We start from the raw sequence: 130,602 nt of genomic DNA, 5'->3' as shown, positions 1-130,602 counted from the left end.
TGGCAAACGTCCTCTTCTTCACAGCCTTCTTCTCCTTTTCGTCCTCCTCCCACGTCTCGTCCACATACTCCTTGACGCTCTTGTCGCGCAGCTGCATGCCCACGACCTTGAGGGCGGCAATGTTGTAGCCCATCTCGTCCTTTTGCCGGCGCAGCGCCGCCCGCAGGTTGGCGCGGATGCCCTCGAGCATGGCGCGCATGGTGCGGCTCGACACGATCTGCTTGTGGTGCGTCTTGAGCATGAAGAAGAGGATCCGGCACGTGAGCGGCACGTTCATCTCGCGCCGCGCAAACAGGTTGAGGAAGGTGAAGAGCAGGGGCACGGCCGAGAAGGGGAGCACCAAGAGCGCGTCGTGCAGCGCCGATGCCTTGATCCGCTGCAGCGTGTTGAGCACGTACGCCTCGGCCGACACGTTGCCGAGCGCGACAAAGACCGGGTTACGCTGCGGCGGGGCCACGTTGGGGTTCACCAGCCTCGCTTCCTCCCACTCGCGAATCACCGCCAGGTCGGCCATGCCTAGTTCCAGAGCTTCGGCAATGCGCTCGCCTGCCATGAGGGTCTCGACCGTCTGTTTGGTGGCTGCTGCGACTTCCTGGTTTTGGTCCTGCTCCTCAGGGTCCTGCTCGAGCGACGTGGTTAGGGTCGATTCGTAGAGCTCCTCAAGCTCCTTTTCACGCTCTTCCTCTAGGAAAATCTGCTCATCGGTTTCTTCCCATACGCGTATGCTTTTATCGTGGCTTGCGCTGACGAGGAAGGTGCCGCTGTGGCTCACGGCGAGGGCCCAGATCTCGCCATGGTGACCGTCGATGCGCTGAATTTGCTCAAACTTGTCGGCATCCCAGTACTTAATGGTGCGGTCCTTGCTGGCGCTGAAGAAGTGGTGCCCGTTGCCGTTCGAGTTGTGGGGTATGAAGGCCACTTGCAGGATACTGTCTTGATGGCCGAACAGCGCTTTGTGACAGTCGCCAAAATCCAAGCCCCATATCCGGATGTTTTTGTCGGCCGAGCTGGTGACGATAAGTTTGTTGTCATATGAGATGTCCATGCTGAGCACGGGTAGCTTGTGACCGTAGAGATTGAGGTAGAGCTTCAAGGTATCCGTGAAGAAGACCTTGACAGTGCTATCGAGAAGGGCGACGGCCAAAAGCTTCGCGTCAGGAGAAAACCTCAAGCTGAGGATGTCGTCAGACACTTTGAGTATTCTTGATTGCACAAGCTTGAGCTTCGGCGTTGTCCTGGTTGTGCCCAAAACCTGCTCTTGGACAATCTTGAAGTCCCAAAACCTGGCTGTCTTGTCGGCACCGCCCGATACCACGGATTTGCCATCCGGGTGGACCTGCAGCGCCCATATCGCATGGCCCTCGTGCGCGGCAACAGTCTCAAGCAAAGCTGCCGACGCAACATCGTAGAGCTGGAGCTCCCCCTCCTTGGTCCCAACCACTACCACCTTGTCACCTGGGAGGAAAGCACAGCAGAGGGCATAGCCACACTCAAACGTCCGAATGCATGTCTGCGTCCGAATATTCCATATCTTCAATGACCCGTTCGCGGCAGATGCCAGCATCGTGTCGTCGGAGCTGATGGCTACGGACCGAATATCGGTTCGGTGCCCCGGAAGCTCGACGGCCAGGGCCCTGTTGTAGTCGGGGACATCGCCCTTTGACTTGAGCTTGTCTTTCCCAACGATCGAATACAGCTCAATGAGGTTGTTCGTTGTTCCCACAAGCAGCTGGAGGTCCTTATTCCCTTGGTTGTTGGCCCAATCAACCGACCGGACTTTGCCCGTCGTCCTGAGGATGACGTGTTGCACAAATACGTCTGAAATGTCGGCCGTGGTAATGTCGTCAACTTCATCATTGGCATGATCCATGTCGACATCCCCGTCCGCCTTCTTGTCCTTGGCTAGCTTTTCCCGCCTCCTCCTCTTTTTCCTGGCTACGCTCTTCTTGATTTCCGCTTCTGTTCGTATCCGCCACACTTCGACTGACTTTTCTACGCCGTGCACGGCGAAGTAGTCGTGCTTTGGGTGAAAGCAGACTTCAGTCGCCCTCTCCTTGCTCTGCCGGTGCAGTGTCCCTCTGTTCTGGAGGAAACTGACCGGCTGTGTGAGGTCAACCTTTTGCGCCGACGAAGCCAGAGCAGCAACGTCTAGCGCCCATACTGTCATCTCGCCGTCGTTGCCTGCCGTGACACAGCCGGAAAGGTCAGGCGAGACGCCCAGGGCCCAGCACTCGCCGTTGGTTTGCGCTACATGTGTCTCAATGCAGTGACGCGAAGATAGATCCCAAAGTTTAATCAGAGCGTCTTTGCCCGTTGTCAGTAAAAACCCCTCGGCTCCCTCAGCGTCGACGGCCATCAATGCCTGCTCCTCATCCTCGCCTTCAACTGTCGGGTCCGGCTCGACAAAGTGTAAGCCCGTAATCTGGTCCTTGTGTCCACGCAATTTGTACTGCCCCACTTCGGCGACGAGGTCCCAGATGATCACATCGGTGTCCTTGGCGCCGCTGGCCAGGCGCACGCCCGTCTTGTCGAAGGCGAGGATGGTAATGGCCGACTTGTGTCCGTTGAAGCTCACCACGGCTGTAGCTATCTTGCTGTCCCAGAGACGGATGCTGCCATCCTCGTAACCCACCGCAAACACGTCTGGATCTGTCCGGCTCTGCGCAATAGCCGTCACCTTTGCCCTGCAGTTCTCATCTTTCCACCGGCCTAGGAGCTCGCCCTTCTTGATGTCCCAGACCAGCACTTCCTCATTTGCACCAACAATGGCCTGCCCCGCGCCAGTGCCGGCAGCTGTCTTTGCTATGGGCCGAGACCAGACGAGGTTTGAGTTGCTGGATGCGACGACGCCGAAGGACTTGGAGGGCTCGAATTTCCTGATGTGGTCAGGCGGGTGGACTCAACGAGAACTCTGATGTATTCTGGGCTTACAGGTAGGATTTGACCATGTTGTCGACCAACGGCGGTTACTTGACACTGTGATTACAGGCCCAAAATTCGCAGTCTCAATGGGTCCTGGCGCGTGGTGAAGGCAAGCACGTAGCAGCATGTGCTTCCCTTCCCAGAACTTTTCTCTGGCTACGATAAGATAAGGGGGTGGACGTGCAAATTGTATCCGCCACAACGAGGGGATGCTGCTGTGGCTGTTGCGGGGCACTCAGCTCAGGGGTCAGGGCCCTTGCCTTCTCTTTGGCCCACCCAACCACCAACGTCAGCTCTTCGCTTGCTCAGTTCATCCATACAGGCACCACCCTCTGCCCCACTACAACCGCCGACAGACATCCATCACTTGGCGCTTGACTACCAGACCATCTTTCTCTCGGATCAACGGGCGGACGATTGAATTGAAATACAGTTCAAAATGTTGTTGCTAGACTATCAAAATGTACTGATACAATCGGTGCTCACAGAGCGTTTCTCTGGGTGAGTCCTCAAAGACATCCGCTACCGTCCGTTGACAGTTGCTGACCCCTTCGATGCAGAGCGCCGCCCGTGTCCATCGACCAGACTGTATCCGACTTTGACGGCGTCATCTTCCACATTTCTACCCCCGAGACAAAGACCAAGATCATGGTGTCGATCCAGATCCGCTGCTTCAAGGACCTGGTGCGCTACGGCGCCGAGGAGGTGCTCAATCGTGAATACGGGCCCTACGTCGTTCCCCCGGAGCCAGGATATGATTTCTCAATTGTGGTGGACCTAGAGAGTTTGCCTACGGACAAGGGTTAGTATCCTCCCTTCCTTTTCGCGGCCCCGTGCTCCCGCTGAATCGCGCCGTGATCATCAGAGGCACGGGACGAGCTGGTCAAGAAGATCTCGCTGCTGAAGCGCAACGCCATGGCCGCACCCTTTGAGCAGGCCTACGAGGAGCACTACCGTCTCAAGCAGGAGGCTTCCAAGTTCACATCCGAGGAGGCTCCACAGGGCGTGCGCGAGGGCGGCGAGGTCAAGGCGATCCACTACCGCGAGGAGGAGGCTATCTACGTTAAGGCGAGCCACGACCGTGTCACCGTTATCTTCAGTACCGTCTTCAGGGAAGAAACGGACCGCGTGTTTGGCAAGGTCTTTATCCAGGAGTTTGTCGACGCGCGCCGGCGAGCTATCCAGAATGCGCCCCAAGTACTGTTTCGTAACGACCCGCCCCTGGAGCTACAGGGCGTCCCGGGGGTCAAGAATACTGGCACTGGCGAGATCGGTTATGTTACCTTTGGTAGGTGGACCTATTTAAGATGTGGCAGAGCCTGCGTACTAAGAGGGACAGTACTTTTCACGCGGCATCTCACCCCCCAGCGGATGCCCGACGTCATCTCGCATATCCAGACCTTCCGCGACTACTTTCACTACCATATCAAGGCTTCCAAGGTATTTCGCTTATCTGCTTTCTATACTCCGGTTACCGTGTCTAATCCGTATTCAGGCGTATATTCACTCCCGTATGCGACGGCGGACGGCGGACTTCCTCCAGGGTAAGCGACCACGTGCTGCGTGCCACCTCTCGCTTCTAACGGTATCGCAGTCCTCCGCAGAGCCAGACCAGACCACGAGGAGAAGGAGCGCAAGACAGCAAGCGGGAGGACTTTCAAGGTTGGGAGCTGAGGCGTTCTTGCAGCGTTTTGCAGGAGTGGCCATGGCCTCATGTCGGCGCGTTGTGCATAGGCGCCAGCCGAAGGCGAAGACGGTAGCTCGCGGTACAAATGCAATGAGGTTATTGCCGTGCATAGGTACCGTTTATCAACGCCGAAAAGGAAGCACATGGGGTAAACAGTCTCATTCACGCTATGCTGGGAAGTTACCCTCCCCCTTCCTTTGCACTCTCATGTCGGCTCAGGGGCAATATCCGATACAAGTAAAACAAACACAGACTCAATCCAAGCATCGCAAATCAACAAAACCTTCTTGCTATCAACCCTTCCTCTTCCTCCGCCCACTAACCCATATAGCTCAATACGACCACGGCCTCGCTTTGTATCTGGGGTTCTCCTCGGGCGTCTTTTCCATCGGCACCTCAACCTCTTCGGGATTGATATACCACGACGGATCGCCTTCGGTCTGGGTAATGCTCCTTCCGTTACCCAGCCAACTCAATCCATTCCCCTCCTTTTCGCCCCCCTCGTACTCCCAATCCTCCCACCTCGGGGATCTCAGCGCTTCGAGGGCATGCAGCGTCGAGCCTGGCCACAGCCCCACGATCTTGCCGTCGCGGCGGTACCAGCTGCGGCAGTTGTCCTGGTAGACCGTGTTTTCAAAGTAGGCGTCGACATAAGCGGTGAAGTCACGCACGCGCGCCGCCTTGGGCTCCATCGAGTCGTAGTCCTCGCGCTGCAGCTTGCGGATGGCGGCGACGATGTAGTCGGCCTCGGCCTCGAGGATTTTGGTCAGGCTGCCGAAGCCAATGGCCGAGTTGGGCCCAAACATCATGAGGAAATTGGGGAACCCGTCGACGGCCAGCGACAGGTACGACTCGGCCCGCGCCGACCACCGCGCCGTTAAGGGTTGGCCGTTCCGGCCGAGCACGGGGAAGGGCGGTGGTGATGAGACGTTGTAGCCCGTTGCGCAGACGAGCACGTCCACGTCGATGGATGGTGATGTGCTTTGCGACTGTGCTGCGGCCACGTCGACGCCGGACCGGGTGATGCGCTCGATCGGGGCGCTGATCACCTCAACGTTGGGCTCCAGGAGGGACTCGAGGAAGCCCTTGCCGGGCGTGAGACGGCGGCAGCCGGGAGCAAAGGAGGGGATGAGAAGGTTGATCAGGTCGGGTCTCGTGCGCAGTTTGTCGTGCATGGCCTTGTGAAAGGCGGCTTGGCCCTCCTTCTGCAAGGCAGTGCCACGGATGGTGCTGTCGTGGACAAGGTTGCCGGTCGATTCGAAGACCTTGCGGAGTTTGAATAACTCGGCTGAGTCCGTGGCGAGTTTGTGGCGCTGTTCCTCGGAGACTGATGATGGCTGTTTAGAGACCGGCGGAGAGTGGGAGGGGCCGTAAAGACAAACTTACAGGCTGTATTGGCAGGGTCTAGCCCCAGCTCGATCATGCCATCGTCTCCAAAGGCTGACGAGATCCAGGTCGGGGAGCGCATGAAGCACTTTAGGGAGGCGCCTTCGACCTTTTGAAGGCTAGGGATGATCTGGATGGCGCTGGAACCGTTTCCTATTATGCCGATCGTCTTATTGCGGAAGTCGTAGCTAGGAAAAAATGTCAGCTATGGTCTGGAAGCCGGTATACGAGATGAAGGGTAAGTCCTCACGTCGTGTCCCAGTCTCCCGAGTGCATCATTTTCCCCTGAAAGTCGTTTAGCCCGGGGATTTTGGGCCACGATATGTCGTTGAGCTGCCCCCTTGCTGTCACTAAGACATGTGCTGCATCCTCAAAGGTTTCCCCGTTCGTACGATTTCGGACTCTTATTTTCCTAGATGCTCGTAAGTCAGACCGGCCATTTTCTAGGAGAAGCTAGATGTTGGCAATTTCAGGAGGATAGCGGGCTGCTGACCATTTCTTCTCAGCATCGTCCCATGTACAGCCCTCGACCATGTGGGATGTCTTGATGAACCTCGTGGCGCCAAATCTCACGGCAACACTTTCGAGATACTGCTGGATTTCGCTCCCGGGGGCATAGAGATTACTCCAGTGGGGGTTAGGGGCAAACGAGTATTGATACGAGTGTGCTTTTTCAGGCTGGTCAGACTGGCTGAGGAAACGATTCAACTGCCCAGGGTCACTTACACGGGATATCACAAGCAACACCTTCAGTTTCAAGTCAGTCTCTCTCCGACGCGTTGAGTAAGTCAAACATCCAACTTACCGGGATACTTATTTAGCCACCACACGCCACCAACCCGCTCGTTCTTCTCATAGATGACCAGCTCCACGTTTCGCAGCCTCTCTGGTATCCTGATAGCGGCCAAGATACCCGAGAACCCAGCTCCAACAACCACCACTTTCAGCGGTCTCTGGTTCTCGACGGGATGGTCTTTGATCGTAAATTCTCCGGCAACATGGCCGTTGGAGTAGCCGTTGGTGTGTCCGTTGGAGTAGCCGTTGGTGTAGCCGTTGGTGTGGCCGTTTACAGCCGCCATGTTTACTAGTACTCCTGGCTGTCAAGCTTTCTCAAGCACGGCTTGTTATCGGACTTGGACAGTGGAATACAACGCAAGAGATGTTGTTTGTGCCAACGAGAGTAAACCAAGGGGCAATACTGAGGCGAACACAGGCTACAACGGGATCGGATGTACCAAGCAGTGCTTCGCCCATTTATATGGCACCATGCTGGTTTGCAAGCCAGTGATTACGTGACTACTTACCAAGTGAACGAGCTATGATGGGCTCACTTGAACCCATATGCATCCACCAGACTGAAACAAATAACCGGGCATAATACCCGTTGGCATGGCTCGATCCAGCTGCCGGGTGTACCAAGCGGCGGGGCCTGGAGTAAGGGGGAGCATCGAGATGTGGAGTAAAGGTAAGCAAGGCAGCTTAAGGTGTGTATGTACAGGACTAAGCACCCGAGGCAGGCTTGCCCTATCTTTACTGACCGAGACGGGTACACTGCCGGTACATGGCTCAACCCGGCGGTACCCGTTCGCAGCTTGCATGGTCTGCCCGGCGACAAAGAGGGAAGTTAGGTATCGTTCTCCTATACGCCGCCATCGTCCTACACTTAGTGAGGCAATATAACCCCTCTGGCACAACGATGGGTTGCCGAGACAAAGCTGGGCCTCGAGGAGCAGTATTCTTCTTCGTAAGTGGCTTGCGGAGAAAGGCATGAATAGGAGGGGTGAGGGGAAGGGTAATGGTCACGAGAGGCAAAGGAATCCATGACGCTGGAAAGGTGGGAATACTTGAGGAAAACAGTTACCGAGTCGTTGGCAACGGTTCCGGATACCGTTGAATGGTTCCCCATCTTGTAAGACCCACGACTGATGCCCGTAGCGCCATGCAACCCCAGATTTTGGCCAAGCTGCCAAGCTTCCCCGCAGAATGCTGATCTCATCGGCGTATCGTTGGTAACTCGAGTGCCGTGGACGGCAAAGCACACCCGCCCGGGTTGGTGGACCCATAGATCCATCATACCGTGACCTATAAGAGTGTAGGGATATGCGTGTAAGTGATAAGCCCTCCAAAGTTCAAAGTTCAATGCTACTACGTAGTACACTGGGGCACAGGATCCCAGGCTTAAACATTACATGATTCTTCATTGATTAACTATGTGTACTTTTGCCTCTATAATCCGACACGATGGCTTGATGCACCATCCAGCTTTACACCAGCCTCGGGCGCGGCCAAGCGTCAAGTTTCATGCCACAGTCCTTTGTGGCTGACTCTGGTATTTCCCTAGACAGTTTGCTCAAACACAGAATGGGTATCGATGCCAACAGACGATGCAGGTAAGAGATGAAGAAGCAAAGTGGCCGACGGGGCGTCCGAGGGATGGAGCATCATAGCTCGATGAAGTCCCTCTGCTCCGTGAAATCGAGACCGCCTGTCTCGTCCTGGCCGATGAACTCGTCCACCTCGTCAGAGTCTACATCGTCGCTGTCGATAGACTCGCCGTCATCCTCGCTGGAGACGTCTTCCATCTCGTCGTCATCATCAGCCTTGGCCGTGTCTCTACCGCCTGCACTTCTGCGGAGGACGCTTGCCCTCTCGCGGTGGGGTAGCTTGCACCCCTTGATTCTACAAACACCCGTGTTGCTGAAGTCGGGGCATTCGAACGCGTGCCGATCCGGGCAGCTGGCGCCCTTGTCGCAGTAGCCGTACAAGCCAAAGGCTCGGCATACTGGAGCTGCTGGAGACACTTTCACGTGAGCATACTTGCAGTCAGGCTTGGTGCAATTGTCCCGGGCAAAATGCAAGCACGTCGGGGTTCGCTCGGGAGTGGGGTCATGCGAAAGATCGCAGTGCTCCCCGTTGAGACAATCACCCTGTTGTAAAAAGTCCTTGCAAATAGCAACCTTGTGCGGGTCGTGCACGTAGCGGCACCGAGGGCCTTGGCTGCAGGAACCTGTCCATCTGTTAGTGAGTCTCCGCTGGCTTACCGAAACCCGGTCATTTCGACGTCGTCGAGGGCGTCGGTCGAGGAAAATGGAGTTACCCGTCATGGAAAACTGTTTGCAAGGCACGTCGACCTTCTTGACGGCGCCCGATTGTCTGCCAGATGCTAGGGTCAGTCGCCCACCCCACTTGTCCCGGGAGACATACCGTTGCGCTTTCACAATCCCGTGGCGATAAAGATTACCGTTCTTGCTTCGATAGAACTTGACGCCCCCGATCACAGCCACCTTGGGAGTGGCCTTTGCCGAGTTGCCATCGCCTATGTCCCTGTGAGCATCCTGAGCCGGACCTGCCAACAACCCTGACGCACCGGGAACTTTGATAAGCTTGCTGCCATTCTTGGCGACCACGAAGCGGACGCCTTGTACGGCGATCTCGTACTTGTCGGCTGCGTTCTGCGGATTAGCTGAGCCAAAACCGGGGCGATCTACCATGCGACTAAGGTGACTGATCAGCTTAGCCCGCTCCTGCTTGTTTTTGAGGGCAAGCTTTTGCCGCCGCGTCTGCTCCAACGCCAGTGTCCGTGCGGGCACCTCTTTGTTATAGACGGCCGAGTTTATGAGCTGCAAATGCCGATCATTTTTCGTGACCCATGACGAATTCGAGGCATCCGAGGTAGCCCCCGAGTCGCCATCGCCGGTTTGATTTTGCTGAGATGCACCCTTCAGTACGAGGGTCTTGTTTCGATATACGGGTATCCGTGCGCTGTGATGGCCGCCACGAGGAAATCCGCCACGGCGCCATGCTCCCGAATAGCCTGCGTCTGGGAAACTGTCAGCTTCGGCACGGTAAGGATGTAAATTCTGCGTTGCCATACTGTGACGCGGTCGAACAGGCGGCGCAGAGTCGATGCCCGCCTGCTGGTTCTTGTGGCGATTTATCTGGCTTGCCAAACGGGTGATCTTTTCCATCATTTCTCGATCTTCGGCCGACATTTTGGCGACTGGAAACAAGCTCTTTTATCGACGACGCGGAATTGTTTAGACCAGGAAAATAAATGTCGAGTCGATAAGGTAGAGTAGTGGGACGACGTCTATGAAATGCCGTGCGACGCGACTGTTGAAAGAGGAAGTGCGATAATTGCCGTGTCGGTGTGCGAAGAATCCGAGGGTCTGGTTTTTAGGGAGAGAGTGAATGCGGTGAAGTCGGGTGGTGGGACAAGAGTGAACAGGCCTGCGTCATTAGAGGCGTTCTAGGGATAGCTAGCGCTAACGTTTAGGTAAAGTTAAGGCATGACTAAGCGGGGCCAATTGTGTCAGCAGCTAACCTACAACTCAGAACGTTAAGTGCTCCCGAGTCCTTTGTCAACGTTTCAAAGGTTCCATTTGCCTCCTACTCCTGCCAACTCAACTGCACAACAGCAGTTTCAATAAACTGCAGGTTACGGCAACGACATCGTTTTCTTCAAGATGGCCGATCAACCCCAGATAAAGCCCGACCCTGATGCGGGCTCTCCTTTCATGGACGAAGCGCTTGACGAAACGCCCGACCTCGATTTCTACGACAAATTGCCCGAAGCGGATAAGTACAGTAAAATGTATTTGGCCCGCCTTCCGACTTATGTGTGGCAAGCCTGGTCCAAGCTGGATGACGATGCCGAGATTGAGATTGGGAAGATCCGTCAGTCGACTGACAAGGATGGGAAACTGGTCAGTCTTGTCGAGCCTTGGGGGTGCTGCATTTCGCTGACATGGGCCCCGACTTTCTCAGAAATTGCAAATGCTCCTTAGATCAGATCTCGCGGCACACCAAGGATTACCAAAGGAGTATAACATGGACATTGTAAACTATGATGTCCATAATACCTTCATCTTTACCGAGCAGGATCTACCCAGTTTCGCGGCAAAGAACAAGGAGAAGGCCAATGCTCTCGCCCAAGGCATACCTGCCCACCTCTTGCGCAAGCAATACAACAAAACTGAGCAGGCCCCCGATACGGCGAGGAAGGGCGCCCCTTACGGGCGCCGGCCAATTCCAAGTCAGTTTGCCCCTAGGCCCTTGCCTCAAACGATGTTGCTGACCTCTCGCGTCAGAGAAAACAAAGATTGCAGGCAGGATCAAGCATGAGGTGATGTGTACCCCCGTGCAGAATGCCGAGTCGGATCTCTTCCTGTGGGCTCGCACAAGGAAATCGCAAGATCCCGAGAGGACGGTCCAGATCTTCGAGCGTTTGCCGGCTCAGGGCGTCAGTGATGCGAAAGAATGGGATAACTTCCTTGTATGTGGTTTGCTTGCGTACACCGCCGCGCTCTGTCTAACGCATGAACAGAAAACCAAGGAAAAGCCCATCAAGTCGAAGAAGCTGGAAAACAAGGCAACCCGTTGGCCAGAGAACAAGCTCCTGGACGAAATCGCGAAGTGCTTCTCGCAGCACAAGTACTGGTCTATCAAGGCGTTCCGCGGCAGCATTCCGCAGCCCGAGGCATATCTCCGGGAAACCCTGGACAAAATCGCCGTGCTTCACCGGACTGGCACCTTTGCCAACCATTGGTCACTCAAGCCTGAATATCAGAGCATGGTGGCCTCACTTCCCAAGCCTGCAGATGACGCGGCGGTTACAAAGGCCGAGCTTCCCTCAGACGACGAGGATGAAGAGGATATCAAAATGGAAGATGTCCTTTAGCGGCCGGGTTTAGCGCTTTCTCCTAGAGGACAGGGTTGGGTTTGATACGACGTTATGGCAGATGACATTACAGGGAGGGTTTCTGGGAAAGTATAGGTCATAGATACCCTTTGCATAAGAAAACCAGACAGCATCTAATGCGAGATCTGTTGCTGAATAAAGTACGATTCAGGGTGAGGCTATTTCTGACAGCCCTGAAGTTGGTGTGATCTGCCTGCTCCTTTCCCGCCCTACGACTGGCAATGGTAAAATAGACTGAGAGTCATCTCGCAATTGCGGTCATTGACGACACTTATGCATGCGGCCAGACTTGTTTTCATGACAAATGTGGGGTCAAGGTCAAATAGTACTTTTACGCTTCAAACATGTTCGGTGCTTCACTTACACTCCATCATCCATCCGCCTTTCGTCGATCTCTGTTGACATCAAACTAGTAATTATACACCTGGGCGTCCCATCCCACGACATGGTTCACTAAAACCCTTTCTGCAGCCAGCAAGCAAGTCTACGCCTTGATAATCAGAAACCTAAGTCAGCAAGTGGAATTTCAGACAACTAGACAACAACACGAAGCCCAGACAATATAAGAGCACAATGGGCCTCATCCTCCTGGATTTCGACGGCACCATAACGCAGCACGACACGCTCGATGCCCTCGTCTCGCTGGCCATCGCGCATTCCCAGGCCCATCATTCCTCCGCCGCTCACCCCAACACAGGTGGCATTAGCACCAGCACCAACAGCAGAAGCAGCAGCGACGAAAAAACCGCCGTCTGGCGGGACATAGTCCGCGAATATGTGGCCGACCACGAGGCACACGTGGCAGCCTACTCGCCGCCGGCGCACCTCCGCGACACGCTTGCGCAGGAGCTGCTCTTCCTCGAAAGCCTAGGCGCCGTGGACGAGCGGTCCGTGGCCAGGGTGGGCAAGGCCGGGTTGTTTGCGCGGCTGGACGGCGAGCAGCTCGAGGCGCTGGGGCGGGGGGCTGTTTGTCCTTCTCCTTCATCATCGTCCTGTTCTTCTTCTGATGGCGATGGTGGTGAGAACCGGGGGACGGTCAAGCTACGGAAGGGGTTCGGGCGGTTTGTGGAACGGATGGGTCACGGTGGGGCGGAAGAAGGAGGGGGAAAGGGGAAGGGGTGGGATGTTGGCATTGTGAGCGTCAATTGGTCCGCAAGGTTTATCAAGGGCGTTGTGGAAGCCGGGTGCTCTGGAACTCAGACGGGAGCACAACACACTGATCAAGGGGGGCGGTTCAAGTTGGTGGAGAAGCGGATTGTCGCAAACGGCATTCGATTCCCTGGCGGCGAGGTCGAGGGGCCTGCGGAGTTGGGCGGGGCGCCGTTGCTTACGGCTGGGGATAAACTACGCGCGATGAAGTCGTTGAGGCAGGGGATGGAGGAGGAGATGGTGGTGTATTTCGGCGATTCGACGACCGATTTGTCGTGTCTGGTCGAGGCAGACTTTGGTGTGGTGATGGCTGACAACGACGGAGACAGTAAGCTCATGCGGACGCTGAGGAGGGTAGGGCTTGAGGTCTCCCATGTGGATGAGTGTGGCGATGGCACCGGGAAGAAGTTAGCCTGGGCAAGGGATTTCGAGGAAGTGTTGAAGAGCGGCGTGATAGAGAGGATTGGGGGCACGGAGGCCCAGGGTCTGGCACCAAGGGGATCAACCTGATGTCCATGTGTACCTTCACGGCAAAAAAACCTCTCTTGCAACACTCAAGTCTTACTATGGTTGAGGACAAGCGACCTCATACCTTCAGCGCCTAGTACGACCAAACAGACGGATACGGAAGTCTCGCCTCTGCTGACCCCGTCTCAACAGCGTCCTCCGCTTATGGGCTGCCTGCGGGTGATTTTTGTTCGCACAAGCGCTGCGGGCAGCACAGCTGTTCCGGAAAACGGCAGATCTTTAAGCTAGGCCGCTGCACTAGAAGATGCCATGCCACGACCTGGACAAAGGGCTACCCGCCATAGTCCCAAGAACAAACTAGCCCTTCACAAAGAACCGGAACATAAACGTTCCCACGCTTAAGGTACCTGGTTGTTTACTTCAACTTCAGTCTCCTTGTCCCTTCCCGAATAGCAGCACAATGCTTTTCAGTCCTCAGCAGTCTTGTATCAACCCACTACGTCCTATAAGAGACATGGCCGCACCCCAGGTAGCTCCCCTGGCAGCAATCAAGCTGTGCCCTAAGGACATCCGGGAACATGTGCTTCCACGGACGACTCGTTTTCGACTGCAACCACTTTGCCTGGCTGGGCATCACCAAGCCTTGCGCGTCTGAAGACTCGTTTGAGCGTGGGGAGACGAATGTCGGATGCAATAAGATGTGCTCGCACGGGCTTGACACCATCCGCATCCAAAGAAAGTGTGCCAACTGCATAGCAGTGCGGGACCTGGACAAGTTCAAGTTTGGCGTCGTTTGGGATAGGATCGCGGCCCTCAAAGACGCCGTGGCATATCTCAGAGGAACGGAGACAGTCGAGGAGCAGGGCCAGGAGGATGAAGCTTGCACCACTACCGACCCGGGCTCCGACTCGGATAGCACTGTGCTGGAAGACACGGCCTCATCCTGCTCCTCCTGGCCCCGAACTACTGCGGGTGCACATGAGTCCGCCAAAAGGGAAATATTGTTCGATGATAAGCACCGGCCACTCATGCTCCCTCAGCTTGTAGCCGAGCGGATGAAGAAGAAGGAAGCCGAAGATTACTGCCAACTTCCTGATGATGCCAACCCAGAAAACGCCGGATCGTCTTGATAAGTAGCACAGAAATTTGAGGAGAAAATTTGCTTGTTGAAGATGAGTTTGCCAGCTGTGTTGATGTGATGCGCAAGTGGTGAACTGGTATTGGGTGCTCGTCGCGACAGTTTGATCATTTTCATGGCTTGCGAAAGGACAGGACCTGAGGACTCCAGATGGCCCTTGACCAAAAATGTGTAAAAGTTTGTGACGTACCAGTGAATGAGGCGATGTTGCTCATTCCATTCTTAACGTATATCTGTTTGGGAGAGCCTATATCCGTTTACACCACCGCAGTGTAGTGTACCTATTCGTGTGTGGACTGTGCTGGAGGACTTGTAAGACCTGCAGTGAGACATGGGAGGTGCGGTGTGGGTCCTCAACAGCCGAGCAGCGTAGCGCTCTGGCTTGGAAGCACCTGGTCAGTGGGTCCACGTTTTGAGCAAAAGGGATCCACCTCCGCGGGCGATTTTTGTAGTTGACTGCCATCAACCACAGAAAACGCTCTTCAATACTGGTTCGCGTAAGGCATGCGCGCAGTAAAGGAATACATATATAGATATATTCGAGCATGGAGAATTCGAATCTGCCATCGATTTGATGGTGCGGGCAATGCGCGAGGAGGCATCGATGACCTGAACATGGGTCTTTTCGAGCTGTTTTTGCCAAATATGCCAAGAATTGTAAAACTTTCTATGAAAGATTACTGAAATATTTTGAAAATCTGTAGAAAAGGGACTTCATCAATACCTTCTCGCGCATTGCCCGCGCCATCAAATCGACGGCAGATTCGGATTCTCCATGCTCGAATACACCTATATATGTATTCCTCTACTGCGCGCATGCCTTACGCGGGCCAGTATTGAAGAGTGCTTTTTGTGGTTGATGGCAGTCAACCTGACTCAACCATCGCCCGCAAAGGGTGGATCCCTCATGGACCCACTGACCAGGTGATTGCAAGCCAGAGCGGGCTAGCGGCAGTAGCCGATGGACCCACTGGCAAACGCAGGAGCTACCTTAGGTAGCTCTGCCCCCCGCCTTTATTTCGGCCGAGTTGCATCTGCGAAGTGCGAACGTCTAGGACCTGGGCCCGTCGGTCACACCACAATGCCATGGGGTGGTACACCTTCTTCGATGCAAACCGACGGCAAAGATCACGATGGAGACCCTAAACTGTGGCCACGCAAGAGCAGCCAGCCGGCGCACACCCCCCCCATCGACCAAGCGAAAGCTCCTCACAGCAGTTCTCTCGTAGACGGCGTCCGCGAATACCTCAGGCAGCCCCATAACTGGATCGCCCCCATCGCAGCTGCAGGCCTCACTCTCGGCCTCTGGACCTTCTATCACACGTATTTGCGCCATATCCCTGGTAGCGGCCATATTGCACCCAGCTTCTTCCGCCGCCGCAGTCTGCTTGGGAAGGTGACGAGTGTTGGAGATGGCGATGGCTTCCACATGTTCCACACCCCTGGCGGACGCCTAGCTGGCTGGGGCTGGCTTCGGAGCGTGCCCAAGGACAGGAAAGAACTGAAGGGGCGGACCGTGAGTCACTCTCCTCGGGAACTCCAGAGCGCCCTGCTAATGTAGAACTGCTCTCCGGCAGATATCGGTGCGCATCGCCGGCGTCGACGCCCCTGAAGGTGCTCACTTTGGGAAGCCCGCCCAGCCCTTTGCCGCTGAGGCCTTGGCCTGGCTGGAAAGTTATATTCTCAACAAGCGCGTGCGAGCTTTTATCTACAGAAGGGATCAATACGAACGGGTGGTAGCGACCGTCTATGTTCGCAGACCGCCCTTCTTCCTGCGTAAGGACGTGGGGCTGGAGTTGATTCGACGTGGGCTGGCGACTGCCTACGAAGGCAAGACGGGCGCCGAGTTTGGTGGATCAAAGATGGAAGAGGTATACAAGGCTGCCGAAGCAGCAGCGAAGAAGAAGGGAAAGGGGATATGGTCAACGCACAAAGCTGGTGTCCTTGGCTTACGCAAAGCCCAACCATTCGAGACGCCGATGGCGTTCAAGAAACGGATGAAGTTGAAAGACGATGAAAAGCAGAGCCTGTAGACGGCATGGATGAACCAACATGATACCCATGAAATCAATGTTAGGGCACCGATCAACAGTTGTGCCCACGGCCCACCAGTTTCTGCCATCTCATAGCTTATTATGAGAGTTGGCGGCACCTTACGGACGCTCTTATTGAGAGATCGCCTGCAATTGTTCAAACCTCTCGTGGGTGCACTTAGTATACCTACAGAGTTACATATCTTACACAGACTTTCGGTGTGTATAGTGCCGAACCATTGGTATTCATCCTCTCGGCCTCTCTCTATTAGCAATCTTTGGTTGCTGGTCACTTGCCTTTATCAACCCCATCTAAAGCACGAAACAGCGTTTCGCATGAGTCGCTGACGCACGTTTACCGGGACAAGCATTTGACATATGATCTCTATGCCTGACGAGCATCATACGGCATTGGTGGAAAGAGAGATCTTATAATAACGGATAAGTTAACATTTAACCTTATGGTGAGCGGTCACCCACTCCCAGGTAATTGGGCACCGAGAGATGTTTATACTAAATCTAGGTCTATCCAATATCGACATGCATGTACGTTACTGTATATCCTGAACCCTGAAGAGGATTTGCAGAGCCGAGGTGCTTATGAGCAACGAGCGTTTCACACGTGGTGTTCGTAGTCGTTCGCAAGATCTCTCACCATACAATATAGATGCACCTCAAGAGTATTCTGACTTGATATCATGTACAGTACTACTGTACTCTAGGACGGGCTCTTGCTTCTCGGTTCAGAATGATTTTCTCGACCCCACAGGCTCAAAAGCCATCCTGAATACATCATGGGTTCATGGCTTTGAGTTGCAGATGCTGTTGAGGGAACCAAACGTTGAAGGCTCAAGGTGGTTGGGTGGTTGGGTAGTATGTCCCCTGCCAAGATGCATCTGTCCAATGGCGTCCATGTCGTGCCATGTGTGTAGCACCGGAAAACCCCTGTGCCCTTTTAGCGACCCCTGAATTCATGAGCGGTGGGCTCCCGGTCAGAACAGCACCGCGTTTTTTCCCTTCTTCCATACGGAGCCAGCATTCCTACCTTTTTCTCTTCCGCAAAGCACTGGCACGGGAAGCTTCGGGGAGGACAAAGACAGGAACTGCACACAGTCGTTCACTCTCTCTACAATAGTTCCGTCTAGCCATTCATTTTATACGTGTACACTGCTGGGACCCGAGACCAGGAGCCCCTGACGCATCAAGATCCCCGCTACAGTCTTTCGTTTCTTCTTCTTTTCGCGGTGCGTTTGCACAGTCGTTCGTTGTGCTCCAATCGACCTGTAAGGTGTGACCCCTGATCAGCCTCCCCAGACCTTCGTGACAAGAGCTTCTAACACGACACTCTCCGACCAGGAACAACCCGATAACGGTCCTATCGTTCGTTTCATCAATCGCTACGCAACTCTCGCCGCAAGGCGCATCTCCCAAAATATCACCACGTTCGTTCTGAGACATTGAAACCCGTTCGATCCACAACCGGCCGCGACTCGTCGAATAGCACCACATACTGCGGTATCCTGGACGATACGGACCGACTGGGTGGAATATTCAGCGACGGCTATCAACGACCGGGACTTTTAGGGCTGACAGGTAGCAAAAGTTTGTTTGAGCAAGAGCAACACCAGGTTCGTGCACCGCCAATTGCAATCTGCTCTTCCCGCCAGCCCCTTGCGGCCCGTGGGAGCGAGGTCATTCTGAGGGTTTTGCCTGTGCACTCTCTTCGGGTGTGACCAGGAACCGTCACAATACGCTGCACAGGCAGTACGGTGCCTCGCTGGCCTGCTAATGGCCATTAATCACCGTGCAAGATCTGGCAATTACATCGCAGGCCAAAGCAGAACCTAACATGCTGTTTATATTCGCAGGCCGATAGGAGTTTCCAGTCGACATAACTGATGAAAACCGCCAGGAACATACGAGAAAGAAAAAGAGCAGAAGAGCTCTCATTTGTTGCTCCAAAACTCGTTGTCCCATCTCACTGGAACTCAATCTAGCCTCTTTGAGGTCTAGCGAGCCTGAGCTGGCCAGTCAGAGCGTGCGACGCAGGGCTGCGAGCTCCGCCCAATTTCGCCCATTCCGCAGTCTGGACCACTTTGGATCCGTGAAAACAGGTTGACGTCCGGCTCACGATCCTTGGTTGAACCACAAACATTCTCGGCCTGGACGCTCGTTGTTTTCTCAATCCAAAAGACTCAGCAAGAATACACCTGGCCGTGACTGGTTTTCCGACTGCAACCACACTCGTTTAAAGACATCGCATTAGTGCTTGGAACCTGTTACAACCTGACGTTATTCAATTCTTGCACTGGGTCCCTCTGTGGAACAACCTCATTTACCCAAGGTACCTAGGCACCTTAACTTCCAAAAACCACGCATCACCCGACTGCACGTCATCACCGCAGACCTGCCAATATTGCTATGGCACTCCATTCCTGACAGCTTGGATCCGACCACACCTCGCCGAGCAGCTCGATTTGGTCGCCGAGCACATTAATCCCCCACCAAGCATTGACCGACGCGCGATGCGATTGCCCTTTCGGCGGCGCCATGCCGCTCGTCGCGCCCAACCCGATTCCATTATCTCTGCGATCCTTGCCCTTTCAACGCTTGCAGCATCACCCGCAAGTGCGATATCCTTTACCCCCGTCCCCAACCCGAACCTCGACATTTCGCAGCTCGGCCGACTGGCCCTTGTTGGCGACTTTTCAGGCATCTCCTTGTACCAGTTCCAAGAACAGAATGAGCGACCATTTCGCACAAATGGCAGCGAACAGCTTCTCGCGCGCATGCCTAATGGCGACTTCGCGTCTGTCGCCAGTACCGACGCGACCATCCGCACCATGTGCTCCTTCAACACAGGCAATCGCACTGTGATTGTGATTGGTGGCAACTTCACGAGCATAGGGCCTGCGGACCCTGACACATCGGCCATGCAGCAATCCACGGGGATCGCGCTGTTCGATCCAACGACTGCTGCAGTCACGCCGCTCCCCAATCTTTCCGGTCAGGTCAACGCGCTGCTCTGCGATCAGAGCGCCAACATTGTCTATGTCGGGGGAAGCTTTGTTGCTGCGAATTCAACTAATGCGATAGCGTGGGATGGCGAGAATGGCTGGACAAATCTGCCATTCGCTGGGTTCAATGGGCCAGTTACTTCCATAGCTAAAGCATCCAACGGGAACATCGTGTTCGGAGGTAGCTTCACAGGCTTGGGGAACGCGAGCACTCCGAGCACGCCGGACGGGCAGGTCATCAACCTTTCGACAGCGAACATTAGCAGTGGCTCTTCGACCACCACGGAGGGTTTCAACGATCCCAGGAACATCATCTGCAAGACCAGCGGTGCAGATGGCACGGGCAATACGTGGTTGTTGCAGGACAATACTCCTGGATTCTGGCAAGCGACCTTCAGGTACGGATTTCGACCAACAAAGTTGCGATTGTACAACACGCACCAGGATGGACGGGGAACAAAGACGTGGCGCTTCACAGCCCTGCCTATCAATGGCATTATGAACATGACGTATACAGACCCCTCGACAGGACGAAATGCGACCTGCACTAGCGAATGCCCCTTGAGCGACGACCCGGATGTCCAATTCCAGGATTTCCATTTTGTCAACGTCATCGGCATGAACGCGTTTCGGCTCGATATCTCGGCCTTTTATGGACGCGGGGGAGGTCTGAATGGGATTGAGCTCTTTGGAAATGACATATTTTCGTATGCCGTCAATGACTTTAACGAGCCGTCGTGTGCAGGCCTCAGGTTCCCATCAACAGCAACCGCGACTGGTCCCTGGGTTGTCACGCCTTCCTTCTCGAGCACAGCCGAATATCTGACAGCACAGCTCACTGCCCCAATCAGCAATTCTTCGGCTTCAATTGTTTTCACACCCGATATCAGGGAATCAGGGCACTACTCGGTCAATCTGTACACTCCGGGCTGCCGTCAAGACAACACGTGCCTCACACGTGGTCAGATCAAGCTCACAGGGCAAATGACAGCTGATCCCACGAGGAGTCAACCAATCGATGTTGACCTCTACCAGACCAATGACTTTGACAAGTACGACCAAATCTACTTTGGCGCGGTCGATGCGGCTTCGAGCAGTTTCAAGCCCAGCGTTACCATGACACCCCTCGCCGGCCAGTCACTAACGCAAATGACGTTTGTTGCGCAGCGCTTGGGATTCACCTTGATCAATAGCACTGGCGGCTTGAATGGGCTTTATGAATACTCACCGGGGGCCGCCGTTAATGTCAGCGACCTCATGAGCTCTGCCTTCAACCGCTTGGGCGCCAGCTTTTCCACCGGCTCAGCTGTCAATGCATTGGCGACTTTAGGGGATGCTACTTACATTGCAGGAAATTTCACTTCCAACGCACTGCGCAACATTGTCTCCTTGAAGGGCAACGACTTCGCTGTGCGTTCGCTTGACGGTGGGCTAAATGGCGAAGTGGAATCAATATTCGCCAATGGCACCAACCTCTATGTCGGCGGACTCTTCAACAGTACCCTAGACAACTCAACCCAAGGACTGAACAACGTTGCCGTATACGACACTGCAAGGGACACCTGGGCTCCCCTTGGCGCTGGGGTTGGCGGCCACGTCTTTCGAATCGTTGGCATGACGATGAACATTACCGGCTCGACCCCAGAGGTTGTGATTAGCGTCAACGGGAAATTTGATCAACTATTGGCTTTTGGCGACAACGCCGCCGTTCCAGTTGATGGATTTGGCATCTGGGTACCTTCCCAAGGGAATTGGCTGCAGAATCTGGAATTGCCAGTCGGGTCAGTCGAGGGCGTCTTGTCCGCCTCGATTCTTGACCTTGCGAGCGATGGCCTGTCGCTCTATGGGGGCTCGCTTTCTTCGTCCACCTTGGGCGTGTCTGGCGCGGCAATCCTCGGGCAAGGCGAGAGCTTGAACCGACTCCCTGTCGATATCCACCCGTTTACGAATACCACTACACCGAGCAGTCTTGCGAGGCGCGAGGTTACCTTGACCGATGAGAGCATCCATGGGGTTTTGGCCGGCATGTTTGAGACCAACAACGGCAGAAACCTTACCATTCTTGGTGGTCACTTTTTCGCTACAGCCACTGACGGCTCTACGATTCATAACCTTGTCATCCTCGACGGCTCCAACAATAACCAAGTTACTGGACTCGGCGACCAGATCTCCTCCAACTCGACGTTTGTGGCCTTGGCTGTACGAGGGGATATCCTTTATGCTGGAGGAAAGGTATCGGGAAACGTGAATGGCAACGACATCAATGGCCTTATCTCGTACGATCTAGCCCGGAGGTCGTTCAATACCCAACCGCCATCCCTGTCCGGCGGCAACGGCACTGTCTCCTCCATCTCTGTACATTCTAGCACCGGGGATGTCTACGTGGGAGGTTCGTTTACGAGTGCCGGGTCGCTTGGCTGCCCCGGAGTGTGTTTCTACAGCACAACCGCGTCCCAGTGGAACCAAGCCGGTCAAAACATTGAGGGAACCGTTCACACTTTGATGTGGGCGACTGACAATGTGTTGCTCGCCGGCGGCAATCTCACCATCAATGGCACCGTTTCCGCTTTCCTCGCCATGTACGATCCAAGTACGCGGATTTGGGACGCCTACCCCGGCGCCGACCAACTCGCAGGACCAGTCACCGTTCTCACTGTCGGCACAAGGGACGGCAGCCAGATTTGGGCCGCAGGAATCTCTTCGTCCGATAGCTCCGTCTACCTGATGAAGCACGACGGCTCTGCGTGGCAGTCAGCTGGCCAGACCACGCTCCAACCAGGCACAGATATCCGCGGTCTCCAAATCTTCTCCCTCACCTCATCACACAATCAAACCTCCCTTGTCAATGCGGACGAAGCGCTTATGCTCACTGGCTCCATCGTCCTCCCAGACTTCGGCTCTGCCTCGGCTGTCCTCTTCAACGGCGAGACCTTTACTCCCTTTGCCTTGACCACGAATACCGAGAACCGCCCGGGCACCATTGCCCGCTTCTTCTCCGAGAGTGGCGACTTCTTCAACAAGAACGGCGGGGGCATGCCGCTAGTGTTTATCATACTCATCGGTCTCGCTATCGCCCTCGGGTTGACGCTGCTCATCATTCTTGGGGGTCTGGCGCTCGACAGGATCCGCAAGCGGCGCGAAGGCTACGTCCCCGCCCCAACGTCCATGTATGATCGCGGCAGCGGTATACAGCGAATCCCGCCGCACGAGCTGTTGGAGAGCTTAGGGAGAGGCAAAGCCGGCGCGCCCAGGGTTTGACCGCCTAACTGACCCGGCTGGGTCGGCTGGGTGACAGGGTGTGAGTGAGGGTTCAATGAGCATGAGCATCATCGGGTCTGGTCCGGGTTGGCGTTTGGGCATTTAAATGGGCGGTGTGTTTTTCTTTCCAAGACTAGTTATACCACTTGCTTCCTGCATTTTGCACTGCTGGGCGTTCTGGGGGATTGGACTGGCCACGGCATAATTTCTTTTAGAATCGCTTGCTTGGGGGTAAGGGTGGCCGGAGCCTTACTATTACCTTGGCGCTCGCGTAGCGCCAGGCTCCTGTATCTGTGTTGGACTGGATCTGGTACATGCTGCCGATGAGCGTGTACGATAGACCTCGTGGTGGGTACTGTGGTGGTTTTATGTTGGGCGAATGTGTACGGTTAGGTTCCTTTCTGATGTCCGATTTCACGGGCTTTGCCTTTTTCATTCTCGTTTCTTTCATATACTCGCTGGACGTGGTTGGCAATGATCTGTGATGACGGACGGTTCTCGGAGGGCGGTGCTTTTCTTCCCTTCAACTTAATGTTTAACAATTGAGCCAATATTCTCCGAGGTCAACAAGTCCCAACATTTAGTCATGCCATGTCCCACGGCACCATGTGGTCGTCGCAGCCTTTACCGTTCCTCTTTTCCCAGCTGTTTTTGGTTCTTGGTAGTGTTGATGATGGAGTCAAGGCCAACGAACAGCAAATCGGTACTCGCATCTGGTGCCCTCGGCGGTAGGCGAGCGTACTTCCCCTCTCTTCCGCGCCCCTGTGTTGTTGCGTTCTGTAAAGTTCCGGCAGCGATTGAGCTGCCAAGTTGTACAATGCACACAGTTAGCTATCTGGAACTGATGGTGGTCTGATTCTTGATCGAGAGAAGGGGGTTCAATCCCACATGTCGGGCTAGACTGAGTTTAAAGTCGATATTGCTCAGCGGGTGTCAATCCAACGGTTTCTTACCATGCGACTCGGGTCAGGAAACTACTCTGTCCCGTTAACTTCAAGATAGGAGCGCTCCGATCGTACTAAGTCAGCATCAGTCATACTTGCTACTTCAGGCTGTCTGTCAACAACATACTTCGCGGCCCGGACGGCATTCTAATTCACTCACCTTATTTATGTCATAAGCCATCTAGTAGATACAAGAGTATCGAAGCTTTACTCGTAACCCACAGATATAGACCTCGGACACTCTCTCCTAAGGTGGTTTGTGCTCAGTTCACTCAACAACAAGCTTTATCAAGTGCCCGTCATGAGGCTTTTCGATACGTATCTCTGTCATGGCATGTGTATCATGATTCTGTAAGCTAGAACGAACCGCACGACTATGCTGTTACAAATCCCCTTCTACACACCCAGACCCAAACCTTCTCGAGCATGAGATGAGCGATTTAGACCGCTCACCAGGAACCCAGATTTCCCCGCCCAATCCAGTTCTCATCATGGATCGGGATAAAGAGCAGTGAAGCGGCCAGGGGAGACACTCGGGTAGCCCTAAGCAAAAGAGGAGGTTAATTACGTGATGATGTCCCCCTTATGTATACATATGCCGCAAACATGTCTGATTGTACATACAATACCGGATCTTGGATGGTACCTAAGCATGATTTGTAGATGTGCATGTCCAGTCCGCAGTACTGCCCAGTACTCTCTCAGCCAACTAAAAGGCGAAGCCAACACGGGTTGGGAGGGGTGAAGTAAGGAGGGCAGTTCAGGATCCGGCTTTCCCGCGAACTTCCCCGCTACCTCCCCGTCCGCTACAGGCTGACTGATTCGTTCAATGGCCACCCGGCAGAGTTCTCTGAAAGGTAATGTCTCGTACATTGTCCATCCCCTTGGAGAGACGCCAACCAAACAAACAGACAAAGGCGGAGTTCCAATGACATATCTGGATAGTCGGAAGTAGATAAGTGACGAAAACCGGAAAGATGGGAAACTCGATGATGGTAGTGGCTGGCTACATTTGAGAGGGCCAGGCCGGAGACGGAGCCGGGAAGAGGGGTCAGACATCGGAAAGAGAACCTATGGGTCGAACTTGGGCTAAGAGAGGGGAGTTGGTCGTCAGAAAGTAAGACAGCGTGAGATTACAAAGGCATGACATGTCACTTGCGCATGCTACACCACTGGCAGCAGTCGGTTTTCACACGAGATAAGGTCTGGGACATCTAGTACCTTGTGCACCAGACTCGAGCTGGGACAGCAAGTCCAAGACAAGTGCCGACTTAACAAGCAATCCAAGGGGAAGCACCTTAAGGTAGTGTACAATACTTAACACAACCAGCTGCAGCATGGCGTCGAGGCGCTGCTACTGATTCATGCGGGCGATGGGCGGGATAGAGCAGCATGGTTTGCTGCGAGTGGAAGTGGTTTTTCCTCTTCAATACAGCCCGCCACGGAGTCATGTAGCGCAAGTATCCGTATGCTCGATCCTGCCACTACTTCCAAGCAGGTAAGGTGAGGTAGTTACCCGCTCGCCGATGCTCGGCCTACAGATTTGGCTCAACCCTCCTTAGGTTCTCGTCGGGATAGTACCGTACTGGATGTCTGTGCTGTATGTACAATACATACATACATAAGGCCGGCAGGGGAGGGCCCGGCGGTAGGTCAATGGCTCCCATGGGCTGGGCATGCATGTATGCCTATGTGTGACGACGGCAACAAAATGTAAGGTATGTATGTAGGTGACCTCTTGGGTTGGAGGGAAAGGAATATGGGCAGCTTGGGGTTACAGCGCCTGCTGGTTCGGCACGGTAGTAAGCTCGAAAGCACCCCCTTAGCGCTCCGAGCCAAGCTCGCAGTTGCCCGGGCTCGCGATACAATGCTCATACGTGGATGATGGATCCACGACAATGCCGTTGAGGGGAGAAGGTGATAGAAAGGGCAGAAACACTGAGTCTCTAACAGTTCCAAGCCCTATTCCTCATTCCCTCCGAGCCAGCTTAGTTCGATCCAGCAACGTGTTGATGGGCCCAGGCAATGAATAAAAAGGGGAATGAATGGTGGTTGGCCCGCGTCCCTCCATGTCCAGGCCACCGTTAACGACCTTCCTCTCTGGTCGTGCCGAGCACCGGCACGAAGTAGCTTTGATGACATGGTTGGAGGACGACATTTATAACGTCTGAATGGAGCAAAGGCCGGCAAAGGCAAGAACTGTGAATGGAGGTTTTGAGACATCGTGACCTAGGCGAGGTGGAGCACATACATTCAAGGTGGGGGGGTCTTGAAGGGCAGCACGCGGCATTTGGAAGCCTAGCGTACGCTAGGCGCCCAAAGACTCATCAACCGTGCACATACGAAGTATGTAGCTAGATCACATATGTTAATACACTACTCGCGGGTGCGGGGTGTCGATCACCCATACATACATACAAAACGTGAAAGGTGAGGCGACTCTGAGTCTGAGCGCCATTGCCACAGACACCACGGAAACTGTTAACCATTTCCATATCTTCTTGTAAACACCGGTTAGGCATGGTGTTGACAATGCCAGCCCCAAGTGCTTGTGCACATGTACATACATACAGCGAGGTAAACATCTCAACAGCGTCGAACCCGGGCATAGTCCGGGAGCTTCCGCTGCTTGGATCGGATGCGGCTCTCATGGCTCGGTAATTTGCCGCTTGCCAAGCGGCCGGGTAACGTCCATCATTTTAATGCGTAACGTTTAGAATTATAGCCAGATATTGTCGACGACCACGTTGGGCTTTGAATCAACCCAAACTCTGTGTTGGGGACCACTTGCCAAAAGGAGACCCCTGTCTCGAGCTTGATCAGACTTGCCTGCGTGATAGCGTCGTATCCACATGTGTACATAATTAGTGTCTAGAGGCAGGTGCAGTGCCGTAGATTCCCAACAAACTGGCTCCACCCCCGCAAAAAGTGAATTGAGAAACATGTTGCAGATAAAGTGAGCTTTACAGCAAGGCACCGTGTTGATTTGTATCTTAATGTACATAGACGAACTACCTTAGTAACATATAGTCTACGCGTCGAAGCCAGCATTGGGGTACAATGGCTTATCACAATGCTTGCAACTGGCAGTGTAAGACGGACAAACTTCGGCGGCGGCAGCGGCCTCGACAGGGTGCGCAACCAGGGTGGGGGCTTGGATTGGGGCTGTAGTGTAGTGTAGTTATGTGTTCACGTAAGAGTCAATGGCGAGACAGTGATGCTGAGATTGCTGGTGGGTTGGGTGTTGAGTTGGTTATCTGCAACAGATGCAAGCCAAGTGACGAAGAGCCAAGTGAACGAACGCCTGTCTCATAAACTCGGCCCGGTTTGCCTCTGGAACCACGGGAGCGGTGTTCTGGGACCAGCTGTAGCCACGATGATGCAGTGTACGATACACACTACATAATAATAAGAAACCGCCGTGTAAGTTATGTATGTATATGTATGCAAGTACTGTACGGTACAATACACTGGCAGCCTCGGTGGTCTGTTGACATGGGGGAAATAGGGGTAAAACAAGCACGATATGGGCCATGCGCGGAATGCTAATTAACTAGCGGAAAACGGACACGAAACCAAACCATCTTGCTGCACGACAGATCTTTGACAGATGCGCGGCGTGTCGATCATGATGCGACGACACTTCTTTTTCACGACGCACTCTGGTGCCGCGTCTTGGCTGGACAAATGAGGAAAGGCCTGCTATCTGCTCAAATCGAGCCGCCAAGGTGGATCGGGAAGCGGGTCCGTCAGTCCGTTTGTGGTATCCCGATCAGAATCTGGATCGAGATGGACCTCAGCTTGAAGACGCTGAAAAGAGGGAAAAGGAGAGAAAGAAAACCAGCAGTGCGGCTGTGAACAACCCAAGAGCTTCAGTTAGTTCGACTTGATTGCCCAGTGCTTGTCTTGCCATTGGGCGCGTGCTTGCAAGGTGGGCTGTGACCAGATCTTGTTCTCTGGGTTGAAGGGCCGAATTCGACGGCTGGGTGCAGCGTGGCGTTGAGATGCGTTGAGATGAAGTTGGTCCGGTTCGGGCCCGCTGAACGGCGACCATTTTCATTGCCAAGCATTTTTTCCCCCGGAGTCAACTTTTAGCGCCATCCCGTGACTGCTTCCTCCACAGGAGCCGAGCCAAGTCCCGGGAGCCGCAAGGACGAATCCCACCCATCGTGATGTTAATTGTTAAGTCCACGCATTCGGGGTGGGTTGCCCTCAGGGACCTCATCACGGTTCCTGGCTCGTGTGACCCCTCCATGTAGTGTAAAGTTACCTTACCCCTGTGCCGTGATTAAACCTCGTATCCAACTATCCATGGCAGATTGATGCCAGATGAAGCCTCTGAGTTTACTGTACTCCGTCCGGAGTAGCGTTTACGGCTCCGAGTAATGGCGAGCCAAAAATCTCTATGACGACTAAGAAACTTGGGGTAAAGTAAAACTAATGTACAATAGTTACAGTTGGTACTTCGTACATTGCGAAGAGCCGGGAAGAGGTTGTAATGTAGACTCTTTTACGCAGAGGACGCAGTACTGTCAGTCGGACATCTTCAGCGCTGCATTGTTGATGCAGTCGGCAGGAGCCATGGACGACTACCGGCCCATGGCGACGGTTCGACGCCTTCTTCCCGCGGAGTCGTGCCTCACGGCTCTTTCTCGCTCAAATTTAACGAATCCAACTGCAAAATTAGGGTTGCCCGTATTCTCATCGGCTGTTGAGGATTTCCAACGCTGAGGACGCTGCAAATTCTGGGGCCTGCTTCTTTTGTCACTTCCACCTGAAGGGTCCATGCAACCTGACCCTTTTCGAGTGCCCCCTGTCGATTCTGTAACACACCCATGCTCGTCGATCCTGGTCCGTGTGTTCTTTCCCGTCGTTGACTACCAGAGTTTCGCTCCACGGATGACCCTGCCAATTTCCATCCCCAGCTGGCTAAAATTGACTTTCTCAACAAGATCTTGGTGCTCGATGCTGGGTTCCTCTGTTCACCAAAGGACCTCGTGACAGCGTGATTCTTCAACAGCGGCTTGCGCGGACCCGCGACACGGAGGGTCGCATCTCTGGATGCAACGCCAGACTCAGGCATGAAGGGGCTTTGGTTGAGCGGCTTTCTCTTCTGAGCACAACGTGAAGAAATAGGAAAATGTGATTATGGAGTATACTTGTTTGGGCCTTTTTTTTTGTAAAGACGGATCCAATACCGCCGTACGAGGTAACGTACACGTACTCCGTACGTTGGCCAGTTCGGGCTGGCGATCGAAACCGTTACACTATGCGTTGCTGGTACCTGATCCGCGCTTGGTGCCTGAAAATCATCGCAGGCGCCTTCGAGTCATGTGCAAAGCTCTCTTGACCCAAGGCTCTGAAACACAGACATATGTTACCAAGCCCTTTGCGTAGTTAGGTATCTACATAACGTTTAACCCGGAGCCTTCACATCTCTCGATAACCATCAGCAATGCAGCAATGCAGCAATGCCTGCCAACGACTCGATTGCCTTAGGTATTCCCGAATGCGACAAGAGGGCGGGCATGAGATCAATGACATCGGCGACCTACCCACTTTTTCGGCAAGCCAACCCTCGACAACCTTGGCTCTCTATAGCCCGTTTTAGTTAGCCTCTGAGATCGATTCGCGGGTAGACAAGGACCAGGGCAGACAGGCAAGCCGACGGCAAGTGAAGTGAAGTGAACTACCTTGTTAACCACCATCGAATTGGCGACGTACCTGCACTTGATATACAGTAATTACATCACTCGAAGCTCGAGAGAGGAACCGTGCAGGCGAAAAGCAAAGAAATCTTATTCTCGTCAAGTGATGATTTCACAACTCCGGAGTCTGTAGCGCTAACCACTCTCGAGTCACTGTCCCTGAGGTGTACTGTACATACAATATCCTTGTCCGAAAGATTAGACGACTTTATATGAATTACTTGATCGTCCCAATTCAGCTCGTCAGCCTTTTGGCTTGCGTCAGTCCGGTTCCTCAAGGAGGCTGAAAAACTGTAACCTAAAGAACGCTACTATAATTCACATCATATTGGGCGATGTACTCCGTATGATTGGGAAATCTGCCGTGGTATTGTACACGTGTACTCCGTATCCGTAGGCCGTCTTCAAAAGGCTGCTGAAACTGGATATGATTGTGGCAACAGTGTTCCCGCACGACCGAATTCGTCGTCTCCCACTTCCATTCTGGCTGCCCAACCGGCCAACCTGGGAGGCTGGTTCAGCCAAGGGAAATCATCAGCGCCAGCAACGTGTCCCCGCCTGATGTGCCGTCATTGGTTACTGGGCGCCGTTGGCTTGCAGAAAGTTGCCGGACGGGGCGATCATACCCTGCCCGTGCAAGGTCGAGTGGATTCACCCAGTGCTTTTTCTCTTAGGCACTTATTCCCGGCTCCCCCGTCGCCAGCCGTGGTGAATGCGGTGAAGGACTGACAGGGCCCGCTACTGCTTGGGTCTTGGGAGGCAATGTTTCCACTTTCCACATCATCCGAAGCCGGGAGGGATTGGGAGTGGAAGCCGGATGTATCTACATACAATAACAACCTTACATGTGTGATTAGTTGACATCGGGACTTGAATAGGCCACTCTGACGGCAGCTCGTTTTTCGTGACCTCCGGGGTCGAAGCTGTTAATCTAGGCCACATGGCTTTTAACAAGGGAAGAAAAGAAGCAATGAAGAAGCGCAGCACCGGCAAGCAGGAGCTTGATAGGGCCGATGGAATCCGGGAAAAGCATATTAACTATCAATTATACGATGTACATATATTCATTCTACCCTCGAGGTATTGGACCTGTACCGTACAATACATACCTGCGGCATCGCTGGTACACATGGCTGTCAGGATCATGGTAACCTACGTAACTACGTAACTAATACAACATCTCTGCAAACAGCAAGCCTGCTATACACCTAGCACATCACCGGTAGGTAGCAAGGCGAAAGGCAAATTCGTGAAGCGGTGAGAACCGTGACGAGCCTTGGCAGAAACAATAGTACCTACGGATAGGTGATGCGTGATTAGCTTCAGCTCTTTGAACCTGCTACCTACCTACACTAGCCCGACTAGATGGCTTTTACACCACCGGAAGCCAGAAAAACGGCGTGCTATCGTCAGCGAGCAACATGCAGTGATGAGCGTCATGCATGGAAACCGCCGGTAAGCTAGGTGGCTTCACATCCTGGGCTAAGCCAGCTCGAGGCCAGTTAACCATGGCCGTACCTCCGTAATTGGCAGTTACCTCAGTTACGATGGAAATGTGTCACGAATGACTTCACTTTAAGCACCAATTAACTTTGAGTCGCCTTGACATATGTGCAATACGCACCGTGGAACGGGGTACTTACCTTAGTTATCAAGGTATTCTCCAGGGCAGTGATACTCTTGCCGACATGGTTACACAGTGGTCAATCCGGTTCTTTTGCCTCGCGTCCCGGTTTTGTTCATCCTCATGCCGCGTAGCACCACTTGTAGTAGCTTCCTATTCAGGCTAGAGGAAATCCAACACTACAAATGGGTCAGGAGCTTTCTTATGTGGGTGTCATTGAGTGAGTGGCCCCTGCCGCCCTGTCCTGTCCAGTCAGCATTGTGCTGATATGCAATTCCAGGAGCAAACGATCTCCTGCTTTGCCGGCTGATGCATACAGTGAAGCGTTACAATTCAAGATGCCAACCTTAACAGCGCGAGCTTGTAGACAACACGCGTCGCTGAATTTGGCCAATTTCTTGGGCAATTTCTTCCACAAAATTTGCGGTCGAGTTAGCTTATTAGGTGGCTTTGGCTTGCTCAGTGACCCTGCGTGGTCGGCGCGCCAAGGTCCCGCAACCACTCGGCAAATTCCTCAACAAGTGCGATCCTTTGCTTCGCCAGACATGGACAGCGCAAGACGCCATTCAAGCCCGGTGCCTCCTCCAGTTTGCCGGACATCTGCCGGCTTTTCCTCTACATAAGTAGCATACCTAACTTACCTACATAGAGCTTTAGAGTAGGTACATACATACCTGAATTCGCCACCACGGTTGCCGGGAACCTGTAGATTTCACAGCCGTGTCGAACCGGCTCAGCAGCAGGGTCTGTCCTAAGCTCTTTTTGACTCCAGCTCACACAGTACACCGTGACCACTCTACCATGGAGTCCCGCCAGCGGCCCTCCATCGGCAGCGCACCCTGCACCCGTTTACCTCCCCCGGTCCTGGCGGACACGCCCCGCCTGTGGACCCCGGCTCCGAGGCAATCCTGACACTTCATCCTGACTGGCTTGTTGAAAGACACAGGAGGTGGTAGTGTGGTGTAATGCTCTGTACTTGTACTGTACATACAGTACGTACCAGTGTAAAGACATACGGATACAAGTTTGGGCGGCTTTGATGTCTTTGACTTACTACCTTATGTAGATTTTGTGGTTAGCGTAAACTGGTAGAGGAGCCTCTTTCCTCATTTTGTCCCAACCGAATCCTATTATTCCCATCACGATTCGTGACTGTAATAAAGGTCATTCGCGAACCCTCGATTTCAACCCATGTCCTAATAAGAGTAGTACGTCAATATTTCACCGTTAATTCTCCGGATCATCGTCAACACATCCAAGTTTCAGCCTGCCTCCCAAACCCGTTTGGTACTAGTCAGGTGTCGTTTGATATCCATCAGGGCCGCCTTGTCAGGTACCAAGCTCCACGGCTCTGGTCGAAGCTTCCCAGCATCACGCACCAAAGCATCACCGGACCTGAGGAGCCACATAGGGTAATTTAGACCTTGCAATTGGGGATAACGTTGGAAAGGGGTGTCTCGCTGCATGCGTTCACACCTTCTCTCTCTTCCCGGCCGACAGCCCTGCTCCGCGCCGTTCAGTCGGCATCCCGCCGAGCCCACACCCCCGTCCCATTGGCAAGCCCGCCCTGGCAGGGCTCGTGGGAGGAAATACTGTACGCAAAAAAAAGAGTTAACGTTAATACTTAGTGTAATTACAGTGTCGATCACTTGGGGCCGGGAGGTCGTCAGAGGTTCACTTGTCCTTGAGAGAACCCACAGTTCCCACTCCTCTTCCTCTTCCCACCCAAAAAGGCACCAAATCCCCCACCAGTCCCGCTCACGCAAAAGGAGGGGGCAACTACCTTACTTCTACTTATTAACCTTCAGACGACGCTGGATGGTCCGGAAAGCCATTGGCCCGAGCGCACAGTAGAGTACATAGGACCGCTGGCACTCGCAGGGCTGGCTCACGCATGCTATCCGTGCCCATCGACAAGCCACACACCGTCAAAAAGACACTTAAGAACGCTGATCCGTCCTGCCTTTCTCGTCTTGGGCTCCGATCTTCCCTACTTCTCAAGTTGGCTCAGCTAAGACTACTACCACCGGCCTTGATCAGCAACACCACTTGGGACCACTTCTCACTTCCACACAATTTCCGTCTGGGAGAAGGAGAAAACAGGTTTCGACGGCGCCGTCCAGATCTTCTCAAGATGACGATGACCATAGACCATAATCAGCGCCGCTTCGGATCCTTACACTTCGAACATATGTCTTCCTACTCGGGCCATCCTCACTTCACAGACCCCTGGGCACCGTCGCCCTCGACGGCGGGCCCCAGCCCGGCATCGCAGAGCGGGAGTCAACAAAGCCTCTACATCAACAACCACCAGGACGGTGCCGGCCTGCCTCACCTCAATCTTGCTCCCCTCCCGAAGCATCCGCAGCACAGCAGTCGGGCCGGGAGCAGCACTTCGATGGCGCCTTACGGCGCTCTCCAAGTCTCGGCTGCGTCAGCAGGTAGTCCTTCCATGGCGGGTGTCTATAGGCCACAGGACTTACTTCCCGTGTCTCAAGATCATCTCCTAGGCGTCAACCGGCTGCAGCATCAAACAACATCGGCCGCCTATGACACCTCGGCATACACTAGCACGGCCTCACCAGTTAACGCAACATATACGTCATCGTCGTCGCCTTATGATCAACTAGGCTATGCGCAGGCGTCAATGAGGGGTTCCTTTGCTCTCGGAAACGAGGATAGCTCGAGGAGATATTCCCAGCAGTCAGTAGCATCCAACCTTGAGGATTTGCACCAGGCCCACCGAAGGAGTCAATATCTGACCATGATCGCAGAAGTCTGCAGCAGGACGACAGGAGGAGCTTCCAGGACGCCCTGGAGGCGAGCCACGGGATGCTCTCCATGAGCCAAGAGACGCCGCGTAACATATTCGACGTGCGCAACAGGGGGCGGGGATCTGGCGACTCGTACGGGTTCCCACCGACCCACTCGGCAACCTCAAGCGTGTCGTCGACAGGGTTCAGCGGCTACTATGCAGGCTCTGTGGACGGATCGGTGAGCGACTATTCGACGGCGGGCTCCGACATTGAGTCGCTATCTAGCCGCACGCTTCCAAGACCACAGGGGCTTATGGCCAGCGCGCCGCCAGCGCCCCAGTCGATGATGGGTTCCTTTAGCTCCAAGGTGTCGTCAAGCACGCAGAAGAAGCATAAATGCAAGGTTTGCGACAAGCGCTTCACGAGGCCAAGCTCGCTACAAACACACATGTACAGCCACACGGGCGAGAAACGTAAGCGGTCCCGGCGTCCTCGAATCCACACTGGCCCTGGTACTAATCCGATTGTCGTATAGCGTTCGCATGCGAGGTGGAAGGCTGCGGCCGGAATTTTTCAGTCGTATCAAATCTTCGCCGTCACAGAAAGGTTCACAAAAACCAGACACAAGGCGAGACGCCGTCAGAGACCGGGTCAGAGGAACACCAGTCACCGTAGGACAATCACCAATCGTCATGCTTAGTCGACATCGACAGCAGCTCTGCCGCCGCACATTGTGTACACGGGTCCTTCAAAGGATAGATCAGCGCCATTTTGTTTCGGCTCCATCATACAGTGATGGTGGGTGTTTGTCGACATATCGATACTCGGATATCATCCGTAACGAAATCCTTCCCCGGAAATTTGGTCTCTGGCAAGGCCATGTTCTGCAGCTGCACCGAGCGTGTCGGAACTCCATGGAATTTTTTCTTCAAAGTCATCCCAAAATTTTGGATATCAACTATTTAATCATAATCTCTTTCAGACGGATTCGATCGGTTGAGGGCCGGAGTTGGGAATCTTCCAACAGGCGACGGAGAGATGGCCTCCCTTGGACGATACCCTCATGGATCGGCGTTTCGGCATCTTTTTTAGTTGGGCACAAGGGAGGGGCTTGTTTACTCGGGTCAGCAATTGCACCCTCGCATTATTACTGTCGTTTATGCATCAGACTACTCGTTTTCCACTTTTACACGAACAAAAAGGTCCATTCTGGGGTTGATGGGTCCAGGAGAAACTGGGGGATTTTCACATCCATGGATGTCTGGGAGTGGGAACGATGGTTCGCAACAACGGCGGGGGGGATTGTACTCCAACAACGAACACATAAATACTTGGTTACTCCGGTATCTATATACCCACCTAGTGACGACGACGAAGGAAGAATTGGAGGGAGGAATACCTTTATACCGCTGCCGATGGCTTTGGTTTGCGGCGGGAAGTGCCAGTAGATATCTGTAACCATAGTAAAAGCTAATCGTGTACTACTAGTACTACTAATTAATACTACTACTCGAGTAAACCTGCCGCTACTGAAGCTACTTGCAAGTCGCCCGTCGGTAAAGCTTGCCCCCTTTTCCCTCTGCCAGCCCATACCGTTGCAAGTACTGTGTACGGCAACTGTCCACACTTCTGGCCACACTGCTAGAAGATCGGGCAGTTCAAGTCCACCCCAATCTGGGCGCTGTTTCAGGACAATTGCCTTCCCCAATAACACCTTCTAGCCTACATGCACCACAGGCATAAGTCACACACCACAATGGCTGCAAGCGCCCCGCATGCCTGTGCAAAAAAAGGGTGCAAGAAGCATGCAGAACGTAGGTATGTCCCCGTGCCGAGTGCAACACAACAACAGAAGAGAGCATCTATCTTACGTTAGGTACTTGTACTGTACACGCAACCAAGCCAGTTACTCGAGGTTGCGTCCCTGATTTGGTCGGCTATTCGGCCGTGGGATCGGCATATATCCCTCATTACCTTGGTACACGTACAGTAGACCGCAAGTTTAGTTCTACTTCGCTGACAGTTGTCTTAGGTATTGCCTCGGTACGTACATTACAATCTACCATGTCAGGTGGCTCAGATGGGTATGTATGATGCAAGATGCTCTCTGCTGCTTGTGTCACGCTGACGGCCTAACCGTAACCGCGTCGGTGCCTTCACAATGGGTAGTTATGGTCGTTTTACGATGCCCTGACGAACAAGGAGCACACCTTGCTCTGCCGCGCCAAGTTCTCACGCGTCTGACCTGCTACCGGCTCGGCTCTGCACGATTCCGCCACAGAGTGAAGCGTCATCTGATGGTAGGGCGACGACCTGAGGGGAAGATGGGATGCCCGTGTGCAGGGATGAACCAAGGGCAAGGCGACTGCACGAAGCTTCTTTTGCCTCACCTTTTCACTTTCAAAGTGCGAAACAGACGCCGTTCCCCGCCATCGAAACCTTCCACTGCCACGCGACGTCAGCCGTCCCTGCTAAGGTGCACATGGCTTCTCCACAGATGGGTTTTCCATCGACAAAAAGGCCCCAAAGTTCAGCCAGAGCGTCGGTAGCGTCCGACTCAGTCGCGCGACCGCAACGCTTCCCCGGCCTTTGCTCGCCCAGCCGCCGCCCGCACCAACGGAGGGAATTTGAGACAGAGGGCCGTTCGCCTTGGAAGCTTAGTGCATGGCGGCCTGAACTGCGTGGGGCTTGCCTTCCCGAGGGTATAGGGAGGTAGAGGGAAGATGACCCGAATCGGAATTGGATCATCACGCTCGCCTTGTTGCCGTCCCTGGACATGAAGCCTACCCGCTGAAGTTCCATTCTCCACCACTGTCGGTGCCCGACAATTTGCTACAGCCAAAAGGAGGCGAAAGTGCGGTGCGGAGGTGACATCTCGCTCGGCCATATTGGAACCCTTTGCTGTGGGGGCCATACGTCAAAAGAACCTTTGGGTTGGTGAGAAGGCTCGGGGGAAGGGACATTACACGTGTAGAGGACCCTGTCTCTGTCGTTTCAGGTTTGCAAATCAGTGCCTCTTGGCCGGGCCAGGGCTCCTGCCGTGTCCGATCTTTACCTCTCCGGGCAACTCGTCACAATCAGCTTCGGCCAGGAGTGACAAACGCTCTGTTGGAAACATGATCGGCAACCACAGCTCTCGGCTTCGGGAGCTTTGAACTCTCTGGGAGAAGGTTAGATTTCGCACGTGAGGGCACGGGAGCCTTCTCGTGACAAGTCGTCTAATGAAGCTCATCTAAAGCCTGTCAAAGGTGCGGGACGGCTCCCTTAGTGGCGACCGGAGTGGATGCCTACAGAGATTGCGTGGATATTGACGACGGTGTACCCGACGTTCTCTTTGAGTTGGCTCGGTTGGATACTGTGAGATGAGTAAAACAGAACGAGATGCGGGGTGTATGTCTCACAACCCATGAGAGTTGGGGCATCTAAAGCAGGCTTTGGTCAGTCAAGAACGGGTGAATGAAGCGTACGTGTGCAGGGGACAGTGCACACGCGCGATGTGATGGGAAATTGGCAACAGTAAGCCGTTTCCATTCGCCAACGATGACGCACTTGGAACGCTTGCAACGACGTTGGGAAAGGAAACAGCAGAGCGGTAACCACCGTGCAACCTGCTCTACATACGTACAGGGCCTCGGGAGGGCCTGCCGGGCATTTCAAGTTCTCTAAAATGGCCGCCTCGCCCAATGGCGGCTCGATGGCGATAGACCAGAGCCCGCACAGAGCGGCCGGGCGGGGAGTAGGGCGAGAGACAGGCGCCGGTTCGCCATGCTAGGCGTGCTTGAGACACGGTTGGAACTTCGGCCGGCGGCCGACGCGGCTTCTCCGCGTGCAATTGCGGCGGTGGCTACGTTTGCTGGGTGCGCACTACAGTGTAGTTATCTTCGCATCGGAATTCGAGTGAAATATTTCCTGTTGCCAGGTTTATATCATCTTTCGACGTCACAAGTGTAACGTGCTTTCTAAGGTGAGTGGTCGGTTTTGCTGTTGCCTTAATGGGACGGTGGAGAGGACCCCGCCCAATGACGTCGAACCTGCAGGGCTTACGGCCATGGTCCAATCGTTTACTGCAGGCAACGTCAAGCGCTGGTCAACAATGCTTTCGCCTCGGAAGGCGCAAATGGCCTTGTTTCAGTGATTACAGTAACCGGATCCAGCAGATGCCCGTTTGTCCGTTTTCATTTACTGTTTGCCTTGTCTCTTTACCCTTGACGCTTTTTGGACCGGGCGACCATCAAAGGTCCTGCAAGATGGCGCACTCCCCACAATTTGCTCAGCAGCCAATCAGCGGTGCCATGGCCAGAGATCGCTAGCACAGATCTTCAGGGTCGTGGTGGGGAGGGCGTTCGCAGGGAGACATGGCGGGGCGCCTCCTTCTTTTACCCGCGGCAACCGTCCGGCGATACGGGTAGTATAACGCTGGTGAACTAGGCCCGGTATTGATGAATTGTACATACAATACTTTGCCCTAGCAAAGAAGCATCCCAGAACTGCATCCGCTTTGCCTTAACCGGTTATCACAAGTGCCCCTACTATACGAAGTACGGGTACTTGTACATTACATATGGATGGTTGGCGCCGTTCTTACCAAATGTGAGCTATGACGTCATCAAGCGCCAGAGCCGCCCTCGTCTCTTGGTGCCAAGGCAGTGACATACCTACACACACCATCCGAATTACCAAGGCATGTACATAAATCGCTCCTGCGTGCTGACGGCACGTTGCTTGCGGGAATAGTTATCTCAAATTCGGAGTGCTGGGGTTCCGTGAACTGCGCTGGCGGTTGAATCACTTGAACTTTGGAGATGATTAGTGACCTTGGGGTGATTTGTCGCCCAGTATATTGTGGTGGAGGCAGGCAGGCCTGAATATGATGGACTTTAATTCCTACATGTGGATGCCCCTAGTTCTTGCTCAAGATTTTGTTGCACTTTCCACCTGTCTCTGGTTGGATTGCAACCGCATCGTATCTGTCTCCGAAGCGTAATTATGCACTTACACAGGAACTCGTAGCAGCGTCTCATCGTGGCTCAAACCCCGGCAGCATCTGAAACAACAGATGATCTCATCGATGGGGCGGAAGGGAGCACTTCTCTAGCCTCTCGGGCAATTGACTACCCGACAGCCGGGAAGTTTGGGCGGCGTGGGCGGGTTGGATGAATTCTTTCTTTTGTCGCACTTGTGCAGATTCGCATTCTGGGGTAAAAGGACCTCTAAAAGGTACTTTGACTACCTTAGGACTGTGTATGTATGTACAATACATACATACATTGTGATTGGTACAAACTTCTCGACAATATGAAGTTTCGGCCTATTGGTTACGCAGACTGTCGAGCATATTGCTGCTCTATCTACGAGTAGTTCGTATGTCATGTTGGTTCTTGGCATTGTTTGTCGTTCAACTTGACCAGGTGGACCGGGAATTTGCAAGAATACCATGCCATGGCCCATTCGAATTTGCTCAATTTCCAGAGCAAGAAAACCTGGTTTTGATGCTGCGCCACGCGCTGGACCCTGAATCTTGGATTGGCCATCTGTCACCTTTATGGCCACGAGGGCCATTGACAGATGGACCCCTATATCTAAATGGCCTTCGGGCCCCTTTTCAAATGTACGATACGAAATACTGTATGTATTTTGCTATGTACTGTACAGAGTACACAGTACTCAGTAATTTACCTCGCCCCGTCGTGGTGTGGGCACTCGAGTATTGTATTTTTCCAACACCCATATTCTTACACTTTACAAAGGTGTATACATACACCTGAAGTTGGTACTATCCTAGCACTATTCAGTCCCTTCTTTAGCGGAGCAAAGAGAATTTGTATCCATGGACCTTGCAGCCGAAAACCGGATCCAAACTTTTTGTTAAGCCCCCTTTCTGAGGACCTTCCTGATTCTGCTGGCCTCTCATGCCCCTCGCCTTTTCTGGCTCGGCCTGCATGACTAAGTGAACCATCCAATCCCTGGCCCACAACACACCAGTCAACCACGACCACACACCGCTCCTTCCCTTGCTCACCAAGGCGGCGACATGGTAGGGTGAGGACGGACAAGAGGTGACTTCAGGTACTTCAGGTACTTCACTCAACCCATGACACTGACATATAGATACCGCCACTAACACCTACCAAGAGCATAGGAACGTAAGGGGTACGCACCTAACTTACCTTAGGTATCCGAATGTACCATCAAATGGTATGAAATGTGGTTTTGTCAAAGGGAAAAACCGAGCAACTTCGGTCGATGACTGTCGAATTGCCCAAAGGGGACACGTCGTCAGTTCGACACAGTGAAGGACCTACCGGGCTACTCGAGTGTTGGGCCACGGAACGCGTTCAGCACCATCGCTCTGGTACAATAAGTACCTACCTACAGTACGTGCTCAGCGTGGCATTTAGGACCAGCCAGTGCGCAGTATTTCTGGGGTAGGGTCCATGTCGACGGAGAAATGCCGGCTTTGGCCTCGGCACACAGAGATGGTGTGATGCTGGCTCTCTTTCGACTCACTCGCCATTGCCTTCCCAAGAGCTACTCCCGGCCTCTCGTCCCTGCAGGGAAGACCATTGAGCCGGCCACAACTTGCCCCAGCTGTTGGTTTGTTCAGCCCCGAGCTGCTCTTCACTTTGTGTCCCTTCGTCCATCAGCCAGTTCAGACGCAGCTTGAGCTGAAGGCTGAGGTCGCAGGAGCCTTTGTCGAGTCTGTTCAGCTTCGTACCTCGGCCATCCAGAAGCCTCACTTGGGAGACAAGGGAATGCACATTGGAATTTGATTTTACCCGTGCTGATGCGACGCCGGAGTGTAGGATGGAGGAGGGACCCTTCGGATGTTGATGCAGTGCTTATTGCCGCGGTACGAGTCTCCGATGGCGTTAGTCTGGTCGCAAAGCCGCACCATTCGTCACCTTCCTGGCGTGCAGTTAGGTTGGATTGCTCCCATGGTTCGTCGTCGGCGGTTGGCTAACGCTGCACTGCACTGCGCTACTGCAGTGGCATGGGCTCGGGACATTGCTTAAGTTATTTCGTTGAACCTGTCTTCGGGACTGGCATCCGGCCATTACTTTATGTGTAACCTGGACCAGGAGGTGTAGGTGAGCTCCTTCGAGCCAGCCAAGGTATCGAAATAATGAGCGGTACTCTCTCGCTACACGGATGGATGGAGTATGGTAACTTATTACCCTTAGACTAACTTCAAGGAGTTCGCCTCTTGGAATCAACCTAGCCACCAAGGCGGCGATAAAACCTGAGGTCGGAATACGCCAGACATACGGAAAATTGCGCTGTGCATTGTGACACAGCTTAGTAGGCTATTAGTTCGTGTGATGGACTCTGTCATCCCCGACAGCCAAATTCTCCGACCTGGGTCCATGTCCGAGATATGGTCCGACCCCGCACAAGCTTACTAGTAGGGCTTGGATGTTTCTTGGTGCTGCCGGTCCTTTGGCTGATGATCTTTGCTTGGAGCCGTGGCCCTTCATTGCTGAACCGACTCCTGAGTAGAACTAGTAGTTGTGTGACAGTACCCAAATGCTCCCGACGGAAGGCAAGTATTCAAGCTATCTTCCATGATTACAATCTTAGGAGGCAATGATGCACTTTATACGACAACCGAATGTAGATAGGCGGGCAGACGGCGTAACGGTCTGGAGAAACCTAGCAGACCGCTGGATGGGGCCTGTTACCTTGCTCAGTCTAGACCCTCCAAGATTCCTTCATAGCTTCGAAACGTAAATACTGGCATCCTGAGCAATGAACAGCTTCGACTACGACAAGAACGAGCCGCAAATGTCGGATGGCTACGTGATGTGAGCCGGAAAGCTCTCGGATTGAGCTCCTTTCGTTTCGTGGTCGAGCCTATCCCTCTACTTGGATATATTACTCTTCCAACTACTTAGTTTCTAGAAGAATGCCTGCGTAACGACCGAATTCTCCGTAAACAGTATGGGATTGAAAGTCGTGGTATTGTTGAGAAGGCGGACGCAGCTGTGAACTAATTCAGTTATCACAGGGCTCGCAATCCGATACCCCCTGAAGTAAACAAACAAAGATCAAGACCAATTGAACATCATCCCCACTCTCCCCTGGATGACGCTCGAGTGTGAGTCAGATTTTAATACCTTGATACGGGAGCAAAGCGGTTAACAAATCTCCTCAATTCATACGCTTATTCGGTACATGCTCTCGTGTACAAGTGCTTGGGAATAAACATACCCTAGACGCCTCTCCAGCAACCACACCGAGCCAGAATCCTATCACACTAAAGCCCCTTCCATGTATTAGAGGGCAGGACACACCTCCAGCAAAGAATCTCGTCTGCTACTGCCTGCCTTGCCCTGATTTAACCCCTACTGTCACCCTTTCCCCAGCCCAACCTTTCCAAGCACCCGCCCTCTTTCTCTTCTCCCATCAGCCAGAAGAACGGAAAGGGCAAGGAATATCCCACTATCATCAGCCCTGTCCTATATCATAGCATCCTATTCCCGCAGGGAGGAGAGAAGGGAATCAGAGAACAATGGCCAAGTCGCCTCTATCAATCCCTTCCTCAACCAAATTCGGATAATACGGCACCATGGCGTCGGCGCCCTGCACATAAGCATCGTTATACAGCCGCCAATACGGCGTGCGGACCTTTCTGGCTGGGTGGAACAGGCCGGCCCAGACGTAATTCAGAACAAGGCCCGGGCCGACGGCCATCCTCACGGCCTCGATGGCCTCGACGATGCGGTCAATGACGTGGGGGCTCGTCTCAAAGAGGTTCGGATAGAGCAGGTTGAGCAGGTGCACCATGGCGTCCTCGCAGCCCAGGCCGACGACGCCGAGGGCGATGTGCTTGACCACGCTGGCGGCCGTCTGACGGTGCACCTGATCGCGGTCGATCAGCGCGTCCTCGAGCAGAGGGGTGACGGCGTAGACGTAGTCCTTTGCCATCTCGCCAATGTACTCGAAGAGGAACGAGAGCGACTTGAGCACGCCGTTTTGCACGTTGAGCTCGGGCACGCGGTACTCGTTCATGAGGGCAGGCAGGACGGTGAACGGGGCGCAAGTCTCGGCCACGATGCCTATGGCCACGGCCGTGTTGACACGCGACTGGCGCTCCTGCACACGTAGGTTGTTCAGCAGCGTGGCGAGCACATCCTGCGGGCCGATGGCCTTGGCGATGAAGCCAAACGTGTTGTTGGCCGCCCGCCGGATGCCCTTCTTGTGCGCCTTCAGCATGTCGAGCAGTTCAAAGCAGATGCGCATCCACTCGCGCGCATTGACGCTTTCTGGCCCGCGGTCGGCAATACGGCCGACTAGGTCGATGGTGTTCTCCTGCACCTTTTCGTGGCGGTTGCGGAGGATCGGCGTCAACCGCGGAAGGAGATCTTTGATAGGCGGCTGCATCTGACTGATACCTACGACGGTAACGATGGAGCGGAGAGCGCCGAGGATGGAGCCAAGCACTTCGGGATATTCCTCGCCAAGGTACTCGTACAAGACGATGCCGAGCTTGCCCATGAGGGCGTCCTCGCCGCACTGTTTCATGACCATAGCAATCCGTGAAACGAGGTCGGCCGCCTGCTGCCGGACCGTGGGGGACTTGTTGTTTAGACGCCAGAGAATGGTGCTGACAATCTGGGGTAGGTAAGGCTTGCAGCGGGTTCCGAGGGCGTTCACCACGGAGCCAAATCCGTTGAGCATGACAATGTCCTCCACGGTCTGCTCCTGGAACGCATGCAAAATGCCGTCGATGAGTCGCTCTTCGAGCCGCTCGCCAATATCGGCGGCACCGAGAGAAGCTACTATCTTCTCCACCGTCTCCACCGTCATTTTGCGGTAGGCTTCGCTCTCGTCTTTCAGATTGCCCACGATTCTCTCGAGAATCTCGCTGACACCAACCTTTTGACCGATGTCCACCGTGGTCTCAACCACCTGCCGGTAATTCCGCTTATCGAGAGCCATCCGGCGCACCCAAAAGTTCTTGAAGAACTCGTCAAGCACGTGCTCCTTGAGATATCCAGCCGTGACTCCGTCTGTAGCGGCGCATTGCGAGATGACCTTCAAGACAACCTTCTTCATCTCCTCGTCAGGTGAAGCAAACTCGCGCAACAAGATTTCCATAATCTGACTGGTGTAGTAATTTGCGTAGTCTTCGTCCATCAGTGGAATGATGTAGCCGACAGCTTTGAGAAAGCCGGCTAGGCCTTTTCCTCGCTGCTTCCGAGCTCCGGTCCACAGGGGGTTGAGGATGTCGTCGAAACTCTCGATACCGTACGGGTTTGATGCCTCGGCCAGAGCTGCGATGGCCAAGCTGGTAACAGTCCGCACTTTGGTCTGTTCATCATTAAGATTCGGCCCGATGCAGCTGACCAGCTGCTTCAAATGGGGCAACACCGCGCAGCCCATGAGAATGGGAATCTGTTGCACAATCTTAACGCCAGTATGGCGCGCTTGCCAGGACTTCTTGCTGCGGCAGACAGCCCTGAGGAAGGGAAGGAGGGCGGGGATACCCAGAGCAGAGGCCACAACGGCGAATGCTCTGGCGGTGGTGTTTCGGACGTACTCGTCGACGTGGTCAATATCGGGGCGCATGACGCTAATCATGGTTGCAAGACCAGCAGCTTTGCTGAGGTTAGAGATAATTTCGCGACCTTCCACCCGAGCGTAATAGTCTTGATCGATGAGCAGCGGCTCGATGACGACCAGGATCTTGTGTACATAAGGACGGACCATGTCATCCAGCTTGTAGAGGATGCGGTCGATGACCTTGACGAGGAGATGGCGCTCTTGATCCTCCAATGTTTTCTCCATAAGGAGGGGCAGAATCTGGTTAAACAGCGGGCCGGCACCAAAGTTGCGCGCGTTATCTGTAAGTTGTCTGAGCGCAGTCTTCCTCATAGGAGGAGTGCCATTCTTGACCTTCAGAAGGAGCCGCATGATTTTCCTCTCCTTGAGTTCTTCGACGCTGAGCTCATCTTCGTTGGAGCCATCTGTCAGTTTGCCAAAATAAGCCATATCTTCAGGCTTGAAGAATTGGAGGTCACCGACACCCGGGATTTCCTTGGGCATCTGCTGGCCGGTGATCCGCCCGCTGTCGGGGTCTTGCATCATGAACCCGGTTGCTGGCATAGGCACCGTTGCGAGCTTATGGGCCGGTGCCCGTATCGGCGCGTAACCCGGCGGAGGCTCGAGAATCTTGTAGCCCTCATCCGGGCCAGGGAGCATGGCGTCCAGCTCCTCGTCGCTGAGAGGCATGTATCGACCTGCGTCGGTGCCAAAAGCTGCTGGGAGAGCAGCGCTCTGAGACGGGTGCATTGGCGTAGCCAGACCGGTGGGGGCAATGGGTGTGGCGGATGGGGCCTGATCCCACCTGGACCGTTTCTTGGGTTCTGTCGCTGCGCCGACGACCGGGACTGAAGGTGCTTGATCCCACCGCGACCTCTTCTTGGGCTCGGCTGGTGTAGGAGCAGCTTGCCCGCCGGCAGTGTCGTCCGAAGTAACATCCCATCTCTTCTTGCGCTTGCGGCCCGCCGCGGCGGCCTCGGTAGATCCAGCATCCGCATTCTCCTTGTCGCTGACATCTTTAAGCATGGGTTTGTGCTCGTCGACGGGACCTTCCTTCACCTTCTGCTCGATGGCGCGACGGACGCGTTCCTCTTCACGCTCGAGTTCCCGTCGCTGAATAATATCGCGGTAAGTCTCGCCCTCGTCGGCGGCGCCGGCCTGGCGGTTGGCGGCAAACGGATCCGCGCGTGTTGGGGTTAGAACGCGGTCGAAGCGGCGTTTTTGATAGTCTGTCTCACGGTCCGCGATGCGGGTGCTCCGCTCGCCACGGCCAGCGAGAGGGTCATCTTCCTCAACGCCACTGCCGCGGGCAAACTCATCGATCTGGGAACGAGTCGCCGTGTACTGGCCGACTAAACGGCGCGAGCCGTCGCCGTCGGCGTCAGCCATATCCTCGTCATCATCGCCATCGACGGCAGGCAGGGTCCGGTGATAGCCCGAGAAGCGGTCGCCATTTTCGCGGTCATAGAGCTCTGTGTCCCAGGCTTCACTGAGCTTGGCCTTGGTGGACGAGTCAGCACGCTGGTTGGCGGGATCAAAGGTCCGAGAACCTTTCTTTGCAGCGGCGGCGGCGTTGCGCTCAGCCTGGAGCTTTCGGATCTGCTCAAACTCGGCGTCCGACATGGTGCTGCTGCCCGCGGAATGCAGTGCTCATCCCATTCGGTTCTGTAGGTGACGGACGACACGGTGATACGGCACAGAGATGATGCTTATCGGACTCTTCGCCGAATAATATCGTGTTTGCGATTAAGAAGTGGATGACAATTGCGATGGAAGTTGGTGTACCGATGAGGCCTGGCGTTGCTCGTGGTTGTGGTTGAAATTTTGGCGACGGCAGCCTGCCCACAAGACAAGGCTAACGCCATGAGGCGCTTGGCCGTAACAACGTACCATTAGCGTTGTAACAGGGTAGCGTGATACCGCCACAAATCTCACAGGTGAAGTCTGGACGCGCCAATCCGAGGCCGTTGTGAGGCGTTGAGGGTGGCTGATGCTGTGGCGGAGTGGGTCATATTTTGTGAGGTGTGCCAAATCTGCCCTAGCGGTAACGTGGGTAATGCATGTCGTCGTTACCGTTACATTTCAGATGAAAATACCGGTACTATACAACCCCATTCAATTATCTAATCAGACATTCCCAACCTCATGTGGATTTATTTCATGGTTGTTCCTCCCTCAAACCCAAGTTGATGATCAGCATTGCATCAAAGAGTCAGGCCAGGCAATACTGGTATTAATTCTACCTTACTTCCACTACAACAGCAGGGTTCTTTTCATCGAAAATGGACTCGCTCGACGACTGCTCTCTGTATGCCGAGCTGCTCGTGAATATCCGCCAGATTTCTTTGGCTGCATCGCTTCCCTCGCCAAGCGACATCTCAACCCAGGTTGCGTTATCAGCCGATGGCAGGACCGTCAGGCTCAGTCATCGGGGACAGGTCTGTCAGTTGACCCTTCCAGCCAAGGTGGCTCTCGGTGGCACACTGCTTCCTGTCCAGGACCAGCAAAAAGGTGCCACAGGTCTGTCATGGCGGCTACCTCTCGACGCCTCATCCATTCCATCACTAGCTCACCAGCCCGATTCTCCGCCATGGTCGGCAATGGATCTGAGGCCCAACTCAGAAGTTGCTTGCAGACAATGCAACACCGTTGTGGTTCCCGGTGACGCCGTCAAAGTTTGGAAAGATCTCCCTAGCGAGAACTGGGCCGAAATGATGGAGTTCTGGCATTGCCACAAGCCTGACCATGGCAAAGACTCTGGTAAGGCCGATGAAAAGACTCTTTCCACGAGGGGCTATGGTGCCTCCTCCGCCATTACAGCTCAGAAGGGTGTCGGTTTTGTGGATCTCACGACGCTTCTTTTTGCCGAGAGTGATTGCCGGAATATCATGGTAAGTTGTTTGCTGCTGCCGAGTGTCTCGTCAACCTGGTGGATTCTCTCTGGCTCCAGCCTTGTTAGTGAAAATACCGAGCACGAGGGCATCAAGAAGGTAGCCAAGTCGGCTTTTCGGCCTCGATGGCGTGGTTACCGATACAAATGCCCCAGATCAACATACTGGCACATGTCCCTGCCCGCGCAGGCCACCGGTTAAGTCATGAACCTCCCCAATGGGGATGGTTCATTTCTCACTGATGGACGGCCAGCCCTCTGCATTTCGCCGGATTTATTCACGAGTCAAGAATGATCGGGGATGGATAGAGGGACATGCCTCAACACCCTCTAGCCTCTGTCAGTCGGCGGCTGACCCTTGGTCTGCTCTTAGTTCTCGCTGTCTAGCTATGAGCACGGTTTAGCGGATAGGCCGAGCCTGGCGGAGGAAGCTTCCATGGTGTCTCCGCCACGCAACCTCAATGTCTTTTGCTCTTCCTGCCAAACTCAGCTAGGTTTTTTCCATTTCCGGACCGCGGCAGTCACCCTGCTCAAGTGGCAGATATCTTGCCAATCCGTGTCGAGTGCTGCTCCTGGCATAGCAGAGTGCTTCGCTGCCACCCTCATCGCAACAATATCACGGTCTGGCTCCTCCAAGTCCTTGATAACTCCAATGAGCGGAACTGCCCAAGAAGCCGATGACAATGCCTCTAAACAAAGTGCAATTCACGTATGGGTGTTGAATAACACCATCGTGTACTCATCAAGCCGAGTTCCGGAATGCACGCCCGCTGTCAAGCTTTTGTTCAAGAGGATACCTCGCGAAAAGGCTGAGCGAATGCTGGAGGCGATAACCTGCGATGCCCAAGAGATCAGCCTACCTGCCGATGCGCTTAACGAGGTGCTGAGGCATCTAGAAGACAGCAATTCACTGTTGCCACCCGCAGAACGGGTGTTTAGGGGCTGGAAAGTCGGCTTGCTTACGAGATATAAACCGGACAGCCCAGATCTTCATAAATGAGACCAATCCAGTACCTCTAAATTCATGCCCAGCAATAGATGCTTGATATTTGATTGCTCTTTGGCTTGCGGATTCTGCAGGCCTTGCGCGAAAAACAAACAAGTCTGGATTCCTATCCTATCTGCACATTCGTATTATGCCCTACTCCGTAGATCTCGCCATATACCCATCCGGGCCCTAACCGCCATCCTCTACCATAACCCCTGAAAGCGCAAACTTGACACCTAAGCAACATAATGGTCATCTCACCCTGCTACATTGATCTCGTGGCCTAGCTCAGAATGACCGGCCGCCGAGGACTGGTCACGGCTGCCCCTGGCGGCGCCTAACCCTTCAACATGTGGTTTGAACCCACACCCTGCCCCGGCTCTAGCAGCAGACGGCGCTCTAAGAGCCCTTCTGGGCCGCTTATAACTTTGCAATCAACGTCCGGCGCCACACACACCAACCTGCCCAGAGATGGCACGTACCCACCTAAAGCTGCCTGGGACGGCTGTTTATCCCCGAGGCTTGTGCAGAAGATGCGGTGATGGCACCGCATGCAAGAGGCCCGCAGTGGGTTTCCTTTCTATTCTTGAAGCAGGGCACAACGTGGGTTGCAGTCAATATCGATGGAATCCGTCGAACTAGACCTGATTCGAGTTTGAAATCCATCCTGAAGGTGGTTAGTTTGGCCTTGTTTAAACTTGAGCCCGACCGCTCCCTCATGTGGCTGCAGTTTTCCTCCGTTTACTCCTTCGCAGGGAAGTCTCCGCTTCAACAAGCTTTATTGACGTCTGCTGCGTTCTAACCGTCGTCTGTTGGACTGTCGTTGTTTCCCGCTTCTTGCTCCGGCTGACCGTCTCGATGGTAGCCATCATCTTAGTCTCCTCAACTTTCACAGTGGTTTCTCGGCCAATGGGTGCTAAGTCCTGGACAACCGCAACATCCTTCGACTCCATCACCTCGGTGACTACTCCGGAATTCTTGGAGGAAGCTTGCTCGGCAAAGGACTTCAGGTTCGCCGTGAAGAGCACACTCTGTGCCCAGCCAGCCAGCGGGCCCCATATCTTGCGGAAATGGTCGCCGACGGCGTCGTACATGGTCTTTGTAAAGGTCTTGGTCTTGCTGGCATTCTTGAAATGATAATCGCGCTGTGCGATTTGCCAAACGTGGGTATCGACAGGTACAGCTTCCCACCAGCCGAGCCCCATCAAGCAAACACAGTCCGCAACCTTGGGGCCCACACCGGGAAGGGTCAGAAGAGCCTCATGGGCAGCCCGGTAGCTTGCCGGTTCCGCACTAGCTTTGGTGGCGTCGTCATCTCGTTCAACGCCGGCCTGGGGTGTCGCACCGAATGCCGGACATTTGGGGTTTCGCAACCGGAGAAGCCAACCTGGGCTATGGAAATACGCCACGATTTCGGCCGTCTCAGCGATGTATTTGGCTCGGTAGCCAAACCCCAGTTCTCGGAGGTGTGCTTCAACGTGTTTCCCTGCCAAAGCCTCTGGCGGTGGAAAATCGTGGAACGGGATGCCCGCAATGGTACCAATATATGGGCCGTAGTGGTTGCACAGCTTTTGAACCATCTGGCTGATGCGAGATATGTTGTTGTTGCTGCTGCATATGAATGAAACCAATGTCTCCCATGCGTCCTGGTTCAGGATCCTGATGCCCGTGAAGGCCGGGGCACGACGGGCGAAATTGGGGTCTGACGCAGCCCATTGCTTGTAGAGTGATGACAATGAATGCGACAAGGCGAAATAGCTATGCAGAAGGGATCCGGTATCATCTTCACCATCATCTTCGCTAACCCCCGTGTCGCTGTCTGCTGGCGAAGCAGAAGCCAACGAGAGCGATTCTGACTGGGTTGGAAGTGAAAGAGCTGCCTTGGGCCATGTTACTTTATAATGCAGATGGGAAGGATCCTGCTTGAGTGAGACGATACGGCCTTTCAGCACACAATGCCTAGCAGCCAGTTAGAACCGAGACTACATTGAATGGAACAGTTTCTTCCAACCATTCATCGTTGATCTTCCGCCATCGAAATGATTCTGAAGCCCATGTCAGTGACTTCCAACCTTTAGCAGAGACTAGACAGTGTTCAGTATGACAAGGAGCCTTTGTGTTCTAGGATGTGAAGAGTAAATGCGGGTTGTGAGAAGGTGGAAATGGCAGGTACAAACATACGCCCACAGCGAAGGGTTGTGTCGACGCACAGCTCAGAGAGACTCAGGGGCAGCTTCCGCCACTCAGCTACTCTTTGTGCCCCCATTGAGATGCTGGCAAAAAGAAAGAAAAGAGAGGCAGAAATGACTGAAATGAGGGATGATCAAGGTGCGAGCGGCACCATTAGGATTAGAGCTAAGGTAAACGAAAGTCAGCAGGTGCAAGCTGAATGTGCAATACAGCGTGTAAGAGTGAGTTCAAGTGTTCTGTCTGCATGAGATAGGCAATTGTATACTTGCCCAGCACAGCGTTCTTGCACAGAACAGGTTCAGGAACGGTGGCGGATAACGATACCTTAGTAGTGCGCTAATACCAGAATAGACTAGCGTGGCTGCTCTAACGTTAAGCACGGTGCACCCGCATGCTTGCCCACTCGAAAAAAGTTCCAGCCTCGCGTTCAGCGGCGACTAACGTTGGCGTTATCGCATCCAGCTCCAGCCACTGGTATCCCCGTCGACGGCACGAAAATTCCTGCATCATCGTGTGCCTACAGGGAGCCGACGCCAATATGAACGGGGATAATTATTCCTCTAGAGGTGTGTTTCTCTCGGCGTTCTCGGCGTTCTCGGCTCATTAATTGATTCTAACTGATGTGACACAGACAGCGGCCGACACGGCTCCTCTCGCGACTACCAGGTTCGCAACCCATGACCCGCATCATCAGTTGTAGTGAAGCTGAAGCTAATCAATTATACAGTCATCTAGGCGTGATCGCGATGACAGGCGCGATCGCGGAGACACTCGAGACCGAGGAAGCGGACGCAGGCGGTCCCGATCGCCTGACTACCGCAGCGGCCGACCCCGTCGTGAAGATGGCGATATCGATGCGTATTCTTCCAGCAGGAGTCACCGCGACCGTGAGCGCGAAGATCGTTACTCGGGCCGCGACCGTCGCGGCGCCGACCGGGGCGATAGAGAGTGGGAGCGCGACCGAGGCGGCCGAAGTCGCCGCGAGGACGATGACCGGCGGGACCGTCGTCAAGAGCGAGATCTGGCCGATGATCGTCGTGGACCTAGGCGTGACCGGGACTTTGAAAGGGAGCGTCCGCCTCGGCGGAGCGCGTCACCCCCACCCAAGAAACGAGAACCCACACCCGACCTCACCGACGTCGTACCTATTTTGGAGCGGAGGCGCCGTCTGACACAGTGGGACATCAAACCACCCGGCTATGATAATGTTACTGCCGAGCAGGCCAAACTTTCTGGCATGTTCCCACTTCCTGGTGCACCCCGTCAGCAAGCCATGGATCCTACAAAACTCCAAGCTTTCATGACCCAGCCTGGGGGCGCAGTGAATAGTTCTGCCCTTAAACCCTCTAATTCCCGCCAAAGCAAACGCCTAATCGTCTCAAACCTACCCGCCTCAGCGACTGAAGAAAGCCTTGTCAACTTCTTCAACCTTCAACTCAACGGCCTGAATGTCATTGAGAACGCCGATCCCTGCTTGCTCTGCCACATCTCTCCCGATCGGACGTTTGCCATGCTTGAGTTCAGGACTAGCACGGATGCGACGGTTGCTCTGGCGTTTGACGGCGTGACGATGGAGGCCGAAGACGATTCGCACGCTACCAACGGCAACGGTGCGGCCCCTCGCGGTCTGCACATCCGCCGGCCAAAGGACTACATCGTGCCTGCCATTGTTGAGGATCCAAACTACGACCCGGATTCTGACGTGCCATCGAGCGTGGTGCTAGACAGCCCCAACAAGATAAGCGTGACGAATATCCCACTTTATCTGACGGATGACCAAGTTATGGAGCTCTTGGTCAGCTTCGGCAAGCTCAAGTCGTTTGTGCTAGTAAAGGACAATGGCACACAAGAGTCGCGAGTAAGTAGACCCTCACTAGACCTACTGAAAGGCATTGGTCTGGCAACATGAGCTGACACATCTTCAGGGAATCGCCTTCCTCGAGTATGCCGACTCCAGCGTAACCAATGTCGCGATCCAGGGCTTAAACAACATGACGCTTGGTGAACGGGCTCTCAAGGTCCAAAAGGCGAGCATTGGTATCACACAGGTTGCCGGAGAGATGGGCGTAAATGCTATGTCTATGCTCGCAGGGACGACATCCACCGACTCTGAAGTCAGCAGGGTCTTGCAGCTCCTCAACATGGTCACCCCAGATGAGTTGATGGATAATGATGACTACGAGGGTAAGCCAGTCACGATGCCAACTCCCCCCTCGCCCAGTTTTCCTACTAACGCAACGCCGCAGAAATTCGTGAGGATGTCCAGGAGGAATGCGAGAAGTTCGGCACCATTCTATCCCTCAAGATCCCAAGACCGATCGGGGGCAGCAGGCAATCAGCCGGTGTGGGCAAGATTTACATCAAATACGAGACTCCCGAGATGGCGACGAAGGCTTTGAAGGCCCTCGCTGGAAGGAAATTCGCCGACCGCACGGTCGTCACCACATACTTTCCTGAGGTAATGCACAATGCTGATATACTGCATAATCTCTGTCAACTGACAACATCACAGGAGAACTTTGATGTGAACGCTTGGTGATGATCAGGTGATGATCAAGGATGAATGGCGGATGTTGACGAGTGAGGCTATTTTCTGGGGCTGTGGGAGCTGGGTTTGAGATACGGCCAGCGATGATGAAACGGTCGAAGTCTCTCACGAGCACGAGGCTCTCTCTGCGAGCACTGTGGGATATAAAGTGAAATGTACAATTACTCGGGCGAAATCGGTTGCACTGCATGAAACACTCCGGGATGCCGGCAGATAGCTGGGGAGTGGTTGCATGCGGTTGGCACTCTCTCGACAGGTTGCTCTATCAAACTCTAGGTAGTTGAGGGAGACTGTCGTTCTATTTGATGTACGGATATCCAGTGTTGCTATTTAAGAGCAGCACTTTTCTACAGATCAATGAACAGGTCAGACACAACAAATCTAGATCAGAATGGCCCGAGTATCCGGATACGCTTCTATTTTTCGTATGCGAAAAACCTGCTGAGCAAGTTAGTGCTCAGCCCCATCAAACAGTGGTTGAGAATAAGAGTGGAAAGGCCAGAAGATCAGAAGTCCAGTTCATTCATCGAGCCCAAAGGACTCTAACATAAGAGGTACCAGAATTAAGAAAACAAAGGTTGTTGCTCATCAGGAGAGTTGGCTGGAGGTAGGGAAATGACAAAGGATGCTAGACTTACAGTATCAAGTTCGAGCATCAACCTAAGAACGTTTGATTCCAGTGATGGAGCAGGACTTCTTGACTGCCCTTGGCTTCGAAGCTCGTCGACTGCTAGCAAGGAGCAAGATTTGTGCTGCAGGAATTTCTTGAAAGATAAATGGAACTCGGTAACTGCCCCACACTTGTCACAGACATCACATGATCGGACACGTGAAGTCTTACACCTATTATAGCCAATCAAGGGTGACCATAACCCAAAGCAATTTTGTCCGCCCACAGCGAATTATCCATTGCAGCACCCAGTGGTAGATTTCGCCGAAGCCTGCCTCGACCTCTCAATTCTTCAGCCCAGCGACCAAACGATCCCCAACACCCAGATCGCCGACTTCCGCCACCGACACCGACAAGATGGGCCGTCTTCACAGCAAGGGAAAGGGCATTTCCAGCTCTGCCATCCCCTACTCGCGCAACCCGCCCGCATGGCTCAAGACCACCCCGGAGCAGGTCGTTGACCAGATCTGCAAGCTCGCCAAGAAGGGCGCGACCCCCTCCCAAATTGGTGTCATCCTCCGTGACTCCCACGGCATTGCCCAGGTCAAGGTCGTCACTGGTATGGTTTCCTTTCCCGTTCCGGGACGTAGAGCGAGGTTTGAGATGATGGTTGCTGACGGTCTGGGATACAGGTAACAAGATCCTCCGGATTCTGAAGAGCAACGGTATGGATTGAGCGCCTTTTCTTGGAAATGATCGAGGAGAGAATGAATTGGACACCCCAGCTATGCGGAAAAGCGCCTCACTGGCGCACGAACCACAAAACTTGACGGTTTGTCACGCACGAGTTGGCGAATGACATCCGCAAGGAACTAGGGGATAGAAAAAGAGGCGGAATATATATGCCTCTGTTTGGTCAAACCAGGCTGACAGAGTGATGGCGTGACAGGCCTTGCCCCCGATATCCCGGAGGACCTGTACATGCTTATCAAGAAGGTATGGTCTCCTTTTGCGCCTCGTCACTACTGCTGCTGTATGAAGCTAATTCGCAACCCAAGGCTGTTGCCGTTCGCAAGCACCTTGAGCGCAACCGCAAGGACAAGGACTCCAAGTTCCGCCTGATTCTCATCGAGTCGCGTATCCACCGCCTGGCCCGCTACTACAAGACCGTTGGTGTCCTCCCCCCTACCTGGAAGTACGAGTCCTCGACTGCCAGCACCATCGTCGCCTAAGCGAGCGGCGTATAGCCAAGCCGAACGGAGCGAAGAGTGGGACGGCGAATGGGCGCCGTGGGAAAATCGTCTGGTTCTTTGCAGCTATTGGCGGCCCGGTCTGGTCTAGGCCATTGGAGTTGGGGAATGGAAAGGAAACTTGCATTCTAGAGAACACTGCAACAGGTGCAGCGATTCTATGACTGGCTCTTTGCCCAAAGTCGCATTGAGCACAGTCAAACCATGATGATGTAGAGGGATGAAGTCGCGTAAATGCGTTAGTCCTCTATTCCTGCCTGCCCATGTGATGCCCATGGTATCTCTGTACAACCTGTGACTTGAACCAGAAGCCCCCCTGAACTCCGTTCCACCCCAGAAATAGCTTCCCCTACCAATGTAACCTCACCTTCCCGAGAACTTTCCTGTTCTTCTAATGGACCCAAATTGGTCAACCAGGAGTACAACCAGACACCCGCAAACGTATTATGTATCTTCCTACGGCGCAGCAGAATTCGAATTCGATCCTCCCCCGGCTTGTCCACCCTCCAATTCCCTTGACCGCTGAAGTAAAAACTCCCCCAAGACTCGCAACGGATCCTTGGGCCTGGTTGTCATCCGTTTAGTTACTGCTCGTCCCATTGATCAGAAGATAGGACTTACTGCTCCCGAGCCACAAGCTTCATCCCTTCCAGCAGCACCCCGGTAATCTTTGTGTTGATGTACTGCCGCACCGGCGCCCCGTGCGGTGCCGCCTCCGAGGGCATGGTGAAGCCTGGGGCAGGGCCGGCGGCGGGTTCGGGATGCGCCGATGCTGCTCTAGAGGTGCTTGACCCTCGTTGCTGCTGCTGTTGTTGTTGTTGCTGTTGGTCGGGTATGGGAGCTGCAGCTGTAGGCGGTGGTGGGATTGTAGGGATCGGCACTGGCGTCGTCGAATACGTTCCCGGCAGAGATGGCGGCGCTGCTGCTGCTGAGGAGTGGTCCTGGAGGGGGGAGCGAGAGAGGGTTAGTTTTGTGGGGACAAGGCGGTTGTCCGATTGAAAGGGGCGCTTGTGAAAGGTCGGCGGGGTGTAAAAAGGTGGAAGAAGAGGATCAAAAGTAATGGCATGGCCGCGGAGCATGGGATTGACTAGAAGAATTGACGTACAGCTGCCGGCTGGTCCGACGGCGCATCTGCCATCTGGATGTCTGCGGTTTCGGAGGGAACAGAACGGCCATTGACGGCTTCTGGCCCCATATCTTGGTTGTGCGTCCCTGTGGTGGCCATAGTTTTGTCTTGTTCTGACATGATCTGTACGTGGTATGTTTCCTGCACATTGACAAGCCTTGTTGAAGGTTGAAGGGAATCGAGGTTTGGAAACGCCCACTTGCAGGCAGGCCCCACTACACACGCGTAATCACGGGATCCCGTGTTGAGAGAGCAAATGAGAGGACGGTCAACTCGCGAGTTGTCGCTGCCTGGACAAGAAATCTAGAATTCAATCATCCCACATATCGCTGAGCAACGGTGCTGGAAAACCACTATGGGAAAAGCGGCGCAGAAGGCCCTCACTTTTACATCAAGATGGATCGCTTTGTCCAAAGGTCCAGACCCCGGAACGATTCCAACAGGACCACGGAATCGAGGCAAGATGGACCTCCGGTAAAGAAACCAAGGCTTGAGGAGGTCAGGGATAGCGATGAGGACGATGAAGCTTCATCTTACATGTCCGCCAATGGCGATGACGATGATGCATCCACCTTGAACAAGTTTGGGCCAGACTCCGACATTGTCGACGAGGATGGCCCATCCCTGGACTCCCCGCCCCAACGTCCGACTGCATTCGAAAACTCGCTTCCTGCGGTGGCCACAGATCAGGAAGCCATTGAGGAGTATGAAGCCATGCGAGCATCTCAGTCTTCACAGAACGAACCGGCCGATGCATCCGCACCGGCAGATCAACGTCACTGGGTTCGAGGGAACAGCTCCATCTATGTCGACGCGTTCAATCTCGCTTTGGACACTGTATTGGAGGACGAGGCACATCTCTTTGACGCCAAGGAAATGTGTGTCTTTGAGCAATGGAGAGCTTTGAGCTATGAAGCCCAATATCTGTAGGTCGTTCTACCACGATGCCCTTCCCAGTCGACTAACGTTTGCAGTTATGTACGCCTCTTCTTGCGCAAGACTGCCTTGTGGCATCGTGTTGAGCGCTTAGCCTACCACAGCGACATCTCTGACCTTGACCTTGCTATTACCCACCTTCTTGAACCTCGAATCCTGCCTGAGGAAAAGGGTAGTTCCGGATCCAACTGCCATCCTCTACATGAAGGGCAGGACTGGTCGCTCGATTCCACGTTTACCTTTGCTGACAGCTCCGACTTGCACATCAAAGATGTCGAGGAGGCTGCTCCTTTGCTCAGTCTCGACGAGCTGAAAACGCTTGCCAAAGAGGCAAAAGTGCAAGGAAACAACAAGGCCAGCCTCCTCAAGGCCTTCTGTCATGCAAGTGCCCGTCAGTCGGGCCTCATGGCTTGCGGCTTGCGGCGCTCAAGCACAAACGCCTCGGCAGACTCAAGCGTCACTGAAGCCGAAGACGAGAGCTCGGTGAAGCAAGAGGCAAACCGAAATACACACTTTCTGAAGAAGATCCTTGCCATCACGGGGCCGCTTATCAGGCTTTCGGAACCTGTCTTCAAGTTGTTCGAGCGCGTGCATTTGGTGTTCTACCGATCAACTGAATGGACAGAAAAGTCACTCACAACAATCATTCTGGCTAAGATGGCAAAGCGTAACTTTCCAGAATACATTGTGTGCCGATCATCCAACATCTTCAGATCCCGCCGACACCTGCTCGAGTTTGAGCACTCGATGAAAAAGGAATTCGAGCTAGACAGCATCTTCGAGTTTAATGGTCCTCCCGGGGAGGAAGGGTTCCGCAAGATTCTGGACATCTTTGAAAGCATCTCAAGTCGCTGGAGAGAGCTTCTTCGAGAGGAAGCTTACCGAGAAGAGCACGTCTACGAATTTAGGGAAGGGGCGTATCTTCGTCGATTCAACCCCGGCCATGCCTTTACCCGAATTGCACACAAGGCAGCCCATGTTCTCGGCCGTCTCCATCGGTACAAGGAGGAGCACGAACTTCTTACCGAGCTCCTCAACCAGCATCTCTTCCATCCAGCCCGGCGCGGATCCTGGTATCAGCGCAGAGCCTTGCTGGAGGAGCGATATATGTGGGAGGCGGACCCAGCCCCTGTAGCGACCGATCCTGAGGTGCGAAAGAAACACTGGCAGCGGATCGCCGTGACCACTTGCGAAGCAGGTCTCGAGGATCCTGACTGCCATCTGATCTATCACCACGACCTGCAAAAGCGGCTTCTCAGACTCGAAAAGAGGCTGCGCGTTCCGCGCCGTTTGCAGCATGACTTTGGCCATGTGAAGCTTCGCGAGCCCGAAGAGCATATTGTGAAAGGCGTCCAACTGCTACGCGATGACGTGGATCCCAAAAGCCAGGGTGGCCGGGGGCTCAGCACCAAGACAATATGGCTGGACGAATTGGGGGATCCAGGGGTGGACGGTCAGCCGCTCCATGTCAGCGTTGAGGAAATGTGCCTGTCGCATTACCGCAGGCAAGGCTGGAAGGGGTTTCACAGCGAAGGTGGCATCCTACGAACCATCTTTGCCTATCTGTTCTTCGATGTGCTCTTCGTCTACGTCCCCAACGTATTTCAGACAGCTTACCAAACCTGCCCCCTCGACCTGCACACGGATGCGTTCTACCCGGCTCGCGCCAGCCAGATAAACCACCGACTCGTCGAAATAGGAAATGGAGGGGCGGAGCAGATTCTGCGAGAGGTTCACAAACGCGAGCACGACCGCCGCACCTGCGTCGTGGGGCTGAATTGGGACTTTGATGTTGAGGACTTGGCTGAGCTGGTCAGCTGCTTCGACGGAGAGGCGCTTGCCGCCGTGTGCAAGGTCATGGCACAGGAATACAAGGCTCGTGGAAGCGGCGTGCCGGACCTTGTTCTGTGGCGGATAGAGAGAAGCGAACCACAAGATGACTGTCGCATCAAGAACGGCCAAAAGGGGGAGGTCATGTTTGCCGAAGTGAAAAGCGCCAACGACCGCCTCAGTGATACACAACGTCTATGGATTAACGTCCTCACCGGTGCGGGAGTCCGGGTCGCTCTATGCAATGCGGTCGCACGAGAAGTCCGGACGCTGAACTGATCAGAGAACATGTCGCTTTCTCAATCAGTGTGTTGCACATCCGCTCAGCCGGTCGGCTGGTTCGAATTAGAAGCTCAGTGCTCTGGGAAAGCATGTCCATCTCAGCGCGAGAGGAACCCTTCAGCTACACTACGGCATATGGACCGCTGACTCCCTGATGGCAATGAGCTCTTAGCCCCTATCAGCTCGGGTTACACCGACCAAGTTCAACCTGGGATCGACGGACAGTGGCACGCACGTGGTCAACGTGGGAGATTAAGACACCTGAAATAACTATAGAAGAACTTGTTTTGTAAACGTTCTTCTAAGTTTCGAAACAGGTAGTTTTACCATGTTGTCTCAGCAGTCCTCAGGCTCGGATCTACCGACATCACACCTCCCACCCCATAGCGTCACAGTTTGGAGGGTTTCCGTGTCCGCAATATGGGGCAAAATACGGAGTACATCGGTCGGTCTCGATCTGAGCCCGCGAGCCTGGCTGGAGGCTGATCCCCACGATGGCCTTCTGCAAGCTAAATTGGCCAATCGGATGCGCTGAGAGCATCCACAGTAAGCCAGTCGTCGGTGACTCGCCGAAAGATTTGCAGCGTCGCACACCGACAACTGCGCCCTCTCACCTTTGTGAAATGCTCACCGGGGATGACGTGCCGCGGGTCTTGGCCGGCGGTGAGCTTCTCGACACCGCTGCAGTGATGCACGATACAGCAGGCGTTGTTGATGGGCTTGCAGGTGCAGGCAACCGTGGGAACCACCTCCGTGTCCGCTCGCTTCAGCAACAAGCTAAGGTACGGATGGAGAGCATGGTGTCTCATGACTGCGTGACAAGTCACTGGCAGTCTCCCGTCGCCAGCAAGGACTCATTTTATCGAGACTCGCGCGCCATCGCTGATGCGCAGTTCCATGCCTGAAATGCAGGCATCGCCAACCTGTCCAATCTGTATATACACCGCTCATCAAGACAGAGTCTGACTGACAGACGAACGGCCAGAGAGCACCCCGATTGTAGGGGCATTTGAGACGGCAGTCTCATTCCACAGTTCCTATCCCGACGGGCGCTTAACCGCCGGACTCCACGCCTACAAACGAACGTTGGCCAATCACTGAACAGAGAACAGGGCCATCCACCTTTGTGCTGCAGTGACGACACACAGGAACCCACACCACGGCAGAACGAGAAGGGGAGATGGAAGGATTAAAAGCCCCACCTCCAGGGCCTGAGCGCTTAACAGCCCCGATGGGTGGACCACACACGGTTTGCGGGGGCCCGGCTGGGGCCTTTGAGCTTGACCATGCCGGCGGATTGCGCTAATCCGATCTTGGATCTACATAGGCGGGTGCTTGCCGCTTCTACCATTTCAACTTCTGAGTGTCAGTCCTGGGGCCGCTGGGGGCGGACAGACAGCGCATTTCTGGCCCCCTCGCTCTCAGTACTTCATTCAATTATCGCTTGTTGAAATTGAAGATCTGGACCCAGCCGGTGAGCAGATATGTTGCAGACTGAGATGTTACCATTCGTTCTCAGCCATATGTTCCTTCCAGGGAGACGGCTCACAAGCAGGGACTTCCATCAGCACCTACCTGGAATGTCAAACCACTAAGAGACCAGTACTCAAGGACATGGCTTATGTTTGAGCATTGGTAAGCCATCAATGTACTGCGCTACGTTCCAGAGAAGCACCTGGTACTGTACAAACCTTTCTTACCTGTAGAGCCGTCGGACTTGGCAAGCGGGCAACCACCTACACAAACCCAGAATAAGAAAATCATGACAGTTGGCACCTGGGAGCCCATGTCAGATCAGTCGAGTGGAAAAAGAGGAAGAGCGAACAGAGGATACATAACCAACAACGTAAACGAATAGACAACAGTCTCGAAGAGCCAACCGCATAACCTTCATGTAGTCATCACCGCGTCAGTGGCCACCTACCATGCCACGATCGCCAGACCAAGGCTGTCGTGCACCAAAGCACAAACTCCGAGTAACTCGTCCATGTTAGTTTGCACTCTCTTTGACTTTAGCTTCTACCCTGAGTACCGTACAGTACACAATCCTAGGTAGAGATGCCGCAGGTAAAGGCTGTAAGCTAGCTACCTTGCCTACCTAGGCGGTTTGTCCTATTCCACGCAGAAAAGGAGCCAGACCCCCCTGGTCATTCGACCGGCCAACCCCCTAAAATCCCTCAACTTCCCCATGCCTCCACCCATCGCCACGCCACTGTCTTCCGCCTTCCGTCTCTGCTATCAGCAAAAAGAAGTATTCCACACCCGTGGCCCAGTCCATCGCGATGGAGATATGACGGAGGTATATACAGGAGAGACTCCAAAGTAAATATAGATTGAAGATAGCCAAAACACCCCCTCACGGATTTGGCTAATGATCATAACCGAACCCTGATTCCTGTACTCCCATCAATCCGGTCCGTTCCGTGCCATTGGCCCATCCGTTCCAAGACGCCTTGAGAAAACAAAAGAAAGTCAATTGTCGTGAGTGATAAAGGTCGAATGGGGAATCCTATCATTCCCATTTTTCCATCCTGTTCCGGCGGGTCCACAAGGATGACCGTCGGTCCTGACCCGGCGTAGGTCGGTTTAGTTGTATGCAAGGTAGTAATCCAGTTCCGTAACTGCGTCTGGCTGAATCCTTATTCCAAGACGATAGTGATGCCCCCATGAACGTCTGCCTTTCCATGAATCCATTCCTTCAAGACTTGACCACCGTCTCGGGGTCGATTTTCCTCCGCTTGCCTTTGGGCGCGGGCGCCATTCTCGGAGTGTACGTCACCGTTCTTGTGACGACCTCACGAATGTGCCGTATGCTCGACCTCGACTCCCTCTTGGCGTGTCCAGGGGTAGTTGGTGTGCCGGCGGCTGCGGCGCTGATGCCCGGAGTCTCGGGTGCCGCGGGCCGCTTCGAGCCGGGTGTCTCGGCGGCCCTCCTGGACTTGAGCGCCGCCTCCCAGTCAAAGGGCGACTTCACTGACGCAGCGCTCAGCGGAGATCTTGGCGAGTATATGCCCGAGGCTGCTGAAATGGCGGGTGAGGCGGGTAGCTTCATGCTGGGGAACACGGATGCCCCCGTAGGCGGAGCAGATAGAGGGCAGTTGCCGGAGCCACGAGGTGTAGGTGACCGCTTCGTCTCAATAGGGACAGGTTTTGGGCTCCTCGGGCTGTCCTTGGCCTCTTCTTCGCACTCGCAACTGAGCTCGGATCGCGCTGTGGATGGTGCACTCTCGACCTGCTCGGCCTTATCCTTCTCAGGCTCTTCCGACTCGGTCGAACTACTACTGCTGGTGCTGGTGTTGCTGAGGGTAGTGCTGGCAGTGCTTGTCCGGTTCAAGACAGCCTTCCCAGTCTGCGGCGGGGAGGTGAGATTCGGCGAGACTAGAGACATGCTCTTCAGGAAATCCAGATATGCTACAGGTGGCGAGATGGGTGTCTTTTGGAGGTCATGCTCAAGTTTGATTGTGGCACTGAAAGGCCCAGCGGAGGGGAGCCCGGCCGAGGGCAGCCCGGATGAGGGTATTGGGTCTCGAAAAGCCGATGTCCGTGAGACGGCAGACAAAGGAGTGTTCGCAGAGACCGCTGAAGGTAGCGACACGGCCGAACGGAGCTCGGGAGGGGGCGGAGGAATATTAGGAAAGTTTGCAGTGACAGGCGTCGACAGCTTGAGAGCCGGTTTGGACGACATGATGGCAGCTAGGATGCCAGGTAGATGGCAAGTCGGATAGAATGGAAGGAGCAGCGGCCAACCTACGTCTCCCGGCAGTACCGCGTGTCGGACTGCCACTCAGCTCACCTTGGAGATGGAAGGCGAGAGGGGCCCGGCAGCTGGGGGAGGAGGAGACCGAAGGTACGGGAAGGGTGGGCAGCAAAGGAATATATGATCTGGACCAACGGAGGAGGGTCCGCACCCCAAAGGCCCAAAGAACAGGATGTCCAACAGGAATTCTCCGCAAGGGCCTAGTGTCGCGCGGCAACCCTGTAACGTTATCCCTGGGCGCCAGAACAGCGGACTAGCGTACCAGTCCCTGTCTGTATGTACTGTACGTGTAATATCCGCGAGCTAACCGCGGTCGTTTCGAGTAGCCTGTCTCGAGGCTTACTAGAAGGACAGCCGGTCAGTGATCTGTAGTGACTGTCAAGGAAAGTGCCAGCTGTGCTGCAGAGATGCTTGACATTGTGTCCAGGTGGAGAGCCTAACATCTCGCTGAACGGAGCCATGACATGAAAGAGCAAGAGGTAAAAACTGAGAGCCAGGGATGGCAAGCATCGTATCTGCTGTACGGTAGTGTCGAGACTCGAGAGGGGCATGAAGCAGCGGGCAAATCAGGGAGCATCAGCTGAAGTGGGGCGTTTCTCTGACAAGCGAGAAGCGACAACCCGACAGGGGTCCCGGGCGGCAGTGAAAGTGTGCTGAGACGATGGGGAGTTGCTGCGGATGCCTGGCGTGACTGGGGCTGCAGCTCAAGGCCCGCCCGCGTCCTTCTCCGCGCTTCAATGTTTCTTGTGTGCCTCCTCGCCTCTTGCTCTGCCGTTCCTCATTGGGAAAGTGCCCGAGGAAAAGGAAGATGAGATAATGAAAGAGAGTGGCACTTACGGTCTGCTGCGCCTGGCGCGTAGGAAAGCCCAATATCGCGTAACGCCGAGGCAGAGCCTGGGGTTTTTCAACCTGGCCAGGGTCAGAGCAGTCAGCGCCGGATGTCCTTGTGCTCAGGGCTAATTTGCTGTTTCTGGGGGATGTAAGGTAAGGTATGCAATCGTAATCATACAGTACAGGTAAATGGACTGCACAACGTTGACCATCACATACAGAGTCTTAAAAAAACGCCCGTATCCTTTTGCTGGAACCGGTGGGTTGCGTCCGATTCGCAGAAGCAGACAGCAAAGCAGAGGAAAGCCCCAAGCCCAACACCGCGAACGGCTTGTGCTTGGTCGTGCTGGAAGCTTGCCACGAGCTAGCGGCCAGAAGCCACGACCGAAAGACAGTGACGATGCCGGGAGCTCAATCGCCTGGGGTAGACAAAGCCTCGTTTGATTGGCTGGATGCGAGTGGAGCCCCGGCAGGGATGGGCGCTAAAAATCATATTCTTAGTACAGGGTGCTATGATTGGTCAAGACTTGCCGCCTACATTTCAAACAACAACTTGCGATGATCGCAACGACGACAAGTTCCGGACGACAACTCTCGCGATGAAAGTTGTGACGCCAGAGTTGAGCATTAACCTCGCAAATTGCCAGAATTATGGTAATAAGCTTAATTCGTTGAAATGATCAAGTCGTACAAATGAGGTTGGATCCGGACGATCGTGGTTCAGGCGCAGGGCAGGGTGGCAGAGAGAAGCTCGTTGCTGTTTGAAGTCGGTATCTCGTCGAATCCGTTCACAGGGCCGGCCTGCGATGACTGCTGTGACTGGACTTCTGCAGTTCTTCTAGAAGCGCGGTTGGCGCGGGGCGCAATCCTTCAGCCTGGCCCGTGAAATCAGCAAGGCAGGCAGGATTGGCAATCTGAGTTGGATCAAAAGAGTTTTGTTGTTGGTCAGGTGGTTGCGCGAGCCAGCGCAAGATTTATATGTATGTTGGCTTCCCTGGCGGGTCGAGTAGCCTACGGCCTAACCGGCCGGTCTACACAATGAGAGCTTCTCGACCATCCGCATGACTACCGTGATTTCTGAGCCCGTAAGTAACGTAGTTTGCTTACCGGAAGCTCCAGTTGAGCGCGCGCCAGGGAAGTGGTGCATCTTCAATCAGCTAAGTTCGCTTCATCGTTTCCCTCGCTCTCGAAAAATAAGTGGTCTCTGGTCTGCCAATTTTTTTTGGTTGCAGCCGCGCTTCCTGCTCCTGCCCCGGATTCGGGCCCGCCCAGCGACCTCCAACCAGCTCAGCGCGCGGCTGTTGACGCGCTTGCAAGAATGAAGCCATGTGTTGTGGCTTCTGTTGGCTAGGCGTTTCCGGGGTGTCATAGTTGATATGTATCGTGCGGTTCCCGTTGACGTGGTCATTGGCTCACACATCCAGCATTTCTCGCGCCGCCTTGGGTCTAGGGACTTACAACGTGGAGCGCGCGCCTGCTTCCCGTGTAGCATGGTAACACTAAGGTAGGTACTTCCTTCCTTCCACCTTCTGGATTCAGGACGCTGGCCTCATCTGCTGCCATAAGGTACCAGACCATCTAGGAGTCCAGGCGGCTCCTGCTGCCAGGCGATTTTCAGGAGCTTCGCAATTTCATCGTTTCCAGAGCGCCTCTGCAAAGCTCTTCTCCGCAGGCTCCCGAGCCCGATCCCGACCATTGATTGCTGCTAGCCCTGAGCCAGTCCTCCGCATTATGATCTTGACTCTCGGAACACCTTAGGCGCCTCGGTTCGGCTGCCGAAACGTTTTTCTACACGCTCGACTCCACGAAGCTATTTTACTGTGTCAGCGGTCGGCCGTGATGTGGTACGCATCGAAACTGCTTTACAATTCGAAACTAAGGTAGTAACATCAACCGCACTGCGACGGGGTAGGAGAGGTAGAAGATGCCGCCGAGCGCAAGGACGCGCCGTCACCAGACATTGGTTTGGTGCTCGATCGTCATCATCTTGCCTGCCGCATGGTGCCGGGTGACGGCAGCAGTGCTCAGATGTGCAAACACTCTGTTCATAGTTGTAGCCTCTCCACCGCCCGTGTTTGGGTGCGATGGGTGTCGCACAACACGCCAACCGAGTTCCCATCTCCTCTACTCATCTCAAGAGTCCGCAGGACTTATGATTTCCGGCTGCAGACCTCCGGCGGAAGTGAACCTGGCGGCAACGACTGACGCAGAATCCCAGTGTCCGCAATGCTGTATTCTCTGAATGCTTCAGATTTAACCTTATTCTCAGTCCCAGATTTCTCTTGATCTTTCGCTGTCTCACGGTCCTGGGTCGCTCGTAGACCAGGGCGCCTAGCTCTTCAATGGAAAGGAAACCAGGTTCCTAGGGGCTTGCCCCTTAGCGGCAACCCACCCGACAAACGCGCGACAATTCATCCTCTCAGTATACCGAGTGTAGCAGCTTGTGCAAGCGAAGGAGAGAAAGAAAAATTGAATTCTAACGCCTGGCGGATGTCATGCGATCTCTTCATTGCCCATATCGGTCTTCTTGGGTTCACTTCATCCTCGATCGTCTGCGAGGCCCGCAGCACAGGCTCAACTGGGAAGCTTGACGACGGGAGAGAGAGCTTGGTCATGGAGTATTGTCAATGCAGTCCATAGGACCACACACCATGCTCTGCTGGCAAGCTGCTCCTCGGTGATGCAGGAGGACTACCCAGCATTGTGAAAGCATAAGCCATCGTCTCATGCCCATCCGGGGGTTTTCCCGATATTGGCCGGCTGGGTGCTGCAATGTGTGCCATGCCGGCGGCCAAGCAAGAAGCTCCATCTAGCGTCATTTCGGCCAAGGCAGTCCAGTGACACAGCCTGGGAATCCGGAGGCAGGGCGAGACACAATCTGGATCGGCTGGTGGAATGCGCAGATGCGCGCCCTAGTGTCGCAGGACAGGTCTGCAGACTGGCAAATACCAGAATGGCAAATATCTCGGCCAATTCGGCCCTCTGCCTTCAGTTTCTGCCGCCGATTCTTGGATGGTACTCGCGTATGCCAACATACGATGACTGAGTTGTCTACTTGTCTCTTCTTCCACGCCTCTCTAGCCTAAGTTTTGTCAGCCGTGAGCGACAATGCATGTTGTGCTTCGTTGATAGAGAATTCCGTACCCTCGAAAAGCCCTAGACCTTTCTCTGCTCAGTATGCTTTCTCGACATTCCGAGTCCACGACCGGCTTGACAAGAGCCCGTCATCAGTGATGCGCGCTGAGTGGCACAGATCAACTAGGGTACCTGGGTGGGCAAGAAAGAAGGCTTCTGGTACCAAAGAGTGGAAGGATTTGCCTAACTCTAGCATAAGGAGTCATTCTTTGAATAGTATGGAAGGGAAGGGTACTGGACAGTTGCTTTGCTGATAGACACTACTAGGTGGAAAGATAGGTAGCTAACACAGTGTTTCCATGCCTGGGGGCAAGATGTTCAGCTTAGATTCTGTCAACGACTTATGGTTATGTCTCTGCGTGTGACAGTTGTCCTGTCGGCTTCTTTGACCCCTTTCTCTCCCCAAGGAACTGGAAACGGCCTGACGGTGTTTGCTTGGCTGAAACTCTTACAATGGGTTAAGAACCCAATAGACCGAAAAAGTCGCCGCAGAGGTGGAATGGCATATTGTGTTGGCATAAGGTCCGCCTTGGACATGCCTGTTGGCTCAGATTGCATCCAGGCCCCCCGAGCTGCAACAGTCTCCGTCCCAGGGCATCGCTCGTTGCTACATTTCCGTGCTCTGTTTAGTCTGGTTTCTTGTGGAATTTGGACATTTCCGTTCGGCAACAGGTATCCCACCGGGTGCTGACCGTTGCAAGGAGTCAGGGCCCCCTACTATGTACGACAAAACAGCCGCACTATTCTGTTTACCCCAAATGGTTAAGCCCAGAAACGTAAACCACCTATAATACGAGAAGAATGAATTGCCAGAGTGGTCGACTTCTCTTGCTGATTGCTCGAATAGGGATAACCTTTGGTCTTCGCATGGTCAATGAGCCAATCCCCGACCAGTCTTGTTGACAGAGCGAATGAGGATCCGCCACCGGGCTTGCGATCTCGCATGATATCAGGATAGAAGATCCCTTCAGAGCTTGATTTAACGGGTCTATCGGGAAAAGATACAACGTGTTGTAACGGCAACAGTCCCGGTCTCAGGCAGAGTCAGGGGTTGCCGGGTTTACCAACTGCATCACTTCACTCAGCCCGCCGGCCGTATCTATGGCAGTGAAGCTTGTAAAACCCGAGATGTACTAGCCTACACTAACAAGGATGACGGGCGGGACAATACTTTTGCTCATATCTAACATCGGCCCGTTCAGGGGCTCTGATGTCAGGGGCGCAAACCCTCGATGCGGGCGTGCATGCCGGTTCCGATCATCTGACTCGGCCATCACGGAGAAGACCCAACGAAGATTAGCAAATATGGACTCTAGACCGTTGCGGCCATGTTCGGTTCTTGAACTTTTCGGTGTCGACGTAGTGCCTTGTAGCTGTTTCGCCTTCAACTCACCGTTGGGTAACAGCGAGAGGAGCTCAATAGCAATAGTTCCCGCCCTCCATTCTTCCCCTAATAATGTCTATACCGATGGAACACGGTTCGGGGCTCGCTTGTAAATAGGCAGGAAAGATCATTCTCGGGGAACAGAAGTAACAGAGCGAGATCCAGGAGCTTGGCAAGGTTGCTTGCTACGGACCGAGGGACAAAGAAACACATAGATATCTAAGCTGATTCGTAATAGTCAGAAGTTGTTGAAAGACAATCTACGGATACTGTGGAGGCACGATGCACCTACGTAGGCATCGGGACAAAAACAAACCAGGTACCTTACTGATATTGCTTCATTCGGATACTCCGGCCATCCCGAGTACGTTGGTATCACAACGACCCGACAAAAGGACGCTCGACATCTATTGTGACCCCGTACCTGCATGAGACAATGGGGATTACCTTTCAGGACTTTGATGGCACATCCTCGCATTGCCAATCACTACAATGTACGATGCTCCCGCGAGGAGAGGATCGTCTCGCCGCTAGCAGCACATGCTAACTCGACGACAGATCGCCAAGCAGCATGCCCTACTTCCTCCTGGAGAGGTTGGCTGAGAATTGTGAAGGACATACCAATTCCAGAACGGTGTGACCGGATCTTTCTTCATTCTAGGGTACATCACCGTCAGCGGCCAAGCCATAGTATTTGGTGAATTTGAAGCAAGCCACAGACATCGGGGACGCTCTGAGAAACCATGTTCACAATGGCCCTGTCGTTCCAGAAGCACCGTCCCCTGCCTTTGGTGTTCCGCCGAATCAGGCCAATCCTCCGGACCACGCCGCGGCTGAGAGGACATGATCTCTCAACTCCAATCCAAATCACAAGCTCATGCCGTGCTCACGAGTCTCAGGCGAGACTGCCAAGCCAGCGAAGAAGGACGATTATCAGTACACCCGCATGGAGCAGGGGATGCTTCCGTTCTAAAAAGTACGAGCTGTTATCCCAGAAACAGTAGCAGGTTGAAGGTGCACTTGAAACGGGGAGAAGAGAGACACGCTGCTTGCCAACCAACCTTAACCCTGACGGACCGATTTCAGCCATGAAGAAGCATCAAGCCCCAGACAACGGCAACGTGCGGCAACAAGAGGATCGAGGTGTTCACTTGATGGCAGGGAAAGGGGGAGTCGCGAGACCTATTCTGTGGTCGAATCGCAACTCAGAGCTCACGCTGGACACTTTCATTCGCTCGGGAGCTTCACCTAGGACAGGGGCGACCTCCTTACCGTTTCTGGCAAGGCTACGCATCGACTACCATACTGGTACCTAAGTAATCGATAACGCCCGCGAGAACATGACGAGCGTGTCTATACCTAGTATGTCGGTGGTATCAAGGAGCTGGCCCATAGCTGGGCTTGAATCATAGCTTGGGATGCTGCGGCGTATGAGGACCAGAGTACGTGAACTACTACTCATGGTCCATCCACACAAGCCGGCGAGCAGCTACGTACCGTACCAGAGTGACGACGAGCGCTCAGCGATTAGCTAGTAGTTCTCGCTGCAGACACGGCAAGTCATAGCTCCCTGCATCTGCCAGATCTGGGGTAGCTAGGCAATAACGGTTCGATCCCAGGGCCGGGCTAGGGAACGGGAGCAGCCTCGTGCCCGAGACCGATGAGCGACAGTGAGATGGGGTCAAATGCATCTAGGTCGTGACAAGGGGAGTGACGATGAAGCTTATTGGCGAGACGAGACTTAGCAGTGGGCTGTCACCCGTTGAGACCCGTTCCGCGCTTTGCGATGTGCGCCGGCCGATCCCGCACCTGCGCGAGCCCGTCTGTAGTCCTTTTTCGTTCCCTAAAGAAAGAGGTCGAGACACTTTCGCGGCTTGGGCGGCTGCAGCAGAGAGGAAGAGAGGAAAGAGGCCGAGCCCATGCGTGGGAGCGAGATTACACCGAGCTAAGATTGTTCCCAATGCCGCCCGCCGTGTCATTATTGCTGAGGGGACCATCGCGATCCTCGACTGCCGCGGCAGAGGTTGCGCCGAGTGTGCGCGTAGGGAGATGAAGGCTATCGAGGAGTACGACATTGCAATTGACCGGGGTGTTTACCCCACAATATTGTATTGTACCTTCGTTTGGCTGTGCGGTCGGGATCGCTGCGATCTGGATGAAACGGGGATGGGAACTTTCAGTGATTGGCTTGGGTTGTGGAAGGCTGAGAAAGGACGCTCGGGGCAGGAACTCTGGCCATCTCAACGTTGAAAAACAACGTTGACGGTTACAGAACCTCGTCGACATCAATTCGTCGATAAAAGGGCCAGTGAGCAGCTACGAAAACCCACGTAGCCTCTTCCAGTCTGTCATTTTCCAGCCATTCAGAACTTAGGAACGATCGATTTTGGGAGCGCTCCCCTCCAACGGATTTTTGTCTTGTTTCTCGCTTCTCCGCCCAAGCTTCGCCAGCCTCCTGAGCCCGTCAGCAACCGACGAGTGCCTGCTGGGGAGTGGCGCAGTCTATGCCGACCTCCTAAGGTGGGCAGACGGTTCAGACATTATCCTGCCGGCGTTGGGATGATACACAGTGTCGTCACCTGATCGGAGATCGGGAATTCATGCAACAAGACGAACCCTGCGTCCCTTCGTGTTTGTGATATAGTTAAGGTCTGCCACTTTATTAATAAGAGCATCAAGTAAGTGGAGCAGGTTTCCTTCGTTCTTGGCCCAGTCATTGTTACTCCGTTCCGCGATGCAGAGGCGGTACCGAAGATTCGGATGCAGCTCTGCGGCCTCTTCCCGGCCGCTTGCGCATGCGCCGTGTTTGGCCTGGTTGCAGAGATGAATTGGTCTCGGTAGAGTCGCCAAGTGGTTGAGCTTCTGGAATGCCAGCATCGACGAACAGAAAGCAGCGCGGACTGATGGAGGCCCCCGGCGCCGATTTTGATTCTCGATTTTCTGTCGCGTTGACAGATGATCGGGTGAAAATGTGGACCCGCAACTGTATTGGTCCACACCGACTTTTTGGGCTGGAGGCTGGAGTCCCGAGCCTCTTTCTGCCATGATGCGCTGGCCTTGCAAAACCACCAACTTGGCATCCTAGTCCTAGGCACCCCCTTGCACGCCCTCCCTGCCAGCCTGGCGCCTGCGCTGCTCGCCAAACCCACGGGTCTGATCTCGAATGCATCACCTCCCATGGCCCGGCTGGTGGCGAACTGCGCAGCGCAGGTGGCCTTACGGGCCCGGTCGCGACCTCATCGAGTTCTCTCGGCTGATGGCCGGCCCTTTCGCCTTACAAAGACCACGCCCGACGTTGCTGCTCATGATGTCAAGCCGACAGCGAGAGTCTTGCTGACAAGCTGTCCCCAGAACAGTGTAAGGCATGTCCCGGACATCCGCACCTTAAGGCTCCGGGTTCTCATGCAAAAGTTGCTTGGCTTAAATTTAGGCCTCACTCGAAGAGCACAGCAGCAGGAGTTGGAGAGCTCGAGGTGAGCGAGCAATCAAGCTTGGACGCCGATCGTCGGTCAAGCTAAAGTGCTTGTTTGTCCCAGACATAGCGGAGCTCAACGTTATCCATCAACGTTTGTGCCATCCAACTTCGCTTTATCAGTAGGGCCGGCACCATCGTCTTCGATTCCGAGGTGGAGGACTCGGCAATCGGCTTGCAGCGCTGCAGATGCCCGCAATTTTCTTGTATTAGCAGCTTCATGCGAATACTGTACTCCGCACATTTGGTCGAGAATTCGCGTTACGGTACCCGAAAGCCGGACTGCAAACTCCTGGGGAAAACCGGGGCCTTTTAATACTTCTCGTCCTAACACTTATTCGGCGTCGCTTTCCGCATATTAGTTAAGGTTACCTGCCTGTCGCGCGCCTGAGGTCTCGCGTAACTGACAGCCCGGCCACCGCCTGCGTCACGTCATCCCATAACTCAAATCAAGTTCGAAATCGGGGCAGACTCTAACGTTAGCGGCTTGTTAGTCATTTTCCTCGCCTTGGTGACCGGTCAATCAATTTTGGGAGCCTACACCTTGGTCGGCAACTGGCTACTGACTGATCTTCCGAGGACGAAGACGCGCCGGATCTCAGGTATTGACTACAGTAGGTAGACGACGAAGCACGTGGTGAGACCCGATTCAGTTTTGACCGCTGCCTGCAACAGTTTTTCTCTTCCGTTCCAAGCGCAGGGCCCCGCTTTCCTGCAACGACCCCCCCGCTCTGGGCTGAACCCCCCTCTCATTCGACCCCGCCAGCCACCTTAACTGCAAAAATCCTCAACAAGAGGACCCACTTCACTAGCTGATTCATCCAACCAAATCCAAAGTTAAAGAAGTCAGACCGCGCCCTCAAATCACCGTTCGGCTCTTCCCTCGTCTCTCCTCCTTTCTCTTGTACGACCAATCAATCCCCCAATCACCCTCTCCACCATCCTGTCTGCCAACGAGGGGCAGCCGACCCGATAACCCCCAAAATTTCTATCAAATCAACGGTCGCCTCGATTCTCAAAGGTATTGGTCTCGCAGTCCAATTAGGAGAGTCTGAGGATTCGACAACCTTGTTGGTGTTCCAGTCGCCATTGTCGCGCTTGTTCACTTTGTCCGTTCAGAGTCGGGAAAGCCACAGGGCATTTTCTGGCTCGCATTGGACCTTCACAGTCAGCCTGTGAACCTGTCATCTTTGGTTCTGCGGATTGGACGCATTCGCCTGCGCAAGCCGCGTACGCACCCAGCCCTGCTACAAACTCACAGGTATGTCCCGCTTTCCCCTGCACATTATCGCTGCTGTGCTTCGACATCCGAACTGGATTATCATCCCGTTCACTGGGACTTGACTGCGTTGCTTGCCACACACATGTGGGCCCTTGGCCTTGTCGGGTTCTCGACCAGCCTCGCCAGGCGTTCTTCGCACAAAGCCCAGTGAACGGGATGGTCACGGGATATACACTAGGTGCCATCCGAAGAAGGTAAAAGGCCACTCACACCTTCGCACAGGCACCTACTTTGGTCGATCCGGGTTCGGCAAGAAGAGAGTAGTAGTTCCCAAAGCAGCTCTAGCGCTACAGTACCTAGCCAGTCACGCCCACAAACAAAGGGGTTACCGGAACAGCAAATCAGCACACGATCTAGTCCGCTACGAACCGAGAAAACACCATCAGTTTGGAAGGCCTATCGCCTGCCCAGCGTCGATAGCAGCGTCACCATTGGCTGTGGCCCGATCCCGTGATAATTCCTGCCTGCGGAGGGCAATTAGCACCATCTCCCTCGCCGTTCAATCACGTCGGCGCCGTCCAGGTGTCCTTGCGGTTTTGATCCCTAGCTGCAAACCGCCGCAATAGACGCGCGGCCGCCTGTCCAACCGCGCTCCGTCAATTACCGTGTAAGTACCTCTTTCGACGTTCGTGTTGTCCCATCTTTCTGCAGGTTTCTGGTCATTTTCCTTCTAGCTTTCCCTTATTCCAGACGGTGCATTTTGGTCTCTCTGCAGCTGCACATCATTTCGAGACCAATCTACTTGCTGGATTCCGCACCTTTCTTTATTTTGATTGTACCCCGCGATACCATTGTCATGTTGTGTGCCCCCTTCCTCCTTCTTGTTCCTCTCATTTCACAGCACCAGGAATCTTGGGACCCAGTTGGTGTAACGCTATGAGCTCCAGGAACCTCACGGATTATGAGACTTACGAAGGGATTACTTGTATGGCACTTCCCTTTGCCCTATACCCCAACACTTCCTCCTGTTCGAGGGGACACAACTGCTTCGACAAACTCAGCAGCCCGATCTCGGTGCGGTCATCACCTTGTTGACCGGGTGTCAATACTCGGCACTTGATCTTCCATTCTTTCCTCAACCCTACACATTATCAGCCCTTGACCCTCATTTACATCTTTCTCGCCGCAGTCTTGGGCGCGCGGCAAGAAGCCGCATGCATTTGCTGCGCCTGAAACTTCCCAGCGCCGTTTCCCATACACAAGCGCTTTGGACCAACCAGTCCGTTGCAGCCTTAAGTCTGCTGAGATCAATATGGGCAGTTGGAATCCCGCGCAGCGCAGAACTCCTATGCCCATCTAGATGCCTAATGGCTTTCGCCAGTCTCATTGCATCTCCCTCTGTCTCTTTCTGGGCCTGCTGCCCGGACTGGTTTGGCGTGATGAGCTGGTTACTGGGTGGGCCCGCCCTCGTGCATATTCCGTCATGCATGCCAGCGCATCAGACTGGCCCTGGCCCGAGGCGCCCAAAGTAAAAGAAGAAAACGAAACTGCCCGCCACCCTATTCACCCTCCCCGTCGCATCATTCTGACTTCCTTGCTTTACAATATACTTTTGACATTTTCGAACTAACATTCTGGATTGCTAGATATAGGAGTGGATCAACGGTAAGCCCTGACCCCGCCGTCAAACTGTGCCCTGCGAGATTCGTTCTCTCGTGATACAAGGGTACGGCCAAGGCGAGTCGGGTATTTTCAGGCTTGTCCTCACGGCGTAGCAAAGTATCCCCGCGCACTCCCGCCTTCACGTGGCTGCGCTTGTCCACGCCATCCTCCGAGAGGTGTCTTGAACTGAGCCACCAAGTCCCGCCTTCCAACTACATCAGCGTGCATATGCTGCGGTGCGACCAATTGCGCAGCTCCCCTCTCATCGCATCGACTGCCAACTCATCACTCCATTAGATTGGGTGCACATCCAGGCCCAATTCACAGGTACAAAGTAACCTCAGATTGTCAGTGCGTCTGGCACCCAAATAGATCAGAGCACTCAAAGCTTTACCAGCGATTCTGGAAGCCTTTGGGATCAACCCGAGTGGTAATATCTGTGTCGCGTCTCCATCCTTGAGCGCTTATCGGCTAACGTTCCACACAGGCGCCGGCGCCATATCAGCTTGTTATCCATCAAAGCATTCAGACCAACGCGACCTGTCGCGTCCACGTTTGGCGTCTGATCGCTGCCTTTCCGAGGATGATGGAATACGCACAATATCAACAGCCCCAAAACGCTCAACCACACATTCAGACGGCATATCCTAGCTCTGCAGGTGGCAACAGCATCACGTCTCCGTCGCCGCACAACCTTTCCCAAACATCACCGATACTTCCGTCGCAACAACACCAACCTTCTCCCACACAACCGCACAACATGTATCAGACTCAGTATGCGGTACCCCAACAAAGCATGCACTATGGCATGCCGGGGATCCAGGCTGCGGCCATGGCAGCGACTGCCGCTGCGTCGGGATCTTCATATCCATACATGCCCTCGGATCCCAGTCTGCAGCAGTCGCCAAGGATGTCTGGCGTCAACGCAAAGAAGGATGCCAGGCCGGGGCCACGGTCACCACAACAGATGAACAATATCCCTCAACAACGACGACTCAGCCAGGTGGCAAGTCCCGGCGTGCCTAATGCGTCAGCGATGATGAACCACGCAGGCCCTCGTCCAGGAGTTCCTCCCCCGATGACGGCGGCGCAGCAGATGCCGCCGCCTCAGTCGCCTGAGATGCCGTCTGGTACCGTGGAAGAGTCACCCCTTTACGTCAATGCGAAGCAGTTTCACCGGATCCTAAAGCGCAGAGTGGCACGACAAAGATTGGAGGAGGCGCTGCGGCTGACTAGTAAGGGCCGCAAGCCGTACCTCCACGAGTCGAGGCATAACCACGCAATGCGGCGGCCCCGTGGGCCTGGTGGTCGGTTCCTGACAGCCGAGGAGGTTGCGCAGATTGAGAGAGAAAAGGCTGCAGCGGCAAGCGGAGAAGGCAAAACTGAAGGGACGGAGCAACCCGCAACGGCGAAGACGGCAACAGGCGCGACAAAGCGGAAATCTGAAGGTACCTCCAACACGCCGTCCAAGAAGACGAAGAAGGCGGCATCGAGCCCCGAGGAGGAGGATGACGATGACGATTGAAGGAGCGGTGGCAAGCTTGGGGAAAGCAAAGAGGCGATGCGTTGCGCTCAGTACCCCATCTCTTTTTAATTTGTTCAAGAAAGGTCATGAAGTTATGACACCCACCTCACTTGTTTATCTACAACGGGATTGTGAGCAGATGAAACACTTGGCGAGGAGTCCTGGGTTGGCGACATATTCGTTTTAACTCTTTGAGATTGGGCAACGCTAGTGACATACTTCTTTGTTCGAACGGCAATTTCTGGCTTTTGGGTTCTGGTTTGCTGGCAAGCGGCTCTTTTTCGCATTCCATCTATTCCCGATCGATACCAGATACACTTGGCCTCACAGCATCTCAGTCAGCAAGCGATAGCACATAGCATCATTGGTGGGCTGCCCCGGGCTTGGAGGCTGGATTTATGGTGGTGGGCGGGAATGGGCTGGCAAGGGGGCCGGGACGGGACGGCAGTCTCACTTCACTTGTTTATGTTGTTGTCTGTTTGGAACGGAAAGATTGTTCGTACATTCCACGGTTCAAATGGGTCATGTCGGATACCCTATGTTTGCCTTTTAAAGCTTCCTACCCTCTCTGCCAGCTTATTCTTTAGTGACTTGTCTCCCGTCGTCTTCACTGGTGAGGGTCCCTTTGCGTTTTTGCTCCGTGGTGTGCGGCTCTGGTCTAGGAGACTGGGAGAACTGGAACACAGCCCAGCCAGCTGCACTCTGCCAACCGTCTTGCGAATCCAAACCGGGGAAGGGGAGGGAGAGGTGGAATCGAAGAGGAGCGCTCGAAAAGAACAGGAGTCACAAAGACAAGAACAGAAAAGAAGAACGTCACTGTGGACAGCACATAGTGCTGGAAATATGCTGATAGCAGGCTAAGACACATTATTATTTGATATTGCGCGATTTCCTTGGTTTACTATCTGGTGACCGGCTGGTCGGACTCTGGGGGGTTGAGAGGCAATAGTACTATGGAAGCTAGACTTTCTCAATGACCAATCCGTCGCCGGATGTACTGGGATTCGAAGTAAATACATGCGCTAGTCCCCTTGTCACTTTCGCAAATCTTGTGACTAAAGTGGTGGTTGTGGCCATGGTCGTACTAGTACCTGGCCTGGCAGTTGTGATAACGGTGCGGTGGACTTGGTGTGACAGGTACGGACCCCTTACAGATGGCCAATGGCCAAAGCTACGAACATCACTGGTTTGCTGGTAGCAAGCCGATTTGATTTGATTTGATTTGATCTCGGCGAGGGCCTAGTAAGGCTGGGGGCGGGACGAGACGGTTGTACCCGCACTTAGTGTATGGAGGTTGTAGCTTGCTGGTTTCTCACTTGCTGGTCCAACGTTAGAGGTTTGGCATTCATCGATGCACAGTTGCGGGGCAGGGGGGGAAACCGGCGCCTGAAAAGCGAGGCAGAAACGGTGTTGCGCCTTCCCAAATCAATTCACAACCTTCCCTGGCACTGCTGTGGGTCTCAACGTCTCATACCCGATTTGCATAGCACCAAGCAGGACTTACCCACGCGCATCTTGCTTGAGTGAGCCGCGAGGGTGCAAAATGCTATTCTTCAGGTATGTATGCTATCCTTTTCACAGCAAAATGGTGGCCAAGACGGTTTTGTCATGGATCTGTTCATGGCTGGGAATTTGCCTGCATCCACGGAGATAAATGATCTCCCTTTAGTTCGTCCATGTCTTGCAAATAGGCATTGCCACTTTTTGGAGCCGTGAGCGAGTCGGCACTTGGGAAGACTCGTTGCCTTAATTCATGAGATCACATGGGTAGCTTCAGAGGCAGCTTGATTGATGCACTAACACATTCACCATGACCCCACCAGCTTCTTCAAAACACTCATCGACCATGAGGTCACGGTCGAGCTCAAGAACGACATCCGGATCCGGGGCGTCCTCAAGAGCGTCGACCAGTTTCTCAACATCAAACTCGACAACATCCAAGTCGAGGAGGAGCTCAAGTATCCCCATCTGGTGAGAATCTTCCAAATTTCCCCTCTACGTCACTTATTTATGAGCGGACTGCCCCTTTTCGTGATCCCTCGAGACCAGTGTGCTGAGACACCCCGATAGAGCGCCGTCAAGAATGTCTTTATTCGTGGATCCGTCGTGCGATATGTGCATCTGCCCGCTAGCGCAGTGGATATTCCCCTGCTGGAGGACGCCACGAGGAGAGGTGAGAAGTCCCCATCCATCCATTCTATGGGCCTCCATGCTATGGGCTACCTACTGTTGTATGTGGGGGTGCAACAGGGCAAAAGGCTAACCCTGTTGTTTAGAAGCCGCGAACCAGGCTGGTAAGGCAAAGTGAGAAGGAGATGGAAAAGAGAGGGAGCCTTCTGTTGGGAATAGGCACGGCATTGAGCTAAATGACTGGCTGATCTGGGATCTCAAGGGGTGTGCCCCGAGCGAGCGACGTCGACCTGAGGTATGTCCTCGGTTATTTGATCACTCAGCAGGCTGAAGGCCCGGAGAGATACTACAGAACTTGGAGACAGAAGGATGTGTCTTCTGTGCCAGCTCGTTGTCGTTGAGCATGATAAGTGTGCGGCAACCGCACCTATGATGGACATACCCAGAAATATCATAAACTGACTGAGCGTATCCGCGGATGCAACACCCACGATCTTGGTTGGGAAGAGCGCACTTCTCATATTGATCGCAGCTATGATGTGGTTTGACATCAGGATTATCCTAAGCTTGTGAGTTGAGCCTCACAGTTGCATAGCATTTTATCCACACCAATCAGGGGGTATCGTCATCTCTATCATGTTTGAGGTTATGAATGTCTCGCACACGGGATATATGCCCTCTGAAAAGCCACGAAACCCTCCAGTCCCCGATAGAAGCAGCCAGACAGTACCTTACCTTTCCCTTCCTTACCAATACACCCCACCTCCCCTCCCATCCTTCCCATCCCACAACACATTTCCATTCCCCTCACCATCGATGGCGACTTTACCCTCATCGGCCTTCAGAACCCTGACCAACCCGCCCCGCCTGCGCTCACCCAACCAGCGGTCAATCCACGCTTTCATGCGCCGCCTGCTGGTCTCGCTCCCGACATTGACCGTCGGCACGACCTTCTCAATCCTCAGCGCCATCAAGAACATGGCCAGCTCCCGGAAACTGCTATGCTCGCTGTACGGCACGCCAAAGCACATTACTTCCTTGCCGGCGCCGCGCTGGGGCACCAAATCAGAGAGGGCGAACCGCGTGTGCCAGCCGGCGCCGTGGAGTAGCTGGGTGGTAGGGAGGCTGGTCGGGGGCAGGTCCTTCTTGATGGTCGCGCCACTAGCGGTGCCGGTACTAGAAGAAGGGCGGTAGTTCCAGCCCGAGGGGCGGAAGCCGACGATGCGGCTGAACGAAGCCTTGTACGTCTCAAGGTACTCGGCTAGCGTCTCGGCGCGGATCTCCATTAGCATCTGCATGTGCACCTGGGCTTCGAGAGGGTTGGGCGTCAGGAGGGCGCTGAGCTCGGCGTCGTCGAGCTGGCGGCACATGCGGATCTTGGCGGGGGAGGCGTAGATCTTTGTGTTGAGAGCCTGGGCAATGGCGACGCAAATGCGCTCTTTGCCGATGCTGTACGTTCCGCAGACTACCAGGAGGCGGTTGCGGTTGCGGTTCGAGACGGTCAAGGCGTCGGTCGCGGTGAGGTTCTGTTGTGATTCTACTTTGGAGAGCGAAGAGGTGGAGGAGGCTGCACTGGTGAAGAACTTGCTGACGTCCTCTGTACTGGACTTCGCACCACCTCTCCTTTGCCGTCTCAGCAGCGCTTCCCACTGGCTGTCGTCGCCGGCGATGAGGCCCTTGTTGAGCAGTGCACACATTTCGGCGCAAGCACGAATCACTTCATGCTGTGGGGGAAACGAATATTTCGGACTGAGGTAGGTCGTGTCGAGATAGCAGACGTCAATCTTCTGCTGCCTTGTGCGGCCCGAAATGGCGTCGGCGGTCTCGGGCCGCAGCCGCGGGTGCTCGACCTGGGCGGGACACGCACGGAAGTCGCCGCAATGGAGGATCCGCTGTGTCCTGCCGCCGCCGACGGCTTTTTCAAAGAGAAAGAGGGAGCTGCCAGGGCAATGATTGGCAGGGATCATGGTGACAGTGACGCCGTTGGTCTCTGGGACGGGCACCGTCTGCTCAAATTGGAGCTCGACTACGTACTTGGCAGCCGTCTTTAGCTGGGACTTGACGAGCGACCCGGTAACCTTGCTGCAGTAAATGGGACCGTGAGTCCAATTGGCGGTCAAGCCGATGTAGTGATCACTGTGAAAGTGGCTGAGAAAGTACGCCTTGCAACCCTCGACGGCGCCGTACCGGAAGGCGTCAACGCAGACGGAGAAGCCGGGCATAATCTTGTAGAATGGACATGTCCGCTTGTACGCAGGCATACCTCTCGCGGCGTTCTCTGCCGCGGCAGCAGTTGCCCAAGCTACATCTTCAGCATGACCGGACATGAGCCTGGTGAATGCGGACGCCGACGACCCTTCACCCGGATCTGCCCCAAGGCTAATGGGATTTGTCTGCCCTGGGCGCGGCACAGCAGCTTTGGCGAAACGTTTGCTTACTGCCGCACTCTCAATAACAGCAATACCAGTAGTGGGTGTCGGCAAGGGCGTCGGATCACCGTCCAGACAGGAGTTTACGTGTGTCATCGCCTGTTCCGTAGTCGCGCCGGTCAGACTGCCATTGCACACGGGGCAACTCTCCGCCCTGGATTCTCCAAAGCCTTCACTTTCGTTGACAACATCCTCCTCATCATCATCTTCTTCGGCCTCTATCCGTGCCTGCTCTTCCATGTATCGCATCGCATCCAGCTCTTCACCTGTGAAATCGTCGTCTTCAAGATCAAAGTAGTCGTCTTGAATCGCGTCTTTTGGATCGCTGCAGTCGCCATCATTTACGACGCCGGTTCCTGGTGTCTCCGGCTCGGGTAGAGGTATCTCCCTGGAAAGTGTCGGTCTATTGGTAAGCGTGGAGGAATCAGGAATCGGGGGCGGTGGCTGTTGTTGCTCGCTTAAGGCACCATCAGACACAGACAGCGGCGTCGGCAATCTCACCCTTGTTGTGTTGGCTGCCGGCGAGCCGCCATTCTCGTCTTGGAAGCCATCTTCCCCAGGCCCGTCATCCTTCCCTTCCTCTTCCTCTTCCTCCTCGTCCAAGAACGGATTCCCCGGACGTGGCCGTTTCGGGGCCGTCTTGAGCGGTAACCCAGACAACACGGAATCCTCAAACCGCGCAGGTGAGTCGCCTTTCCTCACCTCTTCCCCTGCTGACAGATCCCCAGCACAGGGGCTCAACTTCCTCCTCTTAACTGACCCGCCAGCCTCATTGAACCTGTCATCCCCGGCCGTCCCGGAGATGGCGCACACATCCTCAGGGGCGTCCTCATATCCGGATTTACCAAGCTCAAGCTCGACCACCGCAGGATCACCGGCATTGAGACTCCTCTCCTCAATGAACAGCCCGTCCTCGTCCCCCGCATTAGCTGGCGCCTTCTTGAAGAAGTTGAGGATGCTTTGATTCGGCTTGGGCCTCGCAGTTTTCGTCTTGGCAGCGGTAGCGGAAGAGGACGAAGTCTTCGGGGTGAAGGAGAGCTTCGATTGAACGGACTTGCGTCTCGCAGTAACAGCGGTAGCGCCCTTTTGCGGGGTTCGTTTGCTGGTGCTCGCAGGCGCCATTGGTTCATCTAGTGGGCAAAGGGACGAATACTTCTGTAATTTTCTTGTTTGGCATAGGGGGAGCTCTGACTCCGTTGTCAGGAACGCATCGAAAAAGAGGAGCCGGTTTGAGAAGCGACAGATAGCGAGCTACCTTGGGTTCTTGGGAGATGGTTTTTCGAACGGATATTGGAGCGGACAGTACGCGATTTTGGCAGGTAAAAAGGTGGGACATGGCCGACGCCACTCAGAGCTACGCGCTGTCACGTGGGACATTAAATGGATGGGGCGGGAATACCGGTACGTCAGGGGCGGACCGTCCTCCTAACCGCTCATAGGTACGACTCACGACCTACACAGTCCAACTGAAAGGATGGGAGGGAGAAAAGGGGGGAAACTAGAATTGCCAAGCGGACACTGTACCCTTCAGGTTCGTAAACTTGTACGGACCTATTCAAAGGACACCTCCACATTGATGTTGCTCGCTAGACAATCAGACATTGGTGCAATGATATCGCGACATATGAGCAATCGCGTCAGCGGGTTCAGTGGAATGCAATGAACTTCACATGGGTCCCAGATGATAGGTAAGCATTTCCACATGCAGTCAAGCCGTTCTCCTCATACTTTTCCCGTCCTCTACTCCCCTCATGACACTTTAGATCCATCCCCTTCCTGGTGCCTTGCCCGGGGCTCAACACTCCATCCGTTAGAGTATTTATTCTTCGTCTCCCTCGGGCTGCTCCTCCACCTCGGCCGCCTCCTCGCCATCCTCATCCAAGCTGCCGGCAGGCACCTCGTACAGCCGGAGGATGCTCTTGTTGGGGTCCTTGACAAGGACATACTTGCCCTCCGGGCGTTGCAGGCACATGTCGGCAATGGTGCGCACGATGCCCCAGCCGTTGGACAGCTGCAGGTTCATCTGGTTGGCAAAGTCCTTTGGCTTCCAGCCGATAACGCCGAGAATAACGTGTTTGTCGTTCTGCTTGGGCGTCACGCGCGATACGAAGCTGCGTTAATAGTTAGCATGGAATTGCGACGTTACTGACCTTCGGGATTTTGGACTTACCCAAGCTTCATCACGTCGGCCTTGGCAAGGATGCTCTGGACGGTCCACCTCGCCAGCTTGCAGCTGTTATTCTTCATCTCAGTGGCAACGACAGCGCCGCGCTGAGATACAAGCTTCGTCCGCCAGTCCAGCGCACCGCCGCTGCCCTGGGCCTTGTTGTCGAACTCGTTTAGCGCATGGACCGTGACAAACTGGTCGTCGCCGCCCATGGTGTTCTTTTGGACTGCGTCCAACTCCGTGCGAACAATCAGGTACATGCCATCCTCCTCGCTGGTGGAGAGGTCAAACCGCCGGTACTTGTACGCCTTGGATGCAGGCGGCTCCGTCTCGTCAGACGCGCTGTAGAAGGGGTTCTCATGCGGCATGTCCACCTTTTGGCTTTGACTCTCAATCACCACCTGGTTCGCAAAGTTGTGGTTGATGTAAGTAGCCTCTTCCGCCAACGCAGGCGGCTGATTGATGCTCTCCTTGGAACCTTCCGAGGCCTCAAGCGGGGCGTCGGCCGCGTTTTCGTTGACCGTGACCATGTCAAGCGCCGCGTTGTCGCGCTTGTCGAGGAATACCTTGTTGCCCTGCCGGACAATGACAATATCCCAGGAGTACACGGACCGCGGCGCACACATGAGCATGGACAGGATACTATCCGTTGCGAAAATGGTCGCCTCGTCCTTCTCGGCGAGCTCCTGAATGATCGGGTCGGAAGATGTCGTGACGTTGTAGACGGCACGGTCTAACACAGCGAGCTTGCGCTCGGCAGCCTTAACGGGCTGTTTGTCGTAGGAGCGATCGTAATAGTACAGGAAGCCGTAGCTGTCAATGTCCTCACCCTCATCAGCATCGAGATTGAGCTTGCTGAGACGGTTGAAGTCAATCTCCTCGAGGAGCTTCCAATCGGGTTTGATGTTGATGGAGGCGTCACGGTTGCGGGCCGGCTTGTCGTAGTCCTTCCAGCCAAAGCGGCGACCCCGCGCGCCAGCATTCCCCCGGCCACCGCCGCGCCCATCAAAACCACCGCCACCGTATTGCCCACCACCGCGCCCACCGCGCTGGAACTGCTGGCGACCGCCGCCGCGCGTGTCCTGGCGAGCACCGCGCTGGCCACGGCCGCGGGTGAATATGGCACCGCGGCCAAAACGGGTTTTGCCAGAATCGCGAACGTTGGAAACAACCGAGAAGGATGCCTCATCCTCGGCGACGGGCGGAGCGAAAAGGGAAGCAGTGCCGGCGCCGTATACTTGCTGGTCTGGTAGATGACGAGGTCAGTTTTCATTGCCTCTGCGAACCTGGACAGTGGCGCACCTCGGTAGCTCCTGTTATATTGCTGCCTGCCACCACGACCGTCCCTGCCATCCTTTGAGTCGGTCCAATCAGCCATGCGGCCTAGCTTGTCGCCCTTGGAGTATGGAGCGTAGGGCACTCCATTGAGAGTCGTCTCGTTTGTGACGGGGGGAGCCCAGTTGTCATCGAAATCGGGCAGCGCACTGAGGAGGTCGACGAGACTCGACTTGCCCGGCGGCGGTACAGCCATGATGCTAGTTTCAACTTGAAAGGACGTGCTCTGTGATGTAGAGTATATCAATCAGTTTGGTTTCTTGGTGGCAGAATCGAGCTGGGCTGTTTGGTGGGTATCAAGAGCTTGTCGCGACAGGCCAACCTGATGACAATTTTCAACCAGATTGAAATTCTCTTTGGTGGGGTGGTTGTGTGGAGTGGGGCACGTTGATTGTCATTCTCGGTGTGGCTTTTGACCTTCAAGTTTCAGTCACCGTGTCCGTTTCCGGCTTAGAGACAGTGCGGACCTATACAACTCGGAGACTCCGAGTCCTTACCTCACCTTAACAACCTCGAATCTCATGCTGCAGTGCCCTCCCCGGAGTTTTGTGAGCTGTCTGTAGGGTATCTAGCGGTATCTTGTGCTTATCTTTGAAAGGCTTCACCCTGTCCAAGCAAGTAACTAAGGTACCTATCCAAACCGATTCTCTACTCCCTAAAACGATACATGAAGAAAACGGGAAACAGATTGCCGCCAACAGTCAGTTGCTGTATTGCCTGACAAACGTGATAGAATCAATAGCCCACGCCTAATTCCGCCTTGGCCGCAAAGATGCTCTCCAGTGCATCCCGTACCTCAAACTCCTCCATCACGGCACCGAAGCTGTATGTCAACCGGTCAGCCAGCTGCTCTAGGACCCAAGCGAATACACATATGCCTCGTTACATACCCGTAGCATCGAACCTTGCTGCTCAATTCCTCCGTTAGCCTCACAAAATCCTCTTCCCTCAACTCGCTCAGCCTAGGATGCGCAAGCACCATCCCCCAGGCCATGACCGGGGTGATTTCGCCGTCGAGGTCGAGCCGCTTGCTCAGGTCCAAGAGCGTGGCCAAATCCGTCTTGTTCAGTTCCCACGTGCGTTGGGCGACCCCGGTGGCGACGTCCAGTGTGCTGGGCTTATTGTTGCTGGCCCTAATATTGCTGTAGCCGAACGGCACGTCGGCGCTCAGGTCGGAAAACGGCTCTGGCGGGCAGGAGGCCATGAGGGCGTGCCCACACGGCTCATGGCCCGTCTCGACGCCTCGCTCTATGAGCCACGGCATATGGTTCATACATGGCTTCTCAAGACTATAATCGCCGACCCCCGCCGTGGAGAGGCGACGCTTCTGTTAGCTCGGTTCACTCACTGCTGTCTGTTTGCGTGGTCCCCTCGTCTTTGAAGGATTGAACACGGCCCCCGAAGCCATCTCATGCACCTGCTCCTCCAGTAGCACCTTCCCTTCGAGCTATGGCATGTGTAGTGTAGCGATAAAATCAGGAGGGTGGGGTGTAGTCAGGGGTATCAAGATGGGATATCAGAAGCGTGTAGCGTTGGGAAATCCTTCTAGTGCTTGTGTGTGCAGGTGCTGCGAATCAGCCTTCAAGGGGTTCTCGTACGTTAACACAAAGTCGATGCCGGCCTGGTCATAATCCAGATTTGGATTCCGTCCCGGCTGACCTCCAGCACCGGCTCCCGAATTCTGGCGCCCGTGCCCTGAACGTGGTTGGTTGTGGTGGTGACTGTGCGCCGAGGTCGCGCTGCTCGGCGAGATGCCTCCGCCCCGCTGGCTCATGGCATTCGCAGACAGTGGTGGCGGCGTGAAGAGACTCGTGTTGCTGGATGCCGGGACATAGCCGCCCGACATGCTCGCACTCGACGTGTAGCCGATGCTCGGATTGCTCGTCGTCTCGTCTACCACGCTACTAGCACCAGTCACAACTCCGGTAGCCATTCCATTTTGAGAGAGCAAAGCCCTGAGTTGGCGATTCTCTTCGACGAGCCGCTCCTTGTCTTGGCAAATGTTACTGAAAACTTCCTTGAGCCGGAGCACTTCGTCCTCGAGAGCTTTGATGTACAGTTCTTTGCGCTCTCGATGCGTTCTGCAACACCAGATATTAGTCCGGATGGCAAGCGGGCGCCCAGCTACAATCATTGCGGCTTACCGCTGCGCCTGTCGATTTAGCTCCTGTCGCCTTGTCAGGGCTGGCTTGCTGTCTGGCTTCGGCCCCCTCCGCTTTTGTGGCTGTCCGTCTACGTCCGCTGTCAGCTTGACATAGGGCGGCGGTGTGGGGTCGCGCTGGGTAACGCACCCTTTGTGGTCCTCTTTTCAGTCAATGTTTTGAGAAAGTTCAGATTCAGAGACGACAGAGGACTTTTATCCTGGTCCGAAGGCCCGCCAATAAGGCTTGCCGGAGGGGTCTGATTTGGTGACATGGACGAAGCCATGACTGCCCGATCATAGAGCGACGGGATGGAAGGCTTCTGGCGCGTAGGTGACGAGTAGTGAGGTGGGGACGGGTAAGCCGTAGCTGGTACAATCCCTAGGTCAGCAGTCATCTTCACACCAAACTGTACCTGAAAATTCTCGGAGTCGTATGTGGGAGTAGGCAACAAGGCAATTGGCGTCTAGATGTCCACAGAAAGATGAAAGCTGCGATCCGCTGTATTCTTTTCAGGGGAAGTGAAGGGTTTTGGAATTGGCAAGAGAGGGAATGGGAATCAGTACTGAGGACACGCCTTCGCAAGGCGAGAGATTAAAGAGCAAGCAACTATATGCCCTGCGTATCTAGAAGTGATGATTCCCGACCCAGGGGATTACCACATACCTAGTTCAATGCGGTTCGGCAGGCTGCTGTCTCATGCTCGGTTCTGAGTGTGGCGGCTTGGCACAAGACTTGGTGTGTCTCGAGCATGAGAAGGAGGTGCGGCTTATTGGAAATCATGAAACGGTCTGAGCCCGCTTGGGCTGTGTCGCCGTGACCCGTAGGAGAAGCCGGTGCAATCTGGACTTAACAATTACGGGATATGTCTCAAGGAAAGAAGATAAAGTTGAACATCCCGCTTCTCAGGAGTTCTTGATCAGAAGAGCGAAGTCAATGACATGCAGGGGCCGGATGGCCCGAGAAAATGACCCTGTCAGAACCACAGCCTGTTACTCAATGGATGCAACAAAGGCTTGCTGTGGTGTAACATTCGTAACGTACGCAGTAAGTGCGGGGTAACATACGAAACGTGTAGTTGAGGGAAACTTACAGTTATCACTGTAATGGTCGTATACTACTTTAGGACTCGAACCTTGCAACTTCGAAATAAGGCCATACAGAGTTGTTGTCGGCTTTATAAAGATGATTTCTCGCGACCTCTCTCAAATTCATATCTCCCTGCGCTCTCTGGATTGATGATTTGCGAACATTCTCTGCCAAATGTTTTTCGACCAAATATTCGATCCAGTGGCTGAGTTACAGATGTCAGACGATTCCAAGTATTTACCGTAACGATGTACTGAGACGTAACTTTACAACATCTCGAGGTAGGCTGACTCCTGAGCCCTGAGACCCAGATTCGTTCTTTACAAGTGGAGCACATCCTCGATTTTCCAAACTCTCGAGCTCAATCAGCAGAACATGGTGTGTCGTCTCGCCTTGCAAACAGGGCGAAGAAAGGGGAATCCTACGGCCACCCATTTCTAGTTGCCCTGCCATTAATCACGTCAAGCCCGTCTGCTGGTGAGGACGGCTCGGTGCTGCAACTTGCTGATGATACTTTGCGCAGTTGTTGCAGGTTCAACGCGCAGCGTGTTCCATGATTGCCTTGAGCATCCGGCCCAAAATGCAATGCAGCCAGTCATATCCTACCAGTTTTCGCAGTCTCTCTTCTTAATTTGCTAAGTTGGAAGAGCGGCTCTGGGCTACTAAGGTCGTATGATTCGAGATTCTGGACATGACGTGATCCGGGTACGACACGCCGACGGAATTCATGAAACGGAGTTTATCATTACCGACTTACTCTGTACACTCGTCCCTAGGCTTTCGTTTCTTTATCCGGCGGTACGAAGTACAGAGGGGAAGAACCGAGCCCTGAATGACACTGTCAAACCCCCTGTAAGGTGTTGTTAACACCGCGCCAAGCCGGGACCGGGACTGTGGCCGGGGCGTGGGGCCGTGGGCCGAGACTTGGGCCCGGGCAAGGATCTCCACATTCAACGCCACCGGTCCGGATCAAGACGGAAAATACCAGTCGCTTGCCGGACGAGTCCGGACCCGACGGAGGCCGATGATATATAGAAAGGGGGGCAGAGAATGTGGGGAGAAGGCTGACTCCTGCCTTTTCATCCAACGCTGGCTCATACACCTCACGCCTGGACAGCTCCCTACACCACCCCTGGCCCTGATCTAGTTACTACTCAGCCTCTTTCCTTTTCGCTTACTGACGGTTCTCCTATCCCTGCTCTTTATTCTCTCGATCCATGATCCCTCTAATGCTGGGGCACATCTGGCTGGAGCTCGAGGCGGATCCAAACGTTCCCAGCCACACTGATGACATATTGATGTCGGGTCAATGGAACTAGTCATAAAGCTACAGCTATACCAGGTTACCCTCCTTGTCATATCAGTGCTCTGCTTTAATAGATAGGATTGGGTGGAGGGAGACCAAGACGGGCTTGGTAGACTTAAGCTGCGAACCAGGTTGATATGGTTAAAAGGGTGCTAGGCTCATGAGCCGAGGTGAGGAGTAGGTGAATGAGGAGTAGGCTGATTAGAGACTTGTCAGTTTATTTGCTCCTTCCCCTCCTCTTCCAGTCCACCTCTCTCTCGCTGTTTGTTCTTACCCTCCCAACCTCCCGCACTCATCTTCTCAATGACGTTCTGACTTTTTCTATTCACAAGGGATGCAGATTTCTATGCATATGATGGACCGCTGATCTGCCCTATACTGCCGGAACCCATGAGCTTGATTCCCTGTCGCAAAGGTGCACCACCTGACTCTCAAGAAGCTCCAACTCTGGAAAGACACAGCGCCGCTGCTTACCGAGCTAGATTACAAACTAACGATGGATTCCATAGCGCAGGATGAGCTCTTGGTGGGCGTGCTGGACGCGGCCAAAGGGAACGGATCTGGAGGCAAACTAAATTTATTCATATGCAGAAACCGCTTGGTCCCGTTAAGGAGCTCACTGACTGTGGCTAGATCAGGTAGTAAGGTGCGTTGAGAAAGGGGTGGGTTGAAAAGGCGTGGCAAGACAAGGTGAGTGGTAAGTACGTTGTCGTGCGAGTCGGTTTAAGTAATAAGTGTGCACCCACCACAAGCACACCTAAAGTGATTGTCAATGTCGTTCCGCGTAAACGGTGTCTGTCGTCAGAGACAATACAAGACTCAAAACCTAGGCTGAACCTTGCGTGATAATATGGAAAGAGTGCACACGCCTTGGGAGCGGTACTTGTATGCTGCGTATGTCAGGTTCGGTTTGCGTTAGACCTTATGTCAGCGGAAAATACCCTTGGCGATCAGGACATCTCGTGACACAAAGAAAAGCAAAGATCAAAAGGAATCGATTGTATGTCTACAAAATTGCCGGCCTATGGGGGACCCGGAAGAGGGCTCAGCGACTGGCAGTTGGCCACACCACCCTCCGTCAACCCAGCCATAACCGTGGCATTGCAAGAGCAGTCATTTGTCAATGACTAAGAACTACATCTTGCGCTTGCGGCGCTATGCATGGAAGACTGTTATCCCCTTGAGCCCAGCCGTCTCTTTGAGTGACACTGCAGGACCGGCTGCTTCTCACATCTTCCCCATAGTGAGGACCCCGCCGTTTCGTCATAGATTGCTGGTTTGAAGCTGAAGACATAAGGTCGGGGTAAATGCCAAAATAGGATGAGACAAAGACGACCTGGAGAATCGATGATCGGTCAGGAGGTTAAACTCTCACTTACAGCGGTTGTGAGAGGCACGATCGGCCTCGCAGCTACCCTCAAATTGCGTCAAAGACAGTAGAAGCGAACAAAGAACATGTGCCAAAATGGACGATGAGATCGGCCCGTCCCATTGAAACGGGAGCTGTATTTTCGTCACGTGGTGTAGTCCCAGATAGCCCCTGTGGTGTGCCCTCGCGAAGGTGGTGCATGGCCGGCTGTCCGGGAGTCGACAGGCAACGGCTTATTACTGCGCAGGACTTGAGGAACCATCTCCTGCTACCTGCCTAGGCGGAATCTGGGACGTCGAGTGGCACAAATCCGCGTGCGAGATACGAACGGTTGGCAGCTTTGTCCTCCAAGTTTCTGAATTGGGCCAAGGGAGGCGCCGTTTCTGGGCGACAAAGAGCATATCATGAGGGCAGCTCCTTGGGAATTGGACTGATTGCCCTTGGGGTGGACGATTGGAAAGGCTCATGAAGATTAGAAGAACGCAGGGGAGCGGACCCGGAGTGGATATTGGGCCGTGGTATGGTGTGGCGGGTTCGAGCATTTGCGAGCCGATACACCGGGATTAAGTGGAGCGGAGGACCGCTGTGCGATCTGCCGATTTACACCATCCCGAGACCACCTAAGGCAACTACATTAGATATGTGTGCTTGGGACGGTTGACTCGGTGGTCCCGTGGAAAGGGAAACGTACGTTTGTCCGGCGCGCTGACGTTGTGGAGAGATATTTAAGGGCGTGGCTGCATGCATATCGTCCCACCTGGGAACCAACTCAATCTGTGCTTAATCAGTTAATCTGTGGCGAGACACTACAATCTATGAGCCCGAATAGCCTCAAGCCAGGGTCTGCAGAATGTCCATTAGCAGCCGCTCGGCTCGCAGCAGCCGTTTGGCCTGCAGTGAATGGTATCAGAACCGTGAACCTCCATCCCACCAGCTGGAGGTGGCTACGAGCGCGCAATGCCTAATGCTACCTGGCTCGAGCCTGGGCATGCAGCTCGAGAGCACAGATGCTCTCGGCCTAGAAGCGGTGATCATTTTGTCCAATGCGCTCAACTCTGCAGAAGGCTATGCAGATGCACCTTGTGGTCTGCGCAGGGTGCCGGCATGCTCCCGTGCCCAAGAATCGGGAGCACCTGGTTGTTTCCCCTGCCAGCCCAGAGGCGTCCATGCGTCCTAGCGGTGATAGTTGCGTGGAGCGGATCGGCGAAAGGAATCGGGGTGCGTTAACATCTCTCAGATGCGGGCGGTGTTGCCCTGAGGAATGCGGAGGGCATGAGGGGTTTCGAAGCGGACGGCTGCTGGCCGTTTGTGCGTGCCGAGAGATCTAGACTATCGGATCTGGATCCTATTCATCGATTCCCTCGACATACATCGTCATCGTCACAACCTTCTTCTGAGATATGAGGTCACTCTGCTACCTGGGTCGATTGGAGTCAGTGCTGCTGTGGTACACTGTGAAGAGTGCCGTCGGGGTTGAGTTTGGAATGCTGAGGGCACAGAAAGAACGGGAAACCCCAGTATAAGATACCTGAGTGTAGGTAGGGGTGCAGTTACACGTAGATGAAATCGACCAGGGGGGGGATAAAGGGGCCTTGGTCGCTGCAGAGCTTTACCTTAGGTACTTCGTATGTATGTTATGTATGTGAAGAAGCCAGAATGAGCAAAGAAAACGAACAAAAAAAGCAGGCCAATTGGCTGGAGGCGGCCCAGACTGTGGCGCACTGTAAGTCCAATGTTTCCTGTCATAGAATATCTCGTGCGACTGGAGTCATGCAGGAAGAAATCAGCCAACAAATGGCTTGATGCGCAAAGCTGTTGCCCGTTGAAACTCGGGAAAGGTCACGTTGGAGTCGGTCACCCCTAAGGCTGTTAGGGTAGACGGGATCAGCCAGCCAATACCCTACACACACGGGAACGTGCCATGCCCTAGGTTCCCGGAACAGCAGGACTTTCGGGTTGTTACTCGAGGTGCAAATGCATCCTCGTGACAAGAGTCCATGTATGGATAACATACCTCCCTCGGGAGCAGAATGGGCCCGGCCCAGAGAAGAGCAAATGGAAGCTGCGTCAGGAGTTTTGTGTCGGTTCCTGCCCGGTGGTTGTCAATTGGTTGTGACCCGTTTTTTCCCTCCTCTCCACGAATTCCCGTCTCCTTGAGCCCCTCTACTTCTATTCCTCTTTCGATCTTTTTTTTCTTGGTTTCTTTTCCTCTTTTTCCATTGACGTGTTGCTTTTTATACCCGAAAAGCTCGCAGCTGGTAATGCTTGTCTAAGCAGGATTTTCATTGCAGTTTTACCCATTGTGCTGACCATAATTTTTTCAGCCTGCCCGACTTCGCCGCGGCAGCCAGCGATAAAGAAGGCAAACGTGACAGTGAGCCACACCAGCCGGTTGTTCTTACCTTGGTTCCCTTGGTTCCGGAACCCCGCTAGCGCCTTCTGGGTAGCCTAACGTGCGCTAGGAACATCCCAAAATCTGCAGGTCACGCAATGCTGATTGGACGGTCTGCGCACCTCCCCGCTCTGGACGGCACCCCACGTTGTGAGCACAATTGAGAGAAAGCAACCCAAGCCCCAGCTTAACGTTAACGTTAGTAGGTGCGAAGTAGAACCACAATGTGACTGTAGGGATGTCCGTGATCTGTTGACACTTATCCGTACTACACAAGCCTTTTGGACCTTACTATTAGTAATTATACTGCGCCCTCTGTTCGCGTTTCCTATACTTTGTTTTGGTGGTAATTATTTCTAGATTTTTGTTTTTGCTTGGTGGGAAGTGTTAGCCACCAAGTTTGAGGGTTGCCTAGCCCAGATCCTGATAACGTTAGGTGTCTAAGGTACTGTATGTACGTACACAAGCCCTGACTTCAATCGATCTTGTCCATTCCGACACGTTCACGCAGAAACAAAGTTGGGCTGGATGGGCCTCTCGTCAGATTCGGCCTGCTTATCGAGCCACTGACGCACCGCCTGTCACAAGTTGTCACTACGGCCAGTTGCTTGGACCGCCTTGCCCTCACAGCGCCAGTGTCGGCGAGGGAACACGCTCACGAAGCCGAACAAAGGGTTCCCCACTTAAACTTTGGCTCTTTGGAACAACACGACCACAACCACACAACCCGGCCGAGTCGACGGCGACGACACGACTACTGCTACGCATATTTCTGCCCTCGCCCCGGGGACGCTGTTCCGTGTCATTTCTCGTCGCCTTATCTCGAAAATTGCAGTGTGTACCTCAACTGCGGCCCTGTAATCGCCTTGACTCGACCAGTGCCTTTGTCAAGGACGCACAACTCCTGCCCACCGCGATCGGCTGCTATCAAATACCGGAGGCCTGGTGACGTGTGCTGAATTGAGCTATCCCAGATCGCCGCCCTCCGGGAGCGAGCCCGGCTCGACGGCGGGCGAACAGGCGCTCCCCTGCTGTCGATGCACGTCGAACGACAATTGGCAACCATTGCCTGCACAAGCCGACTTCTCTTCACTTTTGAATATCACAAGAGAAAAACAATAGGCCAGCCGCATTATGTCCAAGACTTGTGCTGCACTTTAGCTTCTGGCATTTCGGCCGGACCCGTCACCTGGTTGGCACTGCCTTCCGACCATCGCAGCATTCAAACCTCCAAAATCGACCAGTTGACAGGCTTCCCTTCTGTAAGCCGGCCTTCGATTGCGCGCCTTGGAACCGCCAGCCTTTCGATCCTTGACGACCGCCGACAACGCCGCGTTTTCTTCGCGTTGCCCATAAGAAGTCTGCCGCTCTTGCGCCGCCACAAATGGTTAACGAATGAATTGATCCATGCGACAGCCGCTAACTTACCATGGAGGAAGTACCCGCCACAATGCTGAACACGCTCGCCCCGCCGCCCGTGGCCTCACTCAAGGCTGGCGCCATGGAGCGGTCTCTTAGCGAGGATATCCGGGAAGAGAGGGAGGAGCTCCGCGAAGCCGCTGAGCAGACGCTCAACGTTATCGTGGATCTCAACATCGACGGAACAATCCGGTGGGTCAGTCCCTCCTGGGTCGACGTTATCGGGACACAACCAGACTCGGTTGTGGGTACAGCCATCGCCGACCTCATTGTCAGCGAGAACCCGAACGTCTTCTCAGAGGTAGCTGAGGGCATGAAAGAGGATGACAGGCGAAGCCAATTCATTCGATTTGCGGTCAAACTCGGCCCCCTTTCGAAGCTCTTGCCCTCCGATATGCCCAAGAGCCCCGACGGATCCGTCGAGCTCGCCGAGCCTACTGTTGTCGACCTTGAGGCCCAAGGCATCATGGTCTACAGCGGCGCCTCTGGTGGAGAAAGCCATGTATGCACATTTCGCCCCCACCTTCATTGTCTTCTTGATGACTGATGTGAGAGAGTTCTAGAGCATGTGGATGATAAGGCCCTGGGTTGCGCCGCGCGAGATTAAAATTGATCTGCCCCGAGTCATTGTTGAGTCGTTGGGATCTGGTGCAGAAGTGCTCGCAAGTTATCTGACTCAACTGGCAGAATCGGGGCTTGATGACCCTGCACAGCACCCGCCTCCCCTGCCTGTGCTGTGCAGGATATGCGAGCGTCAGATCTCGCCGTGGTGGTTTGAAAAGCACACCGATCTGTGTTTGCAAGAGCATCGCGCCGAAATGGATGTCCAGATTGCCCAGGAAGGTTTGACCGAGCACCGACATGCGATCGTCAAAGTCCTCGATGCTCTTGAGGCAAGACGCAGCCGCTCGCTGGCAGGAGACCAGGCTGCCCTGCCCGTGGCCGAATATAAGGGTCTGCCTATTGGTCCTCCCCCATCATCAACGTCATCTCCCGGAAACTCCTCCCCCACGCCCGGGTCTGCCCCTGGCCGCTCGAGGGAGCGATCATCCGGATTTGGACACGCGAGGGCTCGCTCCTTTGCCGTCCGCCGGCCGCAGGCGCGAATCGTTGAGCTGCTGCTCGATCTGTGTGATACCGCCATCGAGATCAGCACGCCTGCCATAAAAGAATCATCCCAGGCTCCTGGCGAGTTCCGCACGCAGTCGCCGCAGTCCGAAGGCCGAATTACGCAGGTGCTGCAGTGGGAGACGCCGGGCACAAACACTCTGGAGCAGGAGCAAGGTCTCGCCTTGCTTTGCGCTGATACTGAGAAGGTTGCCCGTGAGAAAGTCGAAGCCGTGTTCCGTCACCGTAGGATCCTCGAATACGCGGAGCGAATTCGGATTGAGTTCGCCTATATGGTTCAGGATTGCATAGATGCCGCCATGCGCAAGGCTGCGAAGATTGCCGCGGGCCGTCTCAGCGACTCTACCGAGGACGAAGAGGATGAAGCAGATGCCCCGATTTCGACCGAAGAAGGGATCTTCCCAGGATCTTTCGATGCCCCTTCCACTTTAGCCTTGGCCCTGCAGAACGCTGCCATCAATGAAGACCCCGACAACAGGCGGCTGTCGATGGCACTGCCATCTCCAAGGTCGAGTAGCCCGAAAGAATGTCCGACACCTCGATCAAACCGAGGTGCCCTCAGCACTCTTACGGGTGCGAGCCAGTCTCGGCGGGAGTCAATGATTTTTGAGAGCGATGCCGGGGATAGTGATGGGAGCTTGAGGTCGTCGTCGGTAGCCTCTAGACCGCAGCGGGTGGATTCCCCCATCTCCGAGTTTGGTGACCTTCGCCGACAGGCGAGCTCGCGGCAACACAAGCGGAGAAGTCTGATTCTACCAGGCGCTATCTCGCCGCGGAGACAAGAGTCGCCTTCCCGAGCGGGACCGCCATCATCGCCTCTCCGGATTTCGAAACCTCGAAACCTACCATTCCCTTCCGACGGCTTGATGTCACCGGAAGCCTCACCGATGCTCCCAAGTAGTGAATTTACGTCACCCAGTGTCCAACCCTACCATCACCATCGAAGGCAGTCTTCGGCTGCGGTGTCTGCAACTCCCGCGGAATTAGGGTTGAAACCCCCACCGTCGCCCCGACTTAGTGCGGTAGTCGGTGGTCCTCAAGTCAAGGCTGTTCCTCCTTCGATCAAGGACTTTGAGATCATTAAACCTATCAGCAAAGGTGCATTTGGCAGCGTCTATCTATCAAAGAAGAAATCCACGGGCGAGTACTTTGCCATCAAGGTGCTTAAGAAGGCGGACATGGTTGCCAAGAACCAAGTCACCAATGTTAAGGCTGAACGCGCCATCATGATGTGGCAGGGCGAGAGCGACTTTGTCGCAAAGCTATACTGGACCTTTTCCAGCAAAGATTATCTGTACTTGGTCATGGAGTACCTCAACGGAGGCGACTGCGCTGCGCTGATCAAGGCCCTCGGAGGCCTTCCCGAGGATTGGGCAAAGAAATATCTCGGAGAGGTCATCCTAGGAGTCGAGCATCTGCATAGCCGAGGTATCGTTCACCGGGATCTGAAGCCCGACAATTTGTTGATCGACCAGAAGGGGCATCTCAAGCTGACAGATTTTGGTCTTTCACGCATGGGATTGATTGGGCGCCAGAAGAGGGCACTGAATAGCGGCGCTGATGTGGCCCCTGATATCCTCAAGCAGGGTCCATTCGCTCGATCAGCCTCAATGGCCTCATCTCGGTCCACGTCCTTGGATCTTCACGGCCGTGGCCACTCTCCCGGCTCTACCCCACAAATGACTCCTAGCGACTACAGTGCAAGCATGGGGCAGCCGTCCTACTTTAACTTGGGCGCATTCTCTCATGAGCCACGCCGCGTCTCCAACCATCGCAGCGATAGTGGCGGCAGCGAGGCATTGACGCAGATGCTAGGAGGCTTGTCCCTCAACGATCCGCAGGTGGCTAATTCGCAGGTGATCCTGTCTCCTGGGGAGAGCAGCGAGGCCGAAGCCTCCCTGGATCTCGCCTCTCTGTCCTACGCTACCACCCAGAACAGTATTGACTCCAACAAGGGCACACCCCCGCAGCCGGCCATGGCCCCTCCAAATTGGGCGCTATTTGATCCCGAGGACAAGACTCGCCGATTTGTCGGCACGCCCGATTACCTCGCTCCAGAAACGATCAAAGGAGAGCCCCAGGATGAAACGAGCGACTGGTGGTCCGTTGGTTGCATCATGTACGAGTTCCTCTATGGGATCCCGCCATTCAATGCTAGCGAGGCAGACAAAGTTTTTGAAAACATCTTGGCACGCAGAATCAACTGGCCCGATCCCAGCGAGGATGTAGTGTCGCCGGAAGCCAAAGACCTTATCAATAAGCTGCTCTGTTCGGACCCTCAACAGCGACTGGGGGCTAACCGCGAAGAGACGTTTCAGTCTGGGGGTGAGGAGATTCGCAACCACCCGTGGTTCCATGATGTGAATTGGGACATGCTGTTACAAGATGAGCCTCAGTTTGTCCCACAGCCGGAAAATCCTGAAGATACCGAATATTTCGATGCCCGAGGCGCCACGCTTCAATCCTTTGTCGAGGAGATCGAGGACCAGCATTCACCCCCCGCGACTGCGCCAGCGGCTGATTATCATGACCGTCCCCATGATGCTCTTTCTCGTGTAAAGGCTCAGGTTCACTCAATGAAGCGTGGGTTGATGCCGCTACACATCCCGCCCCATGTCCGCGACCTGAAGAGCAGGCGGTTGAGCGAGCCCGTTGCGGCGGATGACTTTGGCAACTTCACTTTTAAGAATCTGCCCGTGCTCGAAAAGGCGAATAAAGATGTCATCCAGAAGCTTCGGGCCGAAGCTCTGGCTTCCCAGTGCAAAGCAATTACCCCCAGTAGCTCGGGGAGCGTCACGTCCCCTGGCTCAGCGCTCGAGGGCAGCCCGGTCCTCTCAAACCCGGTTCAAAGAACGCTTTCGAATGCCAAGGCATCTCAGCGACCACAGTCACCGTCTGGTCTCAGCCACTCTAATTCATCTCCGAACCGCGTCTCCCAGCCGTCCTCCCCTCTGTTGGTTTCCTTTGTCGCCGGCCAGGGAGCTGAGGGCAGACGCAAGGCATCGAACAACTCTTCCAGCCTGTCCCAACCCTCTGGAAGCTCATTACAGCCAGGCACATACTTCGACGTGCCCCGCGTCCCGCCGAGCTTGCAGAAAGCAGCAACCACAGTCGCCACATCATCGCCCGTCAAAGGCAAGGGCGTACCAGCTCCGTTGCAGGCATCGGCATCGCCCCAGAAAGGGGGGATATCGACTCACATGACGGGTACCCCTCGCCACAGCAGTGGCTCATCTGGCGGTCGCTCCCGTTCGCTGACTGTCGGGTCGCAAGAAGGCAGCCCTGCAACTTCGGACATCCTGGCAGCTCATCACAGGAACCGTCGCAGCCAGGTCTTTGACATGTCACCGTCGTCTTCAGACAATGAAGCCGACAAGGCGAGCGCTTTACTCAGGGTCCAAAGGCGACGTCAAAGTGCGAGACGCATGTCGTATATTGTTGGGGGCGATCCCGTTTCTCGGCCCCTGGACGTGCTCATTTGCGATGACCACCCAGTCTCGCGAATGGTGATGGAGAAGCTCCTAGAGAAGCTGCGATGCCGCACCATCTCAGCGGCGACGGGTAGCGAGGCTATCCGGTATGCAATGAGCGAGATCAAGTTTGACATCATATTCCTCGAGTTCAGACTTCCGCAGATTTCCGGGTCAGATGTTGCCCGCATGATCCGCGATACCAAACACACGAACACCAACACGCCGATTGTCGCAATCACGTCTTACCTGAAAGAACTGCCCGCTCCCCAATATTTCAACTCGCTCGTCGAGAAGCCTATCAGCTCTTCGAAGCTGACAGATGTTCTCAGCACGCTCTGCCAATGGAAACCTCCACCACCGGGTCAGACAAATTCACTGTCTTTGTCACTGCCGCATCCCATACCTTCCGGCCTTCGACAAGAGAGCCTACGCTTGGAGGACAGCCCGACTTCGGCCTCATCTGGATATGCAGTTCGGTCAAGTGGAAGCTTCCGCGAAGACTCGATAACCTCGAGCCTATTCGGAGATTCGGAGTCGGTGGTGACCGACGACATACCCGTCGTCATCAGCAGAAAACCCACGGGAGATTGGGATGAGGCTGGACTGGGTATCTCAAGCACCGAAGAAACAGTAGTCAACCGGAGCGGTGCTTTGCCGGCTGTGCCGCATCTCGTCACTCAGCAATCAGCGCCAGCGCAAATGGAGCACCCATCGGGGCGAATGAAGATGCCTGTTCCGCAGCGATCGTTTGAGAAACTGCGAGCGAAGCGGGAACTGATCGAAAAACGTAGATACGAAGGCAGCGTCGACTCGGCCGATGACGAAGATGACGAGCTGGGCCTAGTTTCGGAAGCCGGTCAGGGTGGCAGCAGTGGCAGTAGTGGCAGCAGCGGTTCCGTTTCTCCTTCCAACCAGCAATATCGCAGCAAGTCGGGCCTGCCCTCATCAAAGCTTGGCATCGAGATGATGCGTGCGGGTAGCCATGACAGCATGATTGGCGGCTCGGAAAGCGCCAGCACAGTGGAACCAGCGACACAAGTGGTGACACCAAACCATGATGTGGGATTCGAGTTCCCAAACTACGAAGCACCGGCTGAGGAAGGGCAAGGCGAAAAAGTCCTTGCCGTAATGGGCACCCCGCCCGGACTAGAGGCGGGCGACCATGGCAAGCTCGGGCCCGGGGATGTCGAGGAAACACCACGCCCGACCTCGTCCCGGGGAGCGGCAAACATGATTGTGGAGGATGAAGATCCGACGCCGAGGCGTCCGCCTGTTGGGACAACCGACAGAGACGATACCATGTCGCCATTCCCCGGCCGTATCTGAGTCTTGAGCCGAGACTGAAGCGCCAAAACAATACGAGCATACAATTGAAACCTACCACCATCTCATTTCCAGTTTATCAATCAGCCTGTCTGTCTCATTTGCTTCTTTTTCCCGGTCATGTTGTCAGATCAGCGTGGCGTTCCTGGGGCGGCTCAACTGAGTGCCGAGACTGCATGGCTCGTTTTCTTTTGTCGAAGTGAATTGTCGATCTAGGGAATCATTTGAAGGCACTGGTGTGGATGGCGCAGGGGGCATCAGCGGAGCATTCAGAACACAGCTTGGTGGCAAAACGAAATGATTGAAGGGAGTTGAAAACGGGTACGGGGAGTTGCCACTTTGTTGCCCTGCGTTTCTAGGATTGCGTTTACAATGCGGCCCAGTTACTCCAGTTGGAATCGGCCGAGTTGGGGCTTGTTTAGGGACCTTGGGAGCGAGGGAGAGACATCTGTTTGTGCCTGGTCCCCAAGTCCCCACTCTCTGTCGCTTCTGCTTGTTTTTTTTATTTGTTTCCCCCTATCCGTCTGCGCTCCCTTTTCCATTTCAGCACTTGTTCACAACCCCGCGACGCGACCAAATACAACGCACGATAGACTAAAGGAATATCGTCGCTGGTTCATGTTTAGCGCGGCTGGAGAGGCTCGATGTGGGATCTATTTGTGTGCTTCTTTATTTCCCCCCTGTATACCTCGACAGGTCGGTGTGAGATGATGGCTAGTAGGGGCTTCTTTATTTCCCCCCTGTATACCTCGACAGGTCGGTGTGAGATGATGGCTAGTAGGGGTTACAGCTGATTGAACAAGGAGGCGATGGAACGGAAGGCAGGGGATGCTAATCAGCCAGTGACAACTGCTGAGCCTTGCTGAGCCGTAGGAAGGAATAAATACTACATATCAGACTGCGTTGGGTGATTCTGTGTTTCCGCCGTGCAAGACTTGAACATAGCTTCCGTGTAAAAATGACCGAGCTCAATGTGGTGGAATATGTATGTATGTACGAGTACAGGTCTGGTCGCATAAATACGTAACATGGAACACATACAAAGTGATACGTCTAACAGTCGGACCGAACAACAATGGGTCTTTTGGTTCTCGTCCAAGATGGATACATACCCGAGCACGTAGTAGGGGTCGTACACCATACGTGTGCATACACATACCCGATGTTCAACATGTCATGGAGATGAAAGCATTGCTCTGGGAGAACGCACGAAGTAGATGGTCAATGAGAAGACATCGACGTGGAATCAAGCATTGTGGCGTCCCACGGTCTAGCGTAGTGACATCACCAACGGGAATGGCGTTGGCGTTGGCGTTTGCGGACGTAAGTCACGTAACGTATGTATGTGATTCGCGTATACACAGCAAATGTCGTTGAGGATCTGGGAATGCAGCAATTCCCGTTTCGCAGACCGAACCAGAACCAACAAAATCCCCACGTTCGGCGGCGGACGACGCTAACTAAAAGGGCCCGCAATTTGTTTCTCTGCTCCACCAGGGGTCCGGTACCTTGCCCGCCTATCGTGCCGCCACGTGGGTAGGGTCCTGGCGCTGTTTGGTCGAGATCTCGCGGGGAGGATTCGGATCGATCCCCTGGTAACATATGGTAATTTTCGACCGCCGCGTGCCGTGGCGCGCCCGCCCTTGGACAAAATGCCATCTCAGCGTCATCTGGAAAAGGCCAAGAAGGCCAAGCAACGTCAAGCTTCCCTTGGCAAGCGGATGGTGTCGCAAGCCAAGAGTCGACTGCCGGCGCTTGAGGAACTGATGTTATCATAGGGCTGTAGTGCGGAATTGAACGAACCTTGATACATCGAGACGCACAAACTTGTCGGATTGATGATGAGCGGTTCTTGACACTTTACAATTGACGGATGGAGCGGGCGGGGCGAGAGGGGACTGGAGTTGACAAGGATCCTCCGTTTTCCTCGCCTCATTCCTCCTCGAACCGGATCGTATGGTCTGGTCTGGCCGTGAGAGGGACGAAAGAGGGAGGGGAGCATTGCCCTGCTGGAGACCGGATGCTGGCGACGTACTGCGCAGCAATGTACCGTAAAGTACAGTACATTGTTCGGGTATCACGGCAAGAGAGCATTTGCGAACTGGTGGCATTCCTTGGGACGGATATGGACACCGAAGAGCTACGACGGATTATCGAACAGAAGATGCAAGTGAGTGTGTCTGAGGATGTCTGAAGACTGACTGACAGCAAAAGACTGACACGCGACCTCCTGCCGAAACGGATCAACAAGTAGCGAGCGATGCTGCTCGCAGCGAATAACTCGGGAAAAGTCAACGGGAGCGCAGATGCCAAGACGGTGCACGAACTCTTGGCTCCCCTCTTTTTCTGTCACTGAACCACTGGGAGCTTCTTGCCGTTGTGGAATCTGAGACGTGATGCTGGGATATCCGAGGTACATACAAGCTGCCTGCAGCGGGCAGTGGAGAGTGGGTAGGTGGGTTGTGGGCTGTGTGGATGTGGGCTTGAAAAAACCCTCGCCGCCGGCCATAGGAGCTGCCAAAGTCTGGTTCGATGAACTTCCTGTTATTCCAAGGTACTGTATGTACATATACCAACACCTCCTTCCCTCCTTCCGTCCTTGAACCATTGATCCACGTGGGTGGGTTGTTCCTGCTCGTGCACAAGACTATCGACTCCTAGACAGTCCCATTTAAACACCGACCTGGTTTCAAGGGTCGAGAGTTTCCAAACCTCGGTTTTTCCTGGCCTTTTTCTCCCAAGTATATAAGTTTCTTTCCGTCCTCTTGATTTTTGCCACCTCCTTCTTGTTTATACTTGACAGATCAGACGATCGAAAAAGCTCTTTGCTCTTTCTTTCTCCTTTCTTGAACCAGACCCGAGGCATCTCTGAACAAAAGCCTCGGCCATGGCCGACATTCTACGCCACCACCGGCATCACAACCCCAGCGCCGGCGAGGTTCCCGTCCCCCACGGACCAGCAACCGGCGATGAGCACGAACACTACCCGCCCGGGGACAAGCCCATCACCTCGGACCAGGAGCGTGCCATTTTCTCCTACTTAACTCACCCGGACGACTGTTACACCCCCGAGGGCGTCTACTGGGCCGACCTTCCCCTGCGGGAGCGCATTGCCTTCGTCAACAAGGTCCAGAATGCAGAGGCAAAGAAGGAGCTGCGTGCCATTGGCCGCATGATGAAGGCCGACCCCCTGAGCCCCGTGTCCTGGTACTTCCGCAACGCCGTGCTGCCCGGTGCTGGCCTCGGGCTCGAGGGCTACGTCCTGTTCAGCATCGGCAACCTCGAGCCCTTGTTCAAGTCCGCTTATCCAGGGTGCTGGGGCAAGAAGACCGAGTGCGACGCCAATTGGATTGCCGCCGTCACGTACCTTGAGGTCATTGGCATCATGGTTGGCCAGGTCGCTGTGGGCATCATTGGAGACTGGATTGGCCGCCGTTGGGGCCTGATTCAGGACGCCGCCATCATGTTTGTCGGCTTGCTCATGATCACGGCGAGCTGGGGGCTGAATCTGAACGGCTGGGTCATCTGCTACGCTTGGTCCTTGTTCTTCTACGGTACGTTTTGACTTTGGGGTGGAAGGGCAGCTTGGCCATGGGCACGGCTCTGATTTAGTTTCCGGTCTAGGTTTCGGTGTCGGTGGTGAATACCCCATCACGGCCACGTCCTCGATGGAGAACGCCGTCGCAGCCGGAAAGATATCGACGCGCGAGGATCGCTTGCACCGCGGCCGCAAGGTCACCATGGCTTTTCTCATGCAGGGTTGGGGCCAGCTGATCAACCAGGCCTTGCTGATTCTCTTGCTTCTGATCCTCCACCACGGTGATGGGAACCCGCCATACGGGTCCACGACCGTGCAGTGGATCTGGCGCCTGTCGTTCGCCATCCCCGCCGTGGGCACTCTGTGGCTCGTCTACTACCGTGCCTACAAAATGCCCCACGCCAGCCGTCAGCTTGTAGCGGCCAAGAGGAAGAACAACGTCACGGGCTACGACGTCGACTCGCTCCGGCTGGCATGCTCCTTCTTCGGTGGGCGCTTGCTCGCGACCGCCGGAACCTGGTTCTGCAACGATGTCTTTTTCTACGGCAACAAGCTCTTCCAGGCCCAGTTCATCGCCGTCATCAGCGATAACCCGACCTCTGTCCTGACGGGCTGGACCTGGAACCTGATTAACGTGGTCGTGTCACTCGCCGGCTACTACCTCGCCTCCATCTTCATCGACAACAAATTCTACGGCCGCAAGATGATGCAGCAGGTCGGCTTCCTGATGTGCTTCATCATGTTCATCATCCCCGCCTTCAACTACAAGTACTACACCTCCCCGGAAGGCATCAAGGCCTTCCAGGCCATGTACTTCCTCTCGAGCTTCTTCAACCAGTTCGGCCCCAACAGCGTCACCTTCCTAGTCGCCGGCGAGGTGTTCCCGACGCCCATCCGCGCCTCGGCCCATGGCTTTAGCGCCTGCATCGGCAAGGCCGGCGCTTTGCTCGCCTCAGTCCTGTACAACTACATCGACACGCAGACCAAGTTCTACGTGGTCCCCTGGTTCGGTCTCGCCGGCATGCTTCTCACCTGGCTGTTCCTCCCGGACACGACGGGGCTCGACCTCAAGGAGCAGGAGCGTCGCTGGACCTACATCCGCTCGGGCCGGGACCACGAGTACCACGGCATCGCCATCCACCCGGAACACCTTTCCCTGTGGGAGCGAATCCGAGGTGTTGGGAAGAACTACAACCCGGAGCTGGATCTCAAGCAAAAGATCGAGGACATGCGCGAGGAATGGGCCGGCAAGGAAAAGCTTAAGCGTGAGAACGAGGCCGGTGCCGCCAGTGTGGAGGATCTGGACGACGAGGAGTGGTCCGACGAGGTGCAGAACTACTTCAAACGTACAACTGATTCGAGCTTGCTGGCTGGGGAGAAGCGGCATGATGGCAATGGCGCGCAGCTGCCGACGTTGAACGAGAAGGCTGGGTCGGATGCCGCGTCATCGAACTAATGACCACGTTCATGTTTGGTGACGGAGTTTACTGATGTTGCATGTTGTTGGATAGAAAGAGGGTGGTTGAGAGGGACGGTAGTAATATAGATGATCCCGCTCCCCACCGATTTATTTTCTTCTTCTTTTTTCTGTATTCCTGTTGCATAGAGATGAGTCTCGTATCATGAGCGAGCGAGTTTGGATGTGGCTTGGTAGCTGGATTTCATCCACTACATGTTATGAATAGACGATACAAATTCCAACTGGTACAAGTTCCCCCTTGCCTTGTTGAGCTTCGTGCTTCCCGCAGCATTCCCTTCATGTCTTGTTACCCCTGGGAAACAGTCGTGAAACTCTGACAAGGTGCTTGCTCACAGTGCGCCAATCTCGGACGCACCCAGCACAATCATCCGCCGTGATGTTGTTACAGGGAGGCACTTGAGTGTTGCCCTGATCAAGAGCAAAGCTTACCAGCCAGTCGCCTCTCCAGAGACAGAGCTCAAAACAAGCTCAATTCCTCTTCCGCCGTATATGTTCGATAGCTGGCGTGGGCGGGAAAAGCACCTCACTCATGTCAGGGGTCAACGAGGTGAGTTCCGACGAACGCATGGCTGACTCGATGCGTATCAGGCAGCTTTCCAAGAGAACGGGGAGACGCAAATGGTGCACCTCGCAATGGCAGGACATCCGCAGGAGCAAGGGTGTTGAACTGTTAGAGAAATACCTTAGTTCGACCTCAGGGGCGTAGTAGTTGAAGCATTCCAAGAGAGCTCCAGATGCAACAGTAGAGAAGTGCTCGACACGGCAACTCCTACTGACACTCACCGGTTCTTTCGGCCTTCTGGTATCACAAGACTGCGAAGGCAAGGAGCCTCGGCGTCATCTGCTTGTTTGGCACGGCAAAGATCCAACAACTACCTTGATCTGACTGGATATAACTTGTGTGAATTCAGACAGATATGGTACCTATCAAAGCGGTATAGCTGACTGAGTTTGCCCGCTTAGATTGGAGGTGATAGCACCCACATGCTTCCGATATATCAACCAAAAAAAAAACGGAGGAAGTTCGCTATGCATCTAAGCCAACAGACCGATCCATATGAGCTCTGCAAACGCCGTGCAAACTGACCTGACCCCGTCGCTCGCTTCTTCGTCGTGCTTGCATATCCCAGGGGTAGCATTGAGAAAAACAGTTCGCCAGTGTCATTCATCCAGCTCATATATAGCCTTCACAACCTCCCAATGCCATGCTGCGCCAGGGTCAATAGCCTTCAAGTCCCTAAGCCAATCCAGGTAGAGACCCACAGTCTCCCCAGCATCCAGCTCAAATCGCTCGCCACATAGCGTGCTGCGGATCCGTCTTAGGATCGGTACGGTTGTGGTCAGGTGGAGCAACACCAAAATGCCGAAGAAGTTCTGGGTGAAGAAGAACAAGCACGGCACGAGTCGCTTGTGCCTGCAAGTCGGGGACATGGCAACCGGCCATTTAAGCATAGATTTCAAACACTCTGCCACGCCGACTGCGTCTTCATGTACCATGGCATCCGGGTAATGCAAAGCCTTGTACAAAAAAGGGCGGTGGATCAAGTATTTGGTGTAGTAATAGCGCGAGCGCAAGAGGGCGACTTGGACGTCAAGAGCATACGAGTATCGCGGCGGGATGGCGTCAAGGTCGGTGGTGAACATTAGGGGCGCTGTTGCGCTGGGAGCTGCTGGCTGCGACGTCGTTGCTGTCGGCATAGGGGGCGTTATAGGGGTAGTAGCCGGGGTGTAGAGGGAAGTATTGTACAAGTCGGTGGTGGAGTTGGGGAAAGCCCCCGGAGAATCCTCCTGCCACCGGAGGTAAGCGGGGAGCATGCCGCGCCATTGCTCCAACTGCAGGGCAAGCTGCTGTATCGTGACTTGGCTGAGTCCCGGGCTGGTTGTCGAGGGGGTAAATGGCGTTGAAGCTGGCGCCAAAGACGAGGTTCCACCGGTATCTAGACAGTGGTGAGTGAAAAAACAACTGGAAATAGAGGGTGTAGGTATATGATGATATACTTTGACTCAAAGTGCCATGGAAGTCAACCAACAGACGCCTCAAGACAATTTGGGAGGCAAAGTGTTCCTGAAAATGCGACTCCTGGTTGCTGATGTAGTCCTCCTCGCAAAACGGGCCGCTGAAGTCGGGAAGTCCAACGACAGATCCCATCCGCTCCAAGCCCGTCAATGGAACGCAGAGCTCTAGGTTCAGGGCACTAGATAATAGCGAGTTAGACAACGCACTGTCACCATGGGGGATACGCGCCATACGTCTCCATGATGGAGCAGTGCCAGAAGGCCCGCCGGATCAGATCTGCCTGTGGGGAAGAGAGAGAATTCGGGTTACTGAGGCTGTTAACTCAAGATCAATGATTATTATTGACGGAGGGGGGATCTACCTGGTCACGAGCGCTTGACACGCTAGCGAAGCCGACGTCGTCATCCTCCAAAGCCCCTAACTTCTATTAGCAGCGCTTTGGGGCCGAGGGAAAAGCAACGGTTGCGCCAGGCCGACACACCATATAATGGAAGCATGTTCCATAATAAGCACTAGGGTCTGAGTTAAGCAAGGTTGGACAAGTAGATTCTTAGGAAAATAGAATCCTACCTTGCAAGGGCAAACATCTGGACGTTTTCCAGGCTGCATTCTGAGAGGTGAAAGCCCATGCGTCGTCTGGCTTCGTTGAAATAGTCGAGTCCAGGAGGGCGTTCCTTAGTCCCTCCTCTTACGCCGCTCGCATGACCGTTATAGATGTGTACCGGAATGCCATCAGCACCTGCAAGTGCGGCTTCGCCTAAAGCAAAGACAAGATAAGCGATGGTAGCCGACATACTCTCGCTGAAACCGTGGTTGAAAACAGCGGGCAGCGTTTCGGACATGAAGGACTCGCGGCTGAGGATGGGAAAGAAAAGGTTGATGCTGTCGAAGTAAGCCTTGCTCAATCTCTGCACCGTGTCCCAACTCAGATCCAGCGTGGGCATTGGAACCTGGCCCGGAACAGCGTTGTGTATGCTCAGGCCAGGGCCTCGCGCAACGCTTGCTGAAGTGTCTGTTGGCAAGGCCTCCTGGTTCAAGGAGCGATAGGGAGCCATCATGCTGGCGGGGCCATCTCTTTCGAGCGCCGAGAGGTCAACCCTGTGCAGCTTTGGCTGTATGGAAGCCAAGTGTCGTTGTATGGCTGGCCATTTCAGCACTTGATACACAGAAGAGACATATTGATAGTGTCCCTCTTCCCCTGATGCTGTGCTGGACGTGGTAGGGAATTGAAACGCCGACGCGGGAATAGATGGCCCCAGATCGGGAGCAGGTGCAAGAGGCGCGGCCGGAGGTATTGCGCTAGTCTGTAGCGGTGGGCCAACCGAGGTTGAAGGCGACAACAGTCCTCGCTGGCTTAGGCTGTCAATCTTGCCTTCCAGGTTCTTAATCCGATCCAGAATCTCGACCAGCGTCTTATCTTTTCTGCGATGCAGTCAGCTTGCACGTCCCCGACATCACGTCACTTCAGGCGCTTGAAGAGGAACTACTTGGTCGGCTGGGGTTCTCGATAATTGCACTCGAGCTTGAACTTCTGGCATGTGCCGCACTTGGGCCTCTGTTCGTCACATCTCTGCTTCCGACTGCGGCAAGTATCGCACGCCTAGAGCGAGTCAGCCAAAACAATGCAATGGACAGGCTAAGAAAATTCGAGGGGGCATACCTGGGCCGCAATTGCGCCCCTTTCCTTTCGCAGACCGGGCCCTGACGGGAAAAGCACAGAGGAGCTGTTATTCGAAGTTTGGGTGACGGGCGTGGTGGAGAGGTCGCTCATCTTCTTCGCAGGCGGCCCGATAGCCGTCGGTACGGCTTCTGGGCTTCAGCCTACAGGTCAGCCGAGGAGCGAGGCCCGAAGATCTCGGTCAACTAAGGCGCCAGTGTGTCCCTGCCTTGCGCAACATTGACGCGGGCGAGCGAGAACAAGGGAGGGCCGAGGGCGGGGAATTCGGGTCAGGCAAGACGTTGGCCGTCTGAGAAGACTGTTACCCCTAACGGCCAAGACAATGACATGATACGTAGTGTATCAGCAATTTCAGGTGCCCCGCCCTCAGCTAGGAGGCGCTGATGCGAGGCGGGGAGGCGGAAAGTTCCCGAGAGGGAAGGTTAGGATGCGAGCCAAGCACGACGGGGAGGCCCCCTTAGAATGGGCGACGGGGGGGAAGGGGGGAGGAAAGCAAGCAACGGAAGCGGGAAACAGTTGGCTGGAAGCAAGGTGCTTGATGGAAGGATGTCAGTGGAGGTATGTGCAGTGTATGTGTAGTGTATGTGTCCCGGCAGTTCAGCTGCCTCGATAGCGTTTTACAGGCGGTGCCAAAAGGTCGAAGGGGCTAATGTCGTATCTGGATTCGGCAACAGTACACGTCTGGGAAGTTGGGGGCGGCGGTCAGTTACGAGGTCGAGACTTCTGAAGGACAGCGAAGAATTGAAGACAGCAGCGGCCAAGGGCCAGGACGGGGCAACTGTACATACACTAGCCTACTGTAGAGCACTTTCTCTAGTAGTGATGGGTTGGCTCGCTTGTTGGTCACGGCAAATGACCGAACCTGACCTGGCAGCGACGACCCGCCAGCCCACTCATCGGAAGTCCAGGGCGGGCGCGACCAGACCTTGGAAATGACAGCCCCTACGTCATCGAGCATGGCGCCCGAGATGCCAAGCTGCCCGTCGAAGGCCCAGTCAAAAAGTGGAGGTGCTTACCGTCTGAATTTTCGAAATTGTGACACGCTAAGAGAGACAAAAAAAGGGAACAAAAGAAAAAATTGCAGGCTTGTGTGTCCTCGACATTCTTGACGACCAGTTTGAAAACCCCGACACAATGCAGCACGGCAGCTTCGGCGATATCACAGCTTGTTAGGTTATCAAAGGCGAAGCTTCATTCAATCCAAGCATTGCCACCATTGTTGGATTCCTTCGTGCCTTTGTTGGAGTGCGGCTCCCGGGGTTCTCGATGCGAGAGAGCTGCCCATGGCGATCATTGCCCAAAAGAGACAAGAACTTTGACCTGCCATAAGCCGGCCCTCAGGGCCTGTTCCTGAAGCTTCGCTGCATCCTTTTTTGAAGGAACGTTGCAATATCCCGTATCTACCGGCCTAGACTCTGTTGTTCGTGAAAATCAAAGAAGAATAGCTGGCGGGAGCTTTTCAAGCTCGAAGTGCATACAGAGACGGGAAGCTCCGTCATGTTTATGCTAGGATCCACCAAGCACGTGCCATGCTAATTCCACTTATCTGATCTGATCTACTAATCTTATCACAGTTCAGTCGTGACTCAGGTCTGGTCACCCAACCTCTGGCGGTCAGGTTGAAGGTGCGATAACCAAATTCGGAAACAGTCACATAGCACACAAGATCAGTTTATGTAGTTTCGGCACCTGGCAGGTCAAGGGCGCCTTGAGATTATAAGGTTCCACGGTCCATGAATCGCGACCTTGATCCAATCTGTGGAGTTGGCTATGCTTGTCGATTGACTCGATTGGGACTCGGCTCCTTCTCTCACTTTACCCCCAGTCGGGGGAGTAGGACATCGGTAAGCCGGAGGTCCTGTTAAGAGCGGTAGTCGAGAGGATAATTTTTGCATACAAAATTTTGGCTGCACTAACAGGTCGGGCACCCTTGCGAAGTACCCAGAACCGCTAACGAAGTGCCAAATCGCGGGTATATCATTTCGCGTCAAAATATTCCAGCAACCCCACAGGAATGACAAACCTTGAGCTGTTACCATAGATTTGGCTGGCTCTTAGCTTTCCCGGCGCAGCAATCCCAGATAGATTTCCTTGTTCTTTGTCAACTTAGGGCATTCGATCTATCTACCCTACTTACCGTGGTTCGTAATCACCGAGTATTGCTGCTTGCATTACCAGCTTCTCTCTAGAAAAGAGTTATCCAGCAAAGGTAACTTGACCAGCATTCACGATCCTCTCATGAAAAGACAGATCAGTACAGTCTTCGACATAGCGGATCATCTTATTTGTAGGGAAAGGTCAGTCGCCGAGAAGACCAGGCCGCTTCTGAGAAACGAAAGAACGAGCCAGATATCTGGCATCCTGTTTCCCTTCCAATATATGGATCTTATTCAGAGCTGCTGGGCCCTGTTCTGCTGTTCACGTCTCTCAATGCGGTCGAATACCGAACAAATTGACACAGTGGCCGGCCAACGCCTATGAGCCCAAACGACCCATTCTGAACCGGACTAATCACCCAAACATGGACTTCTAAGCGATGAGTGTTTCAATACGCATCGCTGAATACGCCGACTTGCTCTTTCGTGACACGTTGAGATGGAGCCCCGGCAAAGCCATTCGGCTAGCCACCCTCCTTACCATTGAAAAGAAAACCCAACATGAGGGAACTCGGAACAGCACGGCTTAAAACCAGTCGCGTCTAGGTGTAAGACCGTCAAGGACCTGATTTGCCGTCCTCAAAAGCATAAGCTAACGTATATATATACCTGAAGAGGTTGACTTGGCAATATGAGTTACGTGAATCGGCGCGGTAGGAAAGCGGAGGCATGATTCCTGGACAGTCGATCCCCTGTTCATTTTCCTTCCACATGGGACTATATTTCTTGCCACCGAAATCTGCAGTGGAAGTCACAGTAAAATAGGCCTCGAATCTGATTGATCAGCTTACATCAAATGGCTGTTATTGGCTAGAGTCTGCACTTTTGAAGCCTCAACTCCCGCGGGTGCCGTACCCTTGGATCGGGGATCCCTGCCGGTTTGGCTTTACGAATCAAGTTATCAAAGCATTTATGCATATCTCGTCAGCGGACATTACCCGCTCCTCCAAAAATCTCGTCATCGATCCATGGGTTCGGGAAATACCCCACATTTTTCGTCGGTTAGGCACCTAACCACGAGTAGCATCTAGTGTAGCTGTGGACAACGTCACAAACGAACGAAGCATGCCCTCCATATCATGCACAAGGTCCCCAGGGCCTAGGCTGGGAGTAGCGGCAGCACAGAATCACCAGGGAATGGCGGGGGGAATGGCCCGGGGCAGGTACTAGTAGGCCATCCGCCAACATCACGATGTTGCTTTAGACAACGAAGTGGCTATTCATGGTACGGTTTGCAAGATGCAAATGGACGAGATGGTGGCCGGGATGGTGCAGTGGGAGGGCAGAGGAGGCCACGGTGGTTGGTTCAAGTTTCGATGGGCTGGTATCACATGCTTGGAGAGTGGGCAGTCAGGATCCTTGAGAGACGGAACGGTTCCTGAGTCCAAGTCTGCCGTGATTGTGCCATATTATGGTAAGTGCTCTCCTGTTCGAATTTTGCTCAACTGCCTGCCCCTAGTGCTTCAATCAGTTTGTCTTCTCTCCGTCACGTTGTCCTTTTCGGTAGTAGCTTTGGGAGCTTCAAAGCCGATCAAAATGGTTTTGTTGTACTCAGTGTGATTTTCCTCTTCACGCTCTTCATGGAGTTCATGTTATTCTCTCCCTTTTTTTACCGCGACACCCGCAAACCCGCGATGAGACCAGAATGACTTACTTGCTCGGGGTGCCGGGTTGCCGGGTTGCCGTGTCAGAAAGGGCCTTGTGCCGGCACTTATCATGAGGTAGTCGGAGTTCGCTGACGAATTCTTTCGCCGTCATGCTGGGGCCGCGCGGAGATGCTGTTTGTACCTTTGAGGCGAAGTTCGGCCGGCGAATGGGCGAATGAAGAACCATCAATCAACGCCAAAACAAGGCGAGCAAACGGCATGTTTCTGCCAAGCACCCAAGGAGCGCGCACTGAGTAGGTATATTGGGCAGCCAAAGCCCAACGGGCTTAGCCGAGGGCCCGACGATGATCCACGGTCTTGCGCCCGCCACATCGACAATCACGACGAAATATATCGGCAACGGCGCTGGTTTGAAATGGAGGTAGTAAATGCAGCACGTGGGTGCGTCTTGGCCCTCCTTCTGCAAACTGTACTCTGGCTTGCACCTCTGCAGGGCTTCACAGCACTGAGCAGGTTGGGGATCGTTCCTGCCAATGGCAGAACCAGAACGATTAAGAAATGTGGTTGCACGCGGGAGGCGGTTTCCAAATCCATCCGTCCATCCATGATTCAGACTGCAGACTGCAGATCTGCCACTCGACAAACAAATCTCCCCAGAAGAAAGCAGACAGGGTCCAGTTTTCGTTCACCAGGGTCCTGATCTTCGCAGCATACACGTTGAAGACACCAAGCCCTTCCATGCGTTCACCAGCATTTGATTCTGAGCTTTCCATATCATGATGCCTGACGAGGCTGCGAAGAGTATGCCCAATTCCTACAGTTCGCTGTTAGGTTGTGCGACTATTCCGGCCCGAGCTATACCGAAGTCACTGCTGTGCCTTCCCTACTAGTAGGTGCTTTCAATGCCCATCACGCGAGCAAGGAAAACCAAAGCTGGTAGATAGGCAACCTACAAGCCACCTTTGGGCGCTTGGGAAACATAGACTGAATGTCCATCGGCATGACATGGCAGGATCTGATTAGCCCCTTAACTGTTTCTTGCTCTGGGGAGACTTGCTAAACACGGCATACACCTGCTCGACGGATGAATGAGTCCCCCTCTCAGAGCCTATGAGACGAGGAGGGGCTGGCTGCATGGCCATCGCAGAACCGGATTACCGCTCTCGTCCAGAGCTGAGAGCGACTCGGGTCACGCATACTAGTACTCACACAGCGATTGAGGCTCTTTCGGAAGACTTCAAAAGCCCATGTCGTCCTGGCCAACGTGACGCTAAACTCAGACGACATGTGCCTTGGTGATTCCTGACTCGGGTGCGATTGCTGAATCTAACAACAAAATTAGATCATTCTCGATACACCTCGTCGAGCTGCCCGACGCCGTTCTTATGATGGGTAGGGATTATTACATGACTCTCACAGTCCGCGATCTCCCCCCGGGTACCACCGCTCAGGATGTTTGCGATCATATCAATCGACGACGCGCAAATGCACATCCCGTGGTCGGTCCTCTGGTGAAGGACCCGAACAGGCCCTCACTGTGTACCGTTGTGACAATACGGCAGGATAGCGAGTATCTGTGTCGTACATTACGGGACAGTCTCAACCTCAAGACGTTTTACCCAAGGAACCCGACAACCACGGTTACCGAGTCTCAGATTGCCGTGAGCAATGAGTTTCTCGGCGTCACGACGTTAGCCGAGCACGAGAACCCCGAGTTTGAGTGAGCACCCCTCGCCAACAGAGAGCGTATTTGACCAGATTACTAACCATCGTTCCCAAGTCTGTACTTCGTCCACGGTCTTGGCGGGCATGCATTCGGATCTTGGAGCTCCAACTTGAACAGAGGCACTCCTAGCATGTGGCCAAGAGACTTCCTCGCCAAGGACATCCAGAACCGACCTCGTTCTCGCCTTGACCCCGACGGTCCCAAACTCGCAGGGCGTATTTCGACCATTGGCTACAACGCCCACGCGCAGCAGAGTTACTCATCGACAATGACCATCGAAAAAGCAGCCGAGGACCTCCTTGAAAGGATTAGAACAGACCGCCCTGAGGTGAGAAGTTCAACTGAAGCGATACTCTAGACCAGCAAGTAGGCATACAGATAGAGAGCTGATCCGCTGAACAGGGCTCCGGCCGCCCCATGTATTTCGCCTGTCATAGCCTTGGCGGCCTTGTTACGTGCCAGGCCCTCATTCATGCTCTGCGCGGAGATCCCTCGAAGCCTGAGTTGCAGGAGCATTACCGCGGCATCTTCTTTCAGAACGGCCAGTGTTTGGTCAAGGGCATAATATTTTTTGGGACTCCATTCGTGAGTTACCCCGTTCCCAGTTAATACTACTGCCTCGTTCAATCCAGATCACGATCCGCAGGGTTTGATGAGTTGCCCAGTGTCTAGTCGTTTGAAAGGAAAGGATACTGATATCTTATAGGAGGGATCATCACTTGCAAACTTTGCCCACAAGTTCGCCAAATTCCTCGGCGGCAACGAAGCAATAATCAACAGCCTAAGAACAAAATCCGAAGTATTAGCCGAGCTTGTAGGCAAGTTCAATCAGCTACGAAGCCATCGGGAGACGGGATTCCCTATTGTAGTAGCGTTTGAGAAATCGCCCATGTTCAACCTCAAATTCGTATGTCCATACCTTTGGCGCTCTCCCCGTAATATCTGGTTCAAAACGAAGCATTATCTGACATGACCCCTAGGTGACCAAGCCCGACTCGGCTATCAGTTCCTTCAATTCGCGGACCATCGGAATAGACGGGGACCATAGGACCATGATCAAGTTCGATCACCCTCACAACAAGGACTATCTCCATGTCTCAGAGATCATGATTCGCATGATTCAGGATACCCTACCAAGCAAGAAATCGTTCCGAAGAGACTCGAACCCGTCACCCCCGTTTGAGCCGCAGCCCTTACGCAGCAGATCCTGGAGCTCACCGCCTCCCCCGTACCCGGGATTGTCCGGTACGCTCATTCAAGCTCAGCCTGCCGATCCGACTTCCCCGGTTTGCGACTGCAAGAGCCCAAGAAGGTCTGGATCATCCTTGGGACAGCCGCCAACGAGAGACGCTAGCCCATGTCCCGAAAAGACGGATGATCCGTGGCCGAGCGAATCGTTTAGGAATGTCGTTCCTGATGTGAAACCTGTCAAGGCTGAGGAGCTTATTCAGCCAGTCCAGAAGGGCAGGGAGCACACGAGCGATTTCTCCGCGTTGCGTGCGTTCGACACCGTCTTCCTGCTGGACGACACGGGTTCGATGGTGGAAACCGACACGGACAGCGGTAGATCTCGGTGGGAGGAACTCATTGAAAGTCTCCGATACACGGTCGAAATTGTTTGCCACTATGACAAGGACGGGGTCGAAGTCCACTTCCTCAACCAGGACGAGAAGGACGAAGACGGCATCACAGAAGGGCAGCGGGTTCTTAACCTCTTGACGAAGGAAGTCTGCCCCGACGAGCAAGGCGGCGGGACCTACATCAGCACCCGCCTCTGGGATATCCTGTGTCCTTATGTCGACAGGTTCGAGGCGTGGAAGACATGGCAGAGTAGCCGTGACCGCTCCAGGCCAAAGATGAAAAAGCCGAGGATGCTCAACCTGATCGTCATCACGGATGGCGCTGCTGAGGACAAAGAAGGAGTAGAAGATATCATCGTCAATGTGGCCAAGAGGCTAGACAGCCTCAGTGCGCATCCCAACCAGGTCGGTATCCAGTTCTTGCAGATTGGCAAGGATGATGATGCCGCGAGGTGGTTACGGTCGCTGGATGATGCATTGAAGGAGAAGCACTCTGTTAGAGATGTGAGTCTTGTGTCATTGGAGTTAACGACGGAGCACTTACTGACTCATCTTTCCTACCACTTAGATTGTCGATACGCGACCTTGGGACAGCCCGCGGGTTATTGACAAACCCTTCAGGGAGAGGCTGACCCAGATTTTACTTGGAGCTGTCAACCGGGCCCAGGACTGTGCCGGAAATGCTGAAATGGAGTAAATGATCTCGCTGGAAGTGGAACGGATATTGGATTAAGCTTGATTAGGTTGTTTGCTACTACTAGTGCGGTCACTGCGTTTACAGTAAAGTTCATGTCTGATAATTCTCATTTTCTTACGGCCTTCGATTTCCGTCGCCTTCCAATTTGGTCTTATAAAGATTTTTTACAGTATGTAAAGAGCCTGACTCGGCTATGCTTGCCCACAACCTAAACACGGACGCCGCCGGTTACTCCGTTGTGGTACCTAGTAGTCCCTATCCGTCGGCCAGCAAGGGCTGACATTAGCGTATTGCACGCGCGGCTGGCTGCCACTGCTAAGGTAAGTAAGTAGCTATGTACCTGAGGTAGGTAAGGTAGATACTAGTAGTAGCATTCTGATTTAGGCTATTAGTGTCCATGGCCCATACTAGATATCAAGTGAAAGTACTAGGTAGTAGTACTACTACTAGTACCAGGCCAAGGTAACTGAGTTATATTCTTGCGGATCGATAGATAGACGTTAGCGCCACTGTAATCTGGACGGGAACAGGCCACTCTCGGCATAGGACGGGAAACACTCGGGTTCTACCGTCACTAGGTTCCGACGTGGCGTTTCCCGCCCCATAGGTTGTCCTCGCATTCATCGGTATGTGGGATTGTGGGGAGCATATGGTATGATGAAAGGGTGGGTAAACCGTCAATTTCCGGCACACTTCTCCCAGTATTCGGCCTACAGCATAGGTAGGTAAGTATAGTACTAGTATGTCGCCAGACTGCAGTAGTACACGTGTAGTCCGTCATCATCTAAATTCTACTTGACTGCCAGCAACATCAAGCAAGGCAAGGGATTTGACCATGGCGAGAGCCAAAAGCACAAAGCACTCTGTTGTGTCGGACAATTGATGTACCTTGATTCCTTACTAGTAGTGTCGGTCTAGCGGCTGAACTTCGACCCCGCGTTCGGCCCATCGCGCCATCCACTCGTCCGTGGGTGCAATGTTTGACGCTTGGTGATGCAGGGACCCCTGAGAAACACATAAACATGCTGCCTTATACGGTAAGGTACATACTTACCTTTAAATTCACACTAAGGTGCCTTATGTACTGTACCCATGCTGGATACCTTAATGAACGCAACCAGCATCGTTCGTTACTACAAGGACTTTGAAATCCAGGACCGCTGATGGCTGACCCGCAGTCTTACGAGTACTATAAGTTAACTTTCCTGGCTCCCGTTTCAGAAACTCTTAGGTAGTAGGGCCAGGGCGCCCTCGGAAGTACTGGATGTATACTTGGACGATGAGCCACTGAAGCGACTAAAGAACAATCGGGGGTTCGTGATGTTGACGTTGTTATGAGGAAGTTTTGTAAGTACGTCAGGGTCGAGTAAGAAACGCACCTCTGTAGGTAGTTGTTGTGAACTCGGCTTGGAAGGCCCCCAGGCTTAGGTGCCGGCTACCTATGGATAACCCGAATGCAGGTTCAAACACTCTCTGGTCCTGGATGCAATTGCGGCTGACAGCCGCGCGACATGGCAGCGTGGTACTGTACACACAGCACTAGTACGAGGCGAGCTCTAGTTTGCACACGTACTGTACAATACCTACTACCGACGGGGTGCGGAAGCGATAATGTGGCGCGTGTAGAGTCTACCATGGATGTACTAGTAGTGTTGTCTTGTAGTGACGTACGCCGGCTTGTCACCTGTGAATTGCTGAGCAATATCCGTACCGCCGGCAGAGACCGTGACGGCAGGCAGCCGCCGGCGCCAGCCGCCTTGCAGCCTCGGCCCTTCTCCGAGTGGTGAGTTTGTCTTGATGCCACTGTCGCCGGAGCCAACTACTACCTAGCTCATTCGAGCGACCGAGCCTGAAGTTCAGTGCGCATGTGCACTGTTACCTACGCTAGTGTAGATGGCCACGTGTTTCGATATCGCCTGGGTTTCAAGATCTCGCTCACCTTTTCTTTTCCCCACAATCTTGTTGGCTTGGCAGGGACGGCTCACATAAAACATCCGACATTGGCGGTGAGGCTGTTTTGACAACATGGGACGGCGAATCCCGTCGGCAGAGTCACGTCAGGTAGGTACGTACACTACGGATACTTCGGGCTTAATACTAACCCCAAATCTTAAATCAAGCAAACATAGCCTACACTATGTACTGTGTATACTTCGTAAGCACCCAGATCCTTGATATTACCATGATGCGAAGCGCGCGAGACGAGGGCAAACGGTCAAGATAATGCCTCGGTTTTGAGAGCAGGGGTGGGTTGGGGTGACTCGTCGTTCTTTAGGATATGCGATGGGAAACTGCCTGCTATCTCTCTTATTGTTAGCGCAGTAACATACCTGATTTGTTTGTTTCGCGCGGCTGCAATCGGAAAAGCTTGCGGGGGCGCCTAAACATCCATGGAAGGAGGAAGATGAAAAAGAACTCGAGCGCGGCGGCTCGCAAATCCTTGCACGCACAATAAGTTTCTACGATGTACTGTACAGTACATACATACATTGATAGTACATACATACATTGATTGTACATAGGTAGCTATGTACTGTACTTGTACGGAGTACATACTTCGTACTTGCCTTTGCTGTTACCATGTTTCGGACCCTTGCAACGTTGTCTCAACAGTCACTTCAGTGCACGGAAGAGGTTTGGTACTGTATTTTACGGTACAGGACATGAGATAAGATACGTTATTGTAACTTATCCGCTCACTACGGAGTATTCGTACAATACCTCCCTCCGCACACGCTGGGATATTAGCGTCAGGACAAATGACGACGGACAACAATCTGGGCGGATCAATGTCTCGGGAGCTGTCAGATTTTTCACTGCATCGGTGATGGAATCGATGGGCAGCACCATCTTAAACTGAATCGGGAGCTCTGGTCGCATCTTTACCGGAACTTAACATTCGCCATGATACGGAGTAGCTTCGCTCGACTTCGGCTTCCGGGTACGGGATCGGGAACCACGGGCCGGCTCAACAGGGGCTGTAATTGGAGACATCCAATGAGAGCCTGTCAGATCGCCAGCTTGGGGAAGATGCGTCGGCCGGCGTTGCATTTGGCCGCCCGTTGCGCTCACACAAAGATTGCGCACCAATCTCCAAGGGCGCTCAAAGAATGATGGGACGGGCGCGGCGTCTGCGGCTGCATAACCCTCCTCAGGGCTGCAGCATTGTGCAGGGAGGCTCCAAAAACTTCAGACCATCCATAACGACCGATGACAACCACAACGGGAAATGGGCAACTTCAAGTGCTATGCTCCATGATGAATGGTTACCAAACTGTAGTCCGCACACATCAATGTAGTGCCCATGATTGCACTGAGCCTTGAGATCCACGTTGAATAGCCAAGTGAGCCAGAAGGTGTTACACAGAAGCGGCCCTTGCGCGCAGATGGAGTGCCTGTGAGTCGCGATTACTCGGGGTTAAGAACGTACCGGTACCATCTTCCAACTACGGTTTGTACTGTATGTGCAGTACAGTACCCAAGGTAATTACCCCGGGTTCTCGAGCAGTTCACTAGCGTAGGGCAGCGAGCGAGCTTGACGACTTGCCGCATGGGTCTCGCCGGAACTTCCTAAAGCGGTGATGCGATCGGTCACCTCTCGATGAAAGCTGCAGGTGCGGGCAGCCTCACATCAACAGGCTGAGGCATAGCTTGCCGAATTGCAGAGTTCTCTTCTAACGTTGAGAGTTCTATCTATCAGCTCTCATTCATCAGCTGGGGCAAGTCCGCCCTGGAACACAGGACAGCCGGAGGGCTGTCGGCGCCATGGAAGACGATGGATGCGCTCGGTCCTACTCTCGAAATGGCGCTCGAACTCGAGCATTGTTTTGCCCCTCGTCTTTGCACGATTGAGATTTCTCTCCGTAGGTTGACGAAAACAGAGAAATACCTAACTAATTGGTTCCGGGTGCGCAAGCCAAGCTTTGATTTCGCCAGCCAATCGTCTCATCAAGAGTGTCCCGAATTCGGATCTTGCTTCCTCACGATCATCTCACTGTGACCTGGCTGCATGAATGAGGTGATCAGGTTACACCAAGCGCAGAGCGGTGCTTGGGCCTGACCATCAAATCTTGGCGCTGTCACCGGAAAACGCCAGGAGAAAGCGGGTCCCAGGGCCATAGTAGGGTGCCCTGCACGCGCGCAGCAAGTCGACTCAACTGCTATTGAGCCCCAAAACTCGCCTCGATATATTGGCCTACGTATGGCATGCGCGTTCCGGAAAACCAAGTATATATAGGTAATCTAACCCGTAGAATCAAGTTCTATAGTCGGATTGACGGCGCGGGCAATACGCATAAGGATATTGATGAAATTGAAATGGCCGTTTTTTGGTCGTTCTTTGAGTCTGTTTGCCAAGGATTTGCCAAGAATGGTGAAAATTTCGCTGAAAGATTTGTGAAATTCTATGAAATCCTGTAAAAATAGAGCCTCATCAATAGCTCTACGCGCATTGCGCGCGCCATCAATCCGACTATACAATCAGATGCTACGGGTTAGACTACCTATATATACGTGGTTATCCGGAAGGCGCATGCCATATACAGGCCAATATAGGGAGCTCAATTGTTGTCGAGTTGACTTGCTGCGCGCTGGGAGACTCGGGAAGTCGTAACAAAAGTAGGACCCGCTTTCTCCTGGCGTTTTCCGGTCACAGCGGTGAGCTCGGCACCCACGGTGTATTACACTACCAAGACCCCCCCCCACTCACTCAGCGGGGCAGTTTTGGTTTATCAGTTGTCTCCGTTGCCTCCAAGTCTCTTCAAGTTCAACAAATGACACCCGACAGCGTTGTTCCCTTGGCCAGTCGAGCCTCGGTTGGCACGTAGAGAGAAGTTGCAAACGGCGGACCTTCCAAGGCTCAGTTTGTTTGAACTCGAGTTTTGCGGCACTCCTGTGTCCCTGCTTCATTTCACTGGTCGCTCTAACGATAGACGGCAAACATACATAAGGTCCGTACAACACGGCGCTCAGTCTGGGTGCTTGTTCTCCAGGAACGGTAATGTTCAAAACCAGAATCGGGGAAGATAATTGATTATTGCACCACCAGCTGGCGGTTGCGACTCGTGAGACAACAGAAAACTGACAGCACCAACTGGTTGTCCTGCTCGGCTTCATCCCATGCGTGGTTTCGAAACTGCCGGCCCTTCGGCAAGCTGTCACCTGCACTCCGGCTATAGCAGCCAGGAGCTAACTTCCATGTTGGCATTGTGTGTCCATATTCGCAATCCACAAGGCGCCACGAATCTATTTGTAAGGAACCACTAATAATTAGGGCCAAGGCAATGCACGCAATGCGCGTAATTCTATACCAGGCAGAGAGGGTGTAAGTTGATTACAGGATACCAAGTACCGGATCGTCATCTGCAGGGCCACAAAGACGGGTGGACACGCTCTCATCGGCGCCCACGTCGCTCGTTTCTTCATCAGTGTCAGTGCGTTAATAAAAGTAACAAAGGCAACAATACTCTGGCATTTGCCAATCTGGAGTCCAAGCTCATCTGTAGGCCAAGTGTAGCACACCCCCTGATTGTCGGAACGCATCGAGGCGACACTGAACCCACTGCAACCCTGTCCGCAAGGGGTTTGGCGCTCCACTGTCGCGTATTCATCACATCCATTCGCAGTCATCATATCATTCACATTTCACAGCAGTAACGTTGCGAAATAATGGTGATGGCGCCGGGGCTTCCCGGGGCTAGCTCGGATACCTATGCGGTCAGGTCAATGGCGGGTGAACCCTCGCCCTTTCTCCTCAGTTCTCCTTTTCCCCATCGGAAGCTGCCAGGAGAGACAGGTGGACCTGTCAGGGTAGGAACCCCACCATCTTCCCCCACCATCCTTTCCCCCTGGCTCCAAAGACAGCATTGCCCTTTTCAGCACGCCCAGCTGGAGGCGAAACCAGGCGAAAACCGTCGACTCGCGACTGCAAGGTCGCATTAGGTGAGTCTGAGAGACAGATTAACCTCGCAGCATGCACACGTTGCTCAGGGAGGTGTGTGGCAGAGCTGCATCTCAATCCCACCCCTGCTCCAGGGTTTCTTTACCAAAAAGATTTCAGCGCTGGCGATGGTTGCCGTCAAGGTGCCTACTGTAGGTATTGTACCGGAGGTAAAATCGGCAGAAACATTTCAGCACGGCAGCCCACAAAAGCTGCCAACAGCAAAATCGGTTTGCCACGTTCTGCTCGCTCTAGTATAAGCATCCACCCCCAATCCTACATACGTCCCAATTTATCCAACGAATGTCCAGCCATGTTTGACACTTCCCTGGGACCTCCACTTGTCCTGGGTGGGGGATTGGCAGAGGTGGGACTGCAAGGAGAACGTGGGAACATCCGTAACTTACACACTCCCTGGATCACTTTATTAGGTCCATACACTTACACAACGCACGGAGGCTGCTTTTCGCTGCGCCCCACATCAGATCCGTTTTGCCAAATCCAAGCCAAGGGCCTCTGCGGGTGGCCTGTCCGGATGGACGACATACAGTACCACTTGGACCTTCTCTCGCATTTTTTCTTTGTTCAAAGTTCGGTCGATGATACATCAGCTAACTATGGGTCGGCGGCTTATAGCACCCAATGTGTGGGACATTGCCCATTCGGTTGTTTCCCGCTCCTTTCCACGACCGAGAACAGCCAAGCCGTATATTATACCATTCCTTGTTCCTGGATCCCTTTCCAGCAGCCGATCACCCCTCCCCTTTGTGGCCCTCGTTTTACCCACTCTGCGCGTTTCTCTTCACGCCAGAATATACGCTGATTGCCAGTGACTTCGTGGACCTACACGTCATTCACCTTCCCGAAGCTGACGGTCGCTGTTGGGGCTGCTTCAAGCGCCTAAATGTCACCTGCACCCTCCATTCCACTCCGCGACTGAAAGCTCACTATCCAGCGCCGTTGTCCACCCCTGATGTCGCTCTGATATCGCCCTGGCGCTCATGTTTCTTGTTTCCGGCACCACCAAGCAAACCCGCCATCGCCAGGGCTTGTCTTGTTACCAGATTGGGCATCCCATACTATGTCCTGCCTTGATTAGCGCTTCATATTGCTCTTTGCCTCAACATCCTGTCTTTGCTGTGGGCCCATAGTACCAGTGGGCCCATCTCTGATATAACCCCATCCACCTTGTCTCGCTGTTTATATGAATCGGGGCAGATCCTCAAGTTTCCCTCGACCCCTCTATCACACCTCGCACCTCCTTGTCCCAGATATCAGCTTATAGTCTTCCCCAACGCTTTGAGGCCACATTGGGTCTGTCATACAACCTAACCTGCTGTTTCAATAACCCGTTTGAGACCTCTCAGTAGGCTCCCCGTCCTCTCTCCCTCATCCTCCTCGGCCTCCAGAGCTAACCTCGGTCTGAAAAGCTCGCGTAGATTCTAGTTCTGTCTACATTGTGCAGATTTAACCCTCCAACATGTGCGACTTCACTAAGAACTACTACATCTACACCTCCTGTATGGACCCGGGGGCGCACTTCTTTGGTACTTCAGTCGACGGCAACCGCAAGCGCTCTTGCCCCCAGGGTCCTCATGAGCGTTACATCATGCAGCCTGGACGGTGTCCTCTCTGTTATGGTTGAGTCGGAAACTCCCCGGGGGAAATTCACGCCTAGTGCCGCCCGGGGCTCGGGGGCCGGTCTTGCCCTTCGTATAGTTAGTGCGCAGACAGACCCCTTTCGCTCTCAAAATAACCCCTCTGGTTCTGGACGGACACATGGCTGGGAAACAGGGGCCAAAACGGATCGAACCGGGCCGGACTAAACCAAACCGAACGAAACCAAACCAAACCAAACCAAACCTAAAGACGGATCCCCCTGATTAAACGAAAGCACCGGGCCTACCATCGCGAGCACGACGACAAACCTTTTCCGAACATGGGCAATTCATGATAGCACTACCACGGGCGCCATCTCTTTTGCTTTCAGACCCTCCAGGCTTTCCCCTTATCTCTTCACCTATGCTATTTTCCTTCTCCAGAAGGGACTCCACTCATCGAGCCCCGTTTCTCACGGCACCAGCACCGAAGATAAAGTAATTCTCTGTTTCTTTTTTCTTTGGGCACCAGCACTAGCACCACCCATCTCTCCCATCCTTTACCCGCCTTGGGAAATGGAACGGCTGGAAATTACGCAGGGACGGGAACGGAACGGGACGGAACGGGAGCCGGGAGGAGGGGGGGATGGGGGGCGATGGCCTTTGCGCCGCTGAGCAACCGGGAACGAAATGATCAGATCAGATTCATCGGCATGTTCTTTTCCTTTTCTCTCCAGGAAAGAAGTCTGAGAAGGGCAGAAAAGGGGAGGGAATGGAAGGACGGGCGGAGCCGAGGGTAGCGGAGGGGGAAGGGATGGGCGAAACCAACCAGGGGACTGGCAAAGCCTCGATCTGTCCGTGCGTATGTGTGTGTATGGATGGGTGTGTGTGGTGGGGGGACAAGCGGCCGCCGAGCTCGGCCCGATGGACGGATCTTCTTCTTATTTTCTTTCTTCTTTTGGTACTTATCCTATGGAAAGGACATAATATTCTGGACAGCCCCTGCCGGGGTTGGTGCAAGAGATGGGGGAGCTCTCACGTACGCACACGCAACTCTGGTCCGGAGGACAGTCCGAGTGGAGAAGGCATGACACGCACAAAATATGAATATGCAGGTCTAGTTAGACACGACTTGGCGGGAATGTGTATACATTTGTCCGGCTCGCTGGAAGGGGGAAATTAGGACCATGTAGGGTAACTGACGGAAGACTCTTGTGTCTGCATCCCCATTTATGGTCCAACACCCTGGTGGGAGTTGTCGTATCCTTCCAGCTCAGGTCCAATCTTCTTTCCCCTTCCCTCTCTTTCCCTCGCTTGCGTAAGGGGGACGGTTAAGGCTGCATAGAAGGCCCAAGGGAAGGGTGGATGGGGACGCCAATCCCGTTGATCCGAGGTGGCTGCACTACATCCACAACGCCGACCTACGCTATGGATTCTGTATACTTGTTGCGTCACAATGTAAATCTGTGAGGATCACTGCGTAGGCAAGCCCATGCCGTCATGCCACGGGGCAGGCAGTTGCTCCTCGTGCTCACTGACGTCTTTGGTCCAAAAACCCAAGCTACTTTACGCCTGCCCCTGAGGGTCACCGTCTCGCTTTGCCAAACGTGCATGTTCTCAGCTGCCTCCCCAAAACCCAGGATGGGGTGTCAAACCGTGATTAAAAGAAAGAAAGAGCAAGCCAGTAGATCTGGTATTCTCAGACTCAAGAGAAGCTTGCTTGTATGCGACATTCCTCCCCTCCTCAACCATAGACAGGAGGGCTAACAGTTTGCCTTCCAAAATTCGAGTCGTGCAGACCCGGCGCCTGCTATTGCATGCGTTAAGCCTGCGGCCAAGGGTGCAGGGTACTAACGACGACTCTATTGGAGGCGCCTCATGATCAAGGCGTGATTCGTCTGACAGCAGTCCAGGACTTTCTTAACGATGGGGGGCGAGGACATAGGTCATTCCAAGCCCACGATCGATACTGGCTGACCGTGATTCGCTCGAGAAGGACCAGTTTGTAAGAGCGTTGTTGGCTTACTCCTCAATATCGCAACAGGCCCTCCCCTTTATTGCGTGTGATCATGAGCTCAACCTTTCCGTCCAGTCGGGCCATCTCCTTCCTAGCCATGTGTTGTTCCTCACACCCCTCCCCCTGAGCTAGGGAGCTGCTAGATTAACCTGCGCTACCACGTAGGCCAGCTGGTTTAGTCATTCTCGCGAGAGATGAACCGGAACTGCAGGTGGCGTGGTTCAACGGAGGCGGTGGGACGGTAAGCCGGAGGGAATGACATGCAGGAAGAGGTAAGGGGGGAAAGGGGAGGCGAGGCGAAGGGAGGGGCGAGGGGGACAGATGGCTTACGCTCCGGTTCGCGGCCGGCAAGAGCCATCCGGGAAGGGATGGAGGGCGGCCAACTGAGCATAAGCCCCCGTCACTGATGGCACCATGATGAGTTGGCAGCACTCGCCCCCCCACTGGAAGAGCAGCTGCCTACGGCAAGCCGGCTGGCTCGCCTTGTTGAAGGCCTAACGGACGGACCAAGAGGGAGTATAGCAGCGCTAGGATATAGCCGGTTGTTGTGTACCCCATGTTCCCCTCACGCTTTGCTCACCGGAGTCCACGCCCTTCCCCTCTTCACGGCGTAACTGGCCATAGAGAGGCTGTTAAGGCAGCAAACCTGGGCCCTGAACCTTGACCGGCGGCTAGCTCACAGCGGCTCGACGCTCAGATGCGGGAAGAGGAGGAACCCGGGTAGCCAGGTAGCGAAACAGACGCTGTGCGCATCCGGAAACAAATGAACGGCCACCCAAGGCCATTCCAAACCGGAAGGTCTTAGCATTTGTTGAATCTGTTTCTCGCGGACGCATAAATAAACATCTGCACATCATGTCGGGGGACACGGCGGGCGGGGTAGGCCTGTGAAGCATGAAACCCATCGTCCCGCATCTGGTTGGAGAGTCGTACAGCCAAGGCGATCTCACTAGCGAGGTTAAGGTGTATCTCATCACGGAGGCGATGATGTTCCAACATACCTCCTGGGCGAATCATACACACTTCCCACTCCGGCATGCCACGGCGTGGCTGCGTACGCGCCGGCCCAAGACTTGAAGAGGTGGTCCAAGGGCATGGCCAACGGGAGGCTGCGGGTGAGGCAACACGATGGCTTGGTTTTGCAGTACTGCGGTGATCTTCTTCGCTTGGCTCAATTGTGACTCGGCCACGAGCTCCCTTAAGCCATATATCCCTTGGTGCCAACCGGACTGGTCCAATCACGGACCTGGGGTATCTGCATGGAGACTACTAACGTTAGACTCAGAGTACAACCGCAATGCGATGTCGAACGTCAATGCATTATGTAGTATATCCAATGGCTGTGAGGTTGTTCTGCCAGCGCTATAGGCGTACCGAGGACATCAGATTGATGACCCGTAGTTCACAGCATAACCACCATGCTGTGCACGAGCTCAGACGGATCGGAGGCTGATCCACGATTCGACGTGTTGACGAGAGGCCTAGGGTGTCGGGGAACTGGGACCAGGGCCCGTTGCAAGAACGAGTTATAATCCCTGGAAACCAGGCTCGAGCTCAAACGTGGCGTCAAAGGGCGTGGTGGAATGGTGAAGAGATCGATTAGCGAGGAGGCGTTTCCCCCAACTGATCTGTCTTATTGGCTCCGGGATCAGCATTAACTAGAATTGGATGAATCGGAGTGGAAGCAGACAGACGTCTGCACATGCGGATGCACGACTCTGCCATGGTAGCCAATCCGCTGAGCGCCATCAGCCGCAGGCTGGGATGTTACAGTCTTTTGAAGATGGAAATGAAGCCGAAGCAGGATTCGTGCAAAGCGCTCGATTAGGCCAGTTTCTCGGGCAGTGCGCTCAATGCGAGGGCGTCGGTGATCATGGAGGGCTGTGGAACAGCGACAGTAACAGCATCGACATGACCGGTGGCCAAGTGTACATTGCAGTGGAGAGCACTGACCCTTGGCGCTTGAGGAAGCAGGTCGATCATTGAGGCATGTTAGGATCGGGGAAAAAGGCACAGCCAACAACACAGACCCAACGGTGTCGGCCCGGACCCTCGGGCCGTCTTGGCATGTGTGGGAGGCGCCGCGTGCGAGCGCTCGGCGACAGGGGACCTTGGTGACGACCTGCACTACAATACGTACCCCCCAATCGCTCTAAGTTTGCACCTTCGCGTGATCGAGCAGCATCAACAAAAGCGTGAGGCGGAACTCGCCTTGTCTGTCGGCTTTAGAGCCTTCTGCCCCTTCACTTTTGCAGCTAGGCGAAGTTCGAGAACGGCCCTTGCCTTTACGGAGTACTCCGTACACCTTATGGAATCGGCCGAAAAGCGGGATGCCCCTTGGCGATGGGAGCTCCAACACCCACCAAGCCCATCTCAGCGATTGGCAGAGATTTAACTGATTTTGTAACGGCGCCAAAGAATAACCACCTATTATCCATTAGTGATGAGTGCTGAAATAACTATTTCACCCGCCTGGGAATTGCTCCTGCTCGCTGTTAGATGTGATGCATGGCTCCGATCCAGGTTGCGGGGACAATGAAAAGCATGGCGCCCAGCTTGTTCCCGTTACTTGGTTGGCGTTGTGCTCCTTGGCTGCGTATCCATTCGCATCCGCATCTTCGAGGGTAAAAGTGCGCGTTGAAACCAGGATTGGAAGGGAAAGATTTCGAGTGTGCAAGTCGATGTATAGTCACCGGGGAGGCCTGAAAGTCAGGATCTAGAGAATTAAGCTGAGGTGCACTGAGTATAAGAGGGCTTGTGGAGTTGGCGTGAGAAAGGTGTCCTCAACCTTCTCGGTGACTCGAAGCGTCATTAATGAAGAAACAACTGAGCCCAGTTAACGTACAGAACAAGAATGGAAGGAAAGTCGATGGAAGTCGAGCTGAAGCAAGAGTGCCCAGTGCCTGCCTCGCCTGCCTCCACTTTACCTACCTAGCCCCACCACAAGAACTCTCATTCGTCCACTTGCTCCGCAGGCCAAGGCAAGGCGAAGCCAAGACTCCAGGCAATCACCACTGCACACCACTGCAATTGTCCACTATCAAGTGTCAACTGCACCCCAGTTCTGATGATGCGCGATGAGCAACTTTGCATGAGAAGTAGGAACCATGCAATCAAGCGACTATCCAAATCACATTGCAGCAGGATGCTTAGTTCTTCAAAAGGCCGATACGAATTTTCCACAGGAAGTCTGGTCGCTTTTGAAACCACTGCAGTGGCACCATTTCGGGCCTTTCGCCGACCATAACGAACGTGGTCGTCGCGAAGTTCAGATATCAAATGGGGGCCTTTCATCGGAGCTTCGCTTTCTTGCACCAGATATCCAACATAGCCTCACCTCCGCTTCCGGCTGTCTCGCCCCGTATGTGGCTCTTCTCCACGGAGGGTGGATCCGCATGAGCTTTGCCATCAGTCTCGACGATGCTTCCCAAGCCATTGTTCGTGTCTACATCCTCCCAGATGATGTTGACAATTGCAGGGTGCCCCGCTGGGATGCATCGCTGCGAAAGGCGAGATTGAGTCTTTTGGGGAAGCTCGACTATTCACGAAGCACCTGGCAAGGGAAGGTCAGCAGCCGTCGGTGTATAAGCCCACCCCCTTTTGCCTCTTCTCTGATCGCCCGTGACTCGCCCCTGAATCAGGACCAATCTCTCCTACAAATGTTCAACAACATACCATCACCCAATCCAAATCCCGACGAGATTCAGGGCCCCGAGGCTCGCGATGCCGCGTATAGACTCATGGACAGCGATGTGCCCGGTCTCAACACTGTTCTGTACGTGTACCAACGCCGATCTGCGGCGCTAATGCTCCAGAGGGAGAATCCGGGACAGCATATCTTAGATCCCCGGCTTCTGAGAGTTGTTGATCAGCTGGAAGTCGTCTGGTACTACGATGCCGTCACAGGCACCAGCTTACGGGAGCCCAAGTATTACGATAGACCATGCGGCGGCATCCTTGCCGAGGAGATGGGTGCTGGCAAGACCCTGATATGCCTTGCCCTCATTCTTGCAACACGGCATATCCCTTCTTCCATCCCTGAACTCTATCGGACTAATGACCCAGTCGTCCGCCCCCGTGTCGGCAGTCTTGCTGATATGGCTGCAGCTTGCGCTACCCGCCACTCGGTACCTTGGAGGACCGTGTTCGGGAGTCTTGACCCCAATGGCGTAGACTATCCTCGCTGCCTCGATGCGATACGTAGTAACCCGGGAGTATACGAGCTACCTCCTCCGACTCGACGCCGGGAACGCCGCCAACCAGACATTCCGCTCCCCTCAAAAAAGATCTACCTCAGCCACTGCTCACTAGTCATTGTGCCTCCGAACCTCGTACAGCAGTGGAAGCAAGAGATCGCCAAACATACGTTGGGCTTGAGGGTCCTGATCGCCGACAAGAAAGAGCGGCTTCCACCAGCGACAGACCTCGTCGAGTGTGACATCATTTTATTTTCATCGACACAGTTCGAGAGAATATGGAAGGATCCGGACGGCGGTGATGTCGACATCCTGGCCCAGATCCACTTCAAGCGCTGTATTGTTGATGAGGGTCATAAACTCGGAAATTCTACGATGCACAAGCGGAGTGATATTCATCTCTTCATCGATCATCTCCAGATCACAGCCAAGTGGGCAGTGACTGGCACGCCTTCCAAGGGGCTCTTCGGAGTCGACGACAGCCCTAGCCTCCAAGGTGATCGCCGGCCGAATCAATCTAGCAGGCGACAAGCCGAGACTTCTCTGGAGCTGGAAAGGAAGGACTTGAAGCGTATCGGCGCTATTGCGGCCTTCTACCTGAAGATGCGTCCTTGGGCCAATCTTCCAACCGACGTTGGAGATTCACAAGCGGATTGGCTGACTTACGTTATGCAGCCGCAGCATTCTCCTCGAAGCGCAGGG

At 54.2% G+C, this 130,602-nt stretch overlaps 37 protein-coding genes across 37 annotated transcripts in view; 21 read left to right on the top strand and 16 right to left on the bottom strand.

The window, feature by feature from the left end:
- Window positions 1-3,093, bottom strand: part of N656DRAFT_840895 (WD40 repeat-like protein) — a 3,203-nt gene extending 110 nt beyond the window's left edge. Inside the window, exons 1-2 of the mRNA XM_064818968.1 lie at window positions 2,932-3,093; window positions 1-2,876 (exon numbers count right to left, since the gene is read on the bottom strand). The exon at window positions 1-2,876 is cut by the window's left edge and continues 110 nt beyond it. Of these exons, the coding sequence (XP_064674755.1) occupies window positions 1-2,876; window positions 2,932-2,948 (2,893 nt within the window). The 5' untranslated portion in view covers window positions 2,949-3,093. The remainder of the gene's footprint in view (window positions 2,877-2,931) is intronic.
- A 128-nt stretch (window positions 3,094-3,221) lies between these two features.
- Window positions 3,222-4,769, top strand: N656DRAFT_19090 (Arp2/3 complex, 34kDa subunit p34-Arc). The gene is made up of 5 exons (XM_064808824.1): window positions 3,222-3,423; window positions 3,483-3,724; window positions 3,788-4,362; window positions 4,418-4,466; window positions 4,517-4,769. Exons 1-5 carry the CDS (start codon window positions 3,362-3,364, stop codon window positions 4,594-4,596), a joined length of 1,008 nt encoding a protein of 335 aa, XP_064674754.1. The 5' UTR covers window positions 3,222-3,361; the 3' UTR covers window positions 4,597-4,769.
- A 172-nt stretch (window positions 4,770-4,941) lies between these two features.
- Window positions 4,942-7,074, bottom strand: N656DRAFT_699236 (FAD/NAD(P)-binding domain-containing protein; the record flags this gene model as incomplete). Its single annotated transcript, XM_064810772.1, has 6 exons — window positions 4,942-5,936; window positions 5,996-6,183; window positions 6,246-6,407; window positions 6,489-6,663; window positions 6,722-6,742; window positions 6,801-7,074. The coding sequence occupies 6 exons, from the start codon at window positions 7,072-7,074 to the stop codon at window positions 4,942-4,944; spliced, it is 1,815 nt and encodes a 604-aa protein (XP_064674753.1).
- A 118-nt stretch (window positions 7,075-7,192) lies between these two features.
- On the bottom strand, window positions 7,193-8,055 carry N656DRAFT_19136 (uncharacterized protein). The gene is made up of 2 exons (XM_064808827.1): window positions 7,857-8,055; window positions 7,193-7,732 (listed from the first exon to the last, which is right to left on the bottom strand). The coding sequence occupies exons 1-2, from the start codon at window positions 7,934-7,936 to the stop codon at window positions 7,312-7,314; spliced, it is 501 nt and encodes a 166-aa protein (XP_064674752.1). The 5' UTR covers window positions 7,937-8,055; the 3' UTR covers window positions 7,193-7,311.
- A 112-nt stretch (window positions 8,056-8,167) lies between these two features.
- On the bottom strand, window positions 8,168-10,199 carry N656DRAFT_840892 (uncharacterized protein). The gene is made up of 5 exons (XM_064818967.1): window positions 9,870-10,199; window positions 9,363-9,815; window positions 9,200-9,311; window positions 9,093-9,148; window positions 8,168-9,002 (listed from the first exon to the last, which is right to left on the bottom strand). The coding sequence occupies exons 1-5, from the start codon at window positions 9,985-9,987 to the stop codon at window positions 8,437-8,439; spliced, it is 1,305 nt and encodes a 434-aa protein (XP_064674751.1). The 5' UTR covers window positions 9,988-10,199; the 3' UTR covers window positions 8,168-8,436.
- Window positions 10,200-10,325: 126 nt separating this feature from the next.
- N656DRAFT_773245 (uncharacterized protein) lies at window positions 10,326-11,927 on the top strand. Its single transcript, XM_064814022.1, has 4 exons — window positions 10,326-10,701; window positions 10,763-11,030; window positions 11,086-11,270; window positions 11,322-11,927. Exons 1-4 carry the CDS (start codon window positions 10,462-10,464, stop codon window positions 11,673-11,675), a joined length of 1,047 nt encoding a protein of 348 aa, XP_064674750.1. The 5' UTR covers window positions 10,326-10,461; the 3' UTR covers window positions 11,676-11,927.
- A 115-nt stretch (window positions 11,928-12,042) lies between these two features.
- On the top strand, window positions 12,043-13,799 carry N656DRAFT_743200 (uncharacterized protein). Its single transcript, XM_064812849.1, has one exon. The coding sequence runs from the start codon at window positions 12,270-12,272 to the stop codon at window positions 13,353-13,355; it is 1,086 nt and encodes a 361-aa protein (XP_064674749.1). The 5' UTR covers window positions 12,043-12,269; the 3' UTR covers window positions 13,356-13,799.
- Window positions 13,800-13,891: 92 nt separating this feature from the next.
- N656DRAFT_793695 (uncharacterized protein) lies at window positions 13,892-14,443 on the top strand (the record flags this gene model as incomplete). Its single annotated transcript, XM_064817194.1, has 1 exon — window positions 13,892-14,443. The coding sequence occupies one exon, from the start codon at window positions 13,892-13,894 to the stop codon at window positions 14,441-14,443; it is 552 nt and encodes a 183-aa protein (XP_064674748.1).
- Window positions 14,444-15,559: 1,116 nt separating this feature from the next.
- Window positions 15,560-16,484, top strand: N656DRAFT_698992 (SNase-domain-containing protein; the record flags this gene model as incomplete). Its single annotated transcript, XM_064810751.1, has 2 exons — window positions 15,560-15,967; window positions 16,029-16,484. 2 exons carry the CDS (start codon window positions 15,560-15,562, stop codon window positions 16,482-16,484), a joined length of 864 nt encoding a protein of 287 aa, XP_064674747.1.
- Window positions 16,485-19,009: 2,525 nt separating this feature from the next.
- Window positions 19,010-22,759, top strand: N656DRAFT_764451 (uncharacterized protein; the record flags this gene model as incomplete). The annotated part of the gene is made up of 1 exon (XM_064813332.1): window positions 19,010-22,759. The coding sequence occupies one exon, from the start codon at window positions 19,010-19,012 to the stop codon at window positions 22,757-22,759; it is 3,750 nt and encodes a 1,249-aa protein (XP_064674746.1).
- Window positions 22,760-25,960: 3,201 nt separating this feature from the next.
- N656DRAFT_18345 (uncharacterized protein) lies at window positions 25,961-26,464 on the bottom strand. The gene has a single exon (XM_064808787.1). The coding sequence runs from the start codon at window positions 26,352-26,354 to the stop codon at window positions 26,058-26,060; it is 297 nt and encodes a 98-aa protein (XP_064674745.1). The 5' UTR covers window positions 26,355-26,464; the 3' UTR covers window positions 25,961-26,057.
- A 367-nt stretch (window positions 26,465-26,831) lies between these two features.
- N656DRAFT_18411 (uncharacterized protein) lies at window positions 26,832-27,368 on the bottom strand. Its single transcript, XM_064808791.1, has one exon. The coding sequence runs from the start codon at window positions 27,236-27,238 to the stop codon at window positions 26,957-26,959; it is 282 nt and encodes a 93-aa protein (XP_064674744.1). The 5' UTR covers window positions 27,239-27,368; the 3' UTR covers window positions 26,832-26,956.
- On the bottom strand, window positions 27,369-27,869 carry N656DRAFT_18342 (uncharacterized protein). The gene has a single exon (XM_064808785.1). The coding sequence runs from the start codon at window positions 27,761-27,763 to the stop codon at window positions 27,500-27,502; it is 264 nt and encodes an 87-aa protein (XP_064674743.1). The 5' UTR covers window positions 27,764-27,869; the 3' UTR covers window positions 27,369-27,499.
- A 5,300-nt stretch (window positions 27,870-33,169) lies between these two features.
- Window positions 33,170-34,466, top strand: N656DRAFT_793691 (uncharacterized protein; the record flags this gene model as incomplete). The annotated part of the gene is made up of 3 exons (XM_064817193.1): window positions 33,170-33,738; window positions 33,810-34,264; window positions 34,327-34,466. 3 exons carry the CDS (start codon window positions 33,170-33,172, stop codon window positions 34,464-34,466), a joined length of 1,164 nt encoding a protein of 387 aa, XP_064674742.1.
- Window positions 34,467-35,331: 865 nt separating this feature from the next.
- Window positions 35,332-36,569, top strand: N656DRAFT_18314 (uncharacterized protein). The gene is made up of 3 exons (XM_064808782.1): window positions 35,332-35,605; window positions 35,824-35,875; window positions 35,961-36,569. The coding sequence occupies exons 1-3, from the start codon at window positions 35,567-35,569 to the stop codon at window positions 36,338-36,340; spliced, it is 471 nt and encodes a 156-aa protein (XP_064674741.1). The 5' UTR covers window positions 35,332-35,566; the 3' UTR covers window positions 36,341-36,569.
- A 3,453-nt stretch (window positions 36,570-40,022) lies between these two features.
- On the top strand, window positions 40,023-41,048 carry N656DRAFT_18021 (uncharacterized protein). Its single transcript, XM_064808766.1, has 4 exons — window positions 40,023-40,385; window positions 40,476-40,712; window positions 40,779-40,903; window positions 40,973-41,048. Exons 1-3 carry the CDS (start codon window positions 40,240-40,242, stop codon window positions 40,858-40,860), a joined length of 465 nt encoding a protein of 154 aa, XP_064674740.1. The 5' UTR covers window positions 40,023-40,239; the 3' UTR covers window positions 40,861-40,903; window positions 40,973-41,048.
- A 799-nt stretch (window positions 41,049-41,847) lies between these two features.
- N656DRAFT_773235 (ARM repeat-containing protein) lies at window positions 41,848-46,166 on the bottom strand. Its single transcript, XM_064814021.1, has one exon. The coding sequence runs from the start codon at window positions 45,954-45,956 to the stop codon at window positions 42,291-42,293; it is 3,666 nt and encodes a 1,221-aa protein (XP_064674739.1). The 5' UTR covers window positions 45,957-46,166; the 3' UTR covers window positions 41,848-42,290.
- Window positions 46,167-46,475: 309 nt separating this feature from the next.
- N656DRAFT_743185 (uncharacterized protein) lies at window positions 46,476-48,255 on the top strand. The gene is made up of 2 exons (XM_064812848.1): window positions 46,476-47,224; window positions 47,597-48,255. Exons 1-2 carry the CDS (start codon window positions 46,616-46,618, stop codon window positions 48,221-48,223), a joined length of 1,236 nt encoding a protein of 411 aa, XP_064674738.1. The 5' UTR covers window positions 46,476-46,615; the 3' UTR covers window positions 48,224-48,255.
- Window positions 48,256-49,188: 933 nt separating this feature from the next.
- Window positions 49,189-50,673, bottom strand: N656DRAFT_721497 (DNA glycosylase; the record flags this gene model as incomplete). Its single annotated transcript, XM_064812487.1, has 4 exons — window positions 50,393-50,673; window positions 50,223-50,256; window positions 50,054-50,170; window positions 49,189-50,011 (listed from the first exon to the last, which is right to left on the bottom strand). Coding segments are annotated over exons 1-4 (1,059 nt in total), but the record flags the coding sequence as incomplete, so codon positions are not given.
- Window positions 50,674-50,831: 158 nt separating this feature from the next.
- N656DRAFT_773230 (uncharacterized protein) lies at window positions 50,832-53,346 on the top strand. The gene is made up of 6 exons (XM_064814020.1): window positions 50,832-50,967; window positions 51,033-51,067; window positions 51,129-52,259; window positions 52,327-52,585; window positions 52,648-52,859; window positions 52,914-53,346. The coding sequence occupies exons 1-6, from the start codon at window positions 50,940-50,942 to the stop codon at window positions 52,938-52,940; spliced, it is 1,692 nt and encodes a 563-aa protein (XP_064674736.1). The 5' UTR covers window positions 50,832-50,939; the 3' UTR covers window positions 52,941-53,346.
- A 630-nt stretch (window positions 53,347-53,976) lies between these two features.
- On the top strand, window positions 53,977-54,791 carry N656DRAFT_698426 (uncharacterized protein; the record flags this gene model as incomplete). Its single annotated transcript, XM_064810710.1, has 4 exons — window positions 53,977-54,178; window positions 54,252-54,284; window positions 54,509-54,555; window positions 54,618-54,791. The coding sequence occupies 4 exons, from the start codon at window positions 53,977-53,979 to the stop codon at window positions 54,789-54,791; spliced, it is 456 nt and encodes a 151-aa protein (XP_064674735.1).
- A 335-nt stretch (window positions 54,792-55,126) lies between these two features.
- On the bottom strand, window positions 55,127-55,974 carry N656DRAFT_773228 (uncharacterized protein). Its single transcript, XM_064814019.1, has 3 exons — window positions 55,915-55,974; window positions 55,431-55,750; window positions 55,127-55,374 (listed from the first exon to the last, which is right to left on the bottom strand). Exons 1-3 carry the CDS (start codon window positions 55,945-55,947, stop codon window positions 55,266-55,268), a joined length of 462 nt encoding a protein of 153 aa, XP_064674734.1. The 5' UTR covers window positions 55,948-55,974; the 3' UTR covers window positions 55,127-55,265.
- A 357-nt stretch (window positions 55,975-56,331) lies between these two features.
- Window positions 56,332-58,980, top strand: N656DRAFT_699654 (uncharacterized protein; the record flags this gene model as incomplete). Its single annotated transcript, XM_064810802.1, has 2 exons — window positions 56,332-56,861; window positions 56,910-58,980. 2 exons carry the CDS (start codon window positions 56,332-56,334, stop codon window positions 58,978-58,980), a joined length of 2,601 nt encoding a protein of 866 aa, XP_064674733.1.
- Window positions 58,981-61,681: 2,701 nt separating this feature from the next.
- Window positions 61,682-62,668, bottom strand: N656DRAFT_699863 (uncharacterized protein; the record flags this gene model as incomplete). The annotated part of the gene is made up of 1 exon (XM_064810819.1): window positions 61,682-62,668. The coding sequence occupies one exon, from the start codon at window positions 62,666-62,668 to the stop codon at window positions 61,682-61,684; it is 987 nt and encodes a 328-aa protein (XP_064674732.1).
- Window positions 62,669-75,029: 12,361 nt separating this feature from the next.
- N656DRAFT_785989 (uncharacterized protein) lies at window positions 75,030-75,971 on the top strand (the record flags this gene model as incomplete). The annotated part of the gene is made up of 1 exon (XM_064816482.1): window positions 75,030-75,971. The coding sequence occupies one exon, from the start codon at window positions 75,030-75,032 to the stop codon at window positions 75,969-75,971; it is 942 nt and encodes a 313-aa protein (XP_064674731.1).
- Window positions 75,972-77,514: 1,543 nt separating this feature from the next.
- N656DRAFT_840875 (U6 snRNA-associated Sm-like protein LSm2) lies at window positions 77,515-78,722 on the top strand (the record flags this gene model as incomplete). Its single annotated transcript, XM_064818966.1, has 4 exons — window positions 77,515-77,528; window positions 77,795-77,942; window positions 78,042-78,144; window positions 78,248-78,722. The coding sequence occupies 4 exons, from the start codon at window positions 77,515-77,517 to the stop codon at window positions 78,277-78,279; spliced, it is 297 nt and encodes a 98-aa protein (XP_064674730.1). The 3' UTR covers window positions 78,280-78,722.
- A 120-nt stretch (window positions 78,723-78,842) lies between these two features.
- Window positions 78,843-81,652, bottom strand: N656DRAFT_743162 (DRMBL-domain-containing protein; the record flags this gene model as incomplete). The annotated part of the gene is made up of 1 exon (XM_064812847.1): window positions 78,843-81,652. One exon carries the CDS (start codon window positions 81,650-81,652, stop codon window positions 78,848-78,850), a length of 2,805 nt encoding a protein of 934 aa, XP_064674729.1. The 3' UTR covers window positions 78,843-78,847.
- Window positions 81,653-82,349: 697 nt separating this feature from the next.
- N656DRAFT_699510 (translation initiation factor eIF-3, subunit D) lies at window positions 82,350-84,228 on the bottom strand (the record flags this gene model as incomplete). Its single annotated transcript, XM_064810792.1, has 3 exons — window positions 82,350-82,641; window positions 82,701-83,943; window positions 84,000-84,228. 3 exons carry the CDS (start codon window positions 84,226-84,228, stop codon window positions 82,350-82,352), a joined length of 1,764 nt encoding a protein of 587 aa, XP_064674728.1.
- Window positions 84,229-84,767: 539 nt separating this feature from the next.
- On the bottom strand, window positions 84,768-86,459 carry N656DRAFT_700099 (BZIP-type transcription factor; the record flags this gene model as incomplete). Its single annotated transcript, XM_064810840.1, has 6 exons — window positions 84,768-84,855; window positions 84,923-85,321; window positions 85,631-85,691; window positions 85,734-86,113; window positions 86,177-86,264; window positions 86,324-86,459. 6 exons carry the CDS (start codon window positions 86,457-86,459, stop codon window positions 84,768-84,770), a joined length of 1,152 nt encoding a protein of 383 aa, XP_064674727.1.
- Window positions 86,460-90,683: 4,224 nt separating this feature from the next.
- On the top strand, window positions 90,684-91,533 carry N656DRAFT_773209 (uncharacterized protein). The gene has a single exon (XM_064814018.1). The coding sequence runs from the start codon at window positions 90,788-90,790 to the stop codon at window positions 91,112-91,114; it is 327 nt and encodes a 108-aa protein (XP_064674726.1). The 5' UTR covers window positions 90,684-90,787; the 3' UTR covers window positions 91,115-91,533.
- Window positions 91,534-93,758: 2,225 nt separating this feature from the next.
- N656DRAFT_700080 (uncharacterized protein) lies at window positions 93,759-99,675 on the top strand (the record flags this gene model as incomplete). The annotated part of the gene is made up of 2 exons (XM_064810836.1): window positions 93,759-94,250; window positions 94,312-99,675. The coding sequence occupies 2 exons, from the start codon at window positions 93,759-93,761 to the stop codon at window positions 99,673-99,675; spliced, it is 5,856 nt and encodes a 1,951-aa protein (XP_064674725.1).
- Window positions 99,676-99,859: 184 nt separating this feature from the next.
- N656DRAFT_15605 (uncharacterized protein) lies at window positions 99,860-100,521 on the top strand. Its single transcript, XM_064808687.1, has one exon. It carries the CDS (start codon window positions 100,045-100,047, stop codon window positions 100,381-100,383), a length of 339 nt encoding a protein of 112 aa, XP_064674724.1. The 5' UTR covers window positions 99,860-100,044; the 3' UTR covers window positions 100,384-100,521.
- A 302-nt stretch (window positions 100,522-100,823) lies between these two features.
- Window positions 100,824-101,734, bottom strand: N656DRAFT_15760 (uncharacterized protein). The gene has a single exon (XM_064808698.1). The coding sequence runs from the start codon at window positions 101,446-101,448 to the stop codon at window positions 100,957-100,959; it is 492 nt and encodes a 163-aa protein (XP_064674723.1). The 5' UTR covers window positions 101,449-101,734; the 3' UTR covers window positions 100,824-100,956.
- An 825-nt stretch (window positions 101,735-102,559) lies between these two features.
- On the top strand, window positions 102,560-104,666 carry N656DRAFT_699037 (MFS general substrate transporter; the record flags this gene model as incomplete). The annotated part of the gene is made up of 2 exons (XM_064810759.1): window positions 102,560-103,226; window positions 103,297-104,666. The coding sequence occupies 2 exons, from the start codon at window positions 102,560-102,562 to the stop codon at window positions 104,664-104,666; spliced, it is 2,037 nt and encodes a 678-aa protein (XP_064674722.1).
- Window positions 104,667-105,851: 1,185 nt separating this feature from the next.
- N656DRAFT_785983 (uncharacterized protein) lies at window positions 105,852-108,478 on the bottom strand (the record flags this gene model as incomplete). Its single annotated transcript, XM_064816481.1, has 8 exons — window positions 105,852-106,627; window positions 106,689-106,885; window positions 106,941-107,015; window positions 107,069-107,124; window positions 107,189-107,219; window positions 107,278-108,129; window positions 108,195-108,307; window positions 108,368-108,478. The coding sequence occupies 8 exons, from the start codon at window positions 108,476-108,478 to the stop codon at window positions 105,852-105,854; spliced, it is 2,211 nt and encodes a 736-aa protein (XP_064674721.1).
- Window positions 108,479-113,191: 4,713 nt separating this feature from the next.
- On the top strand, window positions 113,192-116,167 carry N656DRAFT_15001 (uncharacterized protein). Its single transcript, XM_064808667.1, has 6 exons — window positions 113,192-113,868; window positions 113,929-114,202; window positions 114,277-114,459; window positions 114,581-114,781; window positions 114,855-115,958; window positions 116,023-116,167. The coding sequence occupies exons 1-6, from the start codon at window positions 113,534-113,536 to the stop codon at window positions 116,149-116,151; spliced, it is 2,226 nt and encodes a 741-aa protein (XP_064674720.1). The 5' UTR covers window positions 113,192-113,533; the 3' UTR covers window positions 116,152-116,167.
- Window positions 116,168-123,569: 7,402 nt separating this feature from the next.
- N656DRAFT_793671 (helicase-like protein) overlaps window positions 123,570-130,602 on the top strand; it is a gene marked incomplete at both ends in the record, with an annotated part of 8,857 nt that continues 1,824 nt past the window's right edge. Inside the window, 2 exons of the mRNA XM_064817192.1 lie at window positions 123,570-123,636; window positions 129,023-130,602. The exon at window positions 129,023-130,602 is cut by the window's right edge and continues 999 nt beyond it. Of these exons, the coding sequence (XP_064674719.1) occupies window positions 123,570-123,636; window positions 129,023-130,602 (1,647 nt within the window). The remainder of the gene's footprint in view (window positions 123,637-129,022) is intronic.

Source organism: Canariomyces notabilis, assembly GCF_033297395.1.
Source record: "Canariomyces notabilis strain CBS 508.74 unplaced genomic scaffold N656scaffold_1, whole genome shotgun sequence".
In the NCBI taxonomy this organism is placed as follows: Eukaryota; Fungi; Ascomycota; class Sordariomycetes; order Sordariales; family Chaetomiaceae; genus Canariomyces; species Canariomyces notabilis.
Note: the sequence above shows the minus strand (reverse complement) of the source record. Positions and strands in the feature narration are given on the sequence as shown.

What these genes read in the sequence shown, in the direction of transcription:
- N656DRAFT_743185 (XM_064812848.1), top strand. Translation starts at nt 46,616, where the DNA reads ATGGACTCGCTCGACGACTGCTCTCTGTATGCCGAGCTGCTCGTGAAT. An exon ending in GTGATTGCCGGAATATCATG is followed by an intron (nt 47,225 to 47,596) that starts GTAAGTTGTTTG and finishes GTCTGCTCTTAG; the next exon opens with TTCTCGCTGTCTAGCTATGA.
- N656DRAFT_743200 (XM_064812849.1), top strand. Translation starts at nt 12,270, where the DNA reads ATGGGCCTCATCCTCCTGGATTTCGACGGCACCATAACGCAGCACGAC.
- N656DRAFT_773245 (XM_064814022.1), top strand. Translation starts at nt 10,462, where the DNA reads ATGGCCGATCAACCCCAGATAAAGCCCGACCCTGATGCGGGCTCTCCT. An exon ending in CTGACAAGGATGGGAAACTG is followed by an intron (nt 10,702 to 10,762) that starts GTCAGTCTTGTC and finishes CGACTTTCTCAG; the next exon opens with AAATTGCAAATGCTCCTTAG. An exon ending in CGGGCGCCGGCCAATTCCAA is followed by an intron (nt 11,031 to 11,085) that starts GTCAGTTTGCCC and finishes CTCTCGCGTCAG; the next exon opens with AGAAAACAAAGATTGCAGGC.
- N656DRAFT_19136 (XM_064808827.1), bottom strand. Translation starts at nt 7,936, where the DNA reads ATGGCGCTACGGGCATCAGTCGTGGGTCTTACAAGATGGGGAACCATT. An exon ending in GAACCGTTGCCAACGACTCG is followed by an intron (nt 7,733 to 7,856) that starts GTAACTGTTTTC and finishes CTTACGAAGAAG; the next exon opens with AATACTGCTCCTCGAGGCCC.
- N656DRAFT_18342 (XM_064808785.1), bottom strand. Translation starts at nt 27,763, where the DNA reads ATGAAAATGGTCGCCGTTCAGCGGGCCCGAACCGGACCAACTTCATCT.
- N656DRAFT_773209 (XM_064814018.1), top strand. Translation starts at nt 90,788, where the DNA reads ATGTCCATTAGCAGCCGCTCGGCTCGCAGCAGCCGTTTGGCCTGCAGT.
- N656DRAFT_15001 (XM_064808667.1), top strand. Translation starts at nt 113,534, where the DNA reads ATGATGGGTAGGGATTATTACATGACTCTCACAGTCCGCGATCTCCCC. An exon ending in CACGAGAACCCCGAGTTTGA is followed by an intron (nt 113,869 to 113,928) that starts GTGAGCACCCCT and finishes ATCGTTCCCAAG; the next exon opens with TCTGTACTTCGTCCACGGTC. An exon ending in TATTTTTTGGGACTCCATTC is followed by an intron (nt 114,460 to 114,580) that starts GTGAGTTACCCC and finishes GATATCTTATAG; the next exon opens with GAGGGATCATCACTTGCAAA.
- N656DRAFT_773230 (XM_064814020.1), top strand. Translation starts at nt 50,940, where the DNA reads ATGAACGGGGATAATTATTCCTCTAGAG. An exon ending in GGATAATTATTCCTCTAGAG is followed by an intron (nt 50,968 to 51,032) that starts GTGTGTTTCTCT and finishes GATGTGACACAG; the next exon opens with ACAGCGGCCGACACGGCTCC. An exon ending in GGATAATGATGACTACGAGG is followed by an intron (nt 52,586 to 52,647) that starts GTAAGCCAGTCA and finishes GCAACGCCGCAG; the next exon opens with AAATTCGTGAGGATGTCCAG.
- N656DRAFT_15760 (XM_064808698.1), bottom strand. Translation starts at nt 101,448, where the DNA reads ATGATAACATCAGTTCCTCAAGCGCCGGCAGTCGACTCTTGGCTTGCG.
- N656DRAFT_15605 (XM_064808687.1), top strand. Translation starts at nt 100,045, where the DNA reads ATGCGGCCCAGTTACTCCAGTTGGAATCGGCCGAGTTGGGGCTTGTTT.
- N656DRAFT_840892 (XM_064818967.1), bottom strand. Translation starts at nt 9,987, where the DNA reads ATGTCGGCCGAAGATCGAGAAATGATGGAAAAGATCACCCGTTTGGCA. An exon ending in GCCTGTTCGACCGCGTCACA is followed by an intron (nt 9,816 to 9,869) that starts GTATGGCAACGC and finishes ACAGTTTCCCAG; the next exon opens with ACGCAGGCTATTCGGGAGCA. An exon ending in CAAACAGTTTTCCATGACGG is followed by an intron (nt 9,003 to 9,092) that starts GTAACTCCATTT and finishes ACAGATGGACAG; the next exon opens with GTTCCTGCAGCCAAGGCCCT.
- N656DRAFT_773228 (XM_064814019.1), bottom strand. Translation starts at nt 55,947, where the DNA reads ATGGCAGATGCGCCGTCGGACCAGCCGGCAGCT. An exon ending in CGTCGGACCAGCCGGCAGCT is followed by an intron (nt 55,751 to 55,914) that starts GTACGTCAATTC and finishes TCCCCCCTCCAG; the next exon opens with GACCACTCCTCAGCAGCAGC. An exon ending in AAGCTTGTGGCTCGGGAGCA is followed by an intron (nt 55,375 to 55,430) that starts GTAAGTCCTATC and finishes GATGACAACCAG; the next exon opens with GCCCAAGGATCCGTTGCGAG.
- N656DRAFT_18314 (XM_064808782.1), top strand. Translation starts at nt 35,567, where the DNA reads ATGCCTGTGCAAAAAAAGGGTGCAAGAAGCATGCAGAAC. An exon ending in GTGCAAGAAGCATGCAGAAC is followed by an intron (nt 35,606 to 35,823) that starts GTAGGTATGTCC and finishes CAGTTGTCTTAG; the next exon opens with GTATTGCCTCGGTACGTACA. An exon ending in ATGTCAGGTGGCTCAGATGG is followed by an intron (nt 35,876 to 35,960) that starts GTATGTATGATG and finishes CACAATGGGTAG; the next exon opens with TTATGGTCGTTTTACGATGC.
- N656DRAFT_19090 (XM_064808824.1), top strand. Translation starts at nt 3,362, where the DNA reads ATGTTGTTGCTAGACTATCAAAATGTACTGATACAATCGGTGCTCACA. An exon ending in CTCACAGAGCGTTTCTCTGG is followed by an intron (nt 3,424 to 3,482) that starts GTGAGTCCTCAA and finishes CCTTCGATGCAG; the next exon opens with AGCGCCGCCCGTGTCCATCG. An exon ending in ACCATATCAAGGCTTCCAAG is followed by an intron (nt 4,363 to 4,417) that starts GTATTTCGCTTA and finishes ATCCGTATTCAG; the next exon opens with GCGTATATTCACTCCCGTAT.
- N656DRAFT_773235 (XM_064814021.1), bottom strand. Translation starts at nt 45,956, where the DNA reads ATGTCGGACGCCGAGTTTGAGCAGATCCGAAAGCTCCAGGCTGAGCGC.
- N656DRAFT_18021 (XM_064808766.1), top strand. Translation starts at nt 40,240, where the DNA reads ATGCCGGCTTTGGCCTCGGCACACAGAGATGGTGTGATGCTGGCTCTC. An exon ending in ACAACTTGCCCCAGCTGTTG is followed by an intron (nt 40,386 to 40,475) that starts GTTTGTTCAGCC and finishes CTGAGGTCGCAG; the next exon opens with GAGCCTTTGTCGAGTCTGTT. An exon ending in CCTTCCTGGCGTGCAGTTAG is followed by an intron (nt 40,713 to 40,778) that starts GTTGGATTGCTC and finishes GCGCTACTGCAG; the next exon opens with TGGCATGGGCTCGGGACATT.
- N656DRAFT_18345 (XM_064808787.1), bottom strand. Translation starts at nt 26,354, where the DNA reads ATGAGAGCCGCATCCGATCCAAGCAGCGGAAGCTCCCGGACTATGCCC.
- N656DRAFT_18411 (XM_064808791.1), bottom strand. Translation starts at nt 27,238, where the DNA reads ATGGCCCATATCGTGCTTGTTTTACCCCTATTTCCCCCATGTCAACAG.